Source organism: Salvelinus alpinus, chromosome 9 (assembly GCF_045679555.1).
Source record: "Salvelinus alpinus chromosome 9, SLU_Salpinus.1, whole genome shotgun sequence".
Lineage (NCBI taxonomy): Eukaryota > Metazoa > Chordata > Actinopteri > Salmoniformes > Salmonidae > Salvelinus > Salvelinus alpinus.
Window position 1 is genome coordinate 44,737,964 of NC_092094.1, and position 109,737 is coordinate 44,847,700.

A 109,737-nucleotide genomic window follows, 5' to 3' on the forward strand; every position below is an offset into this window, starting at 1 on the left:
AAGTGTTCAATCAATTTTATTTGTGGAGTGCCTTTGTTACAACTATATAAACAGAAAGCATGTGTTGAAACACATTAACAGCTTATTTTAATAACAACCAAATAAAAATACCCCAACCACCAAGAATGTGTTCCACCTATATGCATCTAGCAGCGGCGCGCACCCCCCCCCCCCCCTGAAAGGCATCCTAGGTGAAACGCTGAGTAAATATTGAACCGTTCAAGCTAGACACCATGTTCAGGCTATCCATTCAATCAATCTTTCCATATACATACTTTTCCAACTATAACCAGTCACCACCATTACTACTGGAGTCACAACTAGTGATGGGCGGGTTGACTCATAATCCGCATGGCAGACGGGTTTGGGTCACTAAATATTGTGTGGCTGAAGGGTGGGTGCGTGGCGGGCGGGTTGAACAAAGAGAAACAATACCTTAAAAAATCCATAAAATGTATAATTCTTGTGCAATTTATATAGGCTACATTGAGGTTTTTCTGTAATTATTTTAGGCTATCTGGTATTAGTGCATAAACCTAAGCTTTAGGACTTAACTGTATGCGCCAAATAGCCTACACAGCCAATCGCCAAATAATGCTTTTGGGAACGGGCAGAAAAAGTTCATGTCAATCCACGGAGGCAGAAATGACATTGTTGAAGTTTAATTCAATAAGACCAAAGCTGTGAAAGGAGAGTTGAAAATAAAGAGAAGGGAGGGCCAGAAAAGTCATGTTTGGAAAAGATCTAGTGAAGTGGTAAAAGAGGATGATGTGTGTGATGATTGTGAGGCGCTGTACAAATCCGACAGTCACAAGACGGGACTTCAAATAGGCCTATGGCAGGTCAAGGGAACTGTAGTCTCCTGTTCAGATGGGTTAAATGGAAACTGAAATCTGGACACTAACTCTAAGTCTTTAACCTCTCACATATCCTTAATAATAATGCCGGCAGAATGAAGCATTTCTTGCAGTAAAATTATACACCAAATGTAGGCAAAATTTGGACTTAGGAACAGGAGTGGAGAAATATGATTTCTTTCTTTCTGCATTTTGATAGAATGCATTGCTCAGTTAGATAGATCTGTAGAGGTGCTGTCTTCATCATAAGAGCAACATAAAAGCTGATAGTATTTCAAACACATAAAATATGCATCGAAGCCAAACTGAAATATTATCAGAAACACTTTGGGTCATTTTCACAGCTTTCTTTTTCCTTACAACCGGTCAAACTGATGTCATTTGGACATTTTGCACAGATTATATATATTTTTTTGCGTTATTGTATTTTCTCCCCAGTCCCTAAATGTATTTGCTCTGAGAAAGAAGACAGAGAAAACATTACTGATGTCAACTAGATTGAAGCATTCACTCTAGGGATCTATGACATTATTCTGGTGAGCAAGGCTTTATGTAGTCTTCTAGGGAAACATATAATGACAGAAGCGAAGCTACATGCATCTAATTATTGTCAAGTTGACTAACAAACAGCCTGCAAATATGTTGGAAATTATAAGCAGAATCATGACTAACAAATAACCTACCAATATGTCGGAAATTATAAGCAGAAACATATCAAAATCAGCCCCCCCAAAATTCTGCACCCATTGTCAAAAATCGTTCTGCTGCCTTTAGCGCATTTTCTACATCTTATTTCATCACATATAGTCGGGCGGTTGCAGATGGGTTATTAGCAATTGCGGGCGGGTGCAGGTGAACAAACAGCTGACCCACGCACCATTAGTCAGTACCACTACTATAACTTATTTCAAAACCATAAATACTTCAAAACAAGCTAGCAAGCACACATTTTCTTCAGGAAATATACTTCCCATGTTTCCTATTGTCATTTTTTTTATTTAGAATTATCATTTATTTTAGCTGTAAGATATTTCTCCCATTGAATTTTTAATTCCTGGATGTAACTAGGGTCTTACACCCGAGCTTTGCTTCAGGCTTGCTAAAGGAGGCTTTTCCCGGTCCTCATTGAAAGAGAAGACGATACTGACACCTAGTGGTGAAATTCAATAGTAGGCAAATCTGCTATCTAATATCTAATGATCACAAAAATAAAACAGTTTACGGACACAGTATGTAACATACAACTAACAAGACAAAAGCCTTCTAACAAATATATTTAATACCACATCTTACAGCATCATTCAATCCACACATATAGAGTGCACTACATCCTCTCAGACACCAACAGGGATGTATTGAAACAATACAGGTCTATTTCCAATATCCATCTCCCTTCACCTAAGCCTCCCAGCTTGCGGTCCTACCTCCAGTCCACAAACAGTCCATAGGAGTTTTAAGGTCCCAGTGCCACTCACAGATTGAGCCACTTGATGATGTGGAAGTTCTTCTTGCCCACTCTGAGGAGAGAAAGTCCGTTGGCCAAGAGGTGCTGTCCAGGGATCAGTACCTGCTCTGGGCTGTCTGTCTTACTGTGGTTGATCCATACGGCTCCTTCTGATACCATGCGATACCTGCAGCACATCACAACACATTACAGCACAGAAATAGTCAGTTAACACTGTTTGAAAGTCAGACAGACAAAAAAAGGAAGATTTTGAGAGAGAAATAGAGGGAGTGAGAGGAACAAGCAAAGAAATTAAAACCGGCCCAAAAAATAGCAATGTCCTGCTCTTTCCCTGACTTTTCTGCTCATTTGTCTGAATTTTTAAATCACAAACAGAAAATTATTTAGAGCTTAAAAAATAAAAAATCCCCCCACACCTATTCCCAACTTAACCCACCAAGACAATGCATTGTAAGACATTGGTACCCAGCCAGGCGCTAATGTGTCTTTGCTCTCCTTCCTGAACGAATGACAAATGGGCAATAATTGCACGCGTTACTTTAACATTTTAATTAGGACTAACTGAATGGTAAGGAGGTTGAAGAGGTTGATTTCATTTAAAACAATAGTGTAATGATGAGTTTGTATTATGCCTATTTATCAGCGTTGGCGCTCATGTTTATAGCAAATAATTTGACCGCGAGACTCGTGGGCTAATATTCTCTTTTACGTTTTACTTTGTAAACTTATCACATTTATTGTAAGGGAAACGAAAACATGCTATGTGTTGCAGTAGACCTTTAGAATAATACAAAACATACACTATATATAGAAAAGTATGTGGACACCCCTTCAAATGAGTGGATTCAGCTATTTCAGCCACACCCATTGCTGACAGGTCTATAGCCATGCAATCTCCATAGACAAACATTGTTAGTAGAATGGCCTTACTGAAGAGCTCAGTAACTTTCAATGTGGCACCGTTCTTCAATAAGTCAAATTTCTACCCTGCTAGGGCTGCCCCGGTCAACTGTAAGCTCTGTTATTATGAAGTGGAAATGTCTAGGAGCAACAACGGCTCAGCCGTGAAGTGGTAGGCCACACAAGCTCACTGAACGGGACCGCAGACCGCTGCGGCACGTAGGCCTCTTAGTTCCAGTGAAGGAAGATCTTAACGCTACAGCATACAATGACATCCTAGACAATTCTGGGCTTCCAACTTTGTGGCAACAGTTTGGGGAAGGCCCTTTCCTGTTTCAGCATGCACAAAGCGAGGTCCATACACAAATGGTTTGTCGAGATCAGTGTGGAAGAACTTGACTGGCCTGCACAGAGCCCAGACTTCAACCCCATCGAACACCTTTGAGATGAATTGGAACGCAGACTGCGAGCCAGGCCTAATCACCCAACATCAATGCCCGATCTCACTAATGCTCGTGGCTGAATGGAAGCAAGTCCCCACAGCAATGTTCCAACATCTAGTGGAAAGCCTTCCCAGAAGAGTGGAGGCTTATGTAGCAGCAAAGGGGGGGGACCAACTCCATATTAATGCCCATGATTTTGGAATGAGATGTTTGACGAGCAGGTGTCCATATACTTTTGGTCATGTAGTTTCTTTAGACCTGCATAAAATAAATAATATATTTATTTTGATGGTGTATATCAAATGGATTATTTGACTTTTTAAATGCAGATGTTCCAAAGGCACGCATCAGCATCTTGTATGCAGAGGCCTGGAGATGCTAAACATGTTTACGTTCATTGATGGTCAATGACAGAATCTTGAGACTGCCACAGCCCTATGCACGTTACCTCACAATCGAATTTCAATGAGGCCTAACTGAATGATAAGGAGGGTGAAGAGGTTGATTTCATTTAGAACAACAATAGTATAATGAGCTTGTGTTATGCCTATTTATCAGGGTTGGGGCTCATTTTAATCATTTGACCGCGGGCCTTGCGAGTTGATATCATTCTCTTTTACATTTAACTTTTTAAAAATAAGCTATTACAGGACAGTTTTACTTCAGAGTCACATGCAGGTTAAATGTTTTGATTTCAACACTGAACAAAAATACAAACGCAACATGTGAAGTGTTGTTCCCATGTTTCATGAGCTGAAACAAAAGATCCCAGACATTTTTCATACGCACAAAAAGCGTACTTCTCTCCAATTTTGTTTACATCCCTGTTAGTGAGCATTTCTCCTTTGCCAAGATAATCCATCCACCTGACAGGTGTGGCATATCAAGAAACTGATTAATCATTATGATCATTACACAGGTGCACCTTGTGCTGGGGACAATAAAAGGCCACTCTAAAATTAGCAGTTTTGTCACACAACACAATGCCACAGATGTCTCAAGTTTTGAGGGAGCGTGCAATTAGCATGCTGACTGCAGGAATGTCAACCAGAGCTGTTACCAGATAATTGAATGTTCATTTCTTTACCATAAGCCACCTCCAACATTGTTTTAGAGAATTTGGCAGTACGTCCAATCGGCCTCAACCGCAGACCAAGTGTAACCACGCCAGCCTAGGACCTCCACATCCGGCTTCTTCACCTGCGGGAACATCTGAGACCAGCCACCCGGACAGCTGATGAAACTGAGAAGTATTTCTGTCTGTAATAAAGCCCTTTTGTGGGGAAATACTCTTTCTGATTAGCTGGCCCTCCCACGCCCACCTTTGGCTGCTCCCCTGTCCAGTCATGTGAAATCCAAATATGAACTGTAACTCAGTGAAATCGTTGAAATTGTTGCATGTTGCATTTATATTTTTGTTCAGTATATATAGTATCAGAAAGAGCATATTCTACAGTTTCTATGACACTTACCTTGGTAAAATAACTTAAAATTCAAGAAAGGCAACTCTATTTCCAAGAATAGCTCCGGTGTCCATGCCTTCAGCACATGACCACTCCGGTGTCCATGCCTTCAGCACATGACCACTCCGGTGTCCATGCCTTCAGCACATGACCACTCCGGTGTCCATGCCTTCAGCACATGACCACTCCGGTGTCCATGCCTTCAGCACATGACCACTCCGCTGTCCATGCCTTCAGCACATGACCACTCCGCTGTCCATGCCTTCAGCACATGACCACTCCGGTGTCCATGCCTTCAGCACATGACCACTCCGGTGTCCATGCCTTCAGCACATGACCACTCCGGTGTCCATGCCTTCAGCACATGACCACTCCGGTGTCCATGCCTTCAGCACATGACCACTCCGGTGTCCATGCCTTCAGCACATGACCACTCCGGTGTCCATGCCTTCAGCACATGACCACTCCGGTGTCCATGCCTTCAGCACATGACCACTCCGGTGTCCATGCCTTCAGCACATGACCACTCCGGTGTCCATGCCTTCAGCACATGACCACTCCGGTGTCCATGCCTTCAGCACATGACCACTCCGGTGTCCATGCCTTCAGCACATGACCACTCCGCTGTCCATGCCTTCAGCACATGACCACTCCGCTGTCCATGCCTTCAGCACATGACCACTCCGCTGTCCATGCCTTCAGCACATGACCACTCCCACGGCAGAACTGCTCTGGCTACTAAGCGAAGACTAGTAACACAATCTACTTAAAATATGCTATTCTGTATTTGTTAAAATACATTTTCTTATTTCCACAATGTTTCTTTAGACCTGCCAAAACGAAATTATACTGAAATTCTTTGTGATGGACTTGAACTAGTTGGTTTTTGTTTGAACTTATAGCCCAGAGTAACATAGTATCATTTTTATTAGTTTATTTTCTTTGAAATAATAGTTTTTTTAGTATTCTAATGTTACCTTCATAAACACAACCAAATGATTATTCTTCTGACAGCATATATGAATTGTATTTATTAGACTGTTAGAATGTTGATGAGTCATTGGCTGGAAGTGTCGAAATATGGCTTTAGGCGTACGTTCTTCACTCAGATTTTGTAGAACTATACAAAACATATCCTTGACTCTATCTAAACAAATATCTATTCTTACATTTTTACATGGATATAATTCCACAAATATGTCTTTATACAATTCATCATTTACAATAGTTTATGCCATATTTATGGTGCTTATGTTTGCGCACCTTAAGGGTTGATATGCATATGATGCGTATGCTAAAGGTGCGAGTAGTGAAATAGAGAGTGAGCGACCCTCCGTGTGAGGTAGTCGGGTCAGGTATAAGGAACAGAGGAACGTAAAGGTGGAGCCCTACCCTTTGGCCCCCTGGGGGATGGCCTCTGCCCTGCGGCAGGCATCCAGTACTGTGGTCCCTGGCTCCAGCAGCAGCTCATGGAAAGGGGCCTCTCTGAAGAGCTCCTGCAGCTCAGCATCGCTCATCTGCTCCAGGGCCTGTAGGTTACTGTGGTACAGGGCATTGGTGCACCTGGAGGGAGAGAAACACACACACACACACACACACACACACACACACACACACACACACACACACACACACACACACACACACACACACACACACAAACACACACAAACACACACACAAACCATTACTAATAGTGCCAAGCGAGACCTCATGAATGACACACAAATTACCTATGCACTCACACAACACACAAACTACTCACCTTTTGGCACTCTCCAGACCCTCCTTGCCGTGGACCAGTTTGGTGATTTCGGCGGCGAGGCGTTTGTGTGCAGGCCGTTTGCCTGGCTCCTGTCTCTGCTGCTCCATCACCCTCTCCACCTCGGCCAGGGGTAGGAAGGTGAACAGCTTCAGATACCTGCAGGTAGCACAACCAACCCCGACCCAGTCTCCAACATCATCATACATAGGCTGCACTCAGATGCTAATACCACCAGGTCCCATGTTCACAAAGCGTCTCGGAGTAGGGGTGCTGATCTAGTTGCGCCTTTTAAATCATAGAGGGGGGACCTTGTCACTCATCATCTGAGACGCTTCAATACGGGCCCAAGGCCGGTTTCACAGACTCGGGTTAAGCCGAGTGGTCCTAGTCTATACAAACAAACCATCAAATTATACCAGAATCAATATAAGCCTAAATAGAAGGCTCTGAAAAGTGGGCCAGTTCTATTGCGGTCTCAGTCTCCAGCCACCTACCATTCCACACTGTTGTCAGGCTGCCTGAGGAAGAACTGATAGAGGTCAAACGGAGATGTCTTGTCCCTGTTCAGCCACACTGCATTGCCTACTGTCTTCCCCAGCTTGTCCCCCGCAGAGCTGGTCACCAGTGGGATGGTCAGCCCATACACGTCCTCTCCAGTCACCCTGTTACAGAGAAATTGATACAATGGTTATTAAAGAGGCCATCACTGGTCAGTTAATGTTGAGGCAAGTGTGTGTTATTGCATGTTTACTACTGTGGGCTATTTATGGCCTTGAAGCATCGCTCTGGTGTCTGATGCACCATGCAGATGTTAGGCTACAATATCTGGAATCGATGTGATAATTGGTCAGTACATTTGCAAATGTCTCTGTGTGTGTCCAATGAATCTGATGTAACGTTACTTGTGTATGAACTCGTGCCCAGACATCAGGTTGCCCAGCTGGTCTGTCCCTCCCAGCTGGATCTTACAGTTATGATTCTGGTTCAGGTGGTAGAAGTCATAAGCTTGAAACAGCTGGTAAGAGAACTCAGTTAGGCTCATGCCCTCTGCACTCTTCAGCCTGGACTGGACACTGTGCCTACTGAGCAGGGTCCCCATTCGGAAACGTCTGCCAACTTCTGACAGAAAAGCAACCACATTCCAGTCTTTGTACCAAGCTAAATTGTTCAATAGGGTTACAGTGCCAAGCTTTTTAGAGTCGTTGTGGAAATTCAGTTCATGGTTGGTGAAGATTCGCTGCAAGCTCTCCCTGATAGCCCTCGTATTGTCCTCCACTACACCAGACGGTAGCTGCTCTCTCTCGTTCGTTTTCCCGCTTGGGTCCCCTATCTGTGCTGTTGCACCACCGATTAGAGCGATGACATTGTGTCCTGCGCTTCGAAAATGCAATAGCCCGACGATAGCGAGTAAATTACCCACGTGAAGGCTGTCCGCCGTGGGGTCGAATCCGCAGTACACGGTCTGGCACCCAGACTGCAGCAGTTGAGGAAGTTGATCTTGGGCTGCGTTTTCGGGGAAAGCATCCTTCAAAATGCCCCGTTTATTTAGCGAAAAAAGAATTCCACTTTGGGTTGTTGCAGAGCGATGAAACATGTACCTTAACGTTATACATGGGAGTGTGTTTTTAAAAATAATACAAGAACCATGCCACGATACACGTGAAAAAAACCTGGCTATGGATGCCGCCATATTGGAAACTGTGACACACTGGACAGGAAGTTGAAAGGGACTAAAGTATGACAGAAAAAATATAGCGCCATCTGGTGTATTGTGTAACTATACCACATCCTGCCTGTTACTCCTGACCTGTGGCCTTTTTATTGAAAGGAGCATCACCCACATCACTGTGCACTTTCACCACCCTGTGAAGTTCCTCATAATTTATTTAATCTGTAGTAAACTGCATGCTTTCCCGACGAGTGGTAGTGGGAGGACCACACAACATGTCATCACGTGACTTCAAGTTTACTTCGGCATGATGGTTATTACAGTATATCATTCCAAGCGATTCCACCAACATTTCTCACATAATTCATTTTACCAACACAACAAGATTCCACCTTGTCTAGCATATTTTGTTTTGTCAACATTTGGAAAGTTTAGCCTACCTGTTTCCATCAGGCCTGTCATGACATGTTTTATCCGACATGTAGGCTACTGTAGTAGCATAAAGAAATTGGATGGAAATCTGATTCTTTTCCAGATTATTTTCTGCCCGTTCCCAAAAGCATTTGGCGATTGACGTGTAGGCTATTTGGCGTGTGTACAGTTAGACCCTAAAGTGTAGATTTACACACTAATGCCAGATATCCCAAAAATTCTGAAAGAAAAATCTCAATGTACCCTATAGATATAAATTGCACAAGAATTATAAATGTATGTATTTTTAATTGTGTTCTCTTTATTCAGCGATTTTGCAAGGGGAGTGGAGGGGACACCTGGCCCATAGACTTGCTATAATTGCATAGGGGGGGGTAAACTTCCACTTGTTCTAGTACCTTTTCTAACACATCTGCCCCCAGAAACTCGAGCATCTGATGCAACTGCGCGAGATTTTAGTTCTGGGTTTCCGAGATTATACATTGTGTGACATTGTTCGTACATAGTTTCAATATTGAAATTCGATCTCTAATAGAATTAACGTGTCAGGAGGGCACTGACATTTTATATCAGCCAGTCGAAATCACGAATCAACATACATTGTATGGAAATATACAAAGACATGTCAAAAACAGGTCAAACTTTGCTGTTATTCACCCCAAAATAAATGCACTACTAAGCAGGTGGGGGGTTTGCTTTGGTTTTACTCTACTTGGCTTTTGTCATTGACATAGAGGGGTAAGAAAACATGGTCAATTGCACATTATTCCCATTTTCCAAATGATCCAGATTTAAATTCGTGAGATTTTAAACACACAACCCAAACAAATACTTTTTTTCATTATCAATCTGAGAGGATAATAAGACACATTATGTAACATTAAAAATCAAATATATATAAATATTGAGGTTCTTATTCTGGTGACATGATGATTGGTTTTTGGCTGCCATTAGACAAATTAAAATAATCTCACACTTTTGTCCATAATAATCTCATCATGTAGTTATAGGTATTCCCAAACTGAGGTATGTGTACCCCTGGGCAATGCCGTCAGGGTTCCCCCCCCCCCAAAAAAAAATGTGATTCACATTTTAAAAATATATAATAATTTATTGTTATAAAAAATGTAAATGTCTTCACATTTTCAAACAGTCCATTTGTCACGCTCGCTATCCTCAAACTCCCTGTCATAAATCAACAAAGGCGCAGCTTGCATATAGTTCCACATCTTTTAATTGGAGTGAAACCTAAACAAACAGGTAAACCAATGAACGTGACGCAACCGAGGTGCACACAAACAAACACACACGGAAAATAATAATTACCCAAACATTAGGTGGGAAAAAAGGCTGCCTAAATATGATTCTCAATCAGAGACAACGATAGACAGCTGTCCCTGATTGAGAACCATACCTGGCCAAAACATAGAAATACAGAAACCTAGAAAACAAAACATAGAATGCCCACCCCACATCACACCCTGACCTAACCAAATAGAGAAATAAATCGTCTCTCTAAGGTCAGGGCGTGACACCATTTCTATTTTCCAACGGGGCTGTACGTACATTTGGGTGAGGTTTTTTTCTCACCTGAGTAGCATCGTTTCACTGCCAAAAATAAAATGAAACCATCTAGTGTTCAGCGAAATAACAACACAATGTCAAATACAGGTAGTCTAGTTTAATTTATTTTATTTCACCTTTATTTAACCAGATAGGCTAGTTGAGAACAAGTTCTCATTAACAACTGCGACCTGGCCAAGATAAAGCAAAGCAGTGCGACAGAAACAACAACACAGTTACACATGGAATAAACAAGCGTACAGTCAATAACACAATAGAAAAAAAAGAAAGTCTATATACAGTGTGTGCAAATGGCATGACGAGGTAAGGCAATAAATAGGCCATAGTAGCAAAGTAATTACAATTTAGCAGATTAACACTGGAGTGATAGATGAGCAGATGATGATGAGCAGATGATGGTGTGTAAGTAGTGATACTGTGTGAAAAAGAGCAGCAAAGTAAATAAAACAATATGGGGATGAGGTAGGTAGATTGGGTGGTCTATTTACAGATGGACTATGTACAGCTGCAGCGATCGGTTAGCTGCTCAGATAGCTGATGTTTAAAGTTAGTGAGGGAAATGTAAGTCTCCAGATTCAGCGATTTTTGCAATTCGTTCCAGTCACTGGCAGCAGAGAACTGGAAGGAAAGGCGGCTAAAGGGGGTGTTGGCTTTGGGGATGACCAGTGAGATATACCTGCTGGAGTGCGTGCTACTGGTGGGTGTTGTTATCGTGACCAGTGAGCTGAGATAAGGCGGAGATTTACCTAGCATAGACTTATAGATGACGACGTATATGTAGCGAAGGCCAGCCGACTACAGCATACAGGTCGCAGTGGTGGGTGGTATATGGCGCTTTGGTAACAAAACGGATGGCACTGTGATGGACTACATCCAATTTGCTGAGTAGAGTATTGGAAGCTATTTTGTAGATGACATCGCCGAAGTCGAGGATCGGTAGGATAGTCAGTTTTACTAGGGTAAGTTTGGCGGCGTGAGTGAAGGAGGCTTAATTGCGAAATAGAAAGCCGATTATAGATTTGATTTTGGATTGGAGATGTTTGATATGAGTCTGGAAGGAGAGATTACAGTCTAGCCAGACACCTAGGTATTTGTAGTTGTCCACGTATTCTAGGTCAGAACCATCCAGAGTAGTGATGCTAGTCGGGCGGGCGGGTGCGGGCAGCGAACGGTTGCATTTGGTTTTACTAGCGTTTAAGAACAGTTGGAGGCCACGGAAGGAGTGTTGTATGGCATTGAAGCTCATTTGGAGGTTAGCTAACACAGTGTCCAAAGAAGTGCCAGATGTATACAGAATGGTGTCGTCTGCATAGAGGTGGATCAGGGAATCACCAGCAGCACAAGCGACATCGTTGATATACACAGAGAAAAGAGTCGGCCCGAGAATTGAACCGTGTGGCACCCCCATGACTGCCAGAGGTCCGGACAACAGGCCCTCCGATTTGACACACTGAACTCTGTCTGCGAAGTAGTTGGTGAACCAGGCGAGACAGTCATTTGAGAAACCAAATACTAGTCAATTAATTAACATCCAATCACTTTAACCATTACTCTCTCATGGGAATTCCACTAACGGTCCGTATGTTACCAAATGTAGCTGCTGCTCATTCCGTTTGCTTGAAAATTGAGACACATACCAGCTCTACTGGTAGTACTGCTACTACCAGCAGTAGTAGCAGTACCATACTACCATGCCACTTGTACCATACTACCATGCCACTTGCAATGCTAGGGTTGTGGTTAATGTTCCCTCTTAGAAGAAATATCAGCCCGCGCAGAGAAGCACAAGACTGAACTTCACTCAACTTTCTATAGAGTTTTCTCCTTTAGTTAACACTATTGACGTTTCCATCTACTGTGGGAATTGTGATTGAATTAACACAATATTAGCCACTTTCAGTGTAACATACCGAAACAAAACGAACTATGCAAGACCCTTAGTATGCTAAACTAACTGGGCAAGAGATGTTCTTGTAGGTAGAGTGCATTGGAGTAGAATTCTATTGCATTGACGACCATGACTGAGGCCTGTCGGGACTGTGTTTAGGCTACAGTAGATGTGCTTGTTTGAGATCAAAGCAAGAGCTGCACGTAGCCACGTGTGCATATTTGTTCATATTCTTTGCTAGTTAGTGAGTTATTAGCCCAGTTATAGATCATTTTAGGTCAACAATGGGGGAGTGGTTGCTTCCTACAATAGCTTTGAAAAGCGAGGCAGGTAAGAGCTTTTTATTACGTCTTAAAGGGGCAGGGTTGTATTTTGAGAAGGTCTTGAATAAGCTAAGTAGCCAATATGCAGAGCATATCATAATTTGTCTGATTCTCTGTAGTAGTGGTATGGGGATAATAATAATTGTATTTTGTAATGTGGTTTCTTGCATCAAACAAGACAACATTTTCAGTCACCGTGTCTGAAGTGGAAAAAACAGGTTTATGTCAAGCCTGCATGTTTTTTTCAAAAGTCTCATGGAATGTAGGCCTCCATTGAACACCACACATTGGCTGCTACTGCGGCTGAATGATATAAATGGCTGTTCTGTGTTAAAATGTTTCTCCGTTGTTGTTTATGGTATGCCTACAGCGCATTTTTTATAAATTAAAAATTAAAAATTAAAGCTGAAATATCACATTTACATAAGTATTTATACCCTTTACTCAGTACTTTGTTGAAGCTCCTTTGGCAGTAATTACAGCATTGAGTCTTCTTGAGTATTACCCTACAAGCTTGGCACACCTACAGTTGAAGTCGGAGGTTTACATACACCTTAGCCAAATACATTTAAACTCAGTTTCTCACAATTCCTGACATTTAATCCTAGTAAAAATTCCCTGTCTTAGGTCAGTTAGGATCACCACTTTATTTTAAGAATGTGAAATGTCAGAATAATAGCAGAGAGAATGATTTATTTCAGCTTTTATTTCTTTCATCACATTCTCAGTGGGTCAGAAGTTTACATACACTCAATTAGTATTTGGTAGCATTGCCTTTAAATTGTTTAACTTGGGTCAAACGTTTCGGGTAGCCTGCCACAAGCTTCCCACAATAAATTGGGTGAATTTTGGCCCATTCCTCCTGACAGAGCTGGTGTAACGGAGTCAGGTTTGTAGGCCTCCTTGCTCACACAAGCTTTTTCAGTTCTGCTCACAAATTTTCTATAGGATTGAGGTCAGGGCTTTGTGATGGCCACTCCAATACCTTGACTTTGTTGTCCTTAAGCCATTTTCCACAACTTTGGAAGTATGCTTGCGGTCATTGTCCATTTGGAAGACCCATTTGCGACCAAGCTTTAACTTCCTGATTGATGTCTTGAGATGTTGCTTCAATATATCCACATAATTTTCCATCCTCATGAGCCATCTATTTTGTGAAGTGCACCAGTCCCTCCTGCAGCAAAGCACCCCCACAACATGATGCTGCCACCCCCGTGCTTCACGGTTGGGATCATGTTCTTCGGCTTGCAAGCTTCCCCCTTTTTCCTCTAAACATAACGATGGTCATTATGGCCAAACAGTTCTATTTTTGTTTAATCAGACCAGAGGACATTTCTCCAAAAAGTACGATCTTTGTCCCCATGTGCATTTGCAAACCATAGTCTGGCTTTTCTATGGCGGTTTTGGAGCAGTGGCTTCTTCCTTGCTGAGCGGCCATTCAGGTTATGTCGATATAGGACTCGTTTTACTGTGGATATAGATACTTTTGTACAAGTTTTCTACAGCATCTTCACAAGGTCCTTTGCTGTTGTTCTGGGATTGATTTGCACTTCTCGCACCAAAGTACGTTCATCTCTAGGAGACAGAATGCAAGGTGAACTCGTTTTTCAACCACTTCACAAAGCTCTTGTTAACAAACTATAGTTTTGTCAGGTCGGTTACGACATCTACTTTGTGCATGACACAAGTAATTTTTCCAACAATTGTTTACAGACAGATTATTTCACTTATAATTCACTGTATCACAATTCCAGTGGGTCAGAAGTTTACATTATCCCCAAGTTGACTGTGCCTTTAAACACCTTGGAAAATTCCAGAAATTATGTCATGGCTTTAGAAGCTTCTGAAAGGCTAATCATTTGAGTCAGGAAACACAGGGATAAATACACCGGGGACTAATAGGAGACACCTGGAGGTGGGTGGAGACACTCACAAAGACAGGTGAAACAGATCAGGGCGTGACACCGAGGCCACTCCTGCGTTGTCTTGGCTGTGTGCTTAGGGTTGTTGTTTTGTTGCAAGGTGAACCTTCACCCCAGTCTGAGGTCCTGAGCGCTCTGGAGCAGGTTTTCATCAAGGATCGCTCTGTACTTTGCTCCGTTCATCTTTACCTTGAGCTTTATTACAGACAGAAATACAGGTTTACAATGTTTTTATGCAGATTTTAGAATATTCGCATGAAAGTTTGTCAACAATTGGATGGAAACCTATAGACACCCTAAAGACTGGCATGTGTGCGAGTCCAGTGTCACTTTGATTAGACTAGGGTTTCATATTTTCCCGGTATTTTACAAATGTTCCATCCCGAGAATAATAACTTTTCTCCTGGCTAACCAAATATTTCCCGCCCAAACCGGAAGTGTCATTCTAAAGCATATAAAGCATATTAATATGTCTGGATTTGATTAGAGCTTGGATCGGCATGTTCAAGTCTGATGCTACTTGAGTCATACATTGAATACATTTTATGAGCCCTACATTATACATTTTATGAGCCCAAGCCCAAAAAAGCCTAAATGATTGTGCTGTTATCCAATACATAGCCTATGATATAGGCTACTATCCCATTACACATGACATGAAAAACATAAAAGCCCATAGATGTAGCTATGTTCATAAATAAGGTGACACCTGAAAGCCGGATAGAGATGTGTAAAATAGACGTGCATCCAGTCCTTATAGTACTGTAGCATTTGCTGCAGCAAATGTAGGGACCACAATGAAAATAAGTCCCCGATTTTATTGTGCAATCCCGGTCACTTTTAAAATGATTTGTGTATACACAGTATGTCTTTTTTTAACTGACAAATAAAATCAATCAATCAATCTCAACTGTGCAGAGGCAATTTGATGAATGGAAAGAGACATCTGTTAAAAAACACCAAAAAGGTTAATGACATTGTCAAGCCAAACAAATTTGTTGCATATATTATATATAATAATAAATATTGTGTCAAAATGTTAAAACTCTGATTTTCCCCTGGCTGATCATTGTCTGCTCTGATCGTGAAGTAATGAAACAGGCAGAAAGACTGAGCTCATCTGTGGTGGTCGGCTAACCGCAAGCTTCTGGCCCATAACCCTGCGTGGCATCAGTTGTGCCACAAAAGCAAAGGCGATATCCACGTTTATTAACGTGCGTTTATTCATGGATGGCAAGGGAAGCAATGCTTCCCCCAAAAATGTACCAATCATTTCCCCCCCCGATAAAGTTATGTATCTTTCGTCTCTCTGTGTTTCAGAATTGTCCTTCAATTCGCAAGAGGCTGAATGTATCTCACAGGAGAAAGCATCCGAGTGAGCGAAACAGCGCCCCTCTGTCTCTCTACGCATAGGCCATCTATCTGATGCGCTCTGGTCCAAACGGGTATGACATTGTTGCCGCCCGTTGCATTGAGGGCAAGGGAAGCCAGCAAGTATATGGCCTCCCTTGACAAAAAAAAGTATACAAATTAGCCAATCAGCATTGAGCTAAACTGAGCAAGCTCAACTGTGAAAGCGCACGAAAAGAAGTGTCAAGGGAAGCCAGCTTGGATTTGGCATCACTCCTATCAAATCCCTTTGAGAGCATATGTCATTCACAGAAAAACTAGCTAAAGTTGGCCCTTTCGTAATAAGCCATGGATGGAGACAGGGATTTGTACTTGTGGTTTTACTTAATTATCCATACTGGCCACTGATTATAACGGCAATTCTGATCCAACCATTGCTTAATTCATTGTTGTGCCCCTGGCCTGAGAGGAGTGATTTTACCCACGCACCGCTACTGGTTATTTGTGGTCATAAATTCTATTTTGAGGTAATTCTATGAAGGGGGAGGATGTTCAATTTAGTTGACAGTACAAAGTGAGGGTCATGTGACATTGTTTTTTTAAGTCTTTCCCTAAGATGAAAGCCGCTAAATGGAGAGTTGAAAATAGTTAGAAGGGAGTGCCAGAAAACAAATGTTCGGAAAAGATTTAGTGAAGTGGTAAAAGAGCATGATAGCAGTGAATGCTATGTGTGATGATTGTGATAAGCTATACAACTGCAGCTTACTGTTCAGATGGGTTAAATGGAAAGTGAAATCTGGACACTGACTGTAGGTCTATAACCTCTCACAAAGCCTTAATATTGACTACTGCAAAATTAAGCCTTTCTTGCAGTAAATTGATACACCAAATGTAAAGGAGCATCTTGAGCATCTTGAGAGAATGCCTACATGTGCCATTAGGGACCATCTGTAGAGGAGCTCTCTTTATCAGCATCATAAAAGCTGATAGTATTTCAACCAAATTAAATATACATCCAAGCCGAACTGAAATGTTATCAGAAATATGTTGCGTTGTTTTCACAGCTTTCTATGTCCTTACAACCGGTAAAACTGCTGTCAATTGGAAATTTTGCACAGAAAATATTTGTATGGAATTATTTTGGGAGCGGGTGAACAAAAAGCTGACCCACGCATCACTAGCATTTGTCCAAGATGCTAGTGGTGCCTGTTCAAGACATCATTTGCAGTTATGTCTGAAGACCAGCAGATGGAGTCCTCAATCTCAACATCCCATGGTCTCATAGACTCGTATGGCCTTCTTCTTTGGGATTGGGTTGGCGGATCGCAACCAACATTTAGGGTGCATACACCGCCACCTACTGTACTGGAGTGTGAGGCCAGTCACTGCCTAACTACATTAAATTCTCTTCATTAGTCCCGTTCTTCTAAGAAAGTGAAATAAAGCCCTAGACACCACTTCCCTCCTCTTTCCTCCCCACTACACCACCCAAACCCCAACCCCAACCCCATCCAGCCTCTCTAACCCTTTCACACAATCTTTCCCTATCTACGTTATACAGTTCACAAAATATCAATACGTTCCACCGTTTCCTCCACTAAACACTCATCACACAGACCTGTGTTATGCCTCCCTATCATCCACAAAGTGGCATTCAAACATCCTCAACTTCCTCTCTCCTACATCCCATACTCCCCACTTCTTCCTTTACTGACCGATGCGCGCAATAAAATTGCCTCCCCTTACTACTAGCATCTCACTCCTTTTTCCAAAGATCGAGCCCTTTAGATCAAGGACTTGACTTCCCTGCAGCTCAGCGGGATCTGAATATCTACCCCCTCTCTCCTCACAGCACTCACAGCCACCACATCAGCCTTCTCATTACCCTCCACACCCACATGGGTGGAAAGACAGCAAACGCTTACCACAACTCCCATCCTCTCCAATCCCATTGACAGCACCATCATCTCCACAAACAAGTCTCCCCTGCCTGTCTTCACACTACTCAACACTGCAGCCGAATCAGAGAAGATCACCACTCTGAGTGGTTTCACCTCCTCCACCCATCTCAGACCTAGAATCATGGCCATCAACTCGGCCGCATACACTGACACATAATCAGTTAACCACTTACATACTCTAACATTGAAATCTGGAATATACACCCCAACCCACACCCTACCACTGACTGGATCATTTGAACCATCTGTATATATCCTTAAAAATGAATAAAACCGATTATCTATACATCTCTCCACATACCTCACGTCCTCACCCCATTCTCTCCTTCCCTCAATCATGTCAACATCTACACTTGGTTTCGGAAACAGCCACAGAAGAGCATTCCCCAATGCAATTGCCGGCCCTGTCTCTCTCTACCCCAGTCCATATTCTACCACCTTCTACCCGATTGTCCAACCGTACGCCCTCTGCTTACCCCCTTCTCGTTCCCAGCATTCCCCAGTTGCCATGACCGCAGGATGTCCCTCTGAACTCCCTTTCAACCTCACCCAGTACGCTAATGCAAGTTTGTCCCGCCTTGTCCTCAGTGGCAGTTCCCCACTATCCACCTGCAAGCTGCAATGCCTCAACAGGTGTTGTCCTGAAGGCACCCACACACAATCTCAGGGCCCTTGACCGTATCCTATCCAGGCGCTGTAGTACCGTTTTGACTGCCGATCCATATACTGTACAAAGCACCCATAATCCAAAGATGACCGGATCAATGCCTTGTACATATAGAGCAATGTTTTTCTATCTGACCCCCAATCATATCCTGCCACCACTGGAGGTTGGTGGCACCTTAATTGGGGAGGATGGGCTGAGTGGTAATGGCTGGAGCGGAATCAGTGGAATGGTATCAAATACTTCAAATACATGGTTCAATGCCCCAATGCAATTGCCGGCCGTATTTCTCTCTACCCCAGTCCGTTCTGGCAGTTTAGTTCGGCTTTAGGACCATTTTGACGCCTCAGAGCCAGTGGAAATGCTGTTTGATTGGCTGGCTGCATCAATTGAACAGCTGCATCAATTGAACAACGCGGCTTGGGAGCGTGGTGAAACAGAGGTGTCACAGTCTGTCCTTTAGAGTTTTTCATCTTTACATGATAAGGTCATGTAAGGCTATAACAATTACCATGTTAGAGATTGGCTTCTTAGCGTTTACAGCAATGGTTATCATCTGTACAGCAGAAATTAAACGTAAATCACAGAAAATAGGTGTTGTGGTGGCAGCTGCAGAGAAGTACTTGGGGGTACGAGATTTGACTTCATAAGAGTTACAGGGTGTGTTGAGTGGTGGTGTCCCGTCCTCCCAGTCTGATGGCATTGTGCAGGAGCAGATAGGGTCAAAGTAGTAGAATGGGGTAGTGGGTATTAATGAGTCTAGTGCTGGTTTTACTTGTTATTTTATTTTTTCATTTTGTATCAATAAGTATAATGGATTTATACTATAGTCCAGTTGGGGGCGGTAATGCAACATATTAGATGCCAATAAGAGTTCTTCCCGGATCTACATGTACTTGAATACCCAAGACCCATTCCGGGACCTAAGCGGGTCCGGATCCAGAGTTCTAAATAATGTTACGGGTCTGGGTGGGGTCTGATTTTATTGTCACGGGTCTCGGGTATGTGTAATTATAACTGACTTGTCCGGAAGGGCCCGTACAGATCGAAACATGACTGCTGCAGGAGAGAGAGAGAAATTGCATAATTTATGCTGCTGCTCTTGCTTACCACGAGAGTGGCGCATGTAGCTTGTTTGCCAATCATAAGTCATCAAAGAGGCAATAGGCAACAGTCATAGAACCTTGCTCCGTGTGGCAAAGGTTAGGCCATATCTAATCCATGGAAGATGGAATTACAATGACAGAATTAAAACGAAATAATGGTGCCGGAGGAGATGGCTGCCGTTTTACGTTCTCCTAACCAATTGTGCTATTATGTGTGGTTTTTCATGTTATTTGTAACTTATTTTGTACATAATGTTTCTGCCACCATCTCTTATGACCGAAAAGAGCCTCTACTCACCTCGCACTGGAAGAAGATTTTTTCTTTAACAAGTAGGATTCGAAGGATTTACTTCAGACACCCGACAAGGCCCAAATCCCTGTGATTTGCATGAGAAAGAGACGGAGATATCGGGGACGTAGGTCGGGGTGCCTTGTAAGTGGGTAATCTGCCTCTACCATCACTACTATTAGCCAACGTACCATCATTGGATGACAAAATAGACTAACTACAATCACGAATATACTATCATTGGGACATTAAAAACTGTAATATCAGCTGGCGGGTTTTACGCCGCTTCGGTAAGTTAGAACAGCCGCTTCCGGTAAGACAAGGGGTGGCGGTCTGTGTATATTTGTAAACAACAGCTGGTGCAAGAAATCTAATAGTAAGGAAGTCTCGAGGTTTTGCTCGCCTGATGTAAGCTGATGATAAGCTGTAGACCATACTATTTACCAAGATAGTTTTTATCTATATTCTTCGTAGCTGTCTATTTACCAACACAAACCGATGCTGGCACTAAGACCACACTCAATGAGCTGTATACGTCCATAAGCAAACAGGAAAACGCCCATCCAGAGGCGACGCTCCTAGTGGCCCGGGGACTTTAATACAGGGAGACTTAAATCTGTTTTACCTAATTTCTACCAGAATGTTAAATGTGCAAACAGAGGAAAAAAACTCTAGACCACCTTTACTCCACACACAGAGACATGTACAAAGCTCTCCTTCACCGTCCATTTGGCAAATCTGGCCATAATTTTATCCTCCTGATTCCTGCTTACAAGCAAAAGCTAAAGCAGGAAGCACCAGTGACTCGGTCAATAAAGAAGTGGTCAGATGACGCAGATGCTAAGCTACAGGACTGTTTTGCTAGCACAGACTGGAATATGTTCTGAGATTCTTCCAATGGCATTGAGGAGTACACCACATCAGTCACTGGCTTCATCAATAAGTGCATTGATGATGTTGTCCCCACAGTGACTGTACGTATATACCCCAACCAGAAACCATGGATTACAGGCAACATCCGCACTGAGCTAAGGGGTAGAGCTGCTGCTTTCAAGGTGCGGGACTCTAACCCGGAAGGTTACAAGAAATCCTGCTATGCCCTGCGACGAACCATCAAACAGGCAAAGCGTCAAAACTACATCACGAAAAGTATAGCTGAAAACTCTCTAGGCAAGTAGTGTGGCCTGCAATTTATCACAATATACTCTACTTCAGGCAAGCAAAATCTAGAGACTTCCTTAGATTTCATGCACCAGCTGTTGTTTACAAATATGCACAGACCCCCCCCCCCTCGTATTCCGGAGTGTGCTGTTCTATCTTGCCGGTGCAGCGTATATCCCGCTAGCTGAATATCCATGTCGTCATTCAGCCACGATTCCGTGAAACATAGGATATTACAGTTCTTGATGTCCCATTGGTAGGATATTCGTGATCGTACCTCGTCTAATTTATTGTCCAATGATTGCACGTTGGCGAGTAGTATTGACGGTAACGGCAGCTTTCCCACTCGCCTTCTCCGGGTCCTGACCAGGCATCCGGCATATGCTGACCAGGTGAATCCAGGTGAAAGCTATGATCCCTTATTGATGACACCTGTTAATTCCACTTTAATCAGTGTAGATGAAGGGGAGCAGACAGGTTAAAGAATGTTTAAGCCTTGAGACAATTGAGACACGGATGTGTATGTGTGCCATTCAGAGGGTGAATGGGCAAGACAAAATATTTAAGTGCCTTTGAACAGGCTATGGTAGTAGGTGCCAGGCACACTGGTTTGTGTCAAGAACTGCAACGATGCTGGATTTTTCACGCTCAACATTTGTGCATCAAGAATGGTACATCACCCAAAGGACATCCAGCCAACTTGACAACTGTGGGAAGCGTTGGAGTCAACATTGGCCAGCATCCCTGTGGAAAGCTTTTGATACCTTGTAGAGTCCCTGCCCCAACAAATTGAGGCTGTTCTGAGGGCAAAAGGGGCTGCAACTCCATATTAGGAAGGTGTTCCTAATGTTTTGTACACTCAGTGTATATGTCCCTTTGCTTGTTTAAATCTGTTCTACAAATAGCAAATAGCATGCAGAAATGCAGTAAATTAGCTTAAACTTTCAAAAAATCCTTGGACGGGGTGTTACCACTGAACATGTATCTAGCTTGAATATGGATCTCTTCAAATGGATTTATTTGAATAAATTAGGGCAGTAACAAATGTAAAGTTATTTAATACAATGAATTGTAGTTCAAGCCAATTTTCAAACGCTATTTGTGATACAATTTGTTGATTTCCTATGGCCACCCATTTTTATTTATTTTGTTTTTTATTTAACCTTTATTTAACTAGGCAGGTCAGTTAAAAACAAATTCTTATTTACAATGAGGGCCTACCAAAAGGCCTCCTGCGGGAACGGGGGCTGGGACTAAAAATAAAAATAAATACATGACTGGTTCTTGCTGCCCCATTGGCCACCCCATCAACAAAAATCCTAGAATCGCCTGTTTCTTTCATATTTTCGGCTCTCACCATCAATACAACGTTATTATTCACATAAAAAATAGATGGACAATAATGTTGGATTTTAAAATCATTTTATTTTAAAGTCCATTCAAAGTCAACTTGTTTATTGTTTAAATGACTAAGATATACAGTACATTTGTCAAACATTTACAGTATTGCTACAAAGCCACAGTATACATAAACCTCCAAAGACCATCTCCGGTGTCTGTGCATGACACTAGCCATAAAAACACTGCATCAACTCCATGACATTTAGTAAATTAATACAGAATAAAAATCGTATTTCCTATATCTGATGCCCTCGTCATTTCTATTTAGTTTTATTTATTTGTTATTATTATTGCTATTATTATTTGTGTGCTGTATGGCAGTGCCCTATAAACTCAACAAGAAGAATACCCCCCTATGTCCTAAACTACGATAAACTAAGGAAGACAACATTTTCCCTGATACTTGTCAAAAGTTGCTTGACAATTCAACACAAAACAATATACATCACTAAGGGTAGCAGAAATCTCTAGTGTTTGAACCATTATATTACCTTGTTTATATTTTCACTATTGCAAGACAGAGATCGCTCTAATTTGGAAGAATGTGATTCCAAACAGTCATTATGTTCCACAGATTCAACAATAATCCGTCTGCCTATCACAATTCTATACCTTCCCTAATTCTGTCATATCCTTTCTTTGTGTATCTCTGTACTGTGTAGTGTCATATCCATACCGGCACCTTGGTGACATAGAACTGTGTGCGTCTTTAGGGCTATACTGTATTGTGTGTAATGTTGTATGGCATGGGTTAAGGCACGGGTTGTGTTGAATCCCTAGTGTGTTCAGTTCACCTGGTGATTCTAGAATCTAGATCCAGGTGGCAGTGGATTAAAGCATCGTTGCATTCTATGGAGGCCTGACATTCCCGAGGAATACATACTATAGAACTACCATTACAGGCAGCTTGAAATTCAGTCATCTAACATATGGCATGATTATGGTTAAGTTAGAACATAGCAGTGAGTGAGGAGGAGAAAGGAAGCGGGCAAAAAGCTTGATACAACGGGAGCGTGTTAATAAACAATATACTGCATCTTATTACTGCATTTTTCTTCAACTGCATTTAACTGTTATGAAATCGCTGTGCATTGTGTCTAAGTGGACAAGTTATGAGTGCATAATGTTGTATATATTTATCAATACAGAGAAGGGATATAATAGGGCCACAAAAACGACAAACCGCTTGGCTTGAAGTTCACGAAGAGGCAATTATGGAGCATTTATGTTGTGAATAGTGAAATGCCGCCCTAAACATCTCCTCTACTATTTTAATCTTCAACCTGAGATGACAACATAGAAGGAGACTTGCAGTACTGTATTATTACCAGTCTTAACGCTAATTATTTACTTATGTCTGTTCAAGACAAAGAATATATCCAGATCATGTTGTCTAGTGAAAAAGTAGTGCCAATAATCCATAGCAGGTTTCGCAGTCAAGTCTTGATATTAGCTATGAGTGCTTTTAGTATCCCTAAAGCTAAGCACAGCACACACTGTACATAACATGTTAACTCTCCCTCTATAGTGTGGGAATTAACAAAAGGAATGTCCCCATTGGGAATCAAATCTATGGTTACATCACCAGTTACTTAGTTACATTGCACTCTTCAACAGAACAATTTCAGATCTACTCATATATCTGCTTTAGCTTTAGTATAAAAATAAGATTCAACTCAATTATAACATGGTCAAATTAGGTAGGGCTTAAAAGAAAAATCCCCTCAAATCGATATTTTGGTCTTTTTTTCATTAGTCCATGTCGGCAGTCAAATGTCCAAGATATTGGACTTCCAAGAAGCAAAGTGTCGCTTGCCACATCATCATAATGATACAAAATGCATCATATGATGCGAAACACTTTGCTTCCTGAAAATCCTATATTTTAAAAACTTGACTGCTGACCTGCAATACATTTTGGGACTGTATTAACAGTGGACTAATGAAATAAATACCTAAATATTTTGTGGAGTGGATTTGGCTTTTAAGCAAAAACATACCTGCATTTCTGTACAATTGAAAACATTGAAAAGTATTTACCAGACAAAGAGGAATACAAAACATATCCAATATTAGTTAGTATCTTGTACACCTCCGGTTATAGTTGGCGGCAAGCAATCACATAATCACTGAACCTATGTACAAAGCATTTATACAATGTGGTGCAGCGAGTGAATCTAGGTCCATTACATGAAACCAAATCATTGATTTATGGATTCAGATGAGAATTTGGTACGGTAAGCAAAGAACAAAAAACATTCCCTCACAGAAAATGCACTTAAGAACGTATTTCCGTCAGACAAACATGCACACATGAATGATTATTTCATTATGCTTTTGCAACATTCCCATTAGTTCTGTGAGAGATTGATGGCTGGATTGATGAAGCAGCTTTAGTATGTCATCTCTACTAGATTCTAACATTCAGGTGTAAGTTCTTTTCCATTAATATTTCAAATCACGGAGAGAGCTGGGTTAGTTGACATCCATATTATACCAGTCAGAGTTGAAATGTTCGCGATTCTATTTTGTAAGAAAAAGAGAGCGCAACAATGGTCAACTGTCATCAACCCAAAAGAAAGTATTATCGTTGTGTAGCATAATTCCCTGAACCTGAGGGTTCGGAAGATCTAACATTTAAAGGCAATGTTACCGCGTTTGCAGAGATTGCATTCACACTAAACGCTGCATTTGTCGGCTCTATCGGAAATTAACTTTAAATGTCACCTGAGCTACAGCGCAGATCCTCCACGCTACAGATTGAATCGGGCCCTTAATCTATGGAGCAAGAAAGAGGACCAAGCCAAACGAGCCACTCTGACAGAGAGAGAGAGCAAGAAAGGGAGAGAAGAGAGAGTAAGAGAGAGAGAGAGAGAGAGAGAGATGATTGAGTAAGAGAGTAAGCCAGATATGTGTAATGGGGGCTGGGATAATATGAGTGAGAGAGTAAAAGAACAGGCTTTCTGGTAAATTGCTTAAAATGTGGTAAACCTGCTCTCAATCTGCATGTGTTAAGGTTTTAATGTAGTTTAACGTCGTATTAGACCTTTAATACCAGAATGCAAAACAAGATGGAGTGCCAAATATTAGTGTGTTTTTTTCTTCCAAAAGGCATAATTACGGAGATACAGTATACAACATAGACTCATATCACATCTCGGAAGCATACTTGTGCTTTAGTGTTGCATTGTGGGTGCATTTACAGAGTGAATCTCTGACAGTGGTCATTTCTGAATGTCTGTTATGAAGAAAATCAAACTACTTACAAACAAAATGTCCTGATAGAGCCATGTTCTGAAGGGTGGGGGAAACACTATTGACATGGTAGTTTGTTTGCCTTTGTTTGTGAACGTACTGAAAAATCGGTTAAAGTTCATTGAGTTTCACATTGGTTTTATGAAATGAATATAATGCGCACCAAAGCCTCCCTGTTAGAGTTTGGTCTAGATACGAGAGGAAAATGAGACGGATGGTAAGGTATGTGAAAACCATCCCTATACAGCACATAGGGAATAATTATCTGTAGAATGACTGAAGAGTAACTGATGTTTGAACAACGGAGGCCTGTTGAGGCCAAGAGTGTGTCTGTCCAACTGAGGCTGTGGGTCTTGTGTCGAAAATAGCAAAGGACGAAATATTCAGAGAGATATAGAGGGAGCAATTACTGAAACTCTTTAGCCTCCTCCTTGATAACATTAGTGAACGTGCCCATGTTAAATCAATGGCTAAATTATAGTTATAGTTTTCTTCAGAGAAATCCCATTTATAATACATGATTTGTTATCGCCTAAGCAGGTGAAATAATTTGATAAGGCACAGGAGAGCTTTCCCAAAATGAATGAAGCAGTCTGTTACATTTACTTGTCCTGTGAGTTGGATTTTGAGCCGCATCTGAGGGACAATAGTCTGGTACAGTATGGTGTATTAGGAAACTGACCATGCAATCCCATTACAGATGTAGGCTCTTAATCACTCTTTTAGTTGCTGAACATTTTCCTGCACAGCAGGAAATGCAAACTTGTAGTGTAAAAGGTTTCTAACGTTTGCAATTTCTCCTTTTACATTTCAGACTTGATTGGCACTTATGAAAAAGGTATCAACCCCAAAAGGTATCAACAGAAAATGTCCATGAATTATAATTCACATTTCCTGTTGCTGCAGAAGTATTATCCTGCTGTAGCAAACCATCTCAAATAAAGAACCTACATCTGTACTTCACTGGGGGAGCACAACCAATCACTGAAAAAGCTGCCTTGCTGTGAGACACAGTCACTCACATCTAAAAATCTGTAGTCGGCATTGAAGTCACTTGGGTGTCTTTACTGCAAAGTAGGTGGGCATCACTATCATTCTTTCCTCTCGCTCTCACGTTCGGTACAAAATGGCAAAGTTATAAACATACCGCTGAAGTGGTGTTCTGAAGAGTAAGTTCTGCTGTTCTTCACTCTAGTGCCTGAGTATGGCTCAGTGCAGGCCCCTTTAAGCATGTATCTAAGCAGGGATTCTGGTGGTTATAGACTGACTGAATCTTACTTACCCAAACCAGCAATTTATTATTTGATCTGTGTACTCCAGCCCGATACATGTTCTCTAGCTGGGAACTGCATTAGGATAAACACTAGGATAGAACAGGAGACTCAATTCAGCTCCACACTGCCCCTCCACACACGTAATACGGCCCTTTAGGTCCATGAAGGAGTAGTGGACCCAATTGCAGGTGCCCAGAGTAGTGTCCTGTAGTTCTGTCTTGTCCTGTGATGTCTGGGCCTCATAAACACCAATACTCTCGCTGCTGAGAAATACGAGCAACCCTGTATCTGGGGGTTCAGTGGTTCAACCCTGTCACCGTGGGACTGTTCACGCCTGTCATCACCGTGGGACTGTTCAACCCTGTCATCACTGTGGGACTGTTCACGCCTGCGTCCCCAAAATGGCAGACCACCTCCTTTCTAGGCTCAGTACATGTCCCCAAAATGGAGGGTGAGGTGTGTGTTCTCAGCCCCCAGCCCTTCTCCCTGGGCTCAAAATCTCAGTACATGTCCCTATAGATCTCCTGCAGCAGGGGGTGGAGTGACGTGTCCTCGGTCTTCTTGATCTCCTGGACCAACTGCGCGTGCTCGGTGACCAGTTGACGGAGGTCGGCCAGTTTCTGCAGCAGATTGGGGAAGAGGAAGGTGTCGTCTGGGTGGTTGGCCAGCAGGTGGAGCTGCAGCACCTGAACAATGTTCTCCTGCATGCACTCGATGTGGGTCACGTTCACCAGGCCAGGGCGGTCTGAGGGAGACAAAGAGACAGAGAGGAGAGTTAGAGAAATGATTATGTCAACCCAAGAAGAGACATTATGATTGGCATTGAGGGGACTAGCAAATCCATCAAGAAGACGCATAGTAATTAACACTAAAACCAATTAGTGTACCAATTAGTGGTCATTAACCCCAGATCACAGCCTCTCCTGTTCTCTCTCTCTTACCTCCACAGCAGATAATGGCAGCCACAAACAGAGCCAGGTCACTGTCATCCAGCTCCAGCCCATTGAACTTCATGGCGAACTGAAACTTGGGCTCCATCATGTCGCTGAAGGGCCTCCTCAGACTCTTGAGGAACTCCCTGGTGATGAAGCCCGATCCGTAGGCCACCAGGAGGCCGTCCTTGTTCATACACGATGCCAGCAGGGCGAACAGTGCCTCGTACACGCCGTACTTCAGCAGAGTCACCTGGTCGTTCAGGTCCAGGCTGGAGAAGCCGGGGACAGACTTGGCGAACTCGGTTAGCTCTGTGACCGTCTCTACGGAGGTGCACTGGCAGCAGTGGAAGATGCGGACCTCAGCCTCCTTCTCAAGCAGATGGCTCCCGGCCGTGCTCACCATCTTAGCCACCAGGGTCTGCTCTGCCAGCTGGAGGGTCTCCATGTCGTGGATGACGAAGGGCTGCAGGGGCATGGAGGGAGACAGGGTGGTGAGGAAACATAGTCGTAGCCATGTGTAATGACAGCCCTGTATGAAGGAAGGCCGGTAGATAGGAAACTATTTCAAACTGAACCCTAGCCCCTACCTAGACCTTGTGGATGAGATACAGTTGAAGTCGGAGGTTTACATACACCTTAGCCAAATACATTTAAACTCAGTTTCTCACAATTCCTGAAATTTAATCCTGGTAAAAATGCCCCGTCTTAGGTCAGTTAGGATCAGCACTTTATTTTAAGAATGTGAAACGTCAAAATAATACTAGAGAGAATGATTTATTTCAGCTTTTATTTCTTTCATCACATTCCCAGTGGGTCAGAAGTTTACATATACTCAATTAGTATTTGGTAGCATTGCCTTTAAATTGTTTAACTTGGGTCAAACGTTTCAGGTAGCCTTTCACAAGCTTCCCACAATAAATTGGGTGAATTTTGGCCCATTCCTCCTGACAGAGCTGGTGTAACGGAGTCAGGTTTGTAGGCCTCCTTGCTCGCACACAATTTTTCAGTTCTGCCCACCTCGACTGTGTTGTCCTTAAGCCATTTTGCCACAACTTTGGAAGTATGCTTGGGGTCATTGTCCATTTGGAAGACCCATTTGCGACCAAGCTTTAACTTCCTGACTGACGTCTTGAGATGTTGCTTCAATATATCCACATAATTTTCCTGCCTCATGATGCCATCTATTTTGTGAAGTGCACCAGTCCCTCCAGCAGCAAAGCACCCCCACAACATGATGCTGCCACCCCGTGCTTCACGGTTGGGATGGTGTTCTTCGGCTTGCAAGCATCCCCCTTTTTCCTCCAAACATAACGATGGTCATTATGGCCAAACAGTTATATTTTTGTTTCATCAGACCAGAGGACATTTCTCCAAAAAGTACGATCTTTGTCCCCATATGTGCAGTTGCAAACCGTAGTCTGGCTTTTTTATGGCGGTTTTGGAGCAGTGGCTTCTTCCTTGCTGAGCGGCATTTCAGGTTATGTCGATATAGGATTCGTTTTACTGTGGATATAGATACATTTGTACCTGTTTCCTCCAGCATCTTCACAAGGTCCTTTGCTGTTGTTCTGGGATTGATTTGCACTTTTCGCACCAAAGTACGTTCATCTCTAGGAGACCGAACACGTCTCCTTCCTGAGCGGTATGACGGCTGCGTGTTCCCATGTTGTTTATACTTGCGTACTATTGTTTGTACAGATGAATGTGGTACCTTCAGGAGTTTGGAAATTGCTCCCAAGGATGAACCAGACTTGTGGAGGTCTACAATTTCTTTTTGAGGTCTTGGCTGATTTCTTTTGATTTTCCCATGATGTCAACGAAAAAGGCACTGAGTTTGAAAGTAGGTCTTGAAATACATTTACAGGTACACCTCCAATTGACTCAAATGATGTCAATTAGCCTATCAGAAGTGTCTAAATCCATGACATCGTTTTCTGGAATTTTCCAAGCTGTTTAAATGCACAGTCAACTTAGTGTATGTAAACTTCTGACCCACTGGAATTGTGATACAGTGAATTATAAGTGAAATAATCTGTCTGTAAACAATTGTTGGAAAAATTACTTGTGCCATGCACAAAGTAGATATCCTAAACGACTTGCCAAGACTATAGTTTGTCAACAAGAAATTTGTGGAGTGGTTGAAAAATGAGTTTTAATGACTCCAACCTAAGTGGATGTAAACTTCCGACTTCAACTGTAGGTATTTGTAATATTACTACTACTACTGGAATGAAGGAACGATATGTTTTCACAAACAGTCCTGCCTACATGTAGGGATAATGAGCCTATATAAAACATTTATTGACAGAAAGAAAAGAGAGCCTTTATTGCAAGCAGTTGTAAATCCTCATTGTAACATAACCCAAGTCCTGTCCTTGATCCTATGGTACATTATAGAACACCTCCGTTCATGGGTCACAGTCTCAAAACCTACATTTTATTTAGTTGTCGTTATGTAACTGTGAAGGTTACAGTAGCTTATTTCTCCTGGAATATGTCTGTTGGGGGACAGGGCAAACCGGGTCTAGATTAGCTGTGATGTCCTACACTGTAGCAAAACAAACAACAGGACAATCTAATCTTATCAGGTGTGTACCCTTAGATAGAGCCATGTCTTACAAAAACACTGCTGCCTGCGCTTCTTCAAGCAAGCACTGCAAGGACACCAGCTCCAATAGAAAATACACAAGGACTGCGAACTTAAACTCAACTGTTATCACTGACTCTCATGAGGTGTTTTCAGCACGTTGTTTTTTTAGAGTGTGAGGCTGCTAAACAACACGTATCTGGGTCATCGTGTTGGTCGGGCTGTAAGTACACGACCAGAGCTGCAGTGGTGAAATTTCCCACAGGAGCCAATCCAGCACTTGCTCCTAACCAAGAGCTGCGTATTACACACAGCTTACTCAACTCACAATATGATACGCTCCCAACATCTGACTGGCAATGCAGGCCAGAATATTATTGCTGAAGGTGGCAGCTGGGTAAGAGCAGCTTGATCAACAACAGAAAACAAGGTCAGAAGACACTACAATGCATTGCTAAAGGCTACGCTAAAGCTGAGTGGAATGTCTATCCATACATTGTTACTGTGTAGTTGATCCACCACTTCTACTCACGGTTTACAATCCCGTGATCCTCCTCTCTGACGTCTGCCACACCTACACCCACCGAAGATTGATTTCAACCACTCACCAGAAGAACTCACCCTTACCCCACCCATTTATTCTCCTATGTGATGAAAGAATGAATGGAGACCACAGATCTAAGGGGACCATCTTTAAAGAAAGAAAGAGGGAGGGAGGTGTGCAGTGGTCTTCAAACACTGTTGATAATGGTCCATTATAAGTCAGGGTCATACAGAGTTGTTCTTGATGTATTCAGACAGATGTGTCCTTGTCCAGACACGTTGGCTTCTAAATGTCATTGATCGAGTTATTTCTGTCGTTGTATGGTTCTTTGGCTCCTAGTGGGTAGTGGTTGCCAACAGGTTATGTTGACACACAAGGACTGTTTGGTTTGCACATTGCATCCCATTCAAACCGGATCAAAATGCAGCCAACGCACTCCAAAGGGAATAATTCAAAATGTAATATTGGACCCGTCTGATTGCACAGAAGACATGCAGTACCATCAGGGTTGCAAAAAATAGTATTGCATTAGCAAAATTTGAATGATTCCCTTTGGAGAGTTAGTTTAATTTTTGATCCAACATGCACCCCCCCCACACACACACACACAATTCTACACACTGCTCTTACTGGAGTGCTTGTCTTGCCGGTGAGGATGGTGCGGGCTTTGGCCTTGTTCATGTTGAAGTTCTTGAGGTAGGCCTCGTAGATGTGCCTGGCCAGGGTCTTCTGGTCGGCCTGCTGGGGGTCCTCCACCTCCCTGTCACCCGTCAGGATCTCTGCCTTCAGCTTCAGCTTCTCAGACTGGGGCATCCGACCAAAACGGATCGCTAATTAGAGAGGAAAGAGGCGATTGCACAGATGAGAACGTACATGAAAAGAATTATATACAGTATTTACAATACAACGGACAAAAATGCATCTGTTTTGCTGAGAGATATATGGAGACTCAAGACAATTGTATATTTTTTGTCATATCAACATTAGAAAGATATGGAGGCTCAAGTCGATGTGTATTTTTTTATTTGTTTGCCAAATCATGAACACTGTTGTTCAAAGGTTTTTGGGTGTAACTTAGAAGCTGCCCACTGAAGGGATTGCCGTCCAAGAGGTATGGTTGTTTCCAGGAGCATGTGGTAATGGAGTGATACGTTGGAAGTTATGAGAAACAAGATGGACGCCTGCCTCTTGGGCTGCCCCACCTCCTGGGCCTTTTGTTTCTGTTGTGTTATTTGTTATGTTTTCTATTCTTTGAGGAAAAATGTACTTACCATGACTGAGATATGTAGTTGTCTCACCTAGCTATCTAAAGATAAATGCACTTACTGTAAGTCACTCTGGAGAAGAGCATCTGCTGAATGACAAATGTTTTTTTTTTTTAAATAAGTAAAATGTAGACGGGCTATGGAGAGAAGTGGGGGGCAGGATGAGAGGCAGTTGAGGAACAATGTGTTAGACCGCTAAAGGAAATAGGACCAATCAGATAGCTAGTGATAGTATGTGTTCGCGTGTGTTGTTTTTGTACAGAGCGACTGACTCTCTCAGACAGTCTGCACCTAAGTGTCACCTAAGTGTCTAACTAATCAGATTACAGCTGCACTACCAATAACTAAGTGGGCTAACACACACACGCAAAACACACACACACCTCCCTCATAGGTAGCACAACAGCAGGTGCCCCTATTAAGGAAAGGGAGATACCTAGTCAGTTGTACAACTGAATGCCTTCAACTACATATCTTCATCGCTGTGGACAGACTATGGAAACATATATTGGTACAGTACTGTAGATCTTTAAGCAATAAGGCCCGAGGGGGTATGGTATATGGCCAATATACCACGGCTAAGGCCTGTTCTTAAGCACGACGCAACGCGGAGTGCCTGGATACAGCCCTTAGCCGTTGTATATGGGCAATATACCACAAATCCCCCAGGTGCCTTATTGCTATTATAAACTGGTTACCAACGTAATTAGAGCAGTAAAGTGGGGTATACCAAGGCTTTCAGCCAATCAGCTCAAACCATCCAGTTTATAATTAAGCAATAAGGCCCGAGAGGGTGTGGTATATGGCCAACATACCACGGCTTAGGGCTGTTCTTAAGCACGACGCAACGCGGAGTGCTAGGAAACAGCCCTTAGCTGTGGAATATTGGTCACATATCACAAACACCCGAGGTACCTTATTGCTATTATAAACTGTTTACCAAAGTAATTAGACCAGTAAATAGTACTTTTTTGTCATATCCATTGTATACGGTCTGATATACCACGGCTTTCAGACAATCAGCATTCAGGGCTCAACCACCCAGTTTATAACTGTCTTTATAAACCAGGTGGTTCGAGCCCTGAATGCTGATTGGCTGAAAGCCGTGGTATATGACAAAAAATTATTATTTACTGGTCTAATTACATTGGTAACCAGTTTATAATAGCAATAAGAGACCTAGGGGATGTGTGGTATATTGCCCATATACAACGGCTAAGGGCTGTATGCAGGCACTCCGTGTTGCGTCGTACACAAGACCAGCCCTTAACCGTGGTATTATGGTCATATACCACACCCCCTCAGGGCTTATTGCTTAATTATACTATGGGCACCGATAGCTAACAATCACCAGAATTCCGGAGCTTGGATTTTTCATTACTGTTTATTTGGACAAATCACAATTTCACAGGTGTAGAGCCAACCACCTGGGTCTCCAGCCAGGCTAAAACAAACGCTGAATGTATTTGAAAGATTCATTAGTGAAAGAGGAAGTGAGAGATGCTCCGAGGAGGGATCAGGATACCCAGGATAAGAACATCAGACTAAGCTGAGGATGAGTCGCTGACCCTCTACAGCAGAGCACAGGGATGGTGTGGGACAGCAATCTGTCAGAAGGTCTATCAAACAACAAACAACCCAACCTATGCTGTTGCAAGGCTTAAAGAGCAGGGAGGGCTGTAGTCCTGCTGTAGTCCTCCTCAGTGTATCAGGTTCCATCACCCTCTCCCATGTCCTTTCCCCTGTATACTGTTACATTTAGGAAACACAACACACGTGTTTCCACAAGGAGAAACTCGTCTTGGACACACCCCAGATGTGAAATAAATATTAATGTTGAGCATCAGTCCACATATTAGATTGCTCTCCAGCATGATAGTGTTCAATTCAGTGGTTTCACAACCTGAAGTGTGTCCATGAGTTCACTGACACTAGTCCCCAGGTCTACAGATGTAGGATCTTAATTTGAGCCAGTTTGCTACAGCAGAAAAATAACCCTGCAGCACCTGGAAATATTATATATTAGATTCTTCAAAGTAGCCACCCTTTGCCTTGACAGCTTTGCACACTCTTGGCATTATCTCAACCAGATTCACCTGGAATGCTTTTCAAACAGTCTTGAAGGAGTTCCCACATATGCTGAGCACTTGTTGGCTGCTTTTCCTTCACTCTGCGGTCCGACTCATCCCAAACCATCTCAATTGGGTTGAAGTCGGGTGATTGTGGAGGCCAGGACATCTGATACAGCACTCCATCACTCTCCTTCTTAGTCAAATAGCCCTTACACAGCTTGAAAGCGTGTTGGGACATTGTCCTGTTGAAAAACAAATGATAGTCCCACTAAGCGCAAACCAGATTGGATGGAAAATCACTGCAGAATGCTGTGTTAGCCATGCTGGTTAAATGTGCCTTGAATTGTAAGTAAAATCACAGGCAGTGTCACCAGCAAAGCACCATCACACCTCCTCCTCCATGCTTCACGGTGGGAACCACACTCTACGTCTCACAAAGACACAGGGGTTGGTACCAAAAATCTCAAATTTGGACTAATCAGACCAAGGACCGATTTCAACCAGGCTAATGTCCATTGCTCGTGTTTCTTGGCCCAAGCGAATCTCTCCTTTTTATTGGTGCCCTTTAGTAGTGGTTTCTTGCAGCAATTCGACCATGAAGGCCTGATTCACACAGTCTCCTCTGAACAGTTGATGTTGAGATGTGTCTGTTACTTGAACTCTGTGAAGCATTTATTTGGGCTGCAATTTCTGAGGCTGGTAACTCTAATGAACTCATCCTCTGCAGCAGAGGTAACTCTGGGTCTTACTTTCCTGTGGCGATCCTCATGAGAGCCAGTTTCATCATATCGCTTGATGGTTTTTGCGACTGCACTTGAAGAAACTTTCAAAGTTATACATTTTTCTGATTGACTGACCTTCATGTCTTAAAGTAATGATGGACTGTAGTTTCTCTTTGCTTATTTGAGCTGTTCTTGCCATAATATGGACTTGGTCTTTTACCAAATAGGGCTCTCTTCTGTATACCACCCCTACCTTATCACAACACAACTGATTGGCTCAAACGCATTAAGAAAGAAATTCCACAAATTAACTTTTAACAAGGCACACCTGTTTAGTGAAATGCATTCCAGGTGATTACCTCATGAAGCTGATTGAAAGAATGCCAAGAGTGTGTAAAGCTGTCATTAAGGCAAAGGGTGGCTACTTTGAAGAATCTCAAATATTTTGATTTGTTTAAAAGAAAATTGGTGTTATTTCATAGTTTTGATGTCTTCAGTATTATTCTACAATATAGAAAATAGTAAAAATAAAGAAAAACCCTGGAATGAGTAGGTGTTTTACATTTTGACTGGTACTGTACATTCTTATAGGGGTTGATTCATTTTTCATTTGGGGAAAATGAAGTCTGCAATTTCTAATCGCAAACTTTAGAAGCCTTTTTAAAAACCCAAATACACTAAAAGTTTGCATTTCCTGGTGTGCAGGAAAATTCTCAGCAACAAAAGAGTGATAATATTAAGATCCTACATCTGTATGTGTCTGTCTGTCCTTCAGTCCATCTGTCTGTCAACTCTGACCGACTACTACAGTGATCTTGCTAAGCCCCTCTTCACATCACTCCACACTCCACACAACCTCGAAATTCTATTGGAGTCCATTGTAAACGGAAGGACATCGATCTTAGCTAAGGTTCAGAATGCCATGTTTTATGCTGACATAAAACACACAGGTAAACAACATCCATCCAATAGGGTCAAAGAATTTTAACTAATTGTCCTGGATCAAGGTTTTTGTTTGTAGATTAACTCTCCATAAAGTAAAGATCCTTATGTTTACAGTGCTTGTAGTCTGTCTGTATGTATGAGGGTGCATGTCTGTGATTGTTTCTGTACAGTGAAATCTGTTGTACGATTTGTTTTACACTGTGTGTGAAGGCAGTAATGTTGCACTAGTAACGTATCCTATTGAAAACCACGCTGCACTACCCTGTAAAGCTCTCTATCAGTCCTGGTCACATGACCAGCAGGCCCAGGCTGAGACTCCCACTGTATGTTTCTCTGTTCACACATCCACAGCTAAAGGGTGAGGAGGATTCAGCCAACGCAATACAACCCCACCTTATAGTTTTACTGACCATCACAAGGAAACACCACAGAGAGTCTGCATAGAGACCACCACACAGAGGCAGAGAGACTCATGCATCAATTGCGTCGTTTTAGTCTGGATAAAGCGAAATATGAAATGGTGCAAATGTTGAACAATTGTTTTGTTTTTTTAATGAAAATTGTAGGATTCACGGCAGTCTCTGAAGTGATTACCTCATTAGTCTTGAAAAGCAACCTTCTGGGTTAATGTGGTGTTAAATTGCAACTCCTGGTTCCTCAAGAGTGTGGTTTTGAATGGCGTACATGTATGTGTGCATATGTCTACGTGCAAATGCGTATGTGTGTGTGTGTGTGTGTTCCTCTCTGGTTGCTGCTGGCAGGTTGTGCTGTATGCAGAAAGTCGTACTCAGGGATCTGGCTATGTTTGTGTTCCGGGCTGTATTACAACCGGCCTGGATTGGGAGTCCCATAGGGCAGCGCACAATTGGCCCAGCGTCGTCCGGGTTTGGCTGGTGTAGTCCGTCGTTGTAAATAAGAATTTGTTCTTAACTGACTTGCCTAGTTAAATAAAGGTTAAAGAAAACATTTCTAAAAAAGAAAAGAAATCCTCACCGTTGTGGGACATGCCCACAGACAGGCACTTCTGAAAGCGGCAGTATTGGCACTTGTTACGGTTCTTCTTTTGTATTTTACAGCGGCGCTCACACTTGTCATATTCCAGCTTCAGGCGGATGGTCCGCCGAAAGAAACCCTGCAGGCACAGAAAGAGGAGAGAGATAAATGTTCAGGTCGAGACCCAATAGACTGCACTCATGAAAGAAACTCAGCCTCGACTCAGTAGGCGAACTCAACCACACACTATAGTGACTTGATAAAAGAAGACTATTGTCAGTATCTTGATATCTCTCAACTGCTAACTTTATTAAACGTGTTCTGTCATCTAAGACTTTCTCAAGCTCAGCTATCTATCAGCGAAGTGAAGGCAGTTTTCTGGCCTAGAACATGACACTAGGAAAACTCCAATCACCCAACGGTCACTTTCACCGCTAAAAAAGTCAAATACAGAGAATGGACCCAAATGACTGGAGCATGACACTCTCAGTCTGGACATATATGCTTATCACATCTAAATGGGATTTCACTTATGTTACACAACCCTGAGAAACAACAGTGTCTGGCTATGGGCAGTAGTAGATGTCCTGTGCTGAGTGGTTAGGGGCTTGGACTGGGGTTGGGGGGTTATTGAAATGGACAGGGAATTGCTTAAGAAGAACATATTTATCCACCCCCATTCATTTCCCAATTCTTGTGAAAGATCTCCTTAATGTGTCCCTGCACATGGCATGCACTAACGCTTGCAAGGACATGCCACGTGCATGCGCACACACACACACACCCACCCCTCGAGGATCACATGAGGCCAGGGCAGAATGCCTGTCAGACACAACGGCCTCATGACAGGCCTGTCTCGTGTATTTGTATGTCGTCCTATCCAGGGGTCAGTCCCCTCCTCTCCCCTCCCGTCCCTCTCAGATGACCAGACAGCTGAGGAGCAGGGCACACGTAGGTATGTGACATCAGAGAGGGGAAAGCTGGAATGCTGTTTTAGCCTATCAGCATCTAGGATCCGAACTTACAGTTTTATCAATCCCAATTTACTCATAGGTTCCAAATACCTGTGTGTGTATGTATTGTATGTGTGCTATGTATTGTGTGTCTGTGTATCTAACTATGCCCTTCAGTGTGTCTCCATGTCTCCGGGAGAAACACCGGCCCACTCCATGCTGCCCATCTGATTGGCCAAGAGGAAGGTTCACAGAGTTCACTGTAAAAGCAACTGCGACCTCTGGTTTACGGCCCCGTACCTTGGCCAGGCCTGCTCCATGGGCCACGTAGCGCACATAGCTGGAGTTCCAATCTGGGACAGCTATGCTTGACCAGTTCAGGCAATGTCCACTCTAGCCCTGAGCCAGGTCCAGCCAGGGCAGGGTAGGATACACTGTGGAACTCAGTGTAACAGTGTGTTGACACGAGAGGAAGGAGTGACTGAGAGCACCGACAACTTCGCCATGTGAGATCCATACTCAGACAGCCCTGGCACAGGGATAGATGGGCTGGCCGGGGATCCAAGAAGGCATCACCCATACATTCAGGGTGAAAGACTATGTAGCGGATGAAAACCCATTATCTTTGCCTGACTTTCATAGCAGAAAAAAAAATATGAAAAATATTTTTTTTTCTCTCACCTTTATTTAACCAGGTAGGCAAGTTGAGAACAAGTTCTCATTTACAATTGCGACCTGGCCAAGATAAAGCAAAGCAGTTCGACACATACAACACATACAACACAGAGTTACACATGGAGTAAAACAAACATACAGTCATTAATACAGTATAATTTTTTTTTGGTATACACAATGTGAGCAAATGAGGTGAGATAAGGGATAAGGTAAAGGCAAAAAAAAGGCCATGGTGGCGAAGTAAATACAATATAGCAAGTAAAACACTGGAATGGTAGATTTGCAGTGGAAGAAAGTGCAAAGTAAAGATAGAAATAATGGGATGCAAAGGACCAAAATAAATAAATAAATAAATACAGTAGGGGGAGAGGTAGTTGTTTGGGCTAAATTATAGATGGGCTATGTACAGGTGCAGTAATCTGTGAGCTGCTCTGACAGCTGGTGCTTAAAGCTAGTGAGGGAGATAAGTGTTTCCAGTTTCAGAGATTTTTGTAGTTCGTTCCAGTCATTGGCAGCAGAGAACTGGAAGGAGAGGCGGCCAAAGGAAGAATTGGTTTTGGGGGTGACCAGAGAGATATACCTGCTGGAGCGTGTGCTACAGGTGGGTGCTGCTTTGGTGACCAGCGAGCTGAGATAAGGGGGGACTTTACCTAGCAGGGTCTTGTAGATGACCTGGAGCCAGTGGGTTTGGCGACGAGTATGAAGCGAGGGCCAGCCAACGAGAGCGTACAGTTCGCAGTGGTGGGTAGTATATGGGGCTTTGGTGACAAAACGGATGGCACTGTGATAGACTGCATCCAATTTTTTGAGTAGGGTGTTGGAGGCTATTTTGTAAATGACATCGCCGAAGTCGAGGATCGGTAGGATGGTCAGTTTTACAAGGGTATGTTTGGCAGCATGAGAGAAGGATGCTTTTTTTGCGAAATAGGAAGCCAATTCTAGATTTAACTTTGGATTGGAGATGTTTGATGTGAGTCTGGAAGGAGAGTTTACAGTCTAACCAGACACCTAGGTATTTGTAGTTGTCCACATATTCTAAGTCAGAACCGTCCAGAGTAGTGATGTTGGACGGGCGGGCAGGTGCAGGCAGCGATCGGTTGAAGAGCATGCATTTAGTTTTACTTGTATTTAAGAGCAATTGGAGGCCACGGAAGGACAGTTGTATGGCATTGAAACTCGTCTGGAGGTTAGTTAACACAGTGTCCAAAAAAGGGCCAGAAGTATACAGAATGGTGTCGTCTGCGTAGAGGTGGATCAGAGACTCACCAGCAGCAAGAGCGACATCATTGATGTATACAGAGAAGAGAGTCGGTCCAAGAATTGAACCCTGTGGCACCCCCATAGAGACTGCCAGAGGCCCGAACAACAGGCCCTCCGATTTGACACACTGAACTCTATCAGAGAAGTAGTTGGTGAACCAGGCGAGGCAATCATTTAAGAAACCAAGGCTATCGAGTCTGCCGATGAGGATGTGGTGATTGACAGAGTCGAAAGCCTTGGCCAGGTCAATGAATACGGCTGCACAGTATTGTTTCTTATCGATGGCGGTTAGGATATCGTTAAGGACCTTGAGCGTGGCTGATGTGCACCCATGACCAACTCTGAAACCAGATTGCATAGCGGAGAAGGTATGGTGGGATTCGAGATGGTCGGTAATCTGTTTGTTGACTTGGCTTTCGAAGACCTTAGAAAGGCAGGGTAGGATAGATATAGGTCTGTAGCAGTTTGGGTCAAGAGTGTCCCCCCCCTTTGAAGAGGGGGATGTCTGCAGCTGCTTTCCAATCTTTGGGAATCTCAGACGACACGAAAGAGAGGTTGAACAGGCTAGTAATAGGGGTTGCAACAATTTCGGCAGATCATTTTAGAAAGAAAGGGTCCAGATTGTCTAGCCCGGCTGATTTGTAGGGGTCCAGATTTTGCAGCTCGTTCAGAACATCAGCTGACTGGATTTGGGAGAAGGAGAAATGGGGAAGGCTTGGGCGAGTTGCTGAGGGGGGTGCAGCGCTGTTGACCGGGGTAGAGGTAGCCAGGTGGAAAGCATGGCCAGCCGTAGAAAAATGCTTATTGAAATTCTCAATTATAGTGGATTTATCGGTGGTGACAGTTTTTCCTGTCCTCAGTGCAGTGGAAAGCTGGGAGGAGGTGCTCTTATTCTCCATGGACTTTACAGTGCCCCAGAACTTTTTTGAGTTTGTGTTGCAGGAAGCAAATTTCTGCTTGAAAAAGCTAGCCTTGGCTTTTCTAACTGCCTGTGTATATTGGTTTCTAGCTTCCCTGAAAAGTTGCATATCACAGGGGCAGTTCGATGCTAATGCAGAACGCCATAGGATGTTTTTGTGTTGGTTAAGGGCAGTCAGGTCTGGAGAGAACCAAGGGCTATATCTGTTCCTGGTTCTAAATTTCTTGAATGGGGCATGCTTATTTAAGATGGTGAGGAAGGCATCTAAAAAAAATAACCAGGCATCCTCTACTGACGGGATGAGATCAATATCCTTCCAGGATACCCCGGCCAGGTCGATTAGAAAGGCCTGCTCGCTGAAGTGTTTCAGGGAGCGTTTGACAGTGATGAGTGGAGGTCGTTTGACCGCTGACCCATTACGGATGCAGGCAATGAGGCAGTGATCGCTGAGATCTTGGTTGAAAACAGCAGAGGTGTATTTAGAGGGCAAGTTGGTTAGGATGATATCTATGAGGGTGCCCGTGTTTACGGCTTTGGGGTGGTACCTGGTAGGTTCATTGATAATTTGTGTGAGATTGAGGACATCAAGCTTAGATTGTGGGTTGGCTGGGGTGTTAAGCATGTTCCAGTTTAGGTCGCCTAGCAGCACGAGCTCTGAAGATAGATGGGGGGCAATCAGTTCACATATGGTGTCCAGAGCACAGCTGGGGGCAGAGGGTGGTCTATAGCAGGCGGCAACGGTGAGAGACTTGTTTTTAGAGAGGTGGATTTTTAAAAGTTCAAATTGCTTGGGTACAGACCTGGATAGTAGGACAGAACTCTGCAGGCTATCTTTGCAGTAGATTGCAACACCGCCCCCTTTGGCCGTTCTATCTTGTCTGAAAATGTTGTCGTTAGGAATGGAGATTTCAGAATTTTTGGTGGTCTTCCTAAACCAGGATTCAGACACGGCTAGAACATCCGGGTTGGCAGTGTGTGCTAAAGCAGTGAATAAAACAAACTTAGCGAGGAGGCTTCTAATGTTAACATGCATGAAACCAAGGCTATTACGGTTACAGAAGTCATCAAAAGAGAGAGCCTGGCAAATAGGAGTGGAGCTAGGCACTGCAGGGCCTGGATTCACCTCTACATCACCAGAGGAACAGAGGAGGAGTAGGATAAGGGTACGGCTAAAAGCTATGAGAATTGGTCGTCTAGAACGTCTGAAACAGAGAGTAAAAGGAGGTTTCTGGGGGCGATAAAATAGCTTCAAGGTATAATGTACAGACAAATGTATGGTAGGATGTGAATACAGTGGAGGTAAACCTAGGTATTGAGTGATGATGAGAGAGATATTGTCTCTAGAAACATCATTGAAACCAGGTGATGTCATCGCATGTGTGGGTGGTGGAACTGAAAGGTTGGATAAGGTATAATGAGCAGGGCTAGAGGCTCTACAGTGAAATAAGCCAATAAACACTAACCAGAACAGCAATTGACAAGGCATATTGACATTAAGGAGAGGCATGCTTAGTCGAGTGATCATAGGGGTCCAGTGAGTAGTGAGGTTGGTTGGGGTAACGGCGATTCAGACAGCTAGCCGGGCCATCGGTAGCAAGCTAGCATAGGATGGAAGTCTGATTTTAGCCACCTCGTGCGTTTCCGACGGTAGATTAGTGGGGTTCCGTGTGGTAGAGAGGATCAATCCAATTGTAAAAATTGACTCTTCTCCTTAGGGCATGGGTATTCAACATGGGGTCTCGGAGGTACCGCAGGGGGTTACGCGATAATACTTGGAATAATGCAATCTTTATTTCTCAACTCCTAATATTGACCAAATTAGACTAATTGGAGTTAATTACACGCAGTAGCTGACATTGCCTTTGAAAAAGCACTAGCGAGTACCAGTCGCGGCAAGTGCCTCTGGCTGCTTGTAAGCTTTCTTGACTTTTTGCCAACACATGGCTAACCTTTGTTTAACCATGTGTTTGGAGTAGGCTATGTTAGAGTTTACACTTCATCTTCCAATTACAGACGTAGGATCTTAATTTGAGCCAGTTTGCTACAGTAGGAAAATAATCCTGCACCAAAAGGAAATGTGTATTATTATCTGGATTATAATTAATGGAGATTTTTGTTGGGGTTGATACATTTTCCGTAAGGGAAAATTAAGTGAATTTTTAAAGTGGAAAATACAAACTTTAGAAGCCTTTTTAAACCTCCTACATGACCACAAGTTTGACATTTCCTTCAATGCAGGAAAGTTCTCCAGCAACAGGGTGATCAAATGAAGATCCTTCATCTGCATAATTGCACATTTACTGCACTGCTGGAGCTAGAAATACAAGCATTTCGCTGCACCTGCTTTAACATCTGCTAAATCTGTGTAGACATTTGGATTTGATAACGTAGGGAGGTCAAAATAATGAAAAAAAATATTGACCAAATATATTAATTTTAAAATGTTGATTCATTCTTTTTTTCCCCCCCCATTACCATTCAAAGGCTCAGAAGTAATACAGTAACAATGTTAAAGTTTATGTGGTCAGCACATAGACCACCTCCTTTTGGGTTACAACTAAAGACTGGGATATGCTGACTTAGCGGTTAGTGGTATGTGCATCATAATAAGACCAAAACGACATTATCTTACAGTGTGATCTAGTTGCCTTCCGGTGGCAGATTGAGATCTCCTCTGTCCTTCAGTGACTTGTGACAAAACACATAAGTCTTGGGTTGCTCTTCAACAGGCCCAGAAATAATTAACCAAGAGAGCATCCACACCAGTGTCCTTGTTGTACAATATGTGTTGGAGTGCACTCTGACCAGGTGTGTGTTTATGTAGGCATATATTTATGTGTGTGTGTATGTGCATGCTCTGTGTGCGTGCATACGTGTGCGTGTGTGTGCGTGTGTGTGCGTGTGATGGCTGGTCACTCACCTTGCAGCCCTCACAGGCGTGAACTCCATAATGGTATCCGGAGGCGCGGTCGGCACACACCCGACACTCCAAGTTGAGAGAGGTGGAGGAGAACTCCTCCAGCCCTGCAGCCGCCCCATAGCCCCCTGACGACGGGCTGGATGCTGGGGTCAGAGCATCTGGAGAACACACACACGCACGCAGGCACATTAATAAAGTCATGCCCAGATAACAGACACACACACACACACACACTTATAACCAATGAACCTGGAGACATTGATATTCCTATTAGTGTCTTGGCTGTGAAGCCTCTTTGCTGGCAGAATATGTGCACCAGTGGAAAGTCACTGGTGTCTCATACCTTTGGCACAACACAGAGGAAGAGCACATGTAATATGTGTTCCATGACATCTCTATAAATACGTAGAGACAGTCATACACACCACTAAAAGTGGACGAGCAACACTTCTAAATTCAGGGGATGAGTCAAATATTGACCCATGATACACACACTGTATCTTTCTTGTTACCTGAATACAAAACACACCATTCCAGGGATGGTGCAAAACAGAGCAGCACTAAGTCATCCCACATGAGGTGGGTGAGAGAAGCCAAATACATTTTGGGATAAATATTGGACTAACTGCACGTGACACACACACAAATACTCTACAGTCTACACTGTAACCAGGAAGAGAATATCACGTCACAGATACTGTGTCTGCTTCTTCTTCCCCCCTCTCTCCCTCCTTCTTCACTCCATAAACCACCATAAACAACCAGTACTTCTCCAACACTCTCTCCATTACTTTTCCATGATATCATCATTGTTATTTTCCATGAAGCCCCCTCCTCCACTCCTCTTCCCCCTCTTAGTCCCTATCCCATTTTCCCAATACACCACCCCCTCTTTGCCTCTATGTTTACGTTCCAGTCACTGTTTCAATTCTATTTGCATAATAACTAATACGTAGTAACATATTTGTTAACACATCCCAGTGGTTTCTATTAGACACAAAACAACACAATGTTTACAAAAATATTATTTAGGCACAGCAAATTGACCAGTGTTACCAAGTGTTAATTTTTCAGTGTAACATTTCTAGTGTTCAATTAACTTTCTAAGAGTGAATTTAACACTCATTGGTGTAAAAGAACCCCCAGTGTTGGTGTTAATAACCAGTGTTGAGTGTGAGAGTGTGTACTCTGTGGAGAATAAAATCAAAACCCCGTCCATCATTATCATATTTCCCAGCATGCTCTGCTGCAGCTTGATTTTTTTAGGATTGTTTTTAATATCTGTGTTTTTGTATGTACATTGATTGATTGATCTTATGCTACACAAAGATAAATAACATCATTTTTTTTCTAAACTAATCCAATCAGTTAGTTAGATGTATTGCAATCGTTACTGAAACGGTTGTTCTAGTTTAAGTTGTGGGTGAATAAAAATTAAAACTGTTGGCTGTCCTAACTCTGGCTGGATTCCAGTAGGAATTTTGTAAGCCAGCACTTTGTAAGCCAGCATAAGGTGACTTGTAAACCAGGAGGTTCCTAACACCACTGATTAGGATAGAACCTGGCAGTCAAAGTAAGGCCTTATGATATGTGTAATGTATTGTCATAAATTTACAGTAGGAACTCACTTGGCGAAGTCCACAGGACTGGAAATGAATGACTTCACTAGTCGTGGTACCTTGTCCCTCTCTCGGTCTCTCTCTCTACCACACCTGCTGTCTCGACCTCTGAATGCTCGGTTATGAAAAGCCAACTCCTGAGGTGCTGACCTGTTGCACCCGCTATAATCACTGTGATTACTATTTAACTCTGCAGGTCATCTGCAGTATGAACATCTTGAAGAGTGATCTAGCCTCAATGGCCATGTACTCTTAGAATCTCCACCCGACACAGCCAGAAGAGGACTGGCCACCACTCAAAGCCTGGTTCCCATCTAGGTTTCTTTCTAGGTTCCAGCCTTTCTAGGAAGTTTTTCCTAACCACCGTGCTTCTACATTGCTTGCTCTCTTGCGTTTTAGGCTTGGTTCATGTAAAGACACTGTGACAACTGCTGATGTAAAAAGGACTTTATAAATACATTTGATTGATTGACTTGTAAATATTATTGTAATGTCTTTAACCCAACACTGTGCGACTTTGTCAAGAGATACTGACCTATTGGTTTAATGATTAAAAATACTACATGAGGTGTTATTGCAGTTTTCATTCCCTAACACTGACAAAGTGTAACAGTGCCAGTACTAAGCACAGTGTTAATTTAACACTCAAAAGTGTGGATTCGTATAGACACTGGCCCTTAGTTAAATTTAATACTGTCAGTGTTTATTTAACACTGACTAATTTGCTGTGGGGGAATGTGAGTCCAAAATGGCATCCTATTCCCTATAGACTAGGGCCCTGATCAAAAGTAGTACACTATATAGGGAATAGGGTACAATGTGAGACTCAGCTTGTGAGTTGAGGAATGTGTGAGGATTTAGGAATTCTTCTGTGGAAGTGTGGGGAAGAGGAGAGTGGCCTCAGGGTGTGAATATGTAGGTCAGACAGACATTTACAGAACAGATAACCCCTCTGCCAAAAGCAGCTCTGTTGCCTTGAGGTAAGGTCAGAGGTTAAACAAGCCGAGTGTCCTCTCTTAACCCTCTGAGTCAGGGTTAATTACAGATTAGCTATGTGAGGAGGGGTCCTGAATGATCAGGTAATATATGGTCAAACGATAACAACGTAGAGCTGGCTTGCGAAAGGATTACTACAACGTAGGCTACTCATTCTTACTTTAAAGGAAAACTAACAAGAAATACAATTGGGTGAGAAACTATTAGAAAATATTGGACAGGGAAACCATAAGGCACTTGAATGATCTAGTTTTCCATAAGAGAAGGTAAGTCAAAGGGGAATACGTCATAACATGTGTGAGACAGTAGTAACCAAAAAACCAAACACATCCCACTACCTCACATTGCTGAAGATACACATCCAGCGGTAGCCTCAAGGTTAGAGAAACGGGCCAGCAACCAGAGGGTTGCCAGTTCCAATCAAATCCCAGTGCTGATGGGGGGCTGGGTCTGTCGGGGAGTGAGCTGGCAACCACCGATGTTCCCTTGAGCAAGGAAATTAACCCCTTAAACTGCTCATTGGGTGCGCCAACCTAATGTGTGTTGTGTGTATATTTGGGGGGGGGGGTTTGATGAAAACAAATGTCCATCTTGTGTGGAATAATAAAGTATACACTCAACGGCCAGTTCCCAAAAATATACTGCTCCTACAGACAGTGAGTCATGTAGCCGTGGCTTGTTATATTAAGCAAGCAGGCAGACAGGCATCGAGGCATTCGATTGAACGTTAGAATGGGAAAAATGAGCGACTTTGAGCGTTGTATGATTTGTTGGTGCCGGATCCAGTATCTCAGAAACGGCCTCCTGAGCTTTTCATACACGACAATGTCTACGGTTTACCAAGAATGGAGCGAAGAAAGAAAGAAAAAAACATCCAGTCAGCGGCAGTCCCGTGGGCGAAAACAGCTCGTTGGTCGAAGGAGAGGTCGAAGGAGAATGGCAAGAATCATGCAAGCTAACAGGTGGGCCACAAACAGACAAATAACTGCGCAGTACAGTGGTGTACAGCGCAGTACAGTACAGAACGGCATCACGGAACGCACAACTCATCGATCCTCGTCACAGATGGGCTATTGCAGCAGACGACCACACCGGGTTCCACTCCTAAAACAAGAAGAATCGACTCCAGTGGGCGCGCGATCACCAACACTGGACAATTGAGGCGTGGAAAAATAGAGCATATTTGGGATGAGCTAGAACGGGCTGTTTGCAACATGAATGTACCGCCGTCCAGTCTGCAGCAATCGCCTATTGTCAGCATGGACCAACATCTCTGTAGAACGTTTCTGACAACTTGTAGAATGCCCCGAATAAATCAAGATGTTCTGGCTGCAAAGGGGGGTTTCTGACCCGGTACTGGATGGGTGTACCTAATAAACGGTCCGGTGAGTGTATATCTATCTTACCTAGAACGGTGGATCCTTCGGAGCCATTACTCGACTGGGACTGGTACTCAGGGACGTCCAAGGAGCTGAGGGCGTCACCATCGATGGACTGGGGGATGTCCTGCAGCTCCTCCATGCCCCCAAGGAAGTCCCCACACACCGGGCTGCCCAGCACCGAATCCTCCAGGGGGGACGGCGGCCGGTAGTGGCTCGCCATGTCGACCACAATGGAGGACAGGACCAGGGGGGGGGATTACTCATCAGACTGGAGAGACAGGAGGGGAGAGTGAGAAAGCGGGTTAGTTAATGGAGTGTCTGAACACTAACAAGCATTCCTAATGAAGTGTATCCTTGACAACAAGGATGGAACACACTCTGTTCTACATGCTATCACAGGCTCTATACACAGTCAGTTTGCACAATCGATGTACAATGAATTTGGCACAATGGTGTATGGGGCATACGTGGCCCATACAAGTAGAAGGAGCCTTCAGCTCTGCAACACATATCTAGTGACACAACACAGCCTGGTCAGGTCTGGTCCCTCAATGGACTCCTAATTTTAGAGACAGCAACCTGATCCCTCATACCCACTGTTATGGGGGAGAGGGAGGGGGAGAGGGGGGGGGGGGGCAGAACGTATGACTCTGGGCTGGGCTGGATGAGGGGAGGGGCTGGAGGGGTGATAAAGACCTAATAGTTTTGGGTAGAATTTACCCTCAGTCACGGGGGAGGAGGAGGAGCTACTCCATCTGAAACCAGCTTGCAGTAAGCAGCCTGCCAGGGCTCGACCCTATTGAGGCTAAGTCTAACCTTAACAGACTCCATGCAGTACTCACGTCTATGTTGAGCTCTGGTCAATGGTGTCTAACAGTACATGCACCTTCAAAAGAGAATTCCAGCCCCACACCTCTCAATGTATTCCCATGTCACAGATATACCAATAAGAGAAATACATAGCATTTCGTTGAATCATAGTGTATAGCTGTAGATCTAAGTCAACACGGAAATGCATTGCGTTTCATTGAAGCATACTGTGGGTGTATAACAGCTGCAGGTCAAAGTAGGCACTGCAGCGGGCATTACGAACAGTGGTGATTAACCCAGGAGAAAATAGAGCTGGCCTCATTAACTAACATAGTCCTCCTGCTCCCAGAGGTCTTCATTTAGAGGACACCTTGTTTCAGGACATTCAATTCTCTCGTTAAAATGTCATCACAGCACAGGCCTTCCCATGACATCCACAGTGCCAGGTAGTGAAGAAATACAGTACCTAGGTTAGACACTGCTGTGCCAATGTCGATAATAAACAATGAACAGAGTTGGTGTAACAGTACGCAGCAGTTGACACTGCCAATGCTGGTTCTGACTGACTGGTTGGCTGACTAACTGATTGGCTGACTGACTGACTGGCTAACTGTTTGACTGACAGACAGATGACTGGCTAACTGTTTGACTGACAGACAGACTGGCTGGCTGACTGATTGAATGGTTGACTTGCCCACTGACTGACTATGGCTGGCTGACTGTGGCTGGCTGACTGTGGCTGGCTGACTGTGGCTGGCTGACTGACTAACTAGGAGACATTGTGTAAACAGACACCTGTCACACAGGGTCCCTGGTCACAGCTCACCCTTTATGGTTAGTCTCCACAGACATGACTGACACACTCAATGACCGCATGACCCCCACCAGCAGCAGCAGCTATGCACTCCAGTACTGCCCTACTCCACTATGCCCTAGTCCAAGAATATAACTTATAAATGCCTCATGAGCTACGTTCAACTGTCATACCCCATTAGAACCCAACACATGAGCCTGTTTTACTCCATTGTTTATAAACAATGTCATTGTCAACAAACACTGTATAGCCTCAAAACATGGTAAAAAAATATATAATTTTGATATCCTGGATGGTCAGTCCTTGCATCCATAGCCATAGTCTATGAATTTGAGAGTAGTTACATTTCTACAGACAAATCACTCAGCTTTTTACCAAAACACTGGCAGGGTGTCACTTTGTTATTGTTTGAACTGCAGATTTCCCCTTTAACCTAGGCTGACAGATGTGAGGGGGTCAGATAAACAGAATGAGAGAGAGAGTCAGATAGAGACATTGAGAGAGAGGGATGGAGAGATTGAGACAGAGGCAGTGAGAGGCAAAGAGAGACAGAGAGAGTAACAGAAAAACAGATCAACATAGGGAGACAGAGAGAGTAACAGAAAAACAGATCAACATAGGGAGACAGAGAGAGTAACAGAAAAACAGATCAACATAGGGAGACAGAGAGAGTAACAGAAAAACAGATCAACATAGGGAGACAGAGAGAGTAACAGAAAAACAGATCAACATAGGGAGACAGAGAGAGTAACAGAAAAACAGATCAACATAGGGAGACAGAGAGAGTAACAGAAAAACAGATCAACATAGGGAGACAGAGAGAGTAACAGAAAAACAGATCAACATAGGGAGACAGAGAGAGTAACAGAAAAACAGATCAACATAGGGAGACAGAGAGAGTAACAGAAAAACAGATCAACATAGGGAGACAGAGAGAGTAACAGAAAAACAGATCAACATAGGGAGACAGAGAGAGTAACAGAAAAACAGATCAACATAGGGAGACAGAGAGAGAGAGAGAGAGAGAGAGAGAGGGTGAAGAGGGAGAAAGGACGCCAGGCGGTTCCTACGGTAACAGCAGTGCTTTGTCCCAGAGGTCAACCAAGCCTGCTGAGGAGGGCTCTGGAGGGCTCTTGTCCACATACTGCACAGAGGACAAGCAAGGTCATCTGCATGCGTGTATGTATGCGTGCGTGCATGGGTTGTGAGGGGGAGGGGAGGGCTCTGGTCTAACCCCGGGGGACTGACAAAATACCTCTCCTATCAGCCACTGGGATAGCCAAAATCTGGTGGGGAAAACATTCCAAAACAACAATCTATTACCACTGCAAGAGTCTCAGAAAGGTGTACTAGGAACAGAAACAGAGAAAGGTGTACTAGGAACAGAAACAGAGAAAGGTGTACTAGGAACAGAAACAGAGAAAGATGTACTAGGAACAGAAACAGAGAAAGGTGTACTAGGAACAGAAACAGAGAAAGGTGTACTAGGAACAGAAACAGAGAAAGGTGTACTAGGAACAGAAACAGAGATCAACATGCAGTCTAGTTGGTCTAATACCCCTGCTTTAGTATCACTGTGCAGGCATTATGCGCTGTCTCCACTGCAGAGCCCTGAGACAGCCCTGCCCTGAGACAGCCTGTAAAGCAGTCCCCATGTTGTGGGAGAGCTGTTATAGGGGCAAGTTCTAAACATGACACAGGCATGCAGACTGGAGACAGGTAGAGGGCTTCTAGTCAGAGCTGTGTAAAATAATTGTTGCCAAGCTGAGCTTTTATGGTTCAGCTGAATTATTGACTGTTGTCTCATAGTGCAGAGTGCTGGTGGAATATACAGGATGGTATACAGTGGCTTGCAAAAGTTTTCAACCCCCTTGGCATTTTTCCTATTTTGTTGCCTTACAACCTGGAATTAAAATTTATTTGGGGGGGATTTGTATCATTTGATTTACACAACATGCCTACTACTTTGAAGGTGCAAAATATTTTTATATTGTGAAACAAAGACATAAGACAAAACACTGAACTTGAGCGTGCATAACTATTCACCCCCTCAAAGTCAATTCTTTGTAGAGCCACCTTTTGCAGCAATTACAGCTGCAAGTCTCTTGGGGTATGTCTCTATAAGCTTGGCACATCTAGCCTCTGGGAGTTTTGCCCATTCTTAAAGGCAAAACTGCTCCAGTTCCATCAAGTTGGATGGGTTCCGCTGGTGTACAGCAATCTAGAAGTTATACCACAGATTCTCAATTGGATTGAGGTCTGGGCTTTGACTAGGCCATTCCAAGACATTTAAATGTTTCCCCTTAAACCACTCGAGTGTTGCTTTAGCTGTATGCTTAGGGTCATTGTCCTGCTGGAAGGTAAACCTCTGTCCCAGTCTGAAATCTCTGGAAGACTGAAACATGTTTCCCTCAAGAATATTCGTGTATTTAGCGCCATTCTTTTTCTTCCTTCAATTCTGACCAGTTTCCCAGTCCCTGCCGATGAAATACATCCCCACAGCATGATGCTGTCACCACCATGCTTCACTGTGGGGATGGTGTTCTCGGGGTGATGAGAGGTGTTGTGTTTGCGATCAGACATAGCATTTTCCTTGATAGCCAAAATCTTTTGGCGAACACCAAACGTGCTTGCTTATTTTTTCTTTATTAAGCAATGGCTTTTTTTTGGCCACTCTTCCATAAAGCCCAGCTCTGTGGAGTGTACGGCTTAAAGTGGTTCTATGGACAGATACTCCAATCTCCGCTGTGGAGCTTTGCAGCGCCTTCAGGTTTATCTTTGGTCTCTTTGTTGCCTCTCTGATTAATGCCTCCTTGCCTCCTTGCCTGGTCCATGAGTGTTAGTGAACCCTCTCTTGGCAGGTTTGCTGTGGTGCCATATTCTTTCCATTTTTTTATAATGGATTTAATGGTGCTCCATGGGATGTTCAAAGTTTCTGATTTTGTTTTATAACCCAACCCTGATCTGTACTTCTTCACAACCTTTTCCCTGACCGGTTTAGAGAGCTCCTTGGTCCTCATGGTGCCGCTTGCTTGGTGGTGCTGCAGACTCTGGGGCCTTTCAGAACAGGTGTGTATATATACTGAGATCATGTGACAGATCATGTGACACTTAAATAAAGTCCACCTGTGTGCAATCTAACTAATTATGTGACTTCTGAAGGTAATTGGTTGCACCAGATCTTATTTAGGGGCTTCATAGCAAAGGGGGTGAATACATATGCACGCACCACTTTTCCGTTTGAAATTTTTTAGGATTGTTTTAAACAAGTTATTTTTTAATTTCACTTCACCAATTTGGACTATTTTGTGTATGTCCATTACATGAAATCCAAATAAAAAACAATTTAAATTACAGGTTGCAATGCAACAAAATAGGAAAAACTCCAAGGGGGATGAATACTTTTGCAAGGCACTGTACATGCTAAATATAGAACACACAGAGGGTAGTTACATTTTGAAAAAGGGTTCTTCGGCTGTCACCATAGGAGAACACTCTTCTTTCCGGAACCACCAAAATGGTTCTACCTGTTCTCCTATGGGGACAGCCGAATAACCCTTTTAGGTCCTTTGTTTTCTAAGAGTGTGTTGCTACGTTCCAATAAAGGTGACCAGGATGTACCCATGTGCTGAAATAGTTAACCAGTCTGAGCCAATACTGATCTAGGACTAAGACAGCCCATGGTTAAGCTTCCCCAAAAGGAGGAAATAAAACAGTAGACCAACACACAGAGGTGTGTACAGGCTTGTTTGCTGCAGGTAGAACACAACTTAACACGCAGTAGTATTTCTGTACTAGAAAACAAAACAATTAGCTTCATCAGAATTTCGTGGTACACAATTGCTTATCAAATCATGCTGGTCTTATTCTCAAGGCCAGGGGGGACTGACCAAATTTCAACTACTTTTCAACGTCCATGGATGTCCAGTGTCAATCACTGGACGTTACAGTAAATGGAAAGAGAGGGGGCTCATGGGTAGGTGTCAGTAAGAGCCGGGAGAGGTGGCATTAATTGGAGAGAGCGGAGAAGAGAGAGAGAAATAGAGAGAAAGAGATAAAGAGAGAGAGAGGAGTTGTCCAGACCTTTCATAATCTTGCTTTGACCACCAGACGGCAGAAAGAGAAAGAAAACAGTTATGAGCTGAACATAATAGTATGTCAGTGGAAGGGAGGACAGTACATGTGACCCAACTGTGGTTTGTGACTATTATGATTTTCCATTGTAGCCAATTCAATTGCTGACATTCCGTTACCGATTTTTTGGGAAATTCTGTTACCAATTTGTTAACAGAATTTTGAGTTTTAATCACTTAAATGGGTCATTTTATATGGAAATGAACACAACAACAAATAGTACAAACAGAGAAGTACACAATTTGTATCTTTCCTGATCCCAACACTAAGACTCCCTTCGCGGCCCTCATCTTTGACTAAATGCCCTGTCGATGAGTGTGACAATGTGTACACTACATGACCAAAAGTATCGTCGAACATCTCATTCCAAAATCATGGACATTAATATGGAGTTGGTCCCCTCTTTGCTGCTATAACAGCCTCCACTCTTCTGGGAAGGCTTTCCACTAGATGTTGGAACATTGCTGCGGGGACTTCCTTCCATTCAGCCACAAGAGCTTTAGTGAAGTCGGGCACTGATGTTGGGCGATTAGGCCTGGCTCACAGTCTGCGTTCCAGTTCATCCCAAAGGTGTTTGATGGGGTAGAGATTAGGGCTCTGTGAAGGACAGTCATGTTCTTCCACACCAATCTCGACAAATCATTTCTGTATGGATCTCACTTTGTGCACGGGGGCATTGTCATGCTGAAACAGGAAGGGCCTTCCCCAAACTGTTGCCACAAAGTTGGAAGCACAGTATCATCCAGAATGTCATTGCATGCTGTAGAGTTAAGATTTCCCTTCACATAGTCAATCGATCAATAATATAATAATACTCTTAGCAAAATGTTTATCTTTCATTTACAATATGTAGAATTTATGAGAATAGAAAGGTTCAGAGCTTTTGTGAAATATCACTGCACAGTCGAAAAAATAGTGCCTTCGGAAAGTACTCAGACCCCTTGACTTTTTCCACATTTTGTTAGGTTACAGCCTTATTCTAAAATTGATTAAATACATTTGTTTCCTCATCAATCTGCACACAATACACATAATGACAAATCAAAAACAGAAATATCACATGACACAACAAGCTTTGCACACCTGTATTTTGAGAGTTCCTCCCGTTCTTCTCTGCAGATCCTCTCAAGCTCTGTCAGGTTGGATGGGGAGTGTTGCTGCACAGCTGTTTTCAGGTCTCTCCAGAGACGTTTGATCGGGTTCAAGTCCGGGCTCTGGCTGGGCTAGGCTAGGACATTCAGAGACTTGTCCCGAAGCCATGCCTGCGTTGTCTTTGCTGCGTGCTTAGGGTCGTTGTCCTGTTGGAAGGTGAACCTTCGCCCCAGTCTGAGGTCCTGAGTGCTCTGGAGCAGGTTATCATCAAGGATCTCTCTGTACTTTCCTCTGTCCATCTTTGCCTCTATCCTGACTAGTCACCTAGTCCCTGCTGCTGAAAAACACCCCTACAGCATGATGCTGCCAACACCATGCTTCACCATAGGGATGGTGCCAGGTTTCCTCCAAACGTGACACTTGGCATTAAGGCCAAAGAGTTGAATCATCAGACGAGAGAATCTTGTTTCTCGTGGTCTGAGAGTCTTTAGGTGCCTTATGACAAACTCCAAGCGGGATGTCATGTGCCTTTTACTGAAGAGTGGCTTCGTTCTGGCCACTACCATAAAGGCCTGATTGGTGGAGTTCTGCAGAAATGGTTGTCCTTCTGGAAGAATCTCTCATCTCCACAGAGGTTCTTGGTCACCTCCCTGACCAAGGCCCTTCTCCCCCGATTGCTCAATTTGGCCGGGTGGCCAGCTCCAGGAAGAGTCTTGGTGGTTACAAACTTCTTCCATTTAAGAATGATGGAGGCCACTGTGTTCTTGGGGACCTTCAATGCTGCAGACATTTTTTGGTACGCTTCCCCAGATCTGTGCCTCGACAAAATCCTGTCTCGGAGCTCTATGGACAATTCCTTCGACCTCATGGCTAGGTTTTTGCTCTGACATGCACGGTCAACTGTGGGACCTTATATAGACAGGTGTGTGCATTTCCAAATCATGTCCAATCAATTGAATTTACCACAGGTGGACTCCAATCAAGTTGTAGAACCATCTCAAGGATGATCAATGGAGACAAGATGCGCCTGAGCTCCATTTTGAGCCTCATTGCAAAGGGTCTGAATACTTACAGTTGAAGTTGGAAGTCTACATACACCTTTGCCAAATACATTTAAACTCAGTTTTTCACAAATCCTGACATTTGATCCTAGTACAAATGCCCAGTCTTAGGTCAGTTAGGATCACCACTTTATTTTAGGAATGTGAAATGTCAGAATAATAGTAGAGAGAATAATTAATTTATTAATTTATTTCATCACATTCCCAGTGGGTCAGAAGTTTACATGCTACCAAATACTAATTGAGTGTATTACCTTTAAATTGTTTAACTTGGGTAAAATGTTTTGGGTAACTTTCCACAATCTTCCCACAATAAGTTGGGTGAATTTTGGCCCATTCCTCCTGACAGAGTTGGTGTAACTGAGTCAGGTTTGTAGGCTTCCTTGCACGCACACGCTTTTTCAGTTCTGCCCACAAATGTCTTATAGGATTGAGGTCAGGGCTTTGATGGCCACTCCAATACCTTGACTGTGTTGTCTTTAAGCCATTTTGCCACAACTTTGGAAGTATACTTGGGGTCATTGTCCATTTGGAAGACCCATTTGCGACCAAACTTTAACTTCCTGACTGATGTCTTGAGATGTTGCTTCAATATATATACACCTAATTTTCCGCCCTCATGATGCCATCTATTTTGGGAAGTGCACCAGTCCCTCCTGCAGCAAAACACCCCCACAACATGATGCTGCCACCCCCGTTCTTCACAGTTGGGATGATGTTCTTTGGCTTGCAAGGCACCCCCTTTTCCCTCCAAACATAACGATGGTCATTATGGCCAAACAGTTGTATTTTTGTTTCATCAGACCAGAGGACATTTCTCCAAAAGTACGATCTTTGTTCCATTGTGCAGTTGCAAACCATAGTCTGGCTTTTTTATGGCAGTTTGGAACAGTGGCTTCTTCCTTGCTGAGTGGCCTTTCAGGTTATGTCGATATATGACACGTTTTACTGTGGATATAGATACTTTTGTACCGGTTTCCTCCAGCATCTTCACAAGGTCCTTTGCTGTTGTTCTGGGATTGATTTGAACTTTTTCCACCAAAGTACGTTCATCTCTAGGAGACAGAACGCGTCTCCTTCCTGAGCGGTATGATGGCTGCGTGGTCCCATGGTGTTTATACTTGCATACTATTGTTTGTACAGATGAATGTGGTACATTCAGGCATTTGGAAATTGCTCCCAAGGATGATGGCTGATTTATTTTTATTTTCCCATGATGTCAAGCAAAGAGGCACTGAGTTTGAAGGTAGGCCTTGAAATACATCCACCGGTCCACCTCCAATTGACTCAAATGATGTCAATTAGCCTATCAAAAGCTTCTAAAGCCATGACATCATTTTCTGAAAAGCTGTTTAAATGCCTTTAAACAGTCAACTTAGTGTATGTAAACTTCTGACCCACTGGAATTGTGATACAGTGAGTTATAAGTGAAATAAGTGAAATAGTTGGGAAAATGACTTGTGTCATGCACAAAGCAGATGTACTAAACGACTTGCAAAAACTATAGTTTGTTAACAAGACATTTGCGGAGTGGTTGAAAAACGAGTTTTAATAACTCCAACCTAAGTGTATGTAAACTTCCGACTTCAACTGTATAGCCACGCAGAACACTGAACATCCCCTGTGCTGTTTCATGCTCTGGAATTGTGAGACAGAACAATATGTCATCGTGAATAGCAAACAAATGTCATGTAGCGAACAAAAGTCAATGCATCTTGGCGCTCACAGCTAACGTCCATTTGGAGAGCATAAGGTGGGGAGTTTTTGAGTCAGTTTGCTCTTGATAGCTAGCAATAGCATTCATTCTTAGTTTCACAGTGTTATCTGACAAAGGCATTGATGTGAGTTTCTGTGCCTCTGCCTCCCCACACATTGGTTTCACCATATCAGTTGTGGCCGGTAATATCAAAGTCCATGCAATAGTGTGTGGTTTCATAGCATAGCAGGCTTAGCCATTCACCGTGGGAATGATTCAAGTGTAACGGTCAAGTGCGGCCTTTTCCCACGAACTAAGGGCACTCTCTGGTTGAACTTTAACTTTTAGATTTTAATCATTTTCATTTAGATTAAGGTTAACCACATTACATTGATTGAGAGACAAAGAAGATATTATAATTTACCAGGATTTTGGAAATTCTCCCGCGACCCCATTTTCATATCAGTCGACCCCTAGTTTGGGAACTGCTGATCTAACCGTACATTTAATGCCAAAACAAAGTTGCAGTTTTAGCCTACCGCCCAATGAGACCTATGCAATTGCAATGGCCAATGTGCATTTTGCACACTTCATATTTCAAAGCAATAACAAATATCTTGGCTGTAAACATTTGAGTTGAGAAATAAAAAGTATATATTCAGAAAGCCGAGAACCTTCTCTCTAACTGTGACAACAGGATAGGATGTTTCCCCCCCAACTGGATTTTTAAATGTTATACTATCAAAACACTTTTTCTCCCAGAATGTTTTTTTTCCCCCGGGAAAAGAGACAGAGCAGTAGGCCCAACTGAAACAGGCACAGGGGAAGGCAGACACTTTCATTACAGGAAACACGAGGATACTGTACTTTACTGTTTGACCAAATCGTGATTTTAGCCTTCCAAAAAATAGGACGTTTTGAGTGAGGTGACCATGTAGGACGTGCAGCTCGCAACGATGCGACCAGTAAAAAAAATGTCACTCGTAGAGCCAAGTCAAAGGGTCGCAAAATGCGACAAAAAATGCTATATAGTGTGGTACTTTTGACCAGGGCCCGCATAGGACTCTTTTCAAAGTAGTGCACTATGTAGGGAATAGGGGGGGGATTTCGAATGCAGCCTATGTGTTTGCAGTGTTTCCTTTTTCAAATCAAATCACATGCGCTGAATACAACAGGTGTAGTAGACCTTACTTACGAGCCCCTAACCAACAACGCACTTTCAAAAAATACGGATAAGAATAAGAAAAGTAACAAGTAATTAAAGAGCAGCAGTAAAATAACAATAGCGAGACTATATACAGGGGGCACAGGTTAGTTGAGGTAATATGTACATGTAGGTAGAGTTATTAAAGTGACTATGCATAGATGATAACAACAGAGACTAGCAGCGGCTCGGCGTCTGACCGTGCCCAATGAACAAACAGAAGAGTGGCCCTTATCTGAGCACACTGATACGCCAGCCACCAAGCACCCAATCATCTCTAAGGAGACCGGTCAAAGTGCAGTGTACTGGGTGGGATGATAGACACTGCACTGGCTGGGGGATTTTTCAGCAGGAGTTTAGTAGGTTTATGATGCGGTCACCCATGTGATGTGATATCTGAAGGTTCAAAACTACAATACTAATGGATCGTTTACCTGACTCATGTCAAGGCCACTTTGTTAAATGTCAACATGAAGTCTCTCTATGGGTTGAGATGGAGGCAGTAGACATTTGTCCCAGTTCTACTGCACTGCAGCTAGGTCACTAGGGCTCCACTGTCTGTCACCATCTCAGTCACTTTACTCCATTTATAGAGTAAATCAATCCGCTGGAGAAAAGCCAACTTAACCAATTGCTTAAATCAGCGTTATTATTCGAGCCGGGACGATACCAGTATCGCGATACTCGTTAGTAGCGTGGCAAGGAAACCAAACACAAACCAGATTTAACTTCTTTAGGAAAACTGCCATAATGTTGGGAACAAACATCATTATGTTGTCATCCAGAGTCACATTTATTTATTTTCCAAACTATAGAACACAATATTATAGCACACAATACTATAGCACACAATACTATAGCACACAATATTATAGAACACAATATTATAGCACACAATATTTTACATACAGGAAGTTTTTAAAGGACCAAATAGTTGGACCTGCTTTGTGTTTTCCTTTTTGCCATGGAAAAAATGTTGTGAAGCAAATTAAAAGGGAATGTTAGCTGTCATTACAGAGTTTGATGTGACTGGGTTAGCTGTTAGCGGTTTTCTAAAACCCAATTACACTCGGGGGTAGGGATAGAACCCTCACTGGGTATATACACTGAGTGCACAACACATTAGGAACACCTGCTCTTTCCATGACATAGACTGACCAGGTGAATCCAGGTGAAAGCTATGATCCTTTATTGATGTCACAGGTTAAAATAGGGATATTTAAGCCTTGAGACAATTGAGACATGGATTGTGTATGTGTGCCATTCAGAGGGTGAATGGGCAAGACTGAAGTGCCTTTGAACGGGGTATGGTAGTAGGTGCCAGGCGCAACCGGTTTGTGTCAAGAACTGCAATGCTGATGGGTTTTTCACGCTCAACAGTTTCCAGTGTGTATCAAGAATGGTCCACCACCCAAAAGACATCCAGACAACTTGACACAGTTGTGTCATGCATTGGAGTCAGCATGAGCCAGCATTCCTGTGCAACGCTTTCAACACCTTGTAGAGTCCATACCTCCAACAAATGTTTTTATTTTACGGTTATTTAACTAGGCAAGTCAGTTAAGAACAAATTCTTATTTTCAATTACATCCTACGAACAGTGCCTTGTTCAGGGGCAGAATGACAGATTTTTACCTTGTCAGCTCAGGGATTCAATCTTGCAACCTTTCGGTTACTAGTCCAACGCTCTAACCACGAGGCTACCTGCCGCACCTACTGTACTCTACTGGGCTGTACTCTGCTGTCCTGGGCTGTACTCTGCTGTCCTGGGCTGTACTCTGCTGTCCTGGGCTGTACTCTGCTGTCCTGGGCTGTACTCTGCTGTCCTGGGCTGTACTCTGCTGTTCTGGGCTGTACTCTGCTGTTCTGGGCTGTACTCTACTGGGCTCTACTGTTCTGTGCTGTACTCTACTGGGCTGTACTTTACTGTACTCTACTGTACTCTCCTGTTTTGTGCTGTACTCTACTGGGCTGTACTTTACTGTACTCTACTGTACTCTCCTGTTCTGTGCTGTACTCTCCTGTTCTGTGCTGTACTCTCCTGTTCTGTGCTGTACTCTCCTGTACTCTCCTGTTCTGTGCTGTACTCTCCTGTTCTGTGCTGTACTCTCCTGTTCTGTGCTGTACTCTACTGTACTCTATTGGGCTGTACTGTACTCTACTCTACTGGGCTGTACTGGGCTGTACTTTACTGTTCTGTGCTGTACTCTATTGGGCTGTAATGTACTCTACTGGGCTGTGCTGTACTCTACTGGGCTGTGCTGTACTCTACTGGGCTGTGCTGTACTCTACTGGGCTGTGCTGTACTCTACTGGGCTGTGCTGTACTCTACTGGGCTGTGCTGTACTCTACTGGGCTGTGCTGTACTCTACTGGGCTGTGCTGTACTCTACTGGGCTGTGCTGTACTCTACTGGGCTGTGCTGTACTCTACTGGGCTGTGCTGTACTCTACTGGGCTGTGCTGTACTTTACTGTTCTGTGCTTTACTCTACTGGGCTGTACTGTACTGTACTGGGCTCTACTTTGATGTCCAAACTTGTAAAACGTAGCTATGATTTGTTCAGATTTGGTCCAGTCCAGACCAACCAAATTTGGTCTTGTTTGGGGGCAGAACTCATTAAAATAATAGCCAGTGTGTAGATTAATGCCCAAAGAAGAATATTGAACATGTATACCTTAGTGTACCTATTTAGGATACATCACCATGAAGAGAATGACATTCATATCCATAATTATGCATTTATATGTAGTACAGATCAGGGGCACGTTAGCACAATTCCGTTACATGGTGGAAATCCACTTCACTTACTGTAGTTGAATAACCCCAAAATATTTATTCAGAAATCAATATGTCATGTCATAGCTGACAACCCATTCTTTTAGCAGACGTCATTGAATCTTAATTCGTTGCAGACATTTAACAGAGTTTTTGGAAAACGTGGACACTGAGGGAGATTTTACTGTTACTGATTTCACTGTTACTAAATGCTGTTACCAAACTTTGCATCTGCATAGTTCTTCCAGTAAATGTGTTTTGTAAAATGTACAGTGTAAATTGTTAAAAGTAGTCATTGTGCATGTAGTTGTATGGTTTGTTAAGCTTTGAAATCAATGTTTTTTTTAGTTTGGCATACATTTTAAGTAAACATTTTAGTTTAGGCGCAATTGCCCAAATCTATAATCCGGAGAAGAAAAATGTGTGAAAAGAAACCTTTATATACAACTTTTCCAGAGTTTACCGAATTGACTCCATATTTCCCTAAACGTGCGCTGGCATCTGGGATCACGTGGTAATCACGCATGGCAACTACTATGGAGTATGGGGACTAGGGAATGAGCACCGGATAATTTTAACATTTATTTTACCGTAGTTCACACAATTTTATAACTCGTGACAACTGCTAAGGCATTCTGGGTTATAGATTTGCCTTCAGTGACGGGACAAGTTTCCTGGAAATAGGTAAAACAGAGGGTGGGTACGTTTTCGGGGATATGGGATGTAGCCTTCAGCGCTGGGAGTCCAATGTGTACAGGTCTCCTGGAGCGAAAGAGGCTAGATGTCCCATTGCCTCTCCTTCAGGCCAATTGTCATGTACAGTCCGCCACTGGTGCATAGAAGCATTGAGAAATAAAACATTAAACCCAAACATTACATAAACTCCTCCCCTGGACTTTGTCTCATGACTTGACAGCAGGTCCAGGTCCAGTGTCATACTGATAATCACTGTAACATTATAATAGGTCAGAGAGAGGTCATGAACAAAGCAAACACATCAACTGTAACTCTGTAACTTCACCCCATAACTCCAACACAGGTCAAAAAAAAAAAAACATCTTTATAAACTTGGGACCCGAGTAATAACCTAAATACAGAATAATGGTCTGGAGTCTTTCCTGGGCTTACTTAGGATGTGTCCACACCGGTGCAGATACAGGTGGATATTCAGTTCAGTTGGTATTCTGCTGCCCTGAATGGGCCAGTGTGTAGATATGGCATAGTTAGTGACGCTGAGAGTACATGGGAACGTCAGGTCACACTGTCCCGTAATGCCAGAAATGTTTAGAGTTGAACCAGTGGCAGCCTTCCCCCCCCCCCTCCCTCTCTTTCACTCTCTCTCTCTCCCCACTTGGTAACAACAATGTCCTTAAGCTACACCTCAGCTCTGTGCCAAACTCTTGGCGGCCATGTTGAGCTTATTTCCAAATCAGCCAGCAGGATCAGATGCAGAGCAGCGTTACAAAACAACTCTGTCCTCCTTGCAACTGTACTGTACATTTCAGAGTGGGGAAAGACAAACAGCAGCAATCGGTCCCAGCTTATTTTATCCACTGGACAGCTGGACCACTGGCTGTAGAGGAAGGAATTCTATCTGTACTGCACAGTCAGTCACTACACACTATATTCTCTAGTAAGAGCAACACCGTAGCCCTAGAAAGCCAAATATCAAAACCATAATGCACTATATATTGCCCACATGGTTAGTCACCTATGGTAAAGAAGAAAGTACGTTTTTAACATTCACTGTTTACTACTCCCTCGGTCTTTGCTGACTTCTTGTGTGTGAACACACACTTCCAGATACACAGAGATACAACTGTCATGGAGAAGCGGACAAGACAAGTGCACATACCTCCTACCTTGCCTAACTGAGACATACAGGAGTGTGTCCCTAACCAACCACTGTGCCAAGCTGCTCAGGCCTGGAAATTGAGTTGCACAGGAGGTTCTATCTACCAGGGCTATTAATGTGTGAATTGGGTTGGCAGGTGCCCTGGCTAGCAGCTGACAACCAAATTTCATCAGCCATTGTCTACACAGGGTCTCTGACTGATGGACGAGGATGGAATAGTATATGTGACATCGATAAGAATGCTTTACGGTAAAGCTTAGGATTTGGCTGATATTGACAGGGTGAGTTGTGTTTCTTCAGAAAGTATTCATACCCCTTGACTTTTTCCACATTTTGTTGTGTAACAGCCTGGATTGTTACAGCCTACACACAATACCCCATAATGTCAAAGTGGAATATGCTTTTTGAAATTTTTACAAATGAATTAAAGATAAAAGCTGAAATGTCTTGAGTCAACAAGTATTCACCCTTTGTTATGGCAAAGCTAATTAAGTTCAGGAGTAAATATGTGCTTAACAAGTCACATAATAAGTTGCATGGACTCACTCTGTGTGCAATAATAGTGTTCTAACATGATTTTTTAATTACTATCTCATCTCTACCCCAACAGCTATCTCTATGGTCCCTCAGTCAAGCAGTGAATTTCAAACACAGATTCAACCACAAAGACCATGGAGATTTTCCAAGGCCTCACAGAGAAGGGCACCTATTGGTATATGGGTAAAAAAGAGCAAACATTGAATATTACTTTGAGCATAGGGAAGTAATTGGTTACACTTTGAATGGTGTATCAATACACCCAGTCACTACAAAGACACAATCGTCTTTCCTAACTCAGTTGCCGGAGAGGAAGGAAACCGCTCAGGGATTTCACCATGAGGCCAATGGTGACTTTAAAACAGTTACAGAGTTTAATGGCTGTAAAAGCAGAAAACTGAGGATGGATCAATAACATTGGAGTTACTCCACAATACTAACTTAATTGACAGACTGAAAACAAGGAAGCCTGTAGAGCATAAACATAATCCAAAATATGAATCCTGTTTGCAACAAGGCACTAAAGTAATAATGCAAAAAATTTGACAAAGAATTTGGCAAAGAAATTCACTTAATGTCCTGAATACTAAGTGTTATGTTTGGGGCAAATCCTGATACAACACGTCACTGAGTACCACTCTCCATATTTTCAAGCATAGTGGTGGCTGCATCATTTTATGGGTATGCTTGTCATCGGCAAGGACTAGGGAGTTTTTTGGATGAAAAACGGAATAGCACAGAAAAATTCCTAGAGGAAAACCTGGTTCAGTCTGCTTTCCAACAGACACCGGGAGACAAATTCACCTATTAGCAGGACAGTAACCTAAAACACAAGGCTACCAAGATGACATTGAATGTTCCTGAATGGCCTAGTTACAGTTTTCACTTAAATCGGCTTGAAAATCTATGGCTGTCTAGCAATGATCAACAACTAACTTGACAGAGCTTGAAGAATTAAAAAAAATAATAATGTGCAAATATTGTACAATCCAGATGTGCAAAGCTCTGAAAGACTTACCCAGAAAGACTCACAGCTGTAAATCGCTGCCACAGGTGGTTCTAACATGTATTGACTCAATGGTGTGAATACTTGAGTGAATGTATATTTCTGTATTTCAATTTAAATATATTTGCTAACATTACGGGGTATTGTGTGCAGATCTTTGAGGGGGAAAAAAGTAGTCCATTTTGAATCCAGGCTGTAACACAACAAAATGTGGAATAAGTCAAAAGGGTATGAATACTTTCTGAAGGAACTGTAGTTTAATGTCAGTGCATGAAGGGCAGCATTTGGTCAAGGTCCCTCTTTATTCTGTGGAGCGTGTAAATGGTGGTCACTTGTCACGGGTGTGAAGTAAGCTCACCGAATTATTTTCTTACTTGTTTGTAGCACACCCGACGGGCTAAAACAATAGCAGACGCACAACAATGAGCTTTTCTCCCCTTCGGATTACAGCAGGAACAGCATGTGCATGAAAACAAAGTGAAAGACAGACAGATACAGAAAGCCTGAGGAGGCTGAGAACAGAACAGGGTCTGACCTCCCGATGTGTGAATTCTGTCTGTTTCTGAGGTGAATACTACTACTACAAGGACAAATGTTGGGAGATGGACATTGGGAGCACTTCTCCCCACTAGACAGCTGTGTGGGTCCTGTTACATTTTCCAGTATGACATTGTCTGGCTGCCAAGTCAGCCTACATGTTTGTTAGGTTGGAAGCTAGGCATGCAGTGACGTGCGTACAGGCCTGGCGACGGACAGTTGGGTCATCTCAGACATTACATGCTGATCAGACGTTCCGCGTTGCGTGCGCGAGCGTTGCAAAATAAATGTACACATACAGTACCAGTCAAAAGTTTGGACACACCGACTCATTCAAGGGTCTTTATTTTTACTATTTTCTACATTGTAGAATAATAGTGAAGACATCAAAACTATGAAATAACACATATGGAAACATGTATTAACCAGAAAAGTGTTAAACAAATCAAAATCTATTTTATATTTGAGATTCTTCAAAGTAGCTCTCCATTGCCTTGATAACAGCTTTGCACACTCTTGGCATTCTCTCAACCAGCTTCATGAGATTGTCACTTGGAACGCATTTCAATTAACAGGTGTGCCTTGTTAAAAGTACATTTGTGGAATTTCTTTCCTTCTTACACGGAACCCAAACCGGCTGCGCGCGTGCGCCATCATGCATAAATGTATTTTGTCCCCCCACACCAAACGCGATCACGACAAGCAGGTTAAAATATCAAAACAAACTCTGAACCAATTACATTAATTTGGGGACAGGTTGAAAAGCATTAAACATGTATGGCAATTTAGCTAGCTTGCTTGCACTTGCTAGCTAATTTGTCCTATTTAGATAGCTTGCTGTTGCTAGCTAATTTGTCCTGGGATATAAACATTGAGTTGTTATTTTACCTGAAATGCACAAGGTCCTCTACTCCGACAATTAATCCACACATAAAACGGTCAACCGAATCGTTTCTAGTCATCTCTCCTCCTTCCAGGCTTTTTCTTCTCTGGACTTTATATTTCGATTGGCAACTTTCATAAATTAGGTATATTACCCACGTGGGTATAACCAATGAGGAAATTGCACGTGGGTACCTGCTTCTATAAACCAATGAGGAGATGGGAGAGGCAGGACTTGCAGCACGATCTGCGTCAGAAATAGAACTGATTTCTATTTTAGCCCTTGGCAACGCAGACGCTCGTTGGCACGCGCGAGCAGTGTGGGTGCAATAATTTAATAACATAGATTTCTACATTTATTTTGCAACACTCACGCATGCGACACGAGCGGTGTAGTCAGCCTGTTAATGTGTTTATGCCAATCAGTTGTGTTGTGACAAGTTAGGGGTGGTATATAGAAGATATTTAAGACCAAGTCGATAATATGGCATATTAACAGCTCAAATAAGCAAAGATAAACGTTAGTCCATCAATACTTTAAGACATGAAGGTCAGTCAATACGGAAAATGTCAAGATTTTCAAAAACCATCAAGCGCTATGATGAAACTGGCTCTCATGAGGACCGCCACAGGAAAGGAAGACCCAGAGCTACCTCTGCTGCAGAGGATAAGTTAATTAGAGTTACCAGCCTCAGAAATTGCAGCCCAAATAAATGCTTCACAGAGTTCAAGTAACAGACACATCTCAACATCAACTGTTCAGAGGAGACTGCGTGAATCAGGACTTCATGGTCGAATTGCTGCAAAGACACCACCACTAAAGGACACCAATAAAAATAAGAAACTTGCTTGGGCCAAGAAACATGAGCAATGGACATTTGACCGGTGGTCTGATGAGTCCAAATTTGAGATTTTTGGTTACAACCGCTGTGTCTTTGTGAGACGCAGTGTCAATGAAAGGATGATGGAGGTGTGGGGGTGCTTGGCTGGTGACACTGTCAGTGATTTATTTAGAATTCAAGGCACACTTAACCAACATGGCTACCACAGCATTCTGCAGCGATACGCCATCCCATCTGGTTTGAGCTTAGTGGGAAAATCATTTGTTTTTCAACAGGACAATGACCCAACACACCTCCAGGCTGTGTAAGGGCTATTTGACCAAGAAGGAGAGTGATGGAGAGCTGCATCAGATGACCTGGCTTCCACAATCACCCGAACTCAACCCAATTGAGATGGTTTGGGATGAGTTGGACCGCGGAGTGAAGGAAAAGCAGCCAACAAGTGCTCAGCGTATGTGACACGTTTCAGGAAACTAGGTCACGACTTGCGTGTCAACAGGCGTCTGCGTAGCCAGGCGCTAAAATATAACTTGGATCTATTTTACACGCTTGACACGCCCCACCTCTCCGATCTACTCATTGGTTTTTAAGAGCATATACCCACGTGGGTGACTGAGGTCCACACTCTAGTCCAGTTGGTGGCGGAAATGCACCTTAAAGTTGGTTGCCTACCGCCATATAAAATCCACAGAAAAAGAACAAGAAAGATGAACGGGGAGAGATTTATCAAAGAAAATTAAAAACGAACTAGATTTCCCCTTTTTATCTGTGGACTTATTGTCGGAGTAGGGAAAACACAATGTTGTATGACTCAAACTGGATAAAAATTTGTCAGAAATTCGACAGCTAAAAAAGGACCATATGCATTTCAGATAAAATAACAACCCAATGTTTATTTTCCAACACAAATTAGCTAGCAACAGCAAGCTAACTAAATGTCCATGAATGTTTCCTGTGTGTTTTAACCTGTCCCCAAATTAATACAGATGGTTCACAGTTGGTTTTGGTATTTTAACTTTCGTGTCATGAACATGTCTGGTAGGGATAGACAAAATCTAAATGTGCATAATGCTACGCGCAGACGCATGCGCGGAGCCGGTCTGGTCAGCATGTTAGGTGTGTACATTTTGATAAAACTTTCAATTTAACAGTTGAATCACATACCTCTTTGCTGTACCTAAACTAAACCATGTTAACAATTCCAAAATTAGTGTGTTTTCATTCAAATAAGAAAAAAATAAGTTAAGATGACATTGTCAACCCTGTCACTTTATAATTTTTCACAACCCTTTTTCTCCCCAAATTGGTAGTTATAGTCTTGTCCCATCGCTGCAACTCCCGTACGGACTCGGGAGAGGCGAAGGTCGAGAGCTGTGGTCCTCCAAAACACAACCCTGCCAAGCCGCACTGCACCGACGTGTCAGAGGAAACACAGTACAACTGACGACCGTGTCAGCGTACATGCGCCCCGGTCCGCCACAGGAGTCGCTAGAGCGAGATGGGACAAGGACATCCCGGCCGGCCAAACCCTCCCCTAACCCAGATGACGCTGGGCCAATTGTGCGTCACTTCATGGGTCTCCCGGTCACAGCTGGCTGCAACACAGACTGGGATCGAACCCGGATCTCTAGGGACGCCTCAAGCACTGCAGTGCCTTAGACCGCTGCGCCACTCGGGAGGCCCTTAATGGCCACTTTTATAGTCACTTTTGGGAATTTAACCTCATGAGATGGGAAGCACAGTTGAAGTCGGAAGTTTACATACACTTAGATTGGAGTCATTAAAGCGCGTTTTTCAATCACTCCACAAATTTCTTGTTAACAAACTATAATTTTGGCAAGTCGGTTAGGACATCTACTTTGTGCATGACACAAGTAATTTTTCCAACAATTGTTTACAGACAGATTATTTCACTTACAATTCACTGTATCACAATTCCAGTGGGTCAGAAGTGTACATACACTAAGTTGAATGTGCCTTTAAAAATCTTGGAAAATTCCAGAAAATTATGTCATGGCTTTAGAAGCTTCTGATAAGCTAATTGATATCAGTTGAGTCAATTTGAGGCATACCTGTGGATGTATTTCAAGGCCTACCATCAAACTCAGTGCCTCTTTGCTTGACATCATGGGAAAATCAAAAGAAAATCAGCCAAGACCTGAACATTATAGACCTCCACACGTCTGGTTCATCCTTGGGAGCAATTTCCAAACGCCTGAAGGTACCACATTCATCTGTACAAACAATAGTATGCAAGTATAAACACCATGGAACCACGCAGCCGTCATACCTCTCAGGAAGGAGAACCGTTCTGTCTCCTAGAGATGAACATACTTTGGTGCGAAAAGTGCAGGTACAAAAGTATCTATATCCAAAGTAAAAACGAGTCCTATATCGACATAACCTGAAAGGCCACTCAGCAAGGAAGAAGCCACTGCTCCAAAATCACCATAAAAAAGCCTACGGTTTGCAACTGCACATGGGGACAAAGATCGTACTTTTTGGAGAAATGTCCTCTGGTCTGATGAAACAAAAATAGAACTGTTTGCCCATAATGACCATCGTTATGTTTGGAGGAAAAAGGGGGAGGCTTGCAAGCTGAAGAACACCATCCCAACCGTGAAGCACAGGGGTGGCGGCATCATGTTGTGGGGGTGCTTTGCTGCAGGAGGGACTGGTGCAGTTCACAAAATAGATGGTTCATGAGGATGGAAAATTATGTGGATACATTGAAGCACTATCGCAAGACATCAGTCAGGAAGTTTAAGTTTGGTTGCAAATGGGTCTTCCAAATGGACAATGACCACAAGAATACTTCCAAAGTTGTGACAAAATGGCTTAAGGACAACAAAGTCAAGGTTTTGGAGTGGCCATCACAAAGCCCTGACCTCAATCCTATAGAAAATTTGTGGGCAGAACTGAAAAATTGTGTGTGAGCAAGGAGGCCTACAAACCTGACTCAGTTACACCAACTCTGTCAGGAGGAATGGGCCAAAATTCACCCAACTTATTGTGGGGAGCTTGTGGAAGGCTACCCGAAATGTTTGACCCAAGTTAAACAATTTAAAGGCAATGCTACCAAATACTAATTGAGTGTATGTAAACTTCTGACCCACTGGGAATGTGATGAAAGAAATAAAAGCTGAAATAAATAATTATCTCCACTATTATTCTGATATTTCACATTCTTAAAATAAAGTGGTGGTCCTAACTGACATGGTGGTCCATAAAGTGGTGGTCCTTAAGACAGGGAATTTTTACTAGGATTAAATGTCAGGAATTGTGAAAAACTGAGTTAAAATGTATTTGGCTAAGGTGTATGTAAACCTCCAACTTCAACTGTATGTTTGTTATGAAGTTGAAATTGTGTTCTTTATCACAGAATGTTAAAACTAGGTGAAATAAATAGTTATTTTGGACCAAATGATTTGACCCAAAAGGCCCTCTATTCATGGAATGACCCAGTCCATGTAGTTTACTACACACTACTACTGCTGCTGTTTCAGCCTGAGGGAGTTGTGATAGGGTTAGTGCAACAATGCAACCTAAACTAACAGTTGGAGTTGACAAACAAAACTGTTCCTGGGCCAGCGCTTGGACAGCCCTATTTTCACACTAACACTAACAGTCTGTGTGCCTCTTAAACACACACACACACTACTATTTTGTCAGCTTAAATCATTATATTCATTCTAAACAACATTCATATGCTAAATAGGTTCTAAGATTATTTGAACTGCGACAGTTTCCCATATATATATATATATATATATATATATATATATATATATATATATATATATATATATATATATATATATACAGTATGTCTCTCTTCACAACACGGATTCAAAGATTCCCACACAGTCCAGTGTAAATGAGCATACAGACTTGCAGCATACAGAACCACTGGAAAACACCAGCACTCCTGACCAACCAAGACTCTTAGGTATCACCCTTATAAACAGTCTTAATTAAGCTCCAAGGAATATAGCAGGAACAGCCCTTCTCCATAGTACATTGTTGATAATGAGTGACCACTTATACCCAGGCTCATCCAATCAACCGATCAGGCTGTTTGAGTGAAAACGTTAATACGTTGCAGTTATACTCTGAGTCAGGCTCTACAGTACATCTATGGTCGAACATCTACGGAGACTGGTCAGGGCTTAACCCAGTAATGGATAAGACATTACTAGAGCAGAAGAGGCTGAAGCTACGTGATTGATGACAATTTCTCTAGACAGGCCTCATGTGGCCAGACGTGCCCGACCCCTACCCCAACTCCAACTCCAACTCACCCGGCACATTGACCCCTATCCCCACCTCCCACACCTTTGGCCAAATACACCCCTGCTCCAGCCAGACAGACACAGTAGACCTTGACTCCAACACTATGGAGCAGCTACGGAGATAGAGAGACACTCAAGGGAGCCCGTTACTATCATCATAGATGTAAGCCCCTTGGGGTTCAAGTTACCCTGACAGTCAGTCAGCTGACATCAGTGGGCCATGATGATGGCGCTGCCCGAGCAGTACCTCAGGCTAGTGCCTGTCCAGAGCAGCTTACATTAAGTTTGGCTATGACCCAATCCTATAGATGGGACTGAGGAACTTTACCATGGAAGATCTAGTCTGCATTCCAAATGGCACCCTATTCCCTACGTAGTGCACTACTTCCCAAATTGTACCCTATTCCCTACATAGTGCACTACTTCCCAAATGGCACCCTATTCCCTACGTAGTGCACTACTTCTCAAATGACATCAGTCAGGCTGTGTTTTCAGAGGATGTTCAAATTGTATCTCACTCATAAGTCCCTGGAGCTAATCCAATGGTTACTAGAGAGAGAGCGGGACAAACATAGAGGGAAAAACAAAGATAGATAGAGAGTGACAAAGAGAAAGCGAAAGACACTTCTCTGTTATTTACTGTTGTAAGGTGTCCTCCAAGGACCTTAGTTTGTCAAAACTCTTATAAAAAAGTTTTTACCCATAGCGGAACCCTTTTTTGTGCCCTCTATTTAGGGTTCTTCATAGAATCCACTATATATATATGTTTCTACCTAGAACACTCTATGAAAGGTTCTGCCTAGAACCCTCTATGAAGGGTTCTAACAAGAACCATTATATCGTCTAAAGGTTCTTCTTAGAACCCTCTATGAACGGCTCCACCTGTGTTATTAGCCTTTACGATTTAAATATTTATGACAATACATTATACATATCAGAAGGCCTATCGTTGAGGGCCTAATTATATCCTAACACAGTGGTGTTAGGAAGCCCCTGGTTTACAGGCCACAAGTACGTTTGATACCGGAGCTCCGAGGCATGAAATTGCTAAGCAGTTTGCTTCAAAACAGTGCGCTAATACTTGTATCACTTTATCAGAAGGACGTGTGGAATTTTTTTATCACCCACAACATGCATTCAGAATTAGGATTAAATACTGAGACTACCACAATCATCTAAACTGGAACAACCATCCCAGTAACGGGTGCAATGAGACCTACCACTAACAGATTGTATGTTATTTATCTTTGTGTAGCATCACAAAGAGTGTGAGAGAGAGAGATCATGAGCAGATGGGCTCCCGCATGTTTTTACAAAAAGATAGATACAGTAAACTTCAATTTTTCCGCAAGGACATATACAGGATACTACCCTCCACAACATAACCTTCACCTTCCTCCACCTTCCTCCATCTGTGCAGAGGTCATTATAATACAGTAACCCCTGGATTCATCTCTATTTTGAACTGATATGCAGCCAGGACACTTCAATTGTAAATTACCTCAATAAGAAACAATATTGTTGCTTTGATCATATCAGAAGATATCCTTCTCGCAACCTCCAAAAGCCAAAACTGAAGAGATATAGCTAGCTAATGACTTCCTTTTCCACATGGAAAATAAATGATGGACAGAGACTTGCTACATCAGCTAGCTAACTGTGATTTTTTACAAGGAATCTGCCTCCCGAAAAAAGCTTCTCCCAAGTGAGTGTGACACCTACTCCCATTGCCTGCTGCACTGCTGTTTGGATTTCACCTGGCGATCTGTTCACTATCTGCCCTGGCCTGTCTCCCGTCTGGCACAGGTACCCCAGCCACAATCCCGCCTCTCTCGACTTTTCACTCGCCTCCAGCACACACGCACTGTTGGGGCGAGTGACTCTGAACTTACAATGGCTAGCCCCAAGTCGTTAGATTTTTTTATTGTGCTTTATTTGCCTTGTGACTCTTGCATGCTTTGTTGACTATGAACTTGGTTGTTTACCCAACCGTGGGACAGACTATGTTTGTTCCCACACTCGGGACTCTGACTCTCTATTGGTTACAAGGCCTCCCATCCTATTCTAACTTCTCGCCGGCTTTGTATTCATGTTACCTGATGATATTGCTGTACAATATGATCTTGTTGCCATCTAATGCACATTCAAATGTCATAAAAAATCAACACATCAGAGCTCTCCCTGTCCTCTGCTGTGCCTTGATTGTATTACTGCTGATGATATCTGGAAATGTGCATGTACACCCTGGCCCATCTACTGTTGCTAGCCCCAATTCTGACTTGTGCTCTGATATCTGCTTCACTGATTTCGGGGTTTTCTGCACGTTAACACTAGAAGCTTATAACCTAAAATGGATCAATTGAAAGTGTGGGTTCACAGCTCTAATCCAGATGTGTTGGTCATTACTGAGACGTGGTTAAGAAAGAGTGTTTTAAACACTGTTGTTAACCTTTCTGGTTATAACCTTTTTTGTCAAGACAGATCTTCCAAAGGTGGTGGAGTGGCAATCTTTACCAAGGAACATCTTCAGTGCTCAGTTGTCTCCATCAAGTCTGTCCCCAAACAATTTGACTTGCTGATTTTAAGCATTAAACTTTCAAATAGCTCTTTGTTGACTGTTGCTAGGTGTTATCGTCCACCATCAGCACCGGCCTATACCCTAAATGCCCTAAACTCACTCCTGGCCCCTTACACTAAGTCTGAATTTGTCCTGCTAGGTGACCTAAACTGGGACATGCTTAAACAACCTGACCAAGTCCTAAAGCAATGGGACTCCCTAAATCTTTCTCAGATTATTACCAATCCCATTGTATGACTCCAAACACCCAGAAAAGGCTACTCTCCTTGATGTTATCCTCACAAATAATCCTGATAGGTATCAGTCTGGTGTTTCCTGTAATGACCTTAGTGATCACTGTTTTACAGCCTGTGTTCGTAGTGGCTGCTCAGTAAAATGACCTGTCCTGATTTGTCATAGATGCTTGCTAAAAAACTTTAATGAGCAAGCCTTCCTTCATAAACTGGCCTCTGTAAAATGGTATAGAATCAGCTTGAGCCATTCTGTCGAAGACGCTTGGACCTTCTTTTTTTATATTTTCAGTGGTATTGTTAACCAACACACCCCCATAAAGAAAATGAGCATTAAAAACAGGTTCAGCCCCTTGGTCGTCCGTGATCTGGCAGAGTTACTCCACCTCAAGAATTCCCTTTGGCGAAAGGCTCAGAACATGCATACTCAGGCTGATTGGCTCTCGTTCTGACTATTGAGAAATGAGTGCACTCAGGCTATCCGGAAGGCCAAAGTTAGTTACTTTAAGGAGCAGTTCTCTCTGTGGGTCTAACCCCAAGAAGTTCTGGAAAACGGTTAAAGACCTGGAGAATAAACCCTCCTCCTCACAGCTGCCCATGTCCCTTAATGTTGATGATGTGGTTGTTACTGACAAGGAGCACATGGCTGAGCTCTTTAATCACCACTCTTTAATCACCATCTCCTACCCCTTCTAATGCGACTAGCCTCGATGCTCCTCCCTCTTTTCCCCCTGCCCCGCTACAAAGTTTCTCCCTGCAGGTGGTCAGTGAGTCTGAGGTGCTAAAGGAGCTCCTTAAACTTGACCCCAAAAAAACATCTGGATCAGACGGCTTAGACCCTTTGTTCTTTAAGGTTGCAGCCCCTATCATCATCGCCAAGCCTGTCTCTCCTTTTTGGGGAGGTTCCCATTGCTTGGAAGGCAGCCACGGTGCGTCCTTTATTTAAAGGTGGAGATCAAGCTGATCCTAACTGTTATAGGCCTATTCTTATTTTGCCCTGTGAATCAAAAGTGTTGGAAAACCTTGTCAATAATCAACTGACTGGCTTTCTTGATGTCTATAGTATTCTTTCTGGTTTGCAATCTGGTTTACGGTCAGGTTATGGATGTGTCACTGCAGCCTTAAAAGGTCCTAAATGATGTCACCATTGACCTTGATTCTAAGCAATGTTATGCTGCTATTTTTATTGACTAGGCCAAAGCTTGTGATACGGTAGATCATTCCATTCTCGTGGGCCGGCTTAGGAGTATTGGTGTCTCTGAGGGGTCTTTGGCCTGATTTGCTAACTACTTCTCTCAAGGAGTGCAGTGTATAATGTCAGAACATCTGCTGTCTCAGCCACTGCCTGTCACCAAGTGAGTACACCAAGGCTCGATGCTAGGCCCCACGCTCTTCTCAATTTACATCAACAACATAGCTCAGGCAGTAGGAAGCTCTCTCCTCCATTTATATGTAGATGATACAGTCTTATACTCAGCTGGCCCCTCACTGGATTTTGTGTTAAATGCTCCACAACAAAGCTTTCTTAGTGTCCAACAAGCTTTCTCTGCTCTTACCCTTGTTCTGAACACCTCCAAAACAAACATAATGTGGTTTGGTAAGAAGAATGCCCCTCTCCCCACCGGTTTGTTTACTACCTCTGAGGGTTTAGAGCTTGAGGTAGTTTCCTCATACAAGTTCTTGGGAGTATAGCTAGATGGTACACTGTCCTTCTCTCAGCACATATCAAAGCTGCAGGCTATGGTTAAATCTAGACTTGGCTTCCTCTATCGTAATCGCTCCTCTTACACTCCAGCTGCAAAACTAACTAAGATGCCAAGCAAAAAAACACACAAACTGGACAGTTTTATCTCCATCTCTTCATTCAAAGACTCATTCATGGACACTCTTACTGACAGTTGTGGCTGCTTCACGTGATGTATTGTTGTCTCTACCTTATTGCCCTTTGTACTCTTGTCTGTGCCCAATCATGTTTGTACCATGTTTTGTGCTGCTACCATGTTATGCTGCTTCCATATTGTGTTGCTACCATGTTGTTGTCATGTTCTGTTGCTACCATGCTTTGTTGTCATGTATTGCTGCCATGCTGTTGTTGTCTTAGGTCTCTCTTTATGTAGTGTTGTGGTGTTTATCATGTCGTGATATGTGTTTTGTCCTATATTTTTATTGTATTTTTAATTTTTAATCCCAGCCCCCGTAACTGCAGGAGGCCTTTTACCTTTTGGTAGGCCGTCGTTGTACTTGCCTAGTTAAATAAAGGTTAAATAAAAAATAAAAAAATAATAATGAAATTAATCAACCAATCAATGTATATGCAAAAACAGATATTAAAACAAACAATTCTGAAAATCACCCGCAATAGAGCATGCTGGGAAATATGATATATGGTTCTATATAGAACCCTTCTTGCCTTCCAAAGAACCCTTCTTGCCATCTGAAGAACCCTTCTTGCCATCTGAAGAACCCTTCTTGCCATCTGAAGAATCATTAAAAAAGACTTTATTTCAAAAAGTTTTCTGATAAAAAAAACCTATCCCTCTGCAAAGAACCCTATTGGAACCCTTTTTTCCTAAGAGTGTACACAGGCTTGAGAAATACCAGAAGGGCCCTGTAGTCTCTGACATCAATGGGAGGACTGTGGGGTTACTGATCCCTTAGCATCTAAGAGGAGTGGATAGCAGAGTAAAGCAAAAAGCATTGTCAATCCGGAGTTTGCATTGGCTGTATAGCATTTACTGCGATGCGGCCTCTGCAGAAGTCAGGGGATTCATACTTCTTGCACTTTGAGGAGCAGAGCAGAGCTGTTGTGAAGGAAGTTGTCAGGGAAGGGAGTTTGTGTTTATACAGGACGTTTTGCCTGACCTACCGTCAACCAATCATGTCAATGTGGAGCTATAATGGAGCCCTCTGCATTGTTAAAACATTTGAGAGACGCACGGCATCGCCATACGGAGCTTGATTTGGCATCTGGAGGTGCCGCAATTGTACCACACCCTCCGTACGGAGCCTCCGATCCGCATCAAGCATGAATTGGCTTTAAGAGACTCGCACAAATCCTCACATAGTCAGTCGCGCAGGCAGAGAAGTACACACACATAAACACGTCGCCAAACAAGTACACACGTGCATGCACGAACGCACGCATGCACTCACAGACACACAGAGTTACCAACACGCCCACACGCTCGCCGATACCTCCATGAACACCTTCTCTGAACTACAGCAGCCTCTTGATACTGCTCTATGGTGACATTTGTCTTCAGAAGGACTCTCACCTCCCTAATGAACACGCATACCAGGCTTCTGAAAGAGGACGATGTGTTGTTTTTGGAATCACAGAGAATCAAAGGTGATATATGCAAGAAAGAAAGCAGTAAAGACGAAACCGGAAAGTCCTGTTTGAGGAGGGAAAAAGTAAAGCCCTCCCCTCTGTCTTTCTATCGCTCTGTGTCTCTATGCAGCTGTCTAAAGCAGCCAAGACAATTATAGGGCTCAAGTTCCAGTGGTGTAAAGTACTTTAGTAAAAGTACTTTAAAGTAGTACTTAAGTTGTTTTTGGGGGTATCTGTACATGACTTGACTAATAATATTTACTTTTACTTCACTACATTCCTGAAGAAAAGTATGTACTTTTTACTCCATACATTTGAATGCTTAGCAGGAAAGGAAAATGGTCTAATTCACACACGTATCAAGAGAACATCCCTGGTCATCCCTACTGCCTCTAATCTGGCGTAATCTCTAAACACATGCTGCATTTGTAAATTATGTCTGAGAGTTGGAGCGTGACCCTGGTTATTCGTAAATAAATCAAATCTAGAAAATGTGGCCGCCTGCTTTGCTTAATATAAGGAATTTGAAATGATTTACACTTGTACTTTTACTTTTGATACTTAAGTACATTTTAGCAGTTACATTTACTTTTGATACTTAAGTATATTTAAAACCAAATACTTTCAGACTAACTCGAATAGTTTTTTTACTGGGTGACTTTCACTTGAGTCATTTTCTATTAAGGTATCTTTACATTTACTCAAGTATGACAATTGGGTACTTTTTCCACCAATGTCAAGTTCCTACAGACAAGTCTCTCACAGTGCAGCCAAGCCACTTAGAAACGTACTGCCTAAGAACAGAACAGGAGAAGTATCCCATTGCTCCCATAGGAATAGACTAAACATGTACAACAGATGGTTAGGAAGGGACTATGTCCTGAGATTGTGGGTCATAGCCATTATGCAGGTACTATTCATCTGCAGTGGTTCTACACTATAGCGCCGTGCACCATGATGTGAAGTTGCATGGAAAGCTCTGATGAGAAATGATACCTTTTATTAAGCTATAGAAGATCCATTGGGTTCTGTCAGTAACCAACTCCACAGGCAACTACCAACTGGCTGCTGGTGGAACAAGTGTCCTGCAGCTCAAATCCCCCTGTATCATTGGTGCAGCGGAGAGAACAGTTTTGCAGGTGCACATTGAAGGACTCTTGAGGAATATTTCGTACATCAATATCAGATCCATTTCTAGAAAGTCTTTGCAACTGAAAATACGGTCCTCAGGAACTTCAGCTTGCAATCAACATAGTTTAGCCTACATGCACAAAAGAAGGAAAGTGAGTAGACCTCCTTGTGCAGGAACATGAACACTTTGGGATATGCAACCATGGCAGATGGCAGAACTTTGAAGCATGATAAGGGCCAGTGTGGAAAGTTTTCACTGATGGGAGGGTGACCTTTGAACTAAAGGCAAACTCCACGTCCACACACCCCTGGCAGTATGGACAAGGGCCCCAAGGCAGCTACCAAAGACAATTATTATGTAACCATCAACTACCACTGCAGTCAGTTTGGGTCCAGGCTAGAAAGTAAAACAATTCCAGTAAAATGTACAGTGCATTACTGGCAGCAATTTGCCAATAAGTTATTGTAATTTATTTTACACTACAGCTATTGTATTTCATTTTATGGTAATCCATTTTACAGTACCAACATGTTTACTGCATTCTGATTTACAGTATATTACTGGAATTACCCATGCCGCGACATATTACCCAGTGTTCTTTGCAAGTTTTAATTTTTACATTTTGGTAATTTAGAGGGCACTCTTGCCCTTAGCAACTTGCAGTCACTGCATTCAATGAAGGTTGATAAAATTAACGCTTATCACAGTCATAGCAATTAAAACGTGTCTATAACCGTTACTGAAAATGTTAAGTTAAGGATCCATTGATTTTGAAAATAATTGTATACTGAACAAAAATATGAATGCAACATGCAACAATTTCAAAGAGTTTACTGAGTTACAGTTCATATGAGGAAATTGGTCAATTGGTAAATTCATTAGGCTCTAATCTACGGATGACTGGGCATACAGATATGCATCTATTAATCACAGATACCTTGAAATAAATGGGCCTCGGGATCTCGGCATGGTGTTTATGTGCATTCAAATTGCCATTGATAAAAATGCAATTGTGTTCGTTGTCTGTAGTTTCTGCCTGCCCATACCATAACCCCACCGCCACTATGGGACAATCTGTTCCCAACGTCGACATCAGCAAACCACCCGCCCACGATGCCGCCGGAGGAGATGGCTGCCGTTTTACTCCTAACCAGCTGTGCTATTTTGTGTGTTTTTTTCACATTGTTTGTAACTTATTTTGTACATAATGTTGCGGCTACTGTCTCTTATGACCGAAAATAGTTTCTGTATATCAGAACAGCTGATTCTCACCTCGAACTGGACAAATACTTTTTTTTTAATGAGTCCTACGCGAAGGATATACTGCTTCTCCAAGACCAGGCCCAAATCCCCAATATTCATGTAAAGAAAATACGGAAATTCAAGGGGCGGAGATTGGGGTGCCTTGTGAGAATTTGTCGGCGAGTGGGTAACCCGCCTCTACCATCCTTTCTATTGGCCAACGTGCAATTACTGGAGAATAAAGTGGATGATCTCCGTTCGAGACTATCCTAGTAATGGGACATTAAAAAAAGTTATATCTTATGTTCCACTGAGTTGTGGCTGAACGACGACACGGATAATATACAGTTGGCTGGGTTTTCTGTGCATCGGCAGGACAGAACCGCTATGTCTGGTAAGACGAAGGGTGGGGGTGTGTGTCTATTTGTCAATAACAGCTGGTGCGTGATGTCTAATATTAAGGAAGTCTCAAGGTATTGCTTGCCTGAGATAGAGTACCTCATGATAAGCTGTAGACCACACTATCTACCAAAATACTGTATTACACTGTATTTCATTGTTCTGGCATCAAGTTACAGTGAATATCTCAGTATTGTCTTAGCACTAACCAGATATAGTCAGATATACTGTATATCATAAGATATCTGGTGGTACTGAACACAAATATAAACACAACATGTAAAGTGTTGGTCCCATGTTTCATGGTCCCATGTACCATATGCACAAAAAGCTTATTTCACTCAAATATTGTGCACAAATTTGTTTACATCCCTGTTAGTGAGCATTTCTCCTGTGTCAAGATAATCCATCTACCTGACAGGTGTGGCATATCAAGAAGCTGATTAAACAGCATGATCATTACACAGGTGCACCTTGTGCTGGGGACAATAAAAGGACACTCAAGTTTTGAGAGAGTGTACAATTGGAATGCTGACTACAGGAATGTCCACCAGAGCTGTTGCCCGAGAATTTTATGTTAATTTCTCTACCATAAGCCGCCTCCAGCATCGTTTAAGAATTTGGCAGTACGTCCAACCGGCATCACAACCGCAGACGTGTATGGTGTCGTGTGGGTGAGCAGTTTGTTAATGGCATGTTGTGAACAGATTGCCCCATGGTGGGGTTAAGCTACGGACAATGAACAAAATTGCATTTTATCGATGGCAATTTGAATGCACAGAGATACAGTGACGTGATCCTGAGGCCCATTGTCGTGCCATTCATCCGCCACCATCGCCTCATGTTTCAGCATGATAATGCGCGGCCCCATGTTGCAAGGATCTGTACACAATTCCTGGAAGATGAAAATGTCCCAGTTCTTCAATTGCCTGCTTTATTCACCAGACATGTCACCCATTGAGCATATAAGGATCGAAGTGTACGACAGCGTGTTCCAGTTCACGCCAGTATCCAGTAACTTTGCACAGCCATTGAAGAGGTGTGGGACAACATTCCACAGGCCACAATCAACAGCCTGATCAACATTATGCAAAGGAGATACTGTGTGAGGCAAATGGGGGTCACACCAGATGCTGACTGGTTTTCTGATCCACGCCCCTACTTTCTTTAAAAGGTATTGGTGAACAACAGATGCCATATCTGTATTCCCAGTCATATGATATATCCGTAGATTAGGGCCTAAAATGTTTTATAAAATTGACTGATTTCCTTATATGAACTGTAACACAGTAAAATCTTTGAAATGTATTTTTCAGTATATCTTTATTCAGTATAAATTGTATTATTAAGGAACTACTACCACATATCACTTCAATTGGTACAGCACTCTCACTAAAGGATGCAACAAATATAACCACTAACAAAGCCTTAAAATATGATCAGCGATTCTTTCTCTTCCCACAATATTTCTCCACAATATACAGTTTGCTGCAGTAAATATATAATAAAACAGCAAAACAGTATTTTGCTGTTGAATTGTATTGAAAATAAAATCAGCATTTTCTAATAGTGCATATCTAATAGTGCATATTTAACTATTTATACTGTATATTTCAGCATACCAACTGATATTTTGTGTTTTATATCACCTGCAATTTAAACCTTAACAAAAGCATCTAAACTGACAGTGACTACCGGGCAAAACAGATCAAAGGGACATGGCTAGCAACTCAAATATTAAAGGTTCTCTGGTCAGAGGGTGTGCTCGCCACCACCCGCCCCGAGATGCAAGCACGGCAAGGCCCTGCCCCCGGCCCAAAGTGATTTTCCAAGGGCGGGGAAAACCAAGCCCCGTCCGACACCCAGCTGAGCGTGGAAGCGAGCGTACCCATAACTGCCCGGACCAGCACACAGCGTGAAGCCAAACCACAAAACATAAATAACGAAAAGCAAAACATACAATAATCCTACGCCCACCCCCACCCCTGATTGGAGGACCTCAAACATTTACACTGTACATTTGTGTATATAACTATTTCAACGCTCATCAATTCTACCCTTCAGACAGCCACAGATCAACCCACATTTCCCAATAAATCATCATTGTAACATTTCCCCAAGCAATACATCCCTCCATTCTCCCATGGCGTCACACTCTGGACTTGAACCTCCCCATCTGCAACATTTGTGCCAAAATTGCCCTGAAAATAAACATTTTACTCAAGGCAGCAATGATATTTCCTATTGACTGACTGTGGTCCTTCAAATTGCCTAACAATAGAGTTTCCAGGTCCAACCGCACCCTGATATTATGGCATAACAACCATTCCTGGACCTGACTCCAAAAACAAGCTACCGATGGACAGTACCAAAAGAGATGCTCTACAGATTCTACCTCATGGCAGAGTCTGCAACTGTCTGACTGTTGAAATTTATATAATATCTTATATTGAAAAAAAGCTAAATTGATGCATCAGTTGTTGTCTTGTATATCAGTTCATAAACCCGATGCCATGGTATTGGGACATCGAAAATCTGTTCCCAACTATCTTGTACGTAGCATAGTGGTCAACCCTCTTGACAATAAGTGAAACAGATTTTTTTACGATTTATATTAGCTATTTTAAAACCATTTATGATCTTTAATTGGTGGCAGACAAACAAATTCATTCCTTTCTCTTTTAAGTAATTGCCTTTTACATTTTTGTGGCAGAGCTGCGATTAGTTGGTTATAATTTTGTATTGCTTCTTCTGGAGGATAACATTGGAATTGTAGCCAACTCTGTATAGCTTCATTTAAAATAAGGTTATTTTAAACAGGGTTCCATTGTCAATCCACCAGAAATTGATAGTTTTAATCTGTATAACAGCAAAGAGCCACCTTTTAAACATCAGATGTGCCTCTCTAAGAGTTGCTTTGAGAGAGAGAGGTTTAATCTCTTGATATTTAGTAGTTTTAGCTCTCCAAACTCCATAATAAATAAATAAAAGTTTTGCTGCTACTTTGATCTGTCTCCTATACAACCATAATTGTTAGGGAACCACTACCACATACCAGTTAAATTGGTACAGCATTCTCACTAACGGGTGAAACAAATATAGCTGCTTATAAGACACACCTCAAAATATGTTAATAATGAGTAAGAAACAACAATACCACACACCCACTAGTGTTCAAAAGGGTTTTGGCACTCCAAAAATGCAGTATTGATATTGTATTCTGAATCACAGTAAATTACTGGCAGCAATTGGCCAGTAAGTTACTGTAGCGTTTCAGGACAAGGTTTGTAGAATTCCTAAGATACAGTATATTACCGTATTCTGTGGGGATACAGCATTCTCACTCACAGTTGCAACAAATATGGGCGGCAGGTAGCCTTGCTGTTAAGAGCGTTGGACCTGAAAGGTCGCTTGTTAGAATCCCTGAGCCGGCAAGGTGGAAAAATCTCAGCAACTGCTTCCTGGGCTTCTATTAAGGCAAACCCCAGCACTTCTCTGATTTAAAGGTTGGGTTAAATGTGGAGGACACATTTGGTTGAATGCAATCAGTTGTGCAACTGTCTAGGTATCCCCTTTCCCCAAATATAGCTTATTTAAAGCAGACCTTGAAATATGTCAGAGACTCCCTAAACTGAAGAGAGTAGGTTACCGTAGAATGCACAATACCTTTCTGTAAACACTGTAGAATGCACAGTAAAATAAAGTAAATGTGTAACACAGTATTAATTATGGTGCATTGTCAGAGACTCCCCTTCCACAATGCACCATAATTAATATTGTAAAACACATTTATGGTATTTTACTGTGCATTCTACGGAAAGTTCTTGTGCATTCTACGGTAATCTATTGTATTCAGTTTATACAATATAATACTGTTGATTAATAATACAAGTTACTGATACAATTACAAAACGTCTAACAGTATATCCTTACCAAGCCTCACAGAGAATACTGTGACCCATGTGTAACAAATTCAGAAAAATTGTAGATGACTAAAAGAAGGCAACAAATGGGTTAAAATCTCAACAAGCCTGGATGTGGAAAAACCCAGGCAGCATTCCTGTAGCTTGGTTGGACTGGGACAGGTACAGCAGGATTTGGGTCAAGTTTCAGACTCACAGAGGAAGTGTGCAATTTGGCACTGAATGCCACCCTCAGAGAGTGGGGTCACAGCCAGGGCCTGCCATTATCAACATTTGACCCCTGGAGTAATTGGGGTTAAGTACTGTACCTTGCTCAAGATTTTTCACCTTGTCGACATGGGGATTCGAACCCAATGCTCCAACCTCTAGGCTACATGCCGCTCCAACAACTGTCCTTCCAGACAAACATTTTATCTCCATCACTGAATATGTCCTCAACACCACCTCTCGCCCCTATTTGACATATCAAGATAAACTTCAAAGTGTAGGCTAACTGGTGCATGGGACAATAGAACATATGTTTTTGTCTTAACTTAACACTTCTGCAATGAGAAAAATCTTGAACATTTTCTATAAGTGAAATGCATATCCTAAAATAGAACATCTCTCTCAAGCTCCCATGATTAGGGTAAGGCTCCACTAGGGCAAACATTTGTTACTTTGATTCAAGGACTATGCAGTGCAACATGTAGCCTAGTCTATGCGTGGGAAAAATAACTTAACAATGTCTTGCATGTGCAACTTGGAGTATAAGACAGTCACAAAACTCTCATGGGCAGCTGTTTATTCATAGTAGTAACAGACTACGGGAGTTATGAACAGCCTTACATCACGAAAAGCATGTATCGATATCCATGTCGGATGCGCCGGCGTGCTCGATGTGAAATCAGATTATACAATAACAATGGCCCCAGGTATGTTGTTGCAACACTATCTATTCATAGATTTTCTGTTATTTTGCTCAAACTACAAATATGAATGGAATAAATTCCATCAAAAACATCAGTCGATGAAATTAGGCAAATTCGAATCGTAACATTTCAATTCTGTCAACACCATATATACATAAAGTAATGCAATTCACATCAATATGTGCAGTAATAAAGCGCTCAAATTGATCTACCTTACAGTAGACAGCCCGATCTGAAGCCGCCATATCGTCAGAAATCTAGGTGCGTTGAGAAACTGTCAGTGCGAGATCGGGAGGAACGAGGAGAGAAAAATAGCCCCCTTCTACACGTCCTTGTTTGTCTCCTAAACAACGCTGTCGCTGTCGCTGTCAAAATTCCCCACCACACAGACCACAGAGCTCGACCCACCCGCCGGAACTGACGTCATAACTGACAGCTGAGGCAAAATAAGCACACACCCCTGACACACCTATCATTTCAACGAATAGAAAAAGTTCATTAAAAGATCTCAATTGTCACACCTCGCGTCCTCGCTCCTCGTCTCCTTCTCAACAACCATTGGATGACAAAGCCAGAGGTCCCTCCTCTCTGTCCTTCTCCTCCAATAGGTTTTGAGAAGGAGGAGGGGTGAGAGGACTCGAGAAGAATGATATTGAGATTCTCCCCATGTCTTTTCCTTGTTCAGGACGCCTCCTAACAATGAAAGGACATGAGAGAGCAAGGCAAGAACAGTCCGCATCATCCAACTCTGTCCACTAGTCGCTGTTTGCCAATGTCGTAGGAAAGAATGTCACAGAAGCATCAATAACACTAAATATGGGCATTATAAGAACTTTCATGCTCCACTTTTGTGCCCTCATATCTACATTTACTCAATGTTTATATACCTGTATTACCATGTTAAAAACATAAACACACACACAAACACACAGGTCGTTATTGTAAAATATAATGTGTTCTCAATGACTTACCTGTTAAATAGTGGCAAAATAAACACACACATTCCACTTCAAGTGCCCCCTACTAGTTCCCTGAATCCCATGTCATGCCCCCCTCTGCCCCCACAGCTCACCACTGGCCCTAGAGAGTACACTTTTAAAATATGCTGGGTGACTCAGTTGGGTCACTTGAAAGCCTTGTTCACATTGGCAGTTTGAAGTGACTCAAATCCTATTTATTTGCATATCCGATTCAAATCTGTTCTTCTGAACAGCCAAAAAACACCTGTACTATGACCACTAGTGTAGCCATGTTACCTTTGTAGGTGGTTTGAAATCAGATACAAATCTGATTCCTGGCCATGTGACTTGTGTCTGAATGGTCAAATCTGATTTATTTACCCTCAAGTGGCTTTTAGACTGTTATTTGACATATCTTGTTGCTTGCTAGCTACTCTGTTTAAAGTTTTGACAAGAACATGTGGTAGCTAACTTGCTTGTTAATTGTTTACAAACAAATTAGTGAATGTGCTAGAAAGCTAAACAACTACCTAGCTAGCTAGTTGACTGCTGTGGCTAGCTAGCTAGTTGACTGCTGTGGCTACCTAGCTAGTTGACTGCCGTGGCTAGCTAGCTAGTTGACTGCCGTGGCTACCTATCTAGTTGACTGCCGTGGCTACCTAGCTAGTTGACTGCTGTGGCTAGCTAGCTAGTTGACTGCTGTGGCTACCTAGCTAGTTGACTGCTGTGGCTAGCTAGCTAGTTGACTGCTGTGGCTACCTAGCTAGTTGACTGCTGTGGCTAACCAAAAATGACTTGTTTTGAAAGTTGAATAATTTATTCTTTGAGGCTTTAAAAGTGTTCTTACACTATACTTTAGAACATTCAAAGCAACTGGGAAACATTCGTGGAACATGAAACATGTGGTAGCTAACTTGCTTGTTAATTGTTTACAAACAAATTAGTGAATGTGCTAGAAAGCTAAACAACTACCTAGCTAGCTAGTTGACTGCTGTGGCTAGCTAGCTAGTTGACTGCTGTGGCTAGCTAGCTAGTTGACTGCCGTGGCTAGCTAGCTAGTTGACTGCCGTGGCTACCTATCTAGTTGACTGCCGTGGCTACCTAGCTAGTTGACTGCCGTGGCTAGCTAGCTAGTTGACTGCTGTGGCTACCTAGCTAGTTGACTGCTGTGGCTAGCTAGCTAGTTGACTGCTGTGGCTACCTAGCTAGTTGACTGCTGTGGCTAACCAAAAATGACTTGTTTTGAAAGTTGAATAATTTATTCTTTGAGGCTTTAAAAGTGTTCTTACACTATACTTTAGAACATTCAAAGCAACTGGGAAACATTCGTGGCCGGCATTGTTGCCACCTTAGCTTGCTACATAACTTCTGAGCGATAGGAAGCATGAGCACCACCACCAATCAGCCTACACCACTGCGAACACACACCTGTTGTTACTATGACCACTAGCGTAGCCATGTCAGCAAATTACTGCTGTCTGAACACACACAAATTCGATTTGGTTACTTGTAACTTGCTGTTTGGACAGTCAGTAGTCCAAAATGGATTTAAAAAACAAAACTGATCCGAGCATTAAGGCCTGCACTGTGAACAAGGCTTCAGTTGGGTTATTGAGCTATGATCCACAGCGTTAGATCAGAAGACTGGAGGCTTGGCTTAGTAGGGCGTGGCTGTCAAATAGTTATTTTTGGCCACCTGCGAGAGTACATGTAATTCTGGTCAATCTATTCTGTTGTATTGTCAACACATGTTAAGGGTGAGCACTGACACATTGGTAGCTTAATGAGGCTTACACAAGTTGAGTTCCTCAAATGCCTATGCGTATCCCAACGTTGGAATAGTTACAACTTTATATTATTTAAACAATGTTATTAATTGTATATTAAAAAGGTACTGAACAGTCATTCTTATTCCTATGTAAAATATATTTTTGTCTGTCACGCCCTGACCGTAGAGAGCTTTTTATGTCTCTATTTTGGTTTGGTCAGGGTGTGATTTGGGTGGGCATTCTATGTTCATTTTCTATGTTTTGTATTTCTTTGTGTTTGGCCGGGTGTGGTTCTCAATCAGAGGCAGCTGTCTATCGTTGTCTCTGATTGAGAATCATACTCAGGCAGCTTTTTCCCACCTGTGTTTTGTGGGTAGTTGTTTTCTGTTTAGGTTGTTTCCCTGACAGAACTGTGCGCTTTCGTTTTCTCCTTTTGTTTTTGTGAACATTAAATTATGAACACTTTCAACGCTGCGCTTTGGTCTCATTCTGACGACGAACATCACAGAGTGACTAAAATATTACCCTTAATATTTGTTTTAGATAAAAATGCTACATTGTGTAGAAAAAGTACTTTATCACTCATGTCTGACTACTAGGAAGTTTGAACAGATAGGCTGAGTGGGCATGGGGGCCTATATTCATGAGCTCCCCCTAACTGACAGCTCTTTGAAACCCCTATGACAAACAACTTGAATGTAGTGAGCAGCATTATTCTCTTTTCCTACTTTGGTGATACACAAAGCAACTCAAACATTGACATTGCATCAATTATACATCTCCCATTTGGCACATTGCTTGTAATGTAGTACACAGCAGCACACATACATGTGTTGACTTGGCAACTGTATCGGAGTCTTGAAAGACCCCTTTTGTTGCATGCTGGCTGAAGACCTAGCTAGCCAGGAACTAGCTAACACCAGACACAGATTAATAGTGAAACATATAAGTATCTTTGCCATAGATGAAAACTGTAAACTTTTTTATAATATTTGCTGACAGTTTACAGTCAAATGTTGGCACCAGTAGATTAGCTATCTTGCTATATAAATCACTCCCTTCTGCAAACACGCCTTCTCCGATGTTGGTTACAAGGCATAATTAATTTAAATTGGGTAGAAGAATATCACGTTACCATTGGCGTATTCAAATGAGAACGTTAGGGTGATGTCACCATGTGCCCTTAACAATCCTGCTTCCTAAATCCAAATAGTTCGACACAGGGCAGGGGAACAGTAACTTAATTTTTTTTATATTTTTAGTCATTTAGCAGACGCTCTTATCCAGAGCGACTTACAGTAGAGTGCATACATTTTATTATTTATTTTTTTACATACTGAGACAAGGATATCCCTACCGGCCAAGAGCAGACGCTCTTATCCAGAGCGACTTACAGTAGAGTGCATACATTTTATTACATTTATATATATTTTTTATTATTATTATTTTTTTACATACTGAGACAAGGATATCCCTACAGGCCAAACCCTCCCTAACCCAGACGACGCTATGCCAATTGTGTGTCGCCCCACGGATCTCCCGGTTGCGGCCGGCTGCGACAGAGCCTGGGCGCGAACCCAGAGACTCTGGTGGCGCAGCTAGCACTGCGATGCAGTGCCCTAGACCACTGCGCCACCCGGGAGATCATGAGCAAACTTCACTTTCCATTCTTTGATCTGGTTTAATCCAAGTATCATCAAAATTCAAGAAATATATTATTTTGACTGTTCATGACCTTTAAAATATTTAATGCGCAAAATATTGAAGAAAACTTAATGTTTACAGTGTACAAACATCACATAATGAACAGGAATGACATGTTCGCTCACGGGTGGCCAAAAATACCTATTTCAAAGAAACACCCCCAATAGGCCACACCTCCTGAAAATAATCTATGGATTACATTAAAAAAAGACATTCAGCATGAAAGTGAATAAAAACTGATGGCTAAATTAACCCATGTTTGATTATTCCAAAGGTGTGGCCTATTGGGGGCTTTGGCAACCCATGAGGATAAATGTCATTCATGTCCATCATTTTAAGTTTGTGCTCCATAAGTTTGCATTTTTATTACATTTTTTTGCACATCACACCTTCTGATATAAAATGCAAAAATAACATGATATGGTGGATGGTCTCCTCTCAGCTGATGGAGCTATCTCCATCCCTCTGGAAGGTGACCCCAAGCAGCGTGGTGGTCTCTGTTTTGCTGGTTTTCTGTTCTACCTGATAATTCATTGCACACACCTGGTGTCCCAGATCTAATTCAGTCCCTAATCCCAGACCTAATTCAGTCCCTAGTGAAACTTGGTTCAAGGTCCAAAGTTGAGTTTGTGGGCTCTTGGTATATGACGTACAGCAGACACGTGGGAGTACTTCACTGACCTCCGGGTCTTGTGTTCCCAGGTGTGTCTGTTCGCTGCTCAGGTTGTCCTTCCTCTCCTCTGCAGATCCAACACCTGTCCCGGTTCCAGGTTTCCTCCAGACGTGACGCTTGGCATTCAGGTCAAAGAGTTCAATCTCAGTTTCATCAGACCAGATAATATTGTTTCTCATGGTCTGAGAGTCTTGAGGTACCTTTTGGCAACCTCCAAGTGGGCTGTCAAGTGCCTTTTACTGAGGAGTGGCTTCAGTCTGGACAATCTACCCTAAAGGCCTGATTGGTGGAGTGCTGCAGAGATGGTTGTCCTTCTGGAAGGTTCACGCATCTCCACAGAGGAACTCTGTCAGAGTGACCATCGGGTTCTTGGTATCCTCCCTGACCAAGGCCCTTCTCCCCCGATTGCTCAGTTTGGCCGGGTGGCCAGCTCTAGGAAGAGTCTTGGTGGTTCCAAACTTCTTCCATTTAAGAATGATGGAGGCCACTGGTTTCTTGGGGACCTTCAATGCTGCAGAAATGTTTTGGTACCCTTCCCCAGATTTATGCCTCAACACAATCCTGTCTTGGAGCTCTACGGACAATTCCTTCGACCTCGTGGCTTGGTTTTTGCTCTGACATGCACTGTCAAGTGAGGGACCTTATATAGACAGGCGTGTGCCTTTCCAAATCTAAAGAATTTACTACAGGTGGACTCCAATTAAGTTGTAGAAACAACTCAAGAATGATCAATGGAGAAAGGATGCACCTGAGCTCAATTTCAAGTCTCATAGCATAGGGTCTGAATACTTATGTAAATAAGGTATTCCTGTTTTTTACCTTTAATAAATGTGTAAAAAATTTATAAAAACCTGTTTTCGCTTTGTCATTATGGGGTATTGTGTGTAGATTGTTTGTGTGTAGATTGTGTGTAGATAGTTTTTTTCTTAATAAGCCTGTAATGTAACAAAATGTGGAAAAAGTCAAGGGGTCTGAATACTTTTCCGAAGGTACTGTACATAGGCACTTAGGATACATTTACTCCAAAATGAATTACATTTTAAAGTTCAAATTACATCCATAATTCATTTAAAATTCCAAATAATAAACAATTCAAACAATACGTAATCAATTTAAATTAGATAAATAAACAAAGGGTCATCCAATCAAACAAAAACAAAACAAAAGCAATACATATATATTTTTTATAGTCAGTCAATCGGTCACTCCGTCCACAATGTGTCTGTGTCCTTGTGTTGTGGTAGGGGAAGGGGTGTGGTCTGGGCTGGCAGTTGCTGAAAGGAATTGGCAGGTGTGGTTGGTCAGTGCTGTTTCCAGGGTTGGTGCTGGTGTTGTGGCTTGGACTGGGAAAACCTGGGTTGGTACTTCTCTTGGGACTGGGACTGGAGGCCAAGGGTTGGTGCTGGGGACCGGGAAGAAAAATAACAGGAACCAGTAACTGGGGCTGCTGCAGGTGCTAGGTCAAGATTTGGGTCTGTAGAGGAGAGGAAGGACAACCTGAGCAGTGAGCAGACACACCTGGAAGCACAAGACCCATAGGTCAGTGATGGTACTCCCCTATGGCCTGCTCGCTCCGGGCATACGTCTAGAGCTTTGGTCCTTCCTCCACGCCTCTTCTAGTGTGGTGATGAATGGTTCCTAGTCCTGGTCTGATTCTGTGAGAGGGATAAGTGTTGAGGGAGAAAGGGATGAAGAGGGAGCAGGGGATGGGGGTGGTGGAGGGTATGTCCATTGGCCTGGTGTTGGGGCATGAGTGATGCAGCGGCAAGGCTGGAAGAAAGAAGGAGCAAACAGGGCCCTTGCCCAGACCCACCTTACCACAGAGCAAACAGTTGGTAGGTGTGTTCAATGCTAGTGCCTCCGTGGGGCAGCTCTATGTATGTACTGCACAGTTTGGGCATTCCGAAGCAGTGGACAGAGCCTCTGTTGTTTCCCAGCATGATTATGCTGGGGAGGTGTTGGACTCCGCCCACTCGGGTTGGGTCTGGTTACTAGCCTTTTTTGTGCCCAAGTCCAGACATTGTCTTCGTCCAGGACCCTCCTAGCCGCTGACTTGAGGGTGGCGAAACTGCTTAACCAAACTTGTATGTCGTAGTCCTGGATGCATTCATTGTGGAACTGTACTGTAACTACCTTGGGTTCTGTGTCGGAAAGGGGGGTATGCTCCGAGTTAAATGGGGCTGAATCTTCGCACTTTCAGAACTTTGACCAAAACTATTCTAGTAACTGGGGAGTCCTGAAACTGCCTTCAAATGATTCCTGTGGCGCTGGGGGTTTTACGAGGCAGTTCACGTCAGATGGCACAAAGCCCATTCCTCTCTGGAGAACTACCCTGCTGAATTCCAGGCGGGTCATGGTTTCTGGTCTGGTGGTTGTTGTTGCTGGTCCTGCTATTCCTTGGTGTTTGACGGCTCCATCCTTGGCAGGCTCCTCGTTGGAGATTACTGTCAGCCTCACTGCGTTGTAGTGGCTCATCGAAGTATGTATTTCAATACTTCTGAGTATTCTGTCATTTGTATTATACTTGGCTGAACTATAGTCCAATGTATTTTGGAACAATATACTTCCGAGAGCTGTAATTTGTATTTTCAAAATACAAAATACTTTCTATAAAAAAAAAATTATATAGCAGATCACTATGGTCCCCTTTCAACTTGCATTGGTGTCAGAAGTCTGATGGGACTATGGTGTGATAAGAGCATTTGCTAAATTAACTAAACATAAATGTGTATGTAAAAATTGCATATTATTCCAATAAGCTCCGCCCAAATCAAGGTTTAGTCTAGAAGGGATACATATTTTGTCAAAATGGACGTTTCATAGCAGGTTTAGGAGAATTAACATAGCAGGTTAGGACAATTAGGTTAATAAATTGTATCCCATCTAGCCATGACCCCGAAACAAGTCCAATAACATACTGAATAAAAATGTAAATGCAACATGCAACAATTTCAAAGATTTTACTGAGATACATTTCATATAAGGAAATCATTCAATTGAAATAAATTCATCAGGCCCTTATCTATGGATTTCACATGGCTAGGAATACAGATATGAATCTATTGGTCACATATACCTTAAAAAAGGGTAGGGGGATCAGAAAACCAGTCAGTATCTGGTGTGACCACCATTTGTCTCATGCAGCGCAACACGCTCCTTCATAGAGTTGACCAGGCTGTTGATTGTGGCCTGTAGAATGTTGTCCAACTCCTCTTCAATGGCTGTGCGAAGTTGCTGGATATTGGCGGGAACTAGAGCATGCTGTTGTAGACGTTGATCCAGAGCATTCCAAACTTGCGTAATGGGTGACATATCTGGTGATTACGCAGGACATGGAAGAACTGGGACATTTTCAGCTTCCAGGAATTGTGTACAGATCTTTGTGACGTGGGGCTGTGCATTATCATGCTGAAACATGAGGTGATGGAGGCGGATGAATGTCACGACAACGGGCCTCAGGATCTCGTTATGGTATCTCTGTGCAGTCAAATTGCCATCGATAAAATTAAATTGTGTTCATTGTCCGTAGCTTATGGCTGCCCATACCATAACCCCACCGCCACAGTGGGGCACTATGTTCACAACGTTGACATCAGCAAACCACTTGCCCACAAAACACGTGGTCTGCGGTTGTGAGGTCGGTTGGACGTACTGACACATTTTCTAAAATGACTTTGGAGACGGTTTACAATAAATTAACATTAAATTCTCTGGCAACAGCTCTGGTGGACATTCCTGCAGTCAGCATGCCAATTGCATGTTTCCTCAAAACTTTAGACATCTGTGGCATTGTGTTGTGTGACAAAACTGCACATTTTAAAGTGGCCTTTTATTGTCCCCAGCACAAGGTGCACCTGTGTAACGATCATGTGGTTTAATCAGCTTCTTGATGTGCCACACCTGTAAGGTGGATGGAGTATCTTGGCAAATAAAACATGCTCACTAACAGGAATGTAAACAAATTTGTGCACATCCTTTTAGAGAAATAAACTTTCTGTGCATATGGAAACATTTCTGGAATATTTTATTTCAGCTCATGAAACATGGGACCAACACCACAAGTTGTGTTTATATTTTTGTCCAGTGTAATACCCTGTGTGCTTTGCAGTTCATTTTGGTATGTCCATTTTCACATAAACATTTACATATTGGTCATTTGGTAAACACGCTCATCCAGAGAGTCAGTGCATTCAACTAAGGTAGATAAACAACACATATCACAGCCATAGCAAATAAAACGGTTCTGGAACCGTTACTGAAAATGTTTTCTGTATTTTAAAATACTAAATACGTATTTAAATTAAATCAATTTCAAAGTACAATTATTTTCTAGTTTATTTTGATACGTTGCTCTTTATTGTGTTTGGTAGTTTTGCCCATAGCCTGATGAAAAGGTCATATAATACTGTCCAAACAAAACAGGCATACCAGGGCAGGAGGACCTTGTCAATGAGAGGCTTGTATTAAATGTCAAAAATACTTAATTCTAAATAATTGTTTTCATGAAGGTTAAATTCTACAGCCATATTAATATGAAAAATACAAAAACCAGTCCATATCATTGTGAGGAACGCCAAACGCATCATAGCGTGGAGTATTAAGTTACCCACAGTTTATATGATTTAGAAGAACATGCATTAAAACCTTGAGGAGAATGTGATAACATATGGATATTGCAATAATTGTTGCACTAATTTCAACATTAATGGACCATTTTTGTTTGTACAGGCCTGGCCAGGTGCTGAGTGTGCAACAACCCGTCCACTGATTACATTTCTCCTGCAGCCTGTTTCTTCATGTTCTGTCCCCGGTCTGGACTCCATCACACTGTGCCATTGGCAGAGTGCTGTGTGTTGCTCCATCAGACCCTGGCTGCTGGCCCAGATACCTTCCTCCTCTTCCCGTACCCTGGGGCCAGTTTGTACCCTCCAGACCCCTGTGCTCCAAATACTGTGCTCCACACACACACGCACGCACGCACGCACGCACACACACACACACACACACACACACACACACACACACACACACACACACATACACAGCCCTGTGGCAAGCGGTAATCGGCAGCTTTCTGCATTCCCTGGAGCGGCTCCAAGGCCCCAGCCATGGCACTGGAGGTTTTTCCCTGTGAAGAAAGGATCATTAAGAAGATAGGGCTCATTTCAACACTTCTTGAACATGTCTCAGAGGGATTGTCAAAAAAAGAGTGTCCAGCCATCGGATTTACAGTCTCTCTGTCTGCACCTCTTTGTTTGGTTTCACAATCTGAATCAGGGGAATGGACACAGAATGTTTCCCCACAGCTCCTTCATTGAGGATCAACCCATTGACTCCCATTTGAGACAAAATGGCATAACCATACAGATATGCAATATAAACTCAGCAAAAAAAGAAACGTCCCCTTTTCAGGACCCTGTCTTTCAAAGATAATTCGTAAAAATCCAAATAACTTCACAGATCTTCATTGTAAAGGGTTTAAACTATCATTGTCTGAAAAATATAATTGTCTATCATTGTCTATCATTGTCTTAAAATATCATTGTCTGATCTACTGACCTACACTGAACAAAAATATAAACGCAACATTTACAGTGTTGGTCCCATGTTTCAATAGCTAAAATATATGTATTTTTAAATATTCCATACGCACAAAGAATTCATTTTTTTGCCAAGATAATTCATCCACCTGAAAGGTGTGGCATATCAAGAAGGGGGGGGGGGGGGGGTGCTGAGGAGTATTCCTGTATGTAATAAAACACTATTGTGGGGAAAAACTCATTATGATTGGCTGGGCCTGCCTGCGGCCACCCATGGCTGCCACCCTACCCAGCATGTGAAAACCATAGATTAGGGCCAAACAAAATTATTTCAATTGACTGATTGCCTCATATGAACTGTAACTCAGTAAAATCTTAGAAATTGTCACCTGTTGCGTTTATATTTTTGTTCAGTATATAAAACAATTAAAAAAACAATAGCTTTGGTGCTATTTTCACATGTATGTTGTGAATTTTCAAAACTCTTAATACAAAACTCCAAATTGGTAACATTTGTAACGCAGCAAGTCTTATATTCAAAACCTCTTGTGCATTCATTTTGTTTGGAAACATCTTTCATCACACAACCATTGATCCAAAATATAAGTTTACTGTGAAATGCCATGAGCAGCAAATGGCACCTTTACAGTGCATTCTGAAAATATTCAGACCACGAGAAATCCTCATCAATCAACACACAATACCTCATAACGACAAAAGAAAACAGGTTTAAGACATTTTTGCAAGTTAATTAGAAATAAAATACTCAAATATCACATTTACATAAACATTCAGACCCTTTACTCAGTACTTTGCTGAAGCACCTTTGGCAGCGATTACAGCCTCAAGTCTTCTTGGGTATGACGCTACAAGCTTGGCACACCTGTATTTGGGGAGTTTCTCCCATTCGCCTCTGCAGATCCTCTCAAGCTCTCTCAGGTTCTATGGGGAGTGTCGCTGCACAGCTATTTTCAGGTCTCTCCAGATATGTTTGATCGGGTTCAAGTCCGGGCTCTGGCTGGGCCACTCAAGGACATTCAGAGACTTGTCCTGAAGCCACTCCGGCGTTGTCTTGGCTCTGTGCTTAGGGTCGATGTCCTGTTGGAAGGTGAACCTTTGCTGCAATCTGAGGTCCTGAGTGCTCTGGAGCAAGTTTTCATGAAGGACCTCTCTCTACTTTGCTCTGTTCATCTTTCCCTTGATCCTGAATTGTTTCCCAGGCCCTGCCGCTGAAAAACATCCCCACAGCATGATGCTGCCACCACCCTGCTTCACCGTAGAGATGGTGTCAGGTTTCCTCCAGATGTGAAGCTTAGCATTCAGACCAAAGAGTTCAATCTTGGTTTCTTCAAACCAGAGAATCTTGGTTTCTTCAAACCAGAGAATCTTGTTTCTTATGGTCTGAGAGTCCTTTAGGTTCCTTTTGGCAAACCCCAAGCGGGCTGTCATGTACCTTTTACTGAGGAGTGGCTTCTGTCTGGCCACTCTACCATAAACGCCTGAAGTGCTGCAGAGATGGTTGTCGTTCTGTAAGGTTCTCCCATTTCCAAAGAGGAACTCTGGAGGTCTGTCAGAGTGATCATCGGGTTCTTGGTAACCTCCGTGACCAAGGACCTTCTCACCCGATTCCTCAGTTTGGCCGGGCAGCCAGCTCGAAAATCTAATCAAATCAAACTTTATTTGTCACATGCGCCTTACTGTGAACTTTATTTGTAGACCTTACCGTGAAATGCTTACTTACAAGTCCTTAACCAACAGTGCAGTTCAAGAAGAGTTAAGGAAATATTCCCCAAATAAACTAAAGTAAAAAAATAAAATAATGAAAATAAAAAAAGTAACACAATAACATAACAATAACGAGTCTATATACAGGGGGTACCGGTACCGAGTCAGTGTGTGGGGGTACAGGTTCGTTGAGGTAATTTGTACATGTAGGTACTGGTGAAGTGACAATGCATAGATAATAAACAGTGAGTAGCAGCAGTGTAAAAATAAATAGGGAGGGGGTCAATGTAATAGTTCGGTGGCCATTTGATGAATTGTTCAGCAGTCTTATGGCTTGGGGGTAGAAGCTGTTAAGGAGCCATTTGGTCCTATACTTGGTGCTCCTGTACCGCTTGCCGTGCGTTAGCAGAGAAAACAGTCTATGACTTGGGTGACTGGAGTCTCTGACAATTTTATGGGCTTTCTTCTGACACTGCCTATTATATAGGTCCTGGATGGCAGGAAGCTTGGCCCCAGTGATGTACTGGACCGTACACACTACTCTCTGTAGCGCCTTACGGTCAGATGCCCAGCAATTGCCATACTAGGCAGTGATGCAACTGGTCAGGATGCGCTCGATGGTGCAGCTGTAGAACCTTTTGAGGATCTGGGGACCCATGCCAAATCTTTTCAGTCTCCTTAGGGGGAAAAGTTTTGTTATGCCCTATTCATGACTGTCTTGGTGTGTTTGGACCATGATAGTTCGTTGGTGATGTGGACACCAAGGAACTTCAATCTCTCGACCCGCTCCACTACAGCCCCGTTGATGTTAATGGGGGGCCTGTTCAGTCCTCCTTTTCCTGTAGTCCACAATCAGCTCCTTTGTCTTGCTCACATTGAGGGAGAGGTTGTTGTCCTGGCACCACACTGCCAGGTCTCTGACCTCCTCCCTACAGGGTGTCTCATCGTTGTCGGTGATCAGGCCTACCACTGTTGTGTCATCAGCAAACTTAATGATGGTGTTGGAGTCGTGTTTGGACACGCAGTCGTGGGTGAACAGGGAGTACAGGAGGGGACTAAGTACACACCCCTGAGGGGCCTCAGTATTGAGGATCAGCGTGGCAGACGTGTTGTTGTGAACCCTTACCACCTGGGGGTGGCCCGTCAGGAAGTTCAGGACTCTAGTAAGAGTCTTGGTGGTTACAAACTTCTTCCATTTAAGAATGACGGAGGCCACTGTGTTATTGGGGACCTTCAATGCTGCAGACATTTTATGGTACTCTTCCCCAAATCTGTGCCTCGACACAATCTTGTCTCGGCTCTCTATGGACAATTCCTTCAACCTCATGTCTAGGTTTTTGCTCTGACATGCACTGTCAACTGTGGGACCTTAAATAGACAGATGTGCCTTTTTAATACATGTCCAATCAATTGAATTTACCACAGGTGGACTCCATTCAAGTTGTGAAACGTCTCAAGGATGATCAATGGAAACAGGATGCCCCTGAGCACATTTTCAAGTCTCATAGCAAAGGGTCTGAATAGTTATGTAAATAAGGTATTTCTGTTTATGTAAATTTGCAAACATTTCTAAAAAACAGTTTTTGCTTTGTCATTATGGGGTATTGATTCTAGATTGATGAGGAACATTTTTTATTTAATCCATTTTAGAAAAAGGCTGTAACATAAGAAAATGTGGAAAAAGTCAAGGGGTCTGAATACTTTCCGAATGCACTGTAAACATGGTCGCACAGGTTCATGGCTCCTAAGAAACTTTGCAATGTACAAGCATTTCGCTACATCCGCAATAACATCTGCTAAATATGTTTAGACGACCAATACAATTTGATTTGTCGATTTGAATTGATTGATTTAATCACCAAAACACAAGATAATGATATCTTCTGAATGTAGTTGTTTTAACATCCAAATAGCAAAAATGGCAAGATACATGTTTCAAAATTGCCCTTTGAATGTAATATGCTACAGTACTGCGAATTACAGTACATTACACTGTTTTGACATTAGGCAATATATACTTGCACTAGCCATCAAAATACATAACATAATTTCTATCCCATGTGTGATAAAAGGTGTGATTGAAAACATCTTTCACAATCATTGATGAAAAAATATATTGTTCAGATATGTGTGATAAATAGACCCTTCGATAGTATCACATCGAGCAGTAGCCCTCACTGCTGCTCGATCATCCTATTTTTCCAACTTAATTGAGGAAAATAAGAACAATCCGAAATTTCTTTTTGATACTGTCGCAAAGCTAACTAAAAAGCAGCATTCCCCAAGTGAGGATGGCTTTCACTTCAGCAGTAATAAATTCATGAACTTTTTTGAGGAAAAGATCATGATCGTTAGAAAGCAAATTACGGACTCCTCTTTAAATCTGCGTATTCCTCCAAAGCTCAGCTGTCCTGAGTCTGCACAACTCTGCCAGGACCTAGGATCAAGAGAGACACTCAAGTGTTTTAGTACTATATCTCTTGACACAATGATGAAAATAATCATGGCCTCTAAACCTTCAAGCTGCATACTGGACCCTATTCCAACTAAACTACTGAAAGAGCTGCATCCTGTGTTTGGCCCTCCTATGTTGAACATAATAAACGGCTCTCTACCCACCGGATGTGTACCAAACTCACTAAAAGTGGCAGTAATAAAGCCTCTCTTAAAAAAGCCAAACCTTGACCCAGAAAATATAAAAAACTATCGGCCTATATCGAATCTTCCATTCCTCTCAAAAATGTTAGAAAAAGCTGTTGCACAGCAACTCACTGCCTTCCTGAAGACAAACAATGTATACGAAATGCTTCAGTCTGGTTTTAGACCCCATAATAGCACTGAGACTGCACTTGTGAAGGTGGTAAATGACCTTTTAATGGCGTCAGACCGAGGCTCTGCATCTGTCCTCGTGCTCCTAGACCTTAGTGCTGCCTTTGATACCACATTCTTTTGGAGAGATTGGAAACCCAAATTGGTCTACACGGACAAGTTCTGGCCTGGTTTAGATCTTATCTGTCGGAAAGATATCAGTTTGTCTCTGTGAATGGTTTGTCCTCTGACAAATCAACTGTACATTTCGGTCTTCCTCAAGGTTCCGTTTTAGGACCACTATTGTTTTCACTATATATTTTACCTCTTGGGGATGTCATTCGAAAGCATAATGTTAACTTTCACTGCTATGCGGATGACACACAGCTGTACATTTCAATGAAACATGGTGAAACCCCAAAATTGCCCTTGCTAGAAGCCTGTGTTTCAGACATAAGGAAGTGGATGGCTGAAAACGTTCTACTTTTAAACTCGGACAAAACAGAGATGCTTGTTCTAGGTCCCAAGAAACAAAGAGATCTTCTGTTAAATCTGACAATTAATCTTGATGGTTGTAAAGTCGTCTCAAATAAAACCGTGAAGGACCTCGGCGTTACTCTGGACCCTGATCTCTCTTTTGACGAACATATCAAGACTGTTTCAAGGACAGCTTTTTTCCATCTACGTAACATTGCAAAAATCAGAAACTTTCTGTCCAAAAATGATGCAGAAAAATATATCCGTGCTTTTGTTACTTCTAGTTTAGACTACTGCAATGCTCTACTTTCCGGCTACCCGGATAAAGCACTAAATAAACTTCAGTTAGTGCTAAATACGGCTGCTAGAATCCTGACTAGAACCCAAAAAATTTGATCATATTACTCTAGTGCTAGCCTCCCTACACTGGCTTCCTGTTAAGGCAAGGGCTGATTTCAAGGTTTTACTGCTAACCTACAAAGCATTATATGGGCTTGCTCCTACCTATCTTTCCGATTTGGTCCTGCCGTACATACCTACACGTACGCTACGGTCACAAGACGCAGGCCTCCTAATTATCCCTAGAATTTCTAAGCAAACAGCTGGAGGCAGGGCTTTCTCCTATAGATCTCAATTTTTATGGAATGGTCTGCCTACCCATGTGAGAGACGCAGACACGGTCTCAACTTTTAAGTCTTTACTGAAGACTCATCTCTTCAGTGGGTCTATGATTGAGTGTAGTCTGGCCCAGGAGTGTGAAGGTGAACGGAAAGGCTCTGGAGCAACGAACCGCCCTTGCTGTCTCTGCCTGGCCGGTTCCCCTCTCTCCACTGGGATTCTCTGCCTCTAACCCTATTACAGGGGCTGAGTCACTGGCTTACTGGTGCTCTTTCATGCCGTCCCTAGGAGGGGTGCGTCACTTGAGTGGGTTGAGTCACTGACGTGATCTTCCTGTCTGGGTTGGCGCCCCCCCCTGGGTTGTGCCGTGGCGGAGATCTTTGTGGGCTATACTCGGCCTTGTCTCAGGATGGTAAGTTGGTGGTTGAAGATATCCCTCTAGTGGTGTGGGGGCTGTGCTTTAGCAAAGTGGGTGGGGTTATATCCTTCCTGTTTGGCCCTGTCCGGGGGTATCATCGGATGGGGCCACAGTGTCTCCTGACCCCTCCTGTCTCAGCCTCCAGTATTTATGCTGCATTAGTTTATGTGTCGGGGGGCTAGGGTCAGTTTGTTATATATGGAGTACTTCTCCTGTCTTATCCAGTGTCCTGTGTGAATTTAAGTATGCTCTCTCTAATTCTCTCTTTCTCTCTTTCTTTCTCTCTCTCAGAGGACCTGAGCCCTAGGACCATGCCTCAGGACTACCTGGCATGATGACTCCTTGCTGTCCCCAGTCCATCTGGCCGTGCTGCTGCTCCAGTTTCAACTGTTCTGCCTGCGGCTATGGAACACTGACCTGTTCACCGGACGTGCTACCTGTCCCAGACCTGCTGTTTTCAACTCTCTAGAGACTGCAGGAGCGGTAGAGATACTCTTAATGATCGGCTATGAAAAGCCAACTGACATTTACTCCTGAGGTGCTGACTTGCTGCACCCTCGACAACTACTGTGATTATTATTATTTGACCATGCTGGTCATTTATGAACATTTGAACATCTTGGCCCTGTTCTGTTATAATCTCCACCCGGCACAGCCAGAAGAGGACTGGCCACCCCTCATAGCCTGGTTCCTCTCTAGGTTTCTTCCTAGGTTTTGGCCTTTCTAGGGAGTTTTTCCTAGCCACCGTGCTTCTACACCTGCATTGCTTGCTGTTTGGGGTTTTAGGCTGGGTTTCTGTACAGCACTTTGAGATATCAGCTGATGTAAGAAGGGCTATATAAATACATTTGATTTTGATTTGATATAATTACAACATACAGTACAAGTCAAAAGTTTGGACACACCTACTCATTCAAGGATTTTTCTTTATTTGTACTATTTTCTACATTGCAGAATAATAGTGAAGACATCAAAACTATGAACCAGAAAAGTGTTAAACAAATCAAAATCTATTTTATATTTGAGATTCTTCAAAGTAGTGGAATTTCTTTCCTTCTTAATGCGTTTGAGCCAATCAGTTGTGTAGGGGCGGTATTCAGAAGAGAGCCCTATTTGGTAAAAGACCAAGTCCATATTATGGCAAGAACAGCTCAAATAAGCAAAGAGAAATAGCAGTACATAATTACATGAAGGTCAGTCAATCCGGAAAATGTCAAGAACTTTCTTTTGAAGTTTCTTCAAGTGCAGTCGCAAAAACCATCAAGTGCTATGATGAAACTGGCTCTCATGAGTACGGCCACAGGAAACAAAGTCATAGAGTTACCTCTGCTGCAGAGGATAAGTTCATTCGAGTTTGCAGCCCACATAAACGCTTCACAGACTTCAAGTAACAGACACATCTCAACATCAACTGTTCAGAGGAGACTGGTTGAATCAGGCCTTCATGGTCAAATTGCTGCAAAGAAACCACTACTAAAGGACACCTATAATAAGAAGAGACTTGCTTGGCCCAAGCAAGTCTCTTCTTATTGGTGTCCTTTAGTAGTGGTTTCCATGAAAATTAGACCGGTGGAAATCTGTCTTTTGGTCCAAATTTGTCCAAATTTGAGATTTTTGGTTCCAACCGCTGTGTCTTTGTGAGACGCAGAATATGTGAACGGATGCTCTCTGCATGTGTTGTTCCCACCATGACGCATTGAGGAGGTGTGGGGGTGTGGGGGTGCTTTGCTGGTGACACTGTTAGTGATTCATTTACAATTGAAGACAATCTGCAGCAATACGCCATCCCATCTGGTTTGCGCTTAGTGGGACTATCATTTGTTTTTCAACAGGACAATGACCCAACAACATAGGTTCTCATCGACACAGTAAATGTCTTCATTGTTCATGCACTTGGGGAAAAAACCTTTTGGCATGGCAAATCCATGCCTGAAGGAGGTTGGCATGCTCAAGGGGATGACAATCATACACCTTCCACCTGTATTGTAATCATGCATTGTATATTACAGTATTGTATTGTATTTATGTCCTTTAGTGGTCCTGTGTGGCTCAGTTACTAAGCACATGGCATTAATAACACTAGAGTGGTGGGCTCAATTGCCAAAGGGGTAACTTTGGATAAAAACCCCTGCTACATAAATGGCATATATCACAATACTGTATTGACCAATGCAATTTTATGAAAGCAGTGTGAAACCCCCCATCAAAAATACCCCAGCAATTTCATGTTGGATACATGCTTACTGTATAGAGGATGTATTACATTCCCCTGCTGAAAAAAACAGCATAGATCAGCCTTCGCTGTGTTTTCGCTAGTGATGTTACATTTGATGCCGGAGCTCCAAAGCATGCATCGAAATCGCTAAGCAGTTTACTTCGAAGCAGTTTGCCAATGCCTTTATCTTTTTATCAGAAGCACAGGATCAATAACGTTTGAAGCTTTGTTTTGTCAAACAACCACCTGATTGGTTTGGTATTGGTTTGGTAGAAGACGATATGGTTACGCTACGCACGTGCTAGGGAGTGTGGGACGTCATCTATAATAATTTGGCTGCTCTAAATTATTTTGACCAGCAGGTGCCACTAGTGTACACTGTGTTGATCAAAGCCTCGCGTAATTAACCTATTTTCGAAAAACAATTGGTTGGAAAACCTCATTGCTTCATCAAGCCTGGTTTCCCCGTCACTAGCTTTCATTTTGTTTATGCTGGTGACTAGTCTTTGTTGTGTTTTGACACTAGTGACCAGCATCCAGACTGTGTGGATCATCCAACAATTGTAACTTTTACTGACCTACAAGCTGCATTCAGAATGACTGAGGGTGGGGGTCTTTCTCTCGCCACCATGTTTTCCTTTTATACCATGAAATGCTACGCTATTAAAAATGGTATCCACGAGTTCATCTGACTCGGAGGAACTAGCGAAGCGGCTTCATTAATAAAATTCTATAGTAGCCCTTTAAAAGATTCCTGTAATTTTACAGTACACTACAGGGTACTAGTTGCAGTGAAAGTAAAGTAAACACAGGTGGGTTAACGTGTTATTGCTGTAGATGGACAGTATACTGCTGATTACTTGAGACTATACCTCCATTGGGATTTGAACTGCTGCCAGGTCTGGGTGAATGGCAGAGATTGACCACAGATTTAATGGCAAGAATACAGTTCTGCACTTTGCTAAATGTCGCCCAGAATCAAGCCAATAATTGTCTGATTATCTGACAACACCAATGTAATAATAGCAGTGCTCAGAGACACTTGATGTAAAGTGTACATAAATGCTCTGAGGGTTTGAATCTTTTGGGCAGAAGTGCATTAATGTTTCAGCCGTGCCACTAGGAACATCTTTATTAGTAAGAGTATATATCCACATACTTTCAATATTAGGGTACCGTTAAGGTACAGTGTTGTTTTTTGGGGTAATAAAAGGACAAAGGTCACATAAGGCACCTTCAGAGGTACTCATAGGTACACATAGGACCCACATGGTACTGGTCAGTTATTTTTCTGGTACATGTGCAGATAATCTAGTATAATGGTACATTTGTTGAGGTACAGTCATCACTGGGCTTTCAAATGTAGGTGGGGCAGTATACTGGTGGGGCTCATTAGCATATGTGGGTGCATGGTCTAATATATGTGTATTTGTGCCAACCATCAGTGGAAGTGTTGTCCCAGTTTAAGTGGTTGATGGTTATGTTGACAAAGGATACATACCTCTTTTAACACTGTCAGTTATGCAATCTTTGTATGAGTACATGACATTTAGAAGCTGCACTGTCAGTCAAAATCTTGTTTCTCATGAAATTGGAGGATATTTGGATGAAACCAGATCACCAAAGTGTGAACAATGGCTGTTGTGTCTGCTTTGGTGAAGCTTTATCATAAAGTTACTGGTCCCCTCCCCCATGTCAAACACTTGCTTAAGAGAAGGGATTATTAAGGGGATAGGGTGACATCCCCCTAACTCTAATTTTAATACACCAATGGTAACATGATATGCTCTTACCTAATTTGAATAAGTACCTCCTTGTAACCAATATCGGAGAAGGCATGTCTGCAGAGAGCTAGCTACTCTACTGGTGCCAAAATTTGACTGTTGTGTGTCAGCAAATATAATTTAACTTTTACACTATTCATCTATGGCAAAGATACTTATATGTTTCCCCTTTCATCTGTGTCTGGTGTTAGCTAGTTACTGGCTAGCTAGGTCTTCATCTGTGTCTGGTGTTAGCTAGTTACTGGCTAGCTAGGTCTTCATCTGTGTCTGGTGTTAGCTAGTTACTGGCTAGCTAGGTCTTCATCTGTGTCTGGTGTTAGCTAGTTACTGGCTAGCTAGGTCTTCATCTGTGTCTGGTGTTAGCTAGTTACTGGCTAGCTAGGTCTTCATCTGTGTCTGGTGTTAGCTAGTTACCCTGTCTTTTCGAACTTCCTGGTAGTTAACGGTGAGAGAAAAATAGAAGTACATTTTCTCACATTTTGAGCCTTTCTTTATTCTATATATACACAAATATTATGGGTGATATTTTAGTCATTCAAAAGGCTATTTAACATGGGAATCAGGATTTCTGTTCAGAAGCTTCAAGTATTCTTTGTGGTGAGCACACTTGGGACCCAGTCTCACCTGGACTCAACCTTGAGATCTTGCCACACCATCAAGTCAGTGGGCGTGACAGATCAGCTCCAGTAAGTCACTGTGAATTTCACAATAACTACTTGCAGCAAGCTGATTATTGAAAAGTAAACTTCCCAGTGACCAACTGCCATTAGGTTGTAGAGAAATTCACAATAACCTCATATCAGCAGAACTTGTAATTGCCACAAACTCAAACTGTTGATAACTGAGGTGCTCAACCTTAATTAACTAACGGTTGCCAAAAATACTACATATTTTAGACTATACCCCTAAATATGGCGATGAGCCACTCCCCAATACATTGCCCCCACCTACATTTTAAAGAGCAGTGAAAGTGAGGTAAACAATAACAAGTAATTTTACAACAATAATGCCTTTATTCAACTGTAAACAAACTGTATTTTTACTGCAACTCAGTAGCAGGTAACTTACTGTCAAATCACAGGTTGTTTTTTACAGTGTGTGCCATAAGCACATCTAAAGCATCCTATAACTGTAGAACCTGTCATTGGTTCTACCTAGAACCAGAGGGTTCTTCATGAGAGGGTTCTAAATGGAACGTAAATGGGTTCCCATCCCTACAGGGACAAACAACAGCATGCTTATTTGTTCTAATCTTTGAACAACCTTTATCACACCCACAGATCAATTGGCATAACCTTTATCACACCCACAGATCCATTGGCATAGCAAGAAATACAGGTTGTTGGCACCGGAGAGGTTTTGTGTTCAAATCCCAAATGAAGTTGACTCCCAAGTAATCAGAATATTGCTGGTCTGCGAAACTCTACCCTTCATTATCATATTTCCCAGCATACTGTATTGCAGTTAAATTCTCTTGAATTGTTTGTTTCAATATCTGTGTTTTTGCATGTACACTGATTTATTAATTAATTAATGTATCTTATGCTACACTAACACAAATAACTTACATTTTTCTAAACTAATCCAGTCTGTTAGTTGACTTTTGCACCCATTACTGAAATGGTCTTTCTTGTTTAGATGGTTTAGTTACTCTCATTCAGTTCCTTTTCTATCCCTGGCAGTCATTCTGAATGCAGATTGCAGGAATCCACGCTGGCTGAGTTCCAATAGGAATAAAACGTCACTTTGCAAACTAGCGTAATGTTACTTTATATTGGTTTTGCTTTAGATTATACTTTTCACCAATGTTCAAAACACAACGAAGGCTGGTCACCAGCGAAAACACAACGAAGGCTGGTCACTAGTGAAAACACAACGAAGGCTGGTATGCCAGCATAACCAGCTAGACCAGGGATGGGCAACTACAGTCTTTGGGGGCCTGATCGGTGTCACACTTTTGCCCCAGCCACAGCTGACACACCTGAATCCAATAATCAGCTAATCATGATCTTTAGTTTAGAGTGCAATTTATCAGCTGTGTTTGCTATGAATGGAGAAAAAGTGTGACACCAATCCGTCCCCTGAGGACTGGAGATGCCCATCCCTGAGCTAGACCATGCTGGTCAGAACAGTTTTACCAGCATCTGACCCGCATCTGACCAGCACTGACCTGAATAGACCAGCATAGGCCAGCTTGAAATTTATGCTGGTCTATGCTGTTTTTGTTTTAGCAGGGACCGTACATCTCTGATGTCAATATCAGAAATTTTTGTTACCTTCTGTGAAGTAAAATCGTAATAGTCCTAATCGTATAGTATATACCATACTTTATGTGTTTATACTTTACAAACATACATTTTTATTATGTAGATTTCAAAATATGTACTAGAAAAACCAGTAAAAGATCTATAGGTTTATCAAACGGTTAAGTGATTATAAATTAAGAGCAGTAGGATTAAGTCAAATGTATTTTAACAAATGAAAATAAAATGATATAAAAAAGTAATGCGAGCATTGCATTGTGAAAGGAAATTACTTGATACGAACGTGTATTGCAATGTGAAACATGTATTTCTAAATGAAACATTGATTACGCTTGGAGAAAAAGTGACTGTGATTTTGTGTGTCCTACTTGGTCAATTGAAAAGGTGCTAAGAGTTTTAAAACAACTGCCTTTTTGATGATATGTTTAGAGTTTTGTACTAACAGTTGTACAACAAAATGTACCACATACCTGTGAAAATTGCACCAAAGTGATTTTTTTTAAGGCTCTGCACTGAGTGAAATGGCCCTCTACCCCCACCTGCTGCTGTAATGCACACAGTGCATCAAAATTCAATTGACTGAAATGTGTCAAACGTGTCGTATTTAACTGCAAAATAGATAGTTCTGAGAACATCGCTTAGCAGCTAAGGACAGGAGCAGTAGATATGTTATTGCTTGATTGTTAAATGGCTCTGGTCTTGTGCACAAGCAGGCACTAGATGGCGATCTAATCACCTTTATGAATTCGAAGCAGTCATTTCACTAAAGTGAAGTAGCTCTTCTTCATACCAGTAAATTGTGTTTCAAGTATTAAAGCGGAATACAACTCATCCAAATCATGCACATTATGTGACTACCCAAGAGTGTGTTCATAATAGGGGATGGTAATATTTCAGATGGAGGTGTCTAGGCGGTGACCCGTTCCTGTAGGTTCATGCTCTACAACATTCGCAGAGTACGACCCTGCCTCACACAGGAAGCGGCGCAGGTCCTAATCCAGGCACTTGTCATCTCCCGTCTGGATTACTGCAACTCGCTGTTGGCTGGGCTCCCTGCCTGTGCCATTAAACCCCTACAACTCATCCAGAACGCCGCAGCCCGTCTGGTGTTCAACCTTCCCAAGTTCTCTCACGTCACCCCGCTCCTCCGCTCTCTCCACTGGCTTCCAGTTGAAGCTCGCATCCGCTACAAGACCATGGTGCTTGCCTACGGAGCTGTGAGGGGAACGGCACCTCCGTACCTTCAGGCTCTGATCAGGCCCTACACCCAAACAAGGGCACTGCGTTCATCCACCTCTGGCCTGCTCGCCTCCCTACCTCTGAGGAAGTACAGTTCCCGCTCAGCCCAGTCAAAACTGTTCGCTGCTCTGGCACCCCAATGGTGGAACAAACTCCCTCACGACGCCAGGTCAGCGGAGTCAATCACCACCTTCCGGAGACACCTGAAACCCCACCTCTTTAAGGAATACCTAGGATAGGATAAAGTAATCCTTCTAACCCCCCCCTCCCCCTTAAAAGACTGAGATGCACTATTGTAAAG

General features: G+C 42.6%; 2 protein-coding genes across 3 annotated transcripts; both read right to left on the reverse strand.

The window, feature by feature from the left end:
* Window positions 1-2,118: 2,118 nt before the first annotated feature.
* Window positions 2,119-8,616, reverse strand: LOC139530175 (tyrosine--tRNA ligase, mitochondrial-like). Its single transcript, XM_071326344.1, has 5 exons — window positions 7,796-8,616; window positions 7,388-7,555; window positions 6,894-7,049; window positions 6,521-6,691; window positions 2,119-2,488 (listed from the first exon to the last, which is right to left on the reverse strand). The coding sequence occupies exons 1-5, from the start codon at window positions 8,581-8,583 to the stop codon at window positions 2,329-2,331; spliced, it is 1,443 nt and encodes a 480-aa protein (XP_071182445.1). The 5' UTR covers window positions 8,584-8,616; the 3' UTR covers window positions 2,119-2,328.
* A 14,031-nt stretch (window positions 8,617-22,647) lies between these two features.
* Window positions 22,648-85,645, reverse strand: LOC139530177 (peroxisome proliferator-activated receptor alpha-like). Of its 2 annotated transcripts, XM_071326346.1 has the most exons (7): window positions 85,456-85,645; window positions 47,984-48,227; window positions 43,963-44,120; window positions 37,236-37,374; window positions 31,869-32,068; window positions 28,114-28,570; window positions 22,648-27,917 (listed from the first exon to the last, which is right to left on the reverse strand). In XM_071326346.1, exons 2-7 carry the CDS (start codon window positions 48,177-48,179, stop codon window positions 27,673-27,675), a joined length of 1,395 nt encoding a protein of 464 aa, XP_071182447.1. In that variant the 5' UTR covers window positions 48,180-48,227; window positions 85,456-85,645; the 3' UTR covers window positions 22,648-27,672. The 2 variants fall into 2 exon arrangements, 1 of the variants encoding a protein (XP_071182447.1); XR_011665967.1 differs by lacking the exons at window positions 22,648-27,917; window positions 28,114-28,570; window positions 31,869-32,068; ... (1 more) ...; window positions 47,984-48,227; window positions 85,456-85,645 and adding an exon at window positions 38,489-43,955 and having other exon boundaries at window positions 37,274-37,374.
* Between the last annotated feature and the right edge of the window lie 24,092 nt (window positions 85,646-109,737).

Bases quoted from the DNA above. Each gene is read 5' to 3' on its own strand.
- LOC139530175 (XM_071326344.1), bottom strand. From the start codon at position 8,583: ATGGCGGCATCCATAGCCAGGTTTTTTTCACGTGTATCGTGGCATGGT. The intron at 6,692-6,893 runs GTGAGTAGTTTG...CTCTCCCTCCAG, and splicing joins GGTCTGGAGAGTGCCAAAAG to GTGCACCAATGCCCTGTACC. The intron at 2,489-6,520 runs GTAGGGCTCCAC...GATGTGCTGCAG, and splicing joins ATCCCCCAGGGGGCCAAAGG to GTATCGCATGGTATCAGAAG.
- LOC139530177 (XM_071326346.1), bottom strand. From the start codon at position 48,179: ATGGCGAGCCACTACCGGCCGCCGTCCCCCCTGGAGGATTCGGTGCTG. The intron at 28,571-31,868 runs GTAAGAGCAGTG...ATGCCCCTGCAG, and splicing joins CCGGCAAGACAAGCACTCCA to CCCTTCGTCATCCACGACAT. The intron at 27,918-28,113 runs GTAAGAGAGAGA...TGTCTCCCTCAG, and splicing joins TGCCATTATCTGCTGTGGAG to ACCGCCCTGGCCTGGTGAAC.